The sequence below is a fragment of the Filicampus tigris genome, chromosome 14, assembly GCF_054856515.1.
Source record: "Filicampus tigris isolate MCC_2025a chromosome 14, RoL_Ftig_1.0, whole genome shotgun sequence".
In the NCBI taxonomy this organism is placed as follows: Eukaryota; Metazoa; Chordata; class Actinopteri; order Syngnathiformes; family Syngnathidae; genus Filicampus; species Filicampus tigris.
This window is the reverse complement of record NC_141230.1, coordinates 4,338,628-4,467,951: the sequence shown is the minus strand read 5'-3', so window position 1 is coordinate 4,467,951 and position 129,324 is coordinate 4,338,628. Positions and strand designations below refer to the sequence as shown.

The window sequence follows — 129,324 nt, the reverse complement described above, 5'->3', positions numbered from 1 at the left end:
ATGCGCACATACCACCCTTGGACTCGTATGGTAGCTCGTAGGTGACAAAATGCGTATGAACAATACTAAGCGCCTAGTTTCTATACGCATAGCAACTAAAACACCAAAATTTAAACAAAACTGGTCTAACAAAATATTGCTAAGGCACCTTAGTAATGAAACAAATTCCTGCCTGTACTAATGACATCGTACTATATAAACAAAAAAATCTAAAAATATTTGTAGTGTAATAATTTCTAACAGCTTCAAATGAACAAACATACCTTCACAAAAATAAGTGTGATTCAGTCTTTTTTTTTTTAAACGGGACAACAGAACAGCCCGACGTGCACCTGATAACAGAACGTCTGTGAGGCAGTCTTACGACCATGCAGCAACTACTGCTGGTACTTACGGTTGGGCCTGCAGACGCGTCCAGCCCGCATGACATACATACCCCCAGATTGCTGCAGGGAGGGTAGCGCAATTCCAGGTGTGGCCTCACCATCATCAACATCTGCCCAGCCCACAGTTGGAGACACAGGAACCTCATCTTGTGGCAGGTCACTCGTTGGTGGGGCGACAACTGCCTGGTCACCGTCACACGTCTCAGGTGTCGGCTGTGGTGGTGCCTCCGGGACAGGAAGCCAGGCGATCATGACCACGCCGAGTCTGCTTGCGCACCACTTCACCCTCAGTGAGCGTGCGAAGGGGTTTGCTTGTTTTGTCGTACCACGACTTCTGATACTGCCACTTCCTGAGGAGTTGAGCCTTAACAGTGTTATTATCTTTGACAGAGGGAGTCAGCAGTAACTTGCTGATCGGGAGAGTTGTGCATGTCTGTCTGGACATCAGCCTCTCAGCTGGCGAGCCAAGCGTCGCATCTCGTGCGATATTCCGTATGTTGAGAATGTTCAAGAAAACATCTGTTCGATTACGCCTGGACCTCTGCAACAGCCTCTTTGCGCTGCCGACAGCCTTTTCAGCAAGTCCATTAGACTGGAAATTCCGGGCTCCCGGTAACGTGAATGAAGTCCCATGCAGATGCGAAGTCTTTGAACCGCTGGCTAGTGAATTGGGCCCCATTGTCCGAAAGCCACAGGTGTGGGCTGCCGTGGACTGAGAAATGTCGTTTCAACTTCCTTATCACAGTGGTGGACGACATCTCAAACCATCCTGAGTATGAATAAACGAGCCCTGAGTATGAATAGACGAGCACTAGGTTGTGTTGGCCATTCCACTCAAAAATGTCAGTAGCCACAGTTGACCATGGCAGGTCCGGGACAGGGTACGGTTTGAGCGGTTCCTTCTGTTGATGGGGCTTAGTGCTATTACATACAGAGCTCGATGAAGTCTCCTCCTCCATGTCCTTGGACATGGGGGGCCAGAACACAACAGTTCTAGCCCTGTGCTTCGTGGCTTCAGTGCCAGGATGACCTCTATGGCGGATGGCGATATATTCACGTCTTAACGACTGTGGGACGACCACCTTGGGTCCCTTCATGACGACGCCATCTTCAATCACCAGTTCATCTCAAAATGTGAAGTACTGGCGTACCCTTGCTGGCAAATTAACTTCACGTCTGGGCCATCCACTTTGTATGATTTTGTAGATCGCCTGCAGGTCTGTGTCTCTCGCAGTATGGTCTCTGAGTTCGTCAAGACGTGTGGAGGAAATGTTTTGGACAGACATGACCTCAAAACTCGCCTCCTCGTTTTTATGCCGTTCTGTCATTCCCAGCGGAGCGCGGGATAAAGTGTCTGCCAGGTGCATTTGCTTGCCTTTCTTGTAGACCAGCTGGAAGGAGTACCTTTGCAGACGCAGCATCATGCGCTGCAATCTGGCAGGGGCAGAGTGAAGGGACTTTGACAGAATGGTAACCAGATATTGGTGGTCGGTCTCAATCTGTATGTGCTTGCTGTATATGTAGTCGTTGAATTTGGAGCAGGCAAACACAACGGCCAGTAATTCCTTTTCAATTTGCGCAAAGCGACGGTTTGAGTCCGTCGCTCGCGAACAGGTGGCCAACATAGCTGATTTCACTCTGTCTGAATTTGCATTTTAGTGGGTTGAGCCATAGGTTGACTTGGCGTGCTCGATCCAGAATTTTCTTCAGGTTGTCGTGTTCCTTTTCACCATTACCCCGACGATAATGTCGTCGACTATTATCGCATACGGGTAGCCAGCAAAGATCTGCTCCATTATGTGTTGGAAGACCTCACTGTCAGAGCTGATTCCAAATGGCATCCTCAGGAACTTGAATCTCCCAAATGACGTGCCAAATGTTGTCAGCTTGGCAGACCCTTTGTCCAGGGGAATCTGCCAGAAGGAGCTCTTCGCGTCCAGCATGGAGAAAATTGTGTGGCATTTGGGCAGCTATGTCTTCCACTGTGCGTATAGGATGATGTGGGCGTTTAAGTACTTTCTTTAGGTCTTGTGGGTCGATGCAAAGTCGTATTTCATCACAGTGTTTCTTATGGGTCGCCACCATGGCCGAGACCCATTCACTCGGTTCCGAAACTGGGGCTATGACACGTCATTCAAGACTCGTCATTCGGTCCAATTCATCTTTGACCTTGTCACGCATCGCAACTGGTATGCGGCGCGCTGGCCTGACAATAGGCTGTGCTCCAGGACCGAGTGTCATCTTATAGGTGACTGGAAGGGTGCCAATATCGTCTCTGAAGAGGTCAGCATATTCTTTGAAGACATGACATGCAAATTCAGACTCCTCCTCAAAATGCAGTAGGTGCACATCCTTACTTAAGGCGACATGGCCCATCCGGAGGCTGTCCCGCAGACCAAGTAGTGGCTGTACATCACGTTGTACTACCTGGAATTGTAGGTTGTACAGCTGCTGTGCCAAGTGGCAAGGTAAACGCACTGAGCCGGGTGAGGGAATTTCATTACCTCCATATGCAACAGGCCTTGCTCTCTTTGAGGTGTCTAACTCTTCTTTGCATTTAACTTGTGTCATTTTCTTCTGTCCATGTCATGATTTACCCCACAGTTACTACAAGAATTATTTGACTGTGTTATTCCACCTGCAGTAGAAGTCTTTTGTCTGAATTGGCGAGGTTGCGACTGCTTTGCCCTAAAACGTATGGTGTCCACATTTGTGGCACTCTGTCTTGGTGTAGCAAGAGTCTTGATGTGTTGCTCTGCAAGTTCGTGGATTTGGCAAGTTTCAATTGCTTTTGCCAGGGTTAGCTCACTGTTGCGCAGCAGGATTTTTCTTACACTGTCATTAAGTAGTGGTCGACTGGTTAGCACGTCCGCCTCACAGTTCAGAGGTCGTGGGTTCGATCCCGGCCCCGGCCTCCCTGTATGGAGTTTGCATGTTCTCCCCGTGCCTGGGTTTTCTCCGGGTACTCCGGTTTCCTCCCACATTCCAAAAACATGCATGGTAAGTTGATTGGACTCTCTAAATTACCCCTAGGTGTGATTGTGAGTGCGGATGTTTGTCTTTGTGTGCCCTGCGATTGGCTGGCAACCAATTCAGGGTGTCCCCCGCCGACAGCTGGGATAGGCTCCAGCACGCCCTTGTGAGGATAAGTGGTATAGATAATGGATGGATGGGTGGATGTCATTAAGTATGTCTGTGACCAGTTTGTCCTTTTTAAACTCATCCTGGAGATTTCCAAATTTGCATGTTTTCAATTTGCTTCTCAGATTACTTACATAGGTTTCCACAGTCTCACCTTGTTTTTGGTCCCTGGTGAAAAACATGTATCTTTCCATGGTGATGTTGGTTTGTGGGTTACAAAGCTTACTGAATTTTCTTTTCAGGCACTCTGAGTCCTCCCTCGACTCGGCGGGAACCACCTCGGCGTTGCCTTCTAGAACAGCGGGTGCATACACGAACGAGCGTTCGCGTTCAATGGCTTCCGAGCCAGCCAGATTCAGCAGGATAAAGGCTTGTGTATGTGGAGGCTTGTCAGAACATGCCGCTACGACAATATTGTTGTACTCTTGCTCGAATCTCCTCCAGTTTTCCGCGATATTGCCATCAAACACCAGTGGGTCTGTTTTGCGGAATCCCTCTGCCATCCCCTAAGCGCCTAGTTCTACAGAAACTTTAAACACGCGATCAAAAAAATTGACGGCGTCAAAAGGGGGTTGGATTAGCGCAGAGAATAACGCGCTAAATTGATAGCCCTAATATGTGTATATATATATATATATATATATATATATATATATATATATATATATATATATATATATATATATATATATATATATATATATATATATATATATATATATATATATATATATATATATATATATATATGGGCGGCACGGTGGTCGACTGGTTAGCACGTCCGCCTCACAGTTCAGAGGTCGTGGGTTCGATCCCGGCTCCGGCCTCCCTGTGTGGAGTTTGCATGTTCTCCCCGTGCCTGCGTGGGTTTTCTCCGGGCACTCCGGTTTCCTCCCACATTCCAAAAACATGCATGGTAAGTTGATTGGATACTCTAAATTGCCCCTAGGTGTGATTGTGAGTGCGGATGTTTGTCTCTGTGTGCCCTGCGATTGGCTGGCAACCAGTTCAGGGTGTCCCCCGCCTACTGCCCAAAGACAGCTGGGATAGGCTCCAGCACGCCCCGCGACCCTTGTGAGGAGAAGCGGTACAGATAATGGATGGATGGATGGATATATATATATATATTTAATTTCTGAGATTTAAAAATGCCCTCTTCTTTCGAAATACGTCTTTATAGTCCCGTGGGCGACACATGTCCGCTCTGCTGCTCACTGTGCACTTCTGACTGGGATTATGCATCGGCGGTCATTCTGCGCATGTGTTAAATGCGTCAAATATTTTGACACGATCAATTACAAAATTTTATAATTATCGCCCGTTAACGCGGTAAATTTGACAGCACTAATATATACATATACATACATACGCGCACGTCCGCCCCCTTCAGTATAACCCCCCCATGCCACTCCCCTCTGCTGAAGAAGAAAAAGGAGAAGGGAAAACATACAGTAGATTCAACATTAATTAAACATTGACCTTTCAAACGTTTTAATTCAACCAAAATACAATGTAGATTTAACCCTTTCATGCAAAGTGGTCACTACAGTGGACAGCTATTTAAAAGTTGCTTTCGCTTATATTAATTAAACTAAAAAAGATGTTTATATTTTAGATAATAACATTAAATCATAATTAATGCATGAGAGGGTTAAAAATATTTTTTAAAATTCAGATTAATTAATATAGGCGAAAGCGACTTTTAAATAGCTGTCCACTGTAGTGACCACTATGCATGAAAGGGTTAACTGTATCTTTTAATCACAAACTTCAATGTTGACAAAATGTTGTTGAAACAACGTTGATTGAGCTTCAATCTTCAACGGGAACCAAAAATCAACCTTCTTAACCCAAATTCAACATTGATTTAACATCTTTTGCTATCTGGGTTGTGTCGCCATCTGTGCCAAAACTCAATGAAATATTAACTGGGATGTCCGGTAGCATCCAAACCGCTTGACCATGAATCACATTCACACGCTACCAAATATCATGGCCTTTGAGCATTACGAATGTCTAAATCCTGTGTAACTTTCCCAATTTAAGGTCCAGCTGTTGTGTGAGTGTCAAATCATTGAGATTCCTGGGATGCTTCAGCGGTCCTTCGGGTGTGATTGCTTTCACATGCACTTGTTGTACTTTGACAAGGGTAAGTCTATGATTTCCTGACTCCGGGCTTTATTGTTCTTACTTAAACTTCAATCAACAACAAATTCATACTGTAAATACTGTTATTTAAATGTGTTAATTGGTGCTCTATGCAATATGAGGTTATCTCTCACCTGTGATAAAAGTGCCTGTAGGACGGGATACAATTCAAACACTATAAAGTCAAACACCACTCAAATATACTTTTTACAAACATTTTCAGAAAAGCCTATATGCCATTAACTGTACCTCACATAGACATAGGCTCAGCAGGCATCATAAAATCATGTAATTTGTAAATTTGTAATGTTTCACAGTGGTAAACATCTACTTAAACTTGTAAGACAATAAAAAAAAAAAAAAATATATATATATATATATATATATATATATATATATATATATATATATATATATATATATATATATATACACCAAAGTTGGTGACCACTCGTCTAAAGGATACGCCTGCTTGTATACTATTTTATCAAATTTTTTCAAACGTTAGGGTAAAAGAGGGTCTGAAAATGCCTGGCAGTGAATGAGTTAAATGCGCCAGGTTGTGTGGGTTTGTGAAACTACCAACACTTGGTAGCACCAACATTTGGCCTTTCTCTGTGCTGATTTAGACTGCAGATTTGCAATGGTCACAAAAATAGAGCTCATTATTTCCACAATTGAGTACTACATATAACAGTTCACTGTCTTTGCATGTTTCAGCTATTATCTTCAAACATGTATAATGTTAGTAGAAACAAATCTCTGAATTCATTTTACAGGGTCTTTAATCAGGATCTGACAGGAAATTGGTTGGCATGACATTTAAAAATGTTAAAATGTTCTATGAGATTTTTATATTCATTTTGTCACAGGTGCGGCGTAGAGGACCCAAATGCAGGAGGCAAAAATGATGTGCAATATAAAGTATTCAATTTAACAAAACAATAAGGCAAATAAGGTGCTGGGATAGCCCTGCGATTGGCTGGCAACCAGTTCAGGGTGTCCCCCGCCTACTGCCCAAAGACAGCTGGGATAGGTTCCAGCACGCCCCGCGACCCTTGTGAGGAGAAGCGGTACAGATAATGGATGGATGGAGGTGCTGGGATAGTACCAAAACAACAAGGACCAAAACAAACTAAACAAACACAAGGACTAGGACAAGGACTAGGACTGGACTGGACTGGACTGGACTGGAATGGACTTTGACGAATGACAAACCACAACGAACCAACAAGGACTGAAAGAAAGTGGGGAACTAAATACAGACAAGCAATCTTCGAAACTTCCAGCGGTCACCACTAGCCCCTTTTCCGGCGGTGCACGACCCATGGTGCCACCATTCCCTGTTCCCCCATTCCCTGCAGGCACATGTCCTGCTGCTGCCATCCAACCCTGCTTCACCGGCGCAAGCCCTGCGGCCACTACACAATCCTTCTCCAGTGGCGCAAGCCCTGCGCCCGCCCTGCCCTTAAGTGTGGCCCCCCGAATGGCTATTTAAAGACCTATGTGCTAGAGGCTGCCATTTTTTCAGGAATCCCGTGGGTCATGGGAATCCCATGGGATGAGATGGGATTCAATTTTACCTTTAATCACAGGATTGGGATGGTACAGGATAAAAACTTCACAAGAATGGGATTATCCAGTAAGAAACAAAAAAACTTGCAGAGTCCATGAGGAAAAAGGGGGCCACAAACTGTTCAATAAATTAGTAATATGCTACTTTATGTATATTTTTTCAATGTCGCTAAACTCCAAAATGGGAGCGGTATGAGAGTGGGAGTCATTCTGAACGGGAGCAGGTGGGACAGGACAGGACAGTATATAGTCTGGGACTAGGATGGAACATGATTTTTTTCTGTGGGAGTGGCATGGGATGAGAGTGAGAATCTGCTCTCACCATCTGCTGTGTGCTCACCCTTTGGGCCAACCACCAAACTCGCCATCCCTTTTCATGTCTCCCTCCTGCAGCCAGTCTCCTCAAGCACCCTCAGCCCTCCTTCCGAATGGCCCTGAGGAACATTCCTGGGTCTATGGTCCCTCATCCTCGACCCTTCTCTCCTCTGGGACTCCTACCGGGAGATGCCTCACAAGGGCACCATGTGGTGCCTCTTGAGTTGGTGAGTGGGAGCGTTGGTACTGTTGTGACTGATTGAGACCACTTTGGGTTATGTCGTTGATGTTGTCAGTTGCTATGGTTATTTACTTTACCTTTATTTTGTTACATATAGCAGTTGTTATGTCCTGAAGTCTCTCAGTATTTAAGATCCGATGGCTCAGTGACTTTTTTTTTACTTCCGTGCCCTGTCTACTTCTGGGCCCAAATTCTGTTCCTCACATTACACCATGCTTAAGATTGAGATCTTTTAAAGCATTTTTTTAAAAAAGTTTAAAAAAATGTTTTTCTTGCACAGTATGTTCTTTTTGGAATTTTTGGTAAATTCTTTTATTCCTGTACTTTGTTTTTAAATGTCTGAAGTTCTTTTATTAAATGTTTTTAAATTTTGTACTTGTAATGCACTATACAAATAAAGCTGCCTTGCCCTTACTTTACCTATTATTATTCATTATGTCTTTGAGACATAATAGTTGGCTTCAGCTGTGATGTGGAAGCCAAAGTAAACAACAACCATATGCCGTTTAGTAGATTTTATTGCAGCTAAGGACGCACGCAAGCGTGAAAGAACAAGAAATGAGAAGGCTGAACCAAAGCAACAAACCAGTTAATATACTAAAACTGCTGAGGTGGATGGAGCCACAGAACAAGAAAGGTGCCTAACTAAAAATGAAATCAGAAAACGAAACCTAGACCCTGATATCAAAAAGCACCCAACTCAATTCTACACAAGGTCCAGAGAACCAATGAGAGAAAACACATAGTGCTTACTGAGATTTGCCAACTAAGGCAATGAAAATAATCCAGCACTTACTACACCACGTACTTACTCTGTGACCGAGTTCAAGTAACGTGGCAAATGACTGCCAACCAGGGGCGTTACCAGGACGAGGGGCGGGGCAGTGCCCACCCAGGGACACGCTCTGCCCACCCAAAGAAAACTGGATGTAGTTCTGATGGCAGAACCCAAAACAAAAAAAACATTGTCACCTACATGTCCATACTGTTCAGTTATGGATGTCTTCTAAGTCAAATAAAATCAAATCAACTTTTATTTGTTTAGCCCAAATCACAACAACAGTTATTTCAATTAAGGAGAAAACAAAACACGTTTTAAGGTGCAGTAGCCCTACGCTGGATTTCGACCTACTTGAGCATTGTAGCACTTTTATGCCCCCCCAGGTAAGTCTAATGCACACCCACACCTGGCATCCTGGTAACACCACTGTTGCCAACAGGTGCAATGTGGAAACTCCACCCACCAACACTTCCAAAGCTGCCTGATGAGAAAACAACATTAAACATGGAAAAACAGAGGCACTCACTTCTGCTTGATGTCGCTTGATGAGGAAAACGCTTATACCCATAAACTCCCAAATATTGAGGCGATCGTTTTTAAATTTTCAGAGGTTAATATGCGCATGAGTAGAGATGTTCATGTGAATTTTGGTTTAGAGTGACAGTCCTATACACACCTCTTCTGTAAGTACCACAAGCCCGCAATCTGAAAATGTCAACATACTAACATACTTAAAATATACTTTGTTCCAATTTACAGATATGGTTTACATAAAGGTCATAAATGGTCGACGGTGGTTAGCACGTCCGCCTCACACTGCAGAGCTTGTGGGTTCAATTCCGCCCACGGCCTTCCTGTGTGGAGTTTGCATGTTCTGCCCGTGTCTGCGTGGGTTTTCTCCGGGTACTCCGGTTTCCTCCCACATTCCAAAAACATGAATGGTAGGTTGATTGGACACTCTAAATTACCCCTAGGTGTGATTGTGAGTGCGAATGTTTGTTTGTCTCTGTGTGCCCTGCAATTGGATGGCAACTAGTTCAGGGTGTACCTTGCCTACTGCCCGAAGACAGCTGGGATAGGCTCCAGTATCCCCGCGACCCTTGTGAGGAGAAGCGGTATAGATAATGGATGGATGGGTTTATATAAAGAAAAAGTTTCGGGTTGAATTGAAAGGATTCTTTATTTATTAATCCATCCATTCATCCGTTATCCGAACCGCTTATCGCCACGAAGTTCGCAGGCGTGCTGAGGCCTAAATCCAATTGAATTATTTTCAATTATGGCAACCAAAAATAATAGGTTTGCGTTTCCTTAATACTTAACATTACTTGAATTATTGAACCTGAAAGTTTTAGGTTACACCAAGTGAATATTCTTTTAATCAATCAACGCCAAATGTTGACTGTGATGGATTACTTCACTTTTTTTTTTTTAACTTTCATTCACTATTTATTTTTTCAGTCTGGATTAAGGCTCCACCAAAATGTTATATATAGACTCACAAAATCCTTACTTAACATGAAGAATGAATACAATATATAACATTAAAAGTCTTAACAACAGTGTGGAGTTTGAAGGGACCGGTCGTGTGTTACCATGGAGACCGCGGAGCGCCTCTCTTGCAGCTGCTGCTGATGAGATTGCAGGCTGCGCGCGCGCACATCCCCCACGCGAGCCCCACGTACACGCATACGCACAGACGCACCGGATGAAAACAGCTGATGTCACGGACACGATGCGACGCGGTCGATGAGGGGGAAAACCCGCTGCCGTAAGTGGTTTTATTATGTGTCCAAATATGAATTATTCTTTTAACATTCAGCTGGTACCGCCATTGTGTTTGTATTTGGAGCGCGAGAAATTCTCATTTGCTAGCTTGTTGTGCACCGGAAGTGGAGATGTAGCATCCTTCGTAGTAGGCCTTGACTTATTATTTATTTTTTTGGGGCAGGGCTTGTAATTGCTAAAATACAATGTAACACGATTGTCAGATGTTATGGACGGTTTTGTTAATTACGCTCATCGACCCTGTATTTGGTATTCGTCTTGTTCTTGGCTTGGCTTGATTTCAAGACAGTGAAGCGCTTGAGCGCTAACGCGTTTCCATAGTAACCTTGGCTGTCTTGGTGTCATTCGTCTCTGTATGGACGCGCATTTCCTGATTGCAATCCATGATTGTGTGCAGCTTTTTGTCAATAACACAGTAGGACAGCTTTGTAAATGTTGTGACAGTGCACTCCGACTATCTATCCTAAACGTATTAATTTGTGTTTCGTAGTTATGGTAGGACCCTTGATAGGTCATTGCTCCATTACCTTTTATTTCTTTTGTGTGTTTGCGCGTGTGCTTGCGTCCTTGTGGACACATGGTGTGGGTTTGGGGTTGATTTTAATTCACTTTAAGTTGCATTTTCAAATATGCGTAGCGCTGTATAAATAGAGTTGAATTGATTGACTGGAGGGGCAGCACGGTGGTCGACTGGTTAGCACGTCCGCCTCACAGTTCAGAGGTCGTGGGTTCAATCCTGGCTCTGGCCTCCCTGTGTGCAGTTTGCATGTTCTCTCCGTGCCTGCGTGGGTTTCCTCCGGGTACTCCGGTTTCCTTCCACATTCCAAAAACATGCATGGTTGATTGGTCTGTCTAAATTGCCCCTAGGTGTGATTGTGAGTGCGGATGTTTGTCTCTGTGTGCCCTGCGATTGGCTGCCAAGCAATTCAGGGTGTCCCCCGCCTACTGCCCGAAGACAGCTGAGATAGGCTCCAGCATGCCCGCGACCCTTGTGAGGATAAGCGATATGGATAATGAATGAATGAATGAATGATTGACTGGACATGCGGCGGTGATCTGATTTGAAGTCATAACTCAATTTTACAATTGAGGTTTTGGGTTTGATAATATCTGACAAAATTACACTATTCTGCTACTGTATTTTGTTATTTGACTAGAGACAGCTAAAGTTGTACTACTGTAAGTATATTATATACAGTATATATGTATACACACTATATTTTTATTCTGTACGTTGCCCCCTTTTAAACTCTACTGAAATAAAAACATTTATAAAGAATTAACCAATTCCAGGATCAATTCGCCCTCCGGCACACCCTTAAAAAACATAGAACAAAAAAGGAAAAGCTTTATATGAGAGCGCCGTTGCGGTGACTGGAGTCCCATCCAATAAGTGTGGGGGTGGGGGTGAGGGCTGGAGTTGTTGAAGGAATGGTAACAGCCATTGACCTCCCAGCAGAAAACCCTCTCTGTTACTTCCTGGTTAACCAAGTGCACTGTGAAAAGGCTTTAAAGGGGAACTCAAGACAACAATTTTACTGCTCACCTGTTTAGTAGGTCTCGACACATGACATTCACAATGCAAGACCAAGGGCATTTTGATGTCAATTTCAGGCCACAGCAGAGGGCATTACGGCACAAAATGACACTGATGAAAATGGATGGACTAATCTGCTTAATTCTTATTCCACAATCACAATATAATCAGAACACAGTGTTTATACTGGTGGGGGCAAAAAATATATATATCGCAAAGAACATTTTTCCTTGAGTTTTTCCTTTAAAAGTAAGGGAGCAGCTGCATAATCTAACTTCATACAGTGCTGTGAAAAAGTATTCTTACTCATCCTAATTTCTGACTTTGTTGCTTTCTTTATTTTTTTACATACAGTAATGAGCATTAGTAACTGTTTCAGATTGAGTTGTCCTGCTCCGTTCAAGTTTTCAAGTCTATATGATTGATTTCAAGTTAATTTGACTTTTTTTCAAAGTGACAAAATAATCCTGAAGGACAAAGGTATTGCCAAATGGAACAGTGATAGCTTAGTTTTATGACAAAATGTCACATTTTGAGTTAGGTTGGTGGAGTAAAAAAAAAAGAGAGGCATACAGCCTCACGAGTGCAGGTATTCCACCAAAAGGCTTGCAAATTAAAACAAATAAAAACAAAAAGATCACTCACCCTGAACTCCACTTCAACAAGTCTGGTCGAATTTCGACAGTAACAACGCAGTTCCTTGAAGTGTCTTGTTGTTGGTGCGTGTTGCCCCAAAACATATATGAATAAAGTTCACGTGAAAACACGCTTGTTGTCCACTTATTATTGAACATAATCTGGTGACAAAGCGTCACTTTGCATCGCTGCCCTTGTTGTTTTCCATGGCCCTGCTGCCACTGGTATGAATTTATTAAGTGTAGCGGTGATCAGGCGAGCCAAAGTTAGCGACATTAAGCTAATTCATTCATTCCTCCATTATACAGTCATGTCCCGGTCACTTTTTTTTTTCTTGTGTCACCACAAAATTCTCTTTCTCTTTCAGTCCAAAACAAAAAATGCACTTTTGGGCCATTTTCGGCAGCCATGACCAAGAAATTTGTAGTGCAGAGTCTAACCGTCTACCATTAGCCAAGATATGGTGGTCCTGCCAGAAGCACCACTGGTACTGAACAAAATTCATTCCATGTATCATATCACATTTTATTTATATAGCACTTTTCATACATAAAAATGCAACTCAAAGTGCTTTAAAACATTCAAAGCAAAACATAGAATTATCTTCAATCAAAAGAAAAGATAAATTATTTAAAAGTTGTTGAAAGCCAAACTAAAAAGGTGTGTCTTGAGCTTCCTCTTAAAAATATCAACAGTCTCTGCAGACCTGACATCCTCTGGCAGGCTATTCCAAAGGTGAGGACCAAAATGGCTGAATGCAGCCTCGCCATGCATTTTGGTCCTCACCCTTGGAATAAATAAAAGGCCGGGAAAAACAACAGGAAATAAAGGCATGCATCAGCACTTCCGTGTTAGCCTGAGAGAGAAACGGGCGGACTCTGGCGATATTCTTAAGGTGATAAAAACCAATCTTGGTTACATTTTTAATATGAGGAATAAAACTGAGCTCAGAGTCAAAAATGACGCCAAGGTTCTTCACACAGTGTGAGGGATTAAAAATGTGTAGTTTTGGTAAAAGCTTCTCTCTCTGACCTTCGGGACCGATAACTAAAACCTCAGTCTTGTCCTCATTGAGCTGTAGGAAATTATCTGCCATCCATGACTTGATATCTAAAATGCAATTTAAAAGGGTATCAATGGGTCCTGTGTCATCAGGAGACACGGCAATATACAGCTGCGTGTCATCAGCATAGCTGTGAAAGCTGATGCCGTGTCCCCTGATGACATCCCCGAGGGGAAGCATATAAAGATTAAAAAGTAAGGGGCCTAAAATCGAACCTTGAGGAACCCCACATTTGATTTCATGAGTTTTAGAGGAACAAGTATCCATACTTACAAAGAAATATCGGTCTGTGAGATAGGAATAAAACCAGTCAAAAACAGTACCAGAGATGCCCACTAGATTTTTAAGTCTATTTAATAAAATTTGGTGATCTACTGTATCAAAAGCAGCGCTTAGATCCAGTAGCACCAAGACTGTGAGTTTTCTCACGTCTGCAGTGCACCTAATATCATTTAAGATCCTTAAAAGAGCAGTCTCCGTACTGTGGTTCATCCTAAAACCAGATTGATATTTCTCAAAAATATTATTTGTATTTAAAAAATGATTCAACTGGATGAAAACCAGTTTTTCTAAAATCTTACTTAAAAACGGTAAGTTGGATACGGGTCTGTAGTTATTAAAAACGCTCGGGTCAGAACCGCTCTTCTTCAGAAGGGGCTTCACCACCGCCGTTTTAAAGGAAGACGCCTGTCTGAAGAGAGCAATTGACTATATTTAAAATTTGTTCTTCAAAAAATCCATAAAATGTCTTAAAAAGAAATGTGGGAATTGGATCCAAAAGGCAGGTTGTTGGGTTTACCTGGGAGAAAACTCGAACAAGTGTCCTTGCATCAACCAGGGCAAAACTTTCCAGTGTAGGACTACGTGTGGATGAAATAGCAAAGCATGTAATCTCAGTGGCCTAAATGCATGCAAGTACATGCGATCAAAAAATATCCACACTCTCCACTCACCAGTACAAAGATAATATGATTTAAAACACTTAATGAGAGTTATAATTGTTGGCCTACCAGTTGATGAAGTAGAGAAGTGTGTAGTCTTAGTGGCCAAAATACATGCAAGCACAGTACTTAGCATCAGTGGGTGATCCAGGTAGCCACTTAGAAAAATATCTACTCCCTCCACTCGCCAGTATATAGAAATTGTGATTTAAAACAATACTTGATGAAATTTGTAATGCTATAGTATACAGTATATACAGTATAGGCCTATCTGTGGATGAAGTAATGCACAGGTGTCAAAGTCAAGGCCTGGGGGCCAGATCCGGCCCGCAACCTCATATCATGTGGCCAATCAAAGGCAAATCATGTGCGTCAACTTCCTGTTTTTTGCAAATTGTTTTCACTTTTAACAACACTGAGATACTGCAATGTGTTATTTGTCACCACTTCTCCCCTATAAAATAAACAGAAAAATAATTGAACAAACAATTACTTCCCGGCTTCAAATTTGAAAACTAGCTATCCATCAATTTGTTGCGTATATGTGATCATATAATGTTTATATGGGTTCACAGTCATAACGGCCCTCCGAGGGAGACCACAACTATTATGTGACCCCCATCTAAAATGAGTTTGACACCGCTGAAGTAATGGATCAGTGTGTAGAATCAGTGATCAGTACCTACTAGGCTACCTACAATGCACATTGAAAGGGGATGATCGAATGTGCACAGCGAGGATAAAAAGAGTAAAGATGATTGATCAATTCAAATGGATAACACACAAAATACTGAATATTAGATATTAAAAAGCAAGAATATGTTGATTTCATCACATTTATTAATGAAATTTGTACCCGGTCGGGCCAGCATCAGTGATCTGTGTGTGGCCTGACACAGTCAGTCACCATTTGTGTCAAACCCTGAAATGTAATTTGTTCACGTAGTTGTCACTGATATGGTTGAAAAGATTTTATTTGTTTACTTGGTTTGAGTCACTTCTGCACTTGACTTGTAGCCATATATAAAGGTATCCAAGAATTGTTTATTTGGATGTATTTTTTTTCTCTGCATTGCCAGATCTGGACTCAGTATCGGCAGATAATCAAAATCAAGTGACTCAAACCAATTACAATATCTCACAAAAAATGGTGATTCTGAAAATGATTTTATTTAGATAAAATGTCAAAATGAGCCGAACCTATCTCAGCCTTGTGTGAAAATGAATTTGCTCCTGAACCTAAAACTGATTGTGAAATCAAGCGTTTCTTGATAACTGGAGGTAGGGCTGGATGATAATGGAAAAATAAAAAATAAAAAAAATAAAAATAATGATTTGATTGGGATTGAAGTCATGATTATTTAAACGGTTGTTCACTGATTTCAAAATGTAGTACTTATTAGCTAGATACTACTAAAACTCAACTACTCAAAACTATCATTATAGTCTCGTGCCTTTTTATCCCTGCACGTTCAACACTTTATTCTTGAACACTCTCTTCATTTGTTAAGTACAAAATGACATGTGAAATTGAAGCCTCTTGCATTTTTATTCCGCTGCATCCACACCTTTTTTGCCTTGCACCTTTACACACATTGAAGCATTGAACAAGCATTACCCTTATCTCTTTAGCATATTTAATTTATCTTATGTTATTTTCACAAGTCTTGGGACTTAATGGGCTAACATGGAATCCCGCAATCTTTCAGAGGGAACACAAACCTTTGCGAGGGAACGCAATCTTTGTGAGGGAACGCAAAGTTTTTTGAGAGAGAACGCAAAGGGCTTTTTTTTACTTCCATGTCACCTTAGGGGCTCCGTACTGTAGTATGGTGCCGTGCATGGATGGAGTACATGAGTACATGAGAACAGAAGAAAGTTAAGATTGAACTCATATAACTAGTTTTTCACTGATTGGGAAGAATATTTGCAATTGAGTACTGCTATTTTACTTGTGGGTATGTTTTTCAGCAGTTGTGTGTGAATATTCGTTTTTTGAAGCAATATCACTCCGAAGTCAATGCTAATTTGCCATTAGCATTTGTATTGACTTTTGCTAACAGTGTTTTAAAAACAAAGCATATTTTGTTTTTAAATATGCAATTTGTGTAATTCTTTTTGGGTGTAGTTTCTAATCTCCAATTAGGTGTTATTAAACAGAGACGTTAGAATCACAATCATACACTACACGCTTGCTATGCAAGCAACATGGTGCATTCAGGGTACTTTCACAATTTCGGGAACTTGGAAATGCACCACGGTGTTAGGCACCTTAGTTGTTTTTTTCGAGTACCGGTATATTTTTAAAGATCGAGAGAAGCCAAAATCAAAATCATGATTCAATTTCCAGCCCTAACTGGACATGACTTTCACATCTCTTTGAAGGAATTTTGGTACACTCTTCTTCACAGAATTGTTTTGACTCAGTCATATTTGAGGCTTTTCTAATATGAGCTTCCTGTTTACCCAAGAGTTCTTACACTTGAGGGTTCAAATTGCTCAAACTGATGGCCGGGTGCTCACAGACAGGATTTTCTGGTCGACAGTGGCGGTCACTATTCCATTAATCACAGCAAGTGGTCCAGGCCCTGAATAGCAATGCCGTTCCAGAACATCACATTGCCACCGCTGTGTTGGACTCTTGGCGTTATGTTATTTTCACAAATGCTGTGTTTTTCGTATGCAGGATGTAACGGGTCGCCCAATTCCAAAAACATATATCTTGTCAGTGGACAAGTCCCAGTTTTCTCCATTTGTGGAAAATGACTCTTGACTGTGGTTTACTGCTGTCTGAATGTCTAGGAAATGGCCAGACTGATATATTTCAATCATTTCAATCAATCTTATTTGTTCTTGATTTGTACTGTGGATCAATGCATTTCATTTTGAGATCCTGCAGTGTATGCTTTCTTGATTCAAAAAAGCTGGCGGCAATCAGGCCTGGTTGTAGCCAGTGAAATGAAACTCAGCTTTTCAAAAACCATGATTAATAGCAGTTAACTGAATTAACAAAGGGGGACAATTACTTAATCAGAAAGATATATATTTTCCCCTTATTAAATTAAGTCATTGTTTTATCCATTTGACATTGAGCAGGCAGGGCAGAGCATACTACTTTCGTCTTTTTTCATCAAATTTGTGGAAGGTACTCAATAAATGAAGCCGCTTTTATGTAAGCTTTGGTGGACATTTAAGATATGTGTACTTATACTCTTGACAAGTACTTTCTTGTGTTTGTTTTTTATGAAGAGTTCCAAAGGCGGGAAATGAATCCTCCACACACATCCAGACTTACAATTAATGTGATTGCATCCTGCCTGCGAGGAACATGTCCTCTCTCCCCCAAATGGAAAATTAATTGCAGTTCTCACCACCATTCCTCCCACATAATAGCAGCCAGGCCTTGTGATTTTCTTGTCACTCTTTCTCACATCTCTATATGTTAAGTGCAATAATCACATGCTCTAATTGTTTCTAAATGTGAGTGCAATTTAAATGGGAAGACAAACAAGGGTCAGCTTTTACTCTCCTATCATCATGCTGAGATTTGTTTTTGCCTTTTTTTGTGACACTTGGCTGATAAAGTTGATAAATTGTCATTGTGCACTGAGCAGCCAAAACAGATATGCTAAGGCTGTGTCACAATAAGTTGCATTTCTTATTCTATGGTTGTTGTCACTCTATCTCCTCTTTGCAATCCCTGGGGCCCTTCTGTAGTTGAAAACATGACATGACAACAAAACAAGTAGTTAATCCCAAAGATGCTTTTTGAATTCAAGCAATATTTGCTTTTGTCCCTCCACTGACATTCTCTAAGATTTGTGCAACTTTTGAGTAATTATTATCCTCAAATTGTGGTCATTTTGTTATGGTCCGTGTTTTGAGTTTTGTTTTTGCGTTTAGTTTCATGCTTTTCCTTGTGTTCCTTCGTCTCTCGTTAAGTTATTGAGTCCACCTGTGCGTGTCGTCCCAGTCCCTTGTGTTAACCAACCAGCTTCCGCCTACCCTCTCTGTCTTGTCCACGTGTTCCTCGTTGTATCGTTAACTTGTCTGTATTTAGTTGCCAGCTTTCTTTCAGCCCTTGTTGGTTCTGTTCTGTCCTGTCTTGCCTAAGCCCTCTCTTGTCACTGTTCAAAGTCAAGGTCAGTCCAGTCTAGTCCTAGTGTTTGTTGAGTTGTTTTATTCCTTGTTGTTTGTTTGGGTCTTCAACATTTTTGTTAGTTTAGTATTATCCCAGCACCATGTTTGCCTTTTGTTTTAGGTTACCGGTAAATACTTTATATTGCACACAATTTTTGCCTCCTGCGTTTGGGTCCTCCTCCACGATAACCTAACACATTTTCCAATTTGTTTGACTTTTGATTTAAATAATTCGAATTTAGAGGTTGTACTTGGAAAGCAACCTTAATTACTTCGTTGTCTCCCCGGCTGCAGCGTCTGACATTCATATAGAGCTGGGCAATTAATTGAAATTCAATCATGATTTCCATTTTGGCTTCTCGACAATAATCCTTTTTCTTCTGTTAAAATGTGCCGAATGGCGAAATGTGTTTGCAAGTTCCCAACATGAAAGTACCCTAAATACACCATGTAATTAGGACCAAAAGCGTGTGACCTTATGTGATACTTCTCTCACTGAGGATGCTTCAAACTGTTGAATAACACCCCGGTTGGAGGTAAAATGGATGTAAGTGTTTTTCACATGACTGCGACGATTTAAAGGTTTAAAGACAAAATTTCACTGCGTATAATGGTCGAAATAAAGTTCACTTTTACCAAGACAAATAAAAGGATCTTGAATTGAACTGAAACATGTATAGTGAGCCAGTCAGCACGTATCTTCAAATGTGTTTAATGTATTTCGAAAACAAATCATAAAAATTCACCTTACATGGTCTTTAACAGAGACGAGGGAGGCCTGCACTCATGTCAAGAACTTTACTTCTTATCCATTCTTGAAATTCTTTGGATTGTTGCATTTTGTTGCGGCTTGAGATCTTTTGGCTGACTTTGTTTTGTCAGGTTCAATTTAATGGATTTCCTGAGTGAGCAGTTTTGCAGGTATTCAGGCTTGGGTGTGGTCAATGAAAATTAACTCAGCTTTCCCAAAAAATGTGATTTGACAGTTATGATTTAATGTGGGGGAAAAAGTACTTTTTCACACAGGGCCAGGTAACTTTGAATAGTTTCCACCAAATAAAGTAACTATTTAAAAACTATTTTTTGTTTAACTTGCTTTACCTTTTTCTGATATTTACATCTGTTTGATGATGTTGAAAAAAGTGACGAAACTATTCTAAAAAATAAGAATACTTTTTCATGACACTGTATGTATTGCTGGAATTACCGGTAGTTAATCGTATTATCAACTTTGTTCAAATAAATGTTTATGAAATTTATATTTAGTAGCCTGTATTGCTCATTTTGTACTGAGCATCCAGGCCATTCCCCATTTCGATGTACATTCATTATAGTTTTTTGGTCATAGTCACACGTTTTCTCCTTGCCACCTTTGGCACAGCCCTTTTTTTTTGTTGTTGTTTTTTTTGTAGAATGTGCTTACTTTGAGTAGAATTCCGAAAGTACACAAGTTTTGGGGCATCACACAGCGATGGAATTTCATTACACTGTATTTTTAATGTCAGTTGATCCCACTGTTTTATGTATTGTTCTCCCACCCACTCCTCTTTTCTACCATTGTGTCCACCGCTGACTGCTGCCGCAGCAAATCGAAGCCCTGAGGACACTCTTGCTTTTTGCATCTTCGCTCTTTCTGGTTGGTCCCTCCACCTCTCTGTGCCCTGGGGATGAACGCACCAATGAGGAGCCTCACAGTGAGTCCCAAACCCCCCCCCCACCTCCACTTTGCCTTTTCGTCCGCCCCGTCTTCCTCCTCCACACTCGGTCACCCATTCACAGAACGTGTCGCATATATGCCTTGATGTCAGATGTGGTGGGCATTCCTGTCTCTCTGAGCGTAATGTAGATGTGGGTATAGTGTAAATGTACGCCATTTAAGCCATGATGTTGACTAACTGTTGTGTGTTATTTGCAGGGTATGCCTGATCGCATGTTATGTGCAGTGCTGGAGCAATTTCAGCTTTACTTTTCCCTTTGGTATGTGCGCTTTGTGTCCATTCAGAGTGTCATTTCTTCTTCTGTTCATATGCTCACACAGCCTGTACACACCTTTTTCACTTTGTGCAGCGGATTCAAAAAGTCAACACAACTTTTTCTATCCACTGTACACATGCACATACTCTCAATTAAGAAGACTCACACTTGCATAAACTTCTTGATGATGATCATGCGTGATCTTGACACAATGGTAAGTTGCTGGACGTGATCCAGTGTGGCTACACTTGTCCTGTGTCCCATGTGTCCTTTGTCGTGTAACATGATAGCATCATGTGTTGAACACGTTTAGAAAGACAACTCTGTTCTGGCAGTTCAAGTCCGGGTATTTTTTCTATACATAAAACATCAAAATGACCTGGTTTCCCCAAAGAGTGGTGTCCTCTCTAATAGATGCCAGGCCCCTGACAGACTGAAATGTCTCAGTCCACCTAAATAAATGCCTCACTCTAAATAGACATCTGATTTTTCATTTTTTAAAAAGTGGTACCTCAAGGTGGCTGAATTACCTTTTCATTACTACACTGGGTCCACCTAAATAAATGTCTCATCCCTAATCGACTCCTTTTATTTTATCTGCCTTGTGCGAAATGTCACTTGACCAAATCTGGAAAACAAGTCAGTGGACTTCCAGTGTGCACAGCGATAACTTGGGGCTGATGACATGATTAAATGAGTGTGAGTGGTTTGGTTTGTCAAGATTTACTGGCGGTGAGTGTGTACCCCACTCTCACCCAATGTCAGCAGTGACAAGCCCCAGCTCACCCAACGCTCAATTTAGCATAAGTGGTATAGAAAATGGATGGATAGATCATTTAAATGATCGTTATTTGTGTGTGGGAAAAATAAATATATATCATTTTAATGTTACCATTGAAATGCATTTGCACAAAAACAGCCGCCACCAAACGATAATTGACAAATGCTTTGGGTCTAATAGACACCTAAGTACACTCTGCAGTGAATAAACACCCCATGGTCCTATATGAGGAAATACTTTATAATAAATGTCCAAAACAAGGACAATTATGTTCTACAATAGTAATTAAATGTCCTGTACTTGTATGCATTTATGCACTAATAAAATTAAACCTAACCTAAATGTAACAATAAGCTAACTCTTGAATCAATGTTGAGTTCATGAGAACTTAAACAAATGTTATCAATGTACCCATACATCTTTAGTCGCAACTGTTCTGCCTCTGAGCTACACTAAATAACTTAAGGTTGACCTGAGCTCCACATATTACTGTCCGGACTTGAATGCAGAAACAGAATGTTGTGGCTTCCCTGGTGTAGCTTTGGTCACTAGGTGGTCTACCTGCTCTCTCTGTCAGATCCACTCTCTGTATAGCACGGCAAGCCCCAGCATGCTGAAGAGGAAACAAAGCTCCAGGGTCGAGACCCAGCCCATGACCGACTTTGGGCCTGATGAGACCCTAGCAGACAGCGCGGACATCTTCTGGATCAACAAACCAGTGAGTGCAGTTTTATCAACTTGTCTGTCGCGAAAACACACTTCTTTTCGTGACCCTGGCTGACTTCCATGTTGTTGTAAAAAAAATAAAATAAAATATATGTATGTGTGTATATATATATATATATGTGTGTGTGTATATATGTGTATATAAAATTAAAGACCTAACATGCTTAACTGTCATTTGAGTATAATGAGGTGTTATTCACTCTCACTAAACTATAATAAAATAAGTAAAATAAAAATTGCAATATTTAAAGTACTTTGTGTTTTTGTTTCTTTGCTTATTTAGTTTTCCCTTTTAAATACACAACTCACCAAAGCTAAGAAAGTCTGCAAACTGTCTTTGAACTTCCTGTAGTGGGTTCACACCCTGCTGAGAGCCTGTGCCATCATCAGCGTCATCTCGGTGTGCATGAACACGCCCAAGACATTTGAGCACTACCCGCCCCTGCAGTATGTGACATTCACGCTGGACACACTGCTCATGTTCCTCTACACGGCTGAGATGATCGCCAAGATGCACATCAGGGGAATTATCAAGGTAGCGACCAGCATTGCATTTATTTAACGGTGACGAACAAATTAATTTTCTTCAAAATTAACCTTAATATACCTTCATCAAAAGTAAAGTTGGCAAATTACGTATTTATTTTTATGTAGTAATAATAATCTTATTATTATTACATACCTTCATTTTTACTTGGTTTTGATTAAGAATTAAGTAAGAGTTGGGATAAGCATCAGCTAAGTGCTGCCACGCAGTGTGTGATGCTTTCGAAGCACCACAAAAAATGACATTTGGCCACCCTCCCCACTCATTGAACTATTTAATGTGGGGACTCCCTGTGATTTGAACTGTAGGAGCCTGTATCACCTTCAGAGGCTCCCCATTCAATATGTTACGCTGTACCATTTTTTTTTTTTAAATCCATAAAAAGATAGTGTCAGTCAAGGGAGGCGCAGGTTCCTACAGAAAGAGGATGTAGGCGGTAAAGTGGAAAGTCTGGATATACTGTATGGAAAGATGGGGCTCGCTCATATTCACTTCAGTGGACCCGGCGAGGTGCACACCGCTCGCATACATTTTTACCACAAGCTTCGCTATTTCATCAACATGTACATACGGTATTAAATTGTAAATATCAAGGATAGAAAATAACTTTTTTTCTTTGATTAGCAATTTTGCTAATCATTGACTACATGTAAGAAGTAATTTACTAATTTTGAGGAGCATTTTTTTCAGATTAATTCCAGGGACCTGAAGTAAGGTTTTTAACAATAAAAATACAACAAGATAATGGGGAAGGTGTATGTAGGGCTGCAGCTATTGAATATTTCAGGATTCGACTATCCTGCTAAAAATTCTACAGCATAATCCTGTATTTGGGTAAGCTATATTTTTACTTAATGCATATCACTTAATAATAAAAAAATTGCTTTCCTTTTCATATAATCAGCAGTTTTTATTTCTTAAATTCACATTGTGCAAAGCGGGAAACTGTATTGTTTAGATACATTTTCAGTGTGGCAATTTCAAACAAATACACATATCGTCGCTGTCCTGTGAAAAACACGTATCTCCAATTTTGGAAACTTTTTGAATTTTCACATTAATGCGATGTCTAATGCGGAAACACCACACATGTCAAAATAAGAAAAATGACAAAAAATGGAGATAAGTGTTTTTCACATGACAGCGACGAAATGCATTTAAACTTAAATTCGCATTTCTTGTATCAAAAATATAAGGCATTAAAAAAGGGTTTAACAGCCTTTGTGCAACTTCACTTGAGCAACTAGCATTTTAGCATGCAACATAATACAGGGTTGAAATAAGCATCACACTTGACAAATTTGGATTTTGCGCCTCATCAAAATACATTGAATAGAAATAGAGAATCAAAGATTTTTAAGATTTTTTTTGATCCACGTAGACGGTCACAAAAAGCTTCACTGGGCTGGACGCACACATGTTAACGTGAGTATGACGCGCTTACGTTACTTACGCGTGGAAAGTAGAAGGTGGAAGCAAGTGGTCAGTACATCGCTGTGTAAGGCCACCAAGATGTTACAGATGCTAGTCCGACCGGGCCAGTACAACGACGATGAGTCCACAATGACGTCCTAAGTCAGTAACAAGCAGAGGTGGCCATCTTACTATGTTTTGCCCGGTCCGTTATTTGTTAGTCCGTCATTTATTTCAAGCCGAACCGAACTGTAATCGCCAGTTGGTCTTTCCATCAGTCCGTCAGAAGTCCATCGGTCCCTCAGTGGGTCTGTCGGTTATTCACAGCATCCCATCCCCCCAAAAAAGAACACGTTAGCAAAACTGGCATTTGTCATTGACGGACTGAGAGGTCCATCAATACTTGACCCAGTTAGTGACGATTACTCTGACTGAATCCACTGTCACCAGTACCCCTCATTCGTCAATTGTCAGCAAAACGGGCATCAGTCAGTGACGTGCTGACGGACCGGTCTGACAGCCTGACGGAATGCCCACCTCCGGCAACAGGCTACACTTCTGATAAGTATCATTCTCACAAAGGGATTACAAGACGTAAAGTAAACAGAAGACGGAGAAGCCATCCTATTTGCTAAGATTAAACTGACATGAAAATGTGAAACAGTCAAATTAAGTGCTTGGGTAATCTAGTACACTTTTCACAGAAGTCTGGCTGGAACCGCATTAAATATCATATCCAAGCTGCTTGACGGTGTTTGCCTTGAGCCCCAAATGACTAGCTATGGACCTAGGCTGAGCCAGCAACTTCACAAGCTGGCTGACATACCAAAAGTGTAATTAGCGGCTGGTGCCTTGATGAAGAAGTCAGCTAGTAGCAGGGAAAACGAATGTAAATTGCGCAACACATTGATCGACACTTCATACGTCGCTGTAAAGTGCTTCAGTTCGGCGCAAAGACAGGTTCACACAAGAGCATCGCTCTCATCCCCTTTTGGTTTTAACGGACCCACCATAGCTGCTGCGCTCCCCGTCTCCCGAGTGTCACTGAGACTCGGCCACTTATGAAATCTTGTGGCCGAATCCCGTACTCCAGTGTCCAATGGATTTTCGGCGTATCGCTAAATGTTCGTTGGACCTAAGATGTGATCCTAGTGAGGACTAGTGGAAAATAAATGTAGGAATGGACGTATTCAGTAAAATGCGGTAAACTTTACTGTTCTAAGGGAGCCAGAAAAGGTTCAACAGAAGCATCCAGGAAGGGACAGCTGGTGGCTGTATAAAGTGTCAACAGCTAACTTGGCATGTTAAGTATAACAAACAAGGAGGCAGATGAGGACACGGTTTGATTTACCAATGGTTGAAAACAGCATTGGAGCCTTAATACATCCTCCTTTCATTCTAAAAAAAATAATACAATTGTCTTCAAAACTCTTTAAAATTTCATGTGACACCAATGATTCACTTTAAATTGAAAAACCTATACTGGATTATGTGACTGTATGAACAAACAATTTCATGATTTTGTTTGGTATGGTGTTTATCTGACATCCTGCTATTTTGCAGTTTTTCTTCCTCATGCTCTCCTTCTGCATCCAATGTCCCCTTGACATTTCACTTTGTTTGTACCTCAGGGCTTTTGTCATTTTCCTCGGCTTATCGTGTCGAAAACAGGTTGCTTCTTATTTCCTCACATGGGCGGAATGCTCAAAATCAGACAATTACTCATATATACCTGTTGACACATCCTTATGTTTTTTGCTCTGTGGGTGGGAGTCAAAAAAGGATTTGGATTATGATTTGGTAAAGAGAAACCTATTGAGTATACTAACTGAAGACTGTTTAGGTAATTAGATTTATCTTTTTCTAATCTACATACTGTAGGTCGGGGGTCACCAATCCTGGTCCTTGAGGGCGCCTTATCCTGCACGTTTTCCATGTCTCCCTACTGCAACACACCTGATTCAAATGATCCGGATTGTTATCAGGCTTCTGAGGAGCTTGCTGATGAGCTGATCATTTGAATCAGGTATGTTGCAGTGAGGAGAGATGGAAAATGTGCTGGATAGGCGCCCCGAGGACCAGGATTGGTGACCCCTGCTGGAGGTATTATTGTATGGCCAGCTGATTAAATTTCCTAAGTTACTATAAATTGCCATTTTAAAAAAATCCATCTTGTTAAAATAAAAAATAGTATACTATAAAATGTTTCATATTTTGCTTTTCTAAAAAGTTAAGAAACATGAACTCAGTTAATAAAGCAAATGTAAACACAGTTGAAGTAATGCGGTACGGATGGTATTTATTTTCCATGAGTCCCATAAGTCTGTAGGGTTCCTGTAATGGACCTTTTTTGTGGATGTTGTTCAACATTCCATGGTTGTAGCGTTAATTTTGTTAATGGAAACTAGATGAAAATATGTTCGTCAACTAGACTACACGGGACTAAAAACTCCATTAATAAACATTGATGAAAATGTAGTTCATTAAATAAAAATAGTTTACGAGCAAAGATGAGACGAAAATTAATATATGGTTTCTTGGTGTCGCTCTCTCGACCCAGTTGTCGTGCAATTTTTGGCAAAATAATGCTAGTTGGCGAGTTCTTGCGCGATTCATGGCAAAGTAACGTGAGGTCGGAAGTTGGCGAGTTGCTGGTCACGGCAAAATAACAAATGCGTAAAAGTGAAGTAATAATGGTCATGTTTTGCACGGGGCCCTGGAGAAAGAGAGGATGTGATATATGGACACATTTTCACTACATTGAAGTGGAGGGAAAAAAACAACCTTGTGCTTGATTTTAGTCAAAAGGGAAGGAATATGGACACAAGGTACATGGTAAAAAAAACAACAAACCTGAAGAGACACGTCACAGTTCACCACAAAGACATCGTGGTATGTTAACAAAAAGTTTGGTGGTAGTTGTTTGTAACATTAAACCATATAATGCTCCAACAATAACGTTAAACCGATGCTGGCTATCTTACTAGCTCCTAGCATGTAGAAAGCAGATAATTGTTGATATAATCAGAGAAGGTCATTTTACATTTTATTATTTTTATTTTTTTCCAGTCCCTCATTCGTTATGTCAACGGCCTGGGGACCGTCCGTCGTTCGTATGTTCGTCATTTTTTTCAAGGCGAACCAAATTGTAATGGTTAGTCTGTCAGAAGTCCGTCGGTCCATCGGCGGTCCGTTTGTTTGCTCCCCCACCCTCACCTCCGCAAAAACAGACGTCAGCAAAACGGGCGTCTGTCAGTGACGGACTGAGAGGTCTGTCAGTACTTGACCCAGTTAGTGATGATTACGCTGACAGATGAAAATAAACTTCTGTCAGTGCTTAGTACATCATTTTTTTAAAGTGTCCCATCATTTGTCCATAAACCGGGCATCCATCAATAACGGACTAACTGAAGTTGAAATTGTGCTAACTGAGATACCTTATACTGGTCGGGCAACTATGGTTTCAGTTGGATTGCGAGTTTAGTTATAGCAGGCAGAAGTGTGAGCTAATGTCGGAGCAGCAAGTGAAGCGAACATCACAGATGCTCATTTTCAGTCGACAGAAGTAACACAATGGCTGCTCCCTGAGATGGCTTAAAAGGGGTGGATTCCGCTGTTCAACTCATATTCCACAAACGCAATATTAATCCGAATGCCTTGCTAGTGGGTCTGCATAGAACATATTCTTGAAAAACATGTTTAGGTTGACTTCCCTTTTAAAGTAAATAACAGTTGATCCATCCATCCTTTGTCTTCCGCTTATCTGAGGTCGGGTCGCGGGGGCAGCAGCTTAAGCAGTGAAGCCCAGGCTTCCCTCTCCCAAGCCACATCGTCCAGCTCATCATGGTGGATGTTTAGGAGTTCCCAAGCCAACTGGCAAACATAATCTCTCGTGTCCTGGATCATCCTTGGGGCCTCCATCCCCCAGTGGGACATGTCCGTAACACCTCACCAGGAAGGTGTACAGTTAGCATCCTGATAGATGCCCGAGCCACCTCATCTGGCTCCTCTCAATGTGGAGGAGCAGTGGCTCATCTCTGAGCCCCTCCCGGATGACCGAGCTTCTCACCTTATCTCTAAGGGAGAGCCCGGACACCTTTGCGGAGGAAACTCATTTCAGTAGCTTGTATCAGGGATCTTATTCTTTGGGTAACAAGCCACAGCTCGTGACCAAAGGTGAGGGAATGACGTAAATCGACGGGGATACTGAGCGCTTGGCCTTCCGGCTCAGCTCCCTCTTCACCACGATGGACCGATACAGGGTTCGCATACTAGATACGGTGTATAATTACCACACCACCCACTGTTATCCTATGGTAATATACTGTAATTCAAAATACATTACTATACTGTTAGAATAAATTACAGTAGGTGCATTGTCAAATAATTTATTTTACAGAGAAATTCTTTACAGTGTCGAAAAATTGAATGGATGGCATCATTACCATTACTTTTGTTTGTTTTTCATTGCGGAATGTGATCTCCATTTTGACTACAGTTAACAAACAGCCCTGGTTCAACAGTACTGTTTTTTAATGTTTGTTGATGTTGCGTTGATGCTGTATGGGCTTGCTGTTAATTCCTGACAAGCTCCTGGCTGCTCTTTATAATAGAGGTTGTACCGCGTATGTTTGTGTGTGTTTATGTACGTGCGTGTGAGGTACAAAGGAAAGCCGTGGGCTGTTTCTCATCATTAAAAGTGTTTCATTCTTGTTTCTGGAGTGTTAACTGTTGATTTGTTCCATTGCCATTTCCTCCTCTCTGCACAGGGGGATAACTCCTATGTGAAGGATCGCTGGTGCATGTTTGATGGATTCATGGTGTTTTTCATCTGGGTGTCCCTGGTGTTGCAGGTATATTGCGACATTTACTATTTTACTGCACTTGTATTTTTTTTACAGCCTGGAATTTGCTTAGACAGGTTTACTTAAGGCACGTTAATGTTTCAACCATCCGCCTCTCTTTGTTTTGAGGTGTTTGAGATAGCGGAGCTCGTGGATCAGATGTCTCCATGGGGGATGCTGAGAATCCCCAGAGCACTCATTATGATTCGGGCCTTCAGGATCTACTTCCGCTTTGAGCTTCCTCGTTCCCGCATCACTAACATTCTTAAGTACAACTGAGCATTTTGTTCTTATCAAAATTTGTTGTGCATCAAGAACTAGGCCACTAAAATATGTTTGTCTACATTCTTCTTGTTATTGGCAGGCGCTCTGGGGAGCAGATCTGGAGTGTATCTATCTTCCTGCTGTTTTTTCTCTTGCTTTATGGAATTCTGGGCGTGCAGATGTTTGGAACATTCAACCATCACTGTGTTACAAATGACACACAGAAAGGGTAATTAACACATAACCTCCATCAGTAGATTTCTTTTTAAATTTACTTAGACAGTTGTGCTAATATATCCAAATCAATCAGAGAGCCTATGATCCTAAGAATTCAAAATGGTGGTCGGTACAAACTTGATAATACTCTGTTTCGATTGACACTAATGAAGTTCCCAGTTTATGACAGCACTTACATACGACATTTTAAGGGTACATGAGCGCGCACAGTGAACAAATTAGTGCAGTGCCATAAGAATACAATACAATTTTATTTATATAGCGCATTTCCTATCAGCTAGAGCTGTAACAAAGCACTTTATAAACAACAAAATAGCCATGATACAACAAAATGGAATCAATAAATTAACATAAAACACTATATACACAATAGACACCGTAAAAGAGCCGAAAATTTCAGGTCGGTTCAAAAGACAGAATACAAACGTGTCTTCAACCGGGTTTTAAAAGTGGACAGAGAGGGGGCTTGCCTAACACCCAATGGGAGGTCATACCAAAGGGAAGGACCAGCAGCCGAAAAAGCCCAATCCCCTCTGAGGCTCCGCTTGGTCCTCGGCACCTTGAGCAGCGTCTGGTCCACAGACCTGAGGCTGCGGGAAGATGCGTAGGAGCTCGGAGAGGCCAGGCCATTTAATGACTTATAGACAAATAGGAGAATCTTAAATGAAGTTAAAAGAATATGTCATCATAATCAGCATAAGAATACAATATCAGATTCCACATTACTTTCTGTTTATTCATTGGATTGTGTTATATTTCTGACCTATTTTAGAGCTGTTTATCGTAAAAACATTTACTGTAGCTATGGCTCTACTACTGCGTACATGATAGACTATGGGGCGTTCCAACTTAAACACAGATTCAGCTTACTTTACCATGCAAGAACATAATTACAGTACATCCAAAACACCATATATTGGAAATATGTTAACAGTCCAGTATGGGTTCATAATTATGGTTAAATTATTTTTTTACTACAGAAAATAATTGAAATAAAAATAACCCATTCCAGAGTGAAACCGCCATCATAAAAGCCTTACAATATTAAATTTACAATCAGTAAAATGTCAACGGTCAGAAAATTGTCAAAAGACATTTACCATGCAGCTAGCCAGTCAACCAGCATTTAGCGTTAATAGATTACAGTCAACTTTGTCTCTAAGTTTCACTATAGTTTGCAGTTGTGTAGAACTGTACTTATTCTACTTTTTCTAATATTTTTCTGCAGTATCTATGAATATCTGCAGTATGTGAGCAAAAAACAAATATCAATATTTTTACTCAGTAAAGAAGATATTTAAGATATTCATCCGTAAAAATGATGCTTAATTAAGTGATTGAAATAAAGCTCGCAAATGTCACATGACCAAACCCAAACAACAAGTGAGCTGTGATTGGTTGTTACCTGAGCCCTTAGACACTGTGATGTTATTTTCAGTCGAGTGCAAGTGGCAAAATGGCCGCACCCTGAGCTGGACAAAAACAGGTTTTTGCTGCCTAATTCATATTCCACAAGTGGAATATTAATCAGAATGCCATATTTAGAATAGTGGGGAGTGCAAAGAACATTATTGTAAAGAAAAAATATTGACTTACCTCCACTTTAAATAAAAAGACCTAAATATACCATAGACACCATAAGGAGAGGACTAAAGAGATGCCAAATGTTGCGGTTTGGCTGTACTTTATTTTGTTATGGGCAGATGCCATGTATTTGACTGTTCTGCGTCGAAAATATTCTGGAAATGGAGTTTGCAAGTGAGTCTGTAAGTACCATGTCTTCTGACGCACAGTAAGATTTTGACTCTGCCAGCCAACCAGTCACGATAACATTTGTTGTCGTCATTGCATTTTCCTCATGTACAAAAGTATCTTTGCAACTCCACAAGTCTGCGGCTGGTTGCCGGGCTAACTATTTATCTTGGGTGGCAGTCGAATCCCACAATTATTAAGGCTGATATTGTCTGCAAAACCCTTTCTCATTTATAAAAGTATGTCTGGAAAACCTTACAAAACTGGTTAGTGTGGCAAAAAGCCACAAATCATCACTTCCATAGTGGCGTACAGGCAGCACTTCTGACAAGTATTGTAAGTGGATGAAAGGAGGAAGAGTAGTATCTAGTATGAGAAGAAATTCTAAGGCTAAACCGGCGCTAACCTATCTTAAAATGTAGCCACGAAACACCAGAATTGATTGTTACAATCCATTTTTCACAGAAGTCTTGCTGGAACTGCGTTTGTTACAATGGAGAGTTATCAACCATTAACAGCAAATTAATAAGTGTCTAGAGAGAAAATAGATTACACAGCCACACATATCAGTCACAATAGAGTGGTAAATTTTGATTTGGACTTTTGAGATCTGCACACGAAATGTTCCAAAATTAAATGATCTTTTTATTTTTACTATTCAACTATTTTAAATTTAAAACTTAAAAAAAAAAAAAATCAGCTGTCACTATTTTTGATAGTATTTCAGTTGTTTAAAATCTTTCTGTTGGTGCTTGCTTGTTTTTTGGGTTGAGACACAAATGTTCTTGACAAAATCGAAATGTCCCTGATAAAATATCCAGAATGTTCTTGAGTGGTGATGATAGGGGTTGGCATTTCTGTGACCAGTTGTAGATATGCACCATTTGAGTATATCAAGAAAAAAAAATGGAGGTATAATGAAATACACTTTTATTTGCCCCGCAGGGGAGAAATTTCAGACTGTAGCTATTGTTAAATTATTTCAGAAATAAAAGGTGTCGGATATTTATACTGTAAATGTCGAATAATTGTTTTCACCTACACCTAAAAACACATTCTCTTTGGTGACTGTGTTTATCAGCATCTTTTCATAGGCATGGAACAACAGCCCAATACTCATTGCGCCTCATTATGCTGCACTACTGTTTAATTCAAATGAAAGCACAATTAATTACAGCATGATTAAAATGACATTGGTCATAATGAGGATGTATGTACAACTCCACAGAGATGTGGAATCAGGTAGGCGTAACGCTCTATTTATCATTAGCAACACGTGTTAAAATTAATTGTACAGCCTACATCCTTTGAATGAAGCTCATTCATCGTCACCATCTCCTCATCTATCTCGCTGTTTGTGCTGACGTACCCTCGGGATACCTTGACCATTACGTGCAAGAGAGAAAATTCAGGACATTTAAACCTTGGATACCAATACGCCGATCCAAAAGCAGCGTGTCTGATGTGACCCGCCTGCTCCCCTTGCCTAAATCCAATGTGTGCTTTAAAATATGTCAGAGAGAACAGATGTGTCTTATCGGTTAACTGCTGCATGTCCTTGACCCAAAGTCAAAAGCTCCGCAGCTTTGCACACGCATGGGATGTGATGGAAATTGGGAATAATATACCAGGAGAGACGGATAGGAGATGAAAAGGGTGTCGGATTTGTTAACAAAAGGAGATTCTTGTGGATGTCAGGATTTGAACTGCTATTTGACTTCATGTCATGAATTGCACACAAAGGTATTATTATAGGCTTATTTAAAAAATAAAAAACTGAAATGTCTGGCACAGCCCTTTCTGGTGAACGTCCATCTAAACTTTTTTTTTTTCCATATAGGAAATAAAAATAAATTGAGTTAACCTGTTCCAGAGTCACTGTCGCTATCATAAAACCTTTATTAACTTTACTGTTGTCCAGAAGAAGTTCTACATTAACAATTAGTGTAAAAATAAACTTTTATTATTGACAAAAGAAATGAGTAAAACGCACTTTCATCACTCTGATTTTGATGGATGTCACTTGTGTCTCATTCAATTTCATTATGTGCTTAACTTTCACACAAGTATAAAAAGAAATTAACACTGAATTAACAGCCACACTTAACATTGTGAAATCACATCTCTGTAAATAAAAAGTTGCACTGCAAATTAGCTGTCATACAAGTGTAAAAGTAAGTTAATACCGTAATTCAACTCGTATGAATAAAAAAAATAAAAAAAAGTTAAAGTAAAATACAAAATACACAAAACAAAATATACATAGTGGCTAGCTGTTACCAGCCAGCCAGTTGCAGTTGCCTATAGCCACTGGCAATCTTCTTCCACAACAATTCAAATAATAAGGTACCACTGGAAATGTACACGCGTTCTTTGTACATGAAACATCCATCCATTATCTCCCGCTTATCCGAAGTCGGGTCGCGGAGTCAGCAGCTTCAGCAGGGAAGCCCAGACTTCCCTCTCCCCAGCAACATCTTCTAGCTCTTCCGGAGGGATCCCAAGGCGTTCCCAGGCAAACCGGGAGACATAGTTTCTCCAGCGTGTTCTGGGTCGTCCTCGGGGTCTCCTGCCGGTGGGACATGCCCGGAACACCTCACCAGGGAGGTGTCCAGGAGGCATCCTAATCAGATGCCCGAGCCACCTCAACTGACTCCTCTCAACGCGGAGGAGCAGCGGCTCAACTCTGAGTCCCTCCCGGATGGCCGAACTTCTCACCCTATCTCTAAGGGAGAGACCCCGACACCCTGCAAAGGAAACCCATTTCGGCCGCTTGTATCCGAGACCTTGTTCTTTCAGTCATGACCCCCAGCTCATGACCATAGGTGAGAGTAGGCATGTAGATCAACCGGTAAATTGAGAGCTTCAGCTTTCGGCTGAGCTCCTTCTTCACCATGACAGACCGATACAGGGTCCGCATCACAGCAGACGCTGCAACGATCCGCCTGTCGATCTCCCGTTCCATCTCACCCTCACTCGTGCACAATACCCCAAGATACTTGAACTCCTCCACTTGCGGCAGAATCCCATCCAAGACCTGGAGAGGACACGCCACCCTGAGGACCATGGTCTCAGATTTGGAGGTGCTGATTTTCATTCCGACCGCTTCACACTCTGCTGCAAACCGCTTCAGCGAGAGTTGGAGATCGCGGCTTGAAGAAGCCAACAGTACCACATCATCTGCAAAAAGCAGAGATGCAATACTGAGGCCACCAAACCGGACCCCCTCGACACCTCGGCTGCGGCTAGAAATTCTGTCCATTAATTATGAACAATCTGTGACAAAGGGCAGCCTTGGCGGAGTCCAACCCTCACTAAAAACAAATCCGACTTACTGCCGGCAATGCGGACCAAACACTGACATCGGTGGTACAGGGACCGGACAGCCCTTATCAGGGGGCTCTGTACCCCGTACTCCCGAAGCACCCCCCACAGAACTCCCAGAGGGACATGGTCGAACGCCTTCTCCAAGTCCACAAAACACATGTAGACTGGTTGGGCGAACTCCCATGCACCCTCGAGGACCCTGCTGAGGGTGTAGAGCTGGTCCACTGTTCCACGGCTGGGACGAAAACCACATTGCTCCTCCTGAATCCGAGATTCAACCTTCCGACGGACCCTCCTCTGCAGCACTCCTGAATAGACCTTACCAGGGAGGCTGAGGAGTGTGGTCCCTCTGTAATTGGAGCACACCCTCCGGTCCCCCTTCTTAAAAAGTTTTGCTGTAGGTGGTAGTCGAAACTCCTTCTGACAGGGGATTCTGCCAGACGTTCCCAGCAAACCCTCACAATACGTTTGGGTCTGCCAGGTCGGACCGGCATCGTCCCCCACGATCGGAGCAAACGCACCACCAGATGGTGATCAGTTGACAGCTCCGCCCCTCTCTTCACCCGAGTGTCCAAAACATGCGGCCGCAAATCCGATGATACGACTACAATTTCGATCATCGAACTGCGGCCTAGGGTATCCTGGTGCCAAGTGCACATATGGACACCCTTATGTTTGAGCATGGTGCTCGTTATGGACAATCCGTGATGATCACAGAAGTCCAGTAACGAACACCGCTCGGGTTGAGATCGGGGGTGCCGTTCCTCCCAATCACACTTCTCCAGGTCTCACTGTCATTGCCCACGTGAGCATTGAAGTCCCCCAGCAGAACGATGGAGTCCCCAGGTGGAGCGCCCATGTCCCAAGAGCTAGTTTTTACATGAAACAATCAATGAAACAATAAAACAAACAATGTTTTTCTGTTTTGTTCTTGAGTATGTCAGGTCCTTACACATCAGATTATGCAAATCTTTAACAACTCTTTTCTGGTTTCATCAAATACAATGAATAATTCCTCTTCACAGAGCTGTGCTCTTTTTTCCCCATCTGACTCACTGAATCATTATTGACAATCATATTTTATTTCTCCTTTTGGGATTCCTCTACACCCTGTTTTGCCATTTGAAAAGACACAATACTATTATTTCACCATGTTTAATTAGCTTTTGTATTTGGTTGCCCTTTGTGAATGTGAATGTGAATCCCTTTTTAGATCCTCTAGCCTTCTAGATGAATGTCTGGGCAGACAATTTGAAGTAATTATTTTCATTAATGCCTCTCTTATAATCACACCTGGGGCCCTATTTTCATGCCCAGCACAAGTCTAGCACAAAGTGCAATCTTGCTGTGGGTGCAGGAGTTCTTTCTTTCAGTATTTTCCTAGTCGCGTGTACACTGAAAAAAAAAATGATGGCTGAGTTTACTCAATTTTATTTTGTTTGCACGAAATAAAATCAGCTGTATCCAGACACATTTTTAAAGTAGCTGTATAAACTGTTTGAAAATGATATATCTGGATTCAGATGATTTCATTTTGTGCAACAACTTGACAAAATGTGGGAATGAACACAGCCAACTTGCTTCCCAGCCAATGGAGCTGTTCCTCTCGTTCATTCTCTTAAAATTCAGCACAGGTGAGGTGCACGCATGGTCTACATGGCGGAAGCAGAACTAACTCGCTGGAGTCCATGCAGGAGATTGGTGTGCAAAGTCAGTTTATCAGGAACCACAAGAAGATGTCACGTTGGCCGCTATGAAGTGGGCACTTGGAGACCCTGGAAACTGCCGTGTGTGATCACATACCACACAATAACACCGCCCCCAACACACACAAGCACACACATTGATTACTTGATTTTACTAATGTGGAACGCTCAGCCTGGCACAGCGCAATCTACGAAATTCCGAAACACAGTAAACTAGACTTTTCCCATCACGAAAATCAGTTTATACGCCGAATGCACATGCACTGTCTACGAAAATAGAGACCCTGTATTTTGAAAAATATAGTTTTTTTTTTTAAAATGGTGGTCTTCATTTTGTTTAGATTCAAATGGATGTTTCTCTTGAGAAATTCAATTTTGGGGGCAGTGGTGAGCTGGAGCCAGTGCCCGCAAGGTACACCCTGGACTGATCGATAGTCAATAATCGCAGAGCACATATATTTCGTAGACACTCATTCTCACTCATATTCACCCCAAGACTTTAGCGCTGCCAATGAACCTGACGTGCTTTCGAGTACCTTGACAAAACCCATACAAGCACGGGGAGAGCATGATAACTCCCCGCAGGAGAAGCTGAGATTGAAACCCTAAGCCTCGGAACTGTGAGACAGACTTGCTAACCATTCGTCCATGGTGTTTCAGTCCTATATTCCATTATTGTAAAACATGAAGCAGACATTCACTAGTAAGACAAAACAAATTCTCTTGCATCAACTATTGAACATTGACAGTAAATCTGAGGGTGTATTTCAGTCAAACTACATTCACCTTAAACCAGGGGTCGGCTCCGTAGCCGCATGGAGCTCTCTCATCCTTATGTTGCGGCTTTGCGTAGCTTGCGAAAATAAATTATAAGTGTCCGATTGAAGTGTATTGTAACGTCTTCCATAGACACGACGTCAGATGTAGCTTAGTTATCTCCCTTTTTATTATTCCAACACGGCCGCCTTTTTATTATTCCAACTACGGTGCAACAGTTCCATCGTAAATACACTGATCTCTTCGTCCTTCTCGCCGTCTGCTCATTCCTCTCTCACTCGCAAATCCAGGGAGTCGCGTGATGCATTCAGGAACCTTGGAAACAACACAACTTAGCAAAACACAAACGTCACCACAAGACAGATAACCCAATTCGTTACATTGTTATTTGTCTTGAAAACGTGCATCATGTCTTCTTCCTAAATCCTAAAAGTTTTTTTACTTCTTTCTTCAGACCTTGTGCAATTTTGGTGATCAGCATTTGCCTTCTTCAGAGACGTTTGCCAGCCCCAGCCGGTGTCCTTGGAAAGCCCAGCGACACCAAAACTGCACAATATCGGAACAAAGTATTTTATTCGTGTTTTTTCGTTTGTTTAATTGTAGTTGTAAATTGTAACATTATTGGGCCCCCGAAATATTAAAATAAAACAACAACAATAAAACAACAGTCACTGTTGGACGAAAATCTCAGAAGTCCAAATGTGGTCAAATTCATTTTTTTTAATCATAAATTGATTCTAATGGTCCGTCCTTACTTTGTCTGTAATTTGTATGCAATTCTAGCAAATTTAAAGTGGTGAAAATAGCAAATAATCAATTAAAGCGCGTTTTCACGGCTGGTGGTATGTGCAACACAATGACATGTTCTCCGCCTGCTGAATGCAGCCTTTTTTGTGATAACGAGTGAAAATAGTAAGGTTCGCTGGAATACATTGGCTTGCTTAATATGGGTCAATGAGATGCTTCGTTGCACCGTAATTCCCCCTCACGTGTCTCGTGAGCTAAGTCTCGTGAGCCAAAATAAAGATGTACTGTATTTTATTGCATTGTATTGGGCAAGTGTGTTTGCTTGTGTGACGTTTCAAAGGCTGGGGGCACGATGGGCGCGGATTTTGAAGTACTCGGATGTTGCCGGCTTGGTTTTTATACTCTTTTAATCAATTCAAGTGTCAAATCATCGATTGAATGTATTTTGTAGGTAGTAATATGTGGACGTGAGTGTGTAATAAGGTATTACAACTTGAACGAAGCGGTGCCTGGGACCTCAAACAAGCTGACATTTTTTGGAGGTTAATGTCAATAAGTGTTTGCGGCTCCCAGTGCTTTCTTTTCCGTGGAAACGAAGTCGAAATGGCTTCTGAGTGTGAAAGGTTGCCGACCCCTGCACTAAAACATATTAAATTTGAGTGCAATATGCTTCTTGTCAAATGTATACAATACAGTATGCTGTGCATTGTTGTGTGTTTGCAAAGATCATCATTTGTAGGTTTTCATGGTCCACTAAAAGTGGCATGTCATGGGGGGATCTGACCTGCAGAGCCTTGAGTTTGACATGTGCATTAAAACAATAAAACACGTTAAATGAGGAGACCATAATAACAGCCACGTAGCAATGTGCTTCATTCTTTTTCCACTTAAACTGGAAAAGCACAGTAAAAAGTTAATACTAAAGTTACCACTGTAAAGTGTACAATCAATCCAACATACAGTAATAGCAGTTTAGCTCATTTATAGACACCTCTTTTGTCTCATTCCGAATTGTACGATCTTTGCGAGGCTCCCAATTTTGAGATGTAACTTTACTCAACTTGTCAACAAAACCCGGTATTTTAGTGACAATTTACCTTCATTTATCGTCAAAAGGAAGAGTTGTTGGTGTGGACCGCAAATTCTAACATCCCCACTAGGTAGAGCAACTCCTGTATCTAGTCACTGTGCTCGACCCCGCCCCCAAACTTACTGTATGCAGGATACCACTTCAGACGTTGGGTCATTGATCTCCTCCAACCATATGCAGTTGTTATTTGTGTTTTTCATTTCTTTAGCAATGTAACGTGGAATAGCTTGGCCATCCCAGACACCCACTGCTCTCCGGATGGTGAGGGCTACCAGTGTCCTCTGGGCTTCAAGTGTGTGGACCTGGAAGAACTGGGCCTCAGCAGACAGGAACTTGGCTACAGTGGCTTCAATGAGCTAGGTAAAGTCATAAGTCATTTCCTGGGGGGAGTAATTGTCCTCGTAACCACCATTTTTGTTTTCTTTTGTTTTTTAGGAACAAGCATCTTTACTGTATACGAGGCTGCTTCTCAAGAGGGATGGGTGTTCCTCATGTACCGAGCAATTGACAGTTTCCCTCGCTGGCGTTCCTACTTCTATTTTATCACTCTAATTTTCTTTCTGGCATGGCTTGTGAAGGTTAGAGCTTTTTATACCTTTCTTTTCTCTAGCTTGGAAATTAACCTTTGTTTTCTTTCAATTCTCCTTAATTAAACAGAACGTGTTTATTGCCGTCATCATCGAGACCTTTGCCGAAATCAGAGTTCAATTTCAGCAGATGTGGGGGTCCAGGAGTAGCACCACATCCACGGCGACGACGCAGGTATATATGAAAAAGAAAAAAGAAAAAAAAAAATATATATATATATATGTATATACACATATATATATATATATATATATATATATATATATATATACATATATATACACGCACACATATATACACACACACACACACACGTATATATACATATATATATGTATATATATATATATATATATATATATATATATGTATGTATATGTATATATATATATATGTATGTATATGTATATATGTATATACACATATATATATATATATATATATATATATGTATATATATGTATATGTGTGTATATATGTATATGTGTGTATATATATATATATATATGTATATATACATATATATATATATATATATATGTATATGTGTATATATATATATATGTATATATACGTGTGTGTGTATATATATATATATGTATATATACATATATATATATATATATATATATATATATATATATATATATATATGTATGTATATATATGTGTGTGTATGTATATATGTGTGTGTGTATATATATGTACATATATAATTTATATATATATATATATATATACACACATATATATATATATGTGTGTATATATATATATATATATATATATATATATATATATATATATATATATATATATATATATATATATATATACACACATATATATACACATATATATATATATATATATATATATATATATATATATATATATATATATATACACATATATATATATATATATATATGTGTATATATATGTGTATATGTATATATATATGTATATATATATGTGTGTGTGTATATATATGTAGATATATTAGGGCTGTCAAGAGATTAATAAAAATGAGATTAATTCATTATGATCTGTCATTAATTGATCTAAATAATCAATTTTTTAATCTCACTTAAAAATAGCTGAGAAAAACCCCCCATTGTCTGTATGCATGTATCTGTATTTATGGTGTATTTGTTGTTTTCAATTACCTAGTCATTTGCCACCTTTGGCACATTTATTAGCCAAGTCCCTGGTTTCTGTTTTCACGACAATCAGTGCAAAATGAGTTGAAGTTCTACTCACCATCAATAAAGTGTACAGTCACCCCCAAATAACCGTGGTTGTGAGTTGAGGTCCAAATTGAGGTAGCAAATTTGTCCGAATCTCCCACCAAAACATCAAGTTTGCTTTTCTTTTCACCGTCATACATCTTGCTGATTTTAGTTATCACTGCAGTCCTGCATGGTGGTTTGTGGAAATGGGTTATTGGACGCTGTTTGCAACGCCTCAATTCATCCCCTTGTCTTCAACTATGTTGATCGGCCTGCAGTTTATTGCTTTTCACTTGGCAATAACATTAGTCAGCCTGTCGATCGTAGACATGCTCACAGTTGGGCAGTTCTCGAGTTTGGTTTGGTGAAGACCTTTGCAATGGCTCGCTACATTAGCGTCTTCGTGGCTATCATTCGCTGTGGCCTTAGTCGCGGCAAGTTCATTAGCATTTATGGATCATGGCTCAGCCTCAGAAAACAGGTGAGTCGTGATTGGTTGTTACCTGAGCCATGAGCAACTGTGATGTCATTTTCAGTTGACAGAAAGCGGCAAAATGGCCACCCCATGAGATGGCGAAAAACTTGAATTTTGCAGCTTAACTTGAATTCCACAAACACAATTTTTATCAGAATTCCATGTTTAGACTAGTGGAGGCGCATATAACATATTTTTGTAAAGAACATTTTGGGGTTGACTTCTACTTTAATGTTGGTTTGCTGTTCAAAAGTTTTGTGCCATCTTTGAATGGTAATATTTATGAATGTGTTATGAAAAATTAAATATATTTAGAGCACATATTTAGTCTATATTTCAAAAGGTATTTTTGTCATACATCTGGTTAGGAAGTGCATGTTCTAGTAGAACTGATGATAAATTGTGGCCCCCTCCATTATTTAAGTTTCCCATCCCTGCTCTAAATTGGCTGTTGCTGTGAATGATTGTTTGTCTATATGTGCGCTGCAATTGGTCACGCAACCAGTTCATCTGGTTCCAAGCATCATCATCATCACAGATCACATCATACCTTCTGAAACTGAGCCATACCATGTCAAATCGAATCGTAATCCCACCAAATCGAACCAAATCAAATAATTTATTCCACTTTAAAATCAAACCGTCCTTGACTCGTATCTCACCCTTATTCTAGATTGTTTGAATTTTGTTCTTTGCTTTCGATGATGTGTATTTTATTTTATTTTATTTTATTTATTGTTTTTTTCTTTGGATGGGGGTGTCCTTGTGCTGCAGATGTTCCACGAAGATGCTGCTGGGGGATGGCAGCTTGTAGCCGTGGATGTCAATAAACCACATGGCCGAGCGCCTGCCTGCCTCCAGGTGAACCTGCTAACACAATTTATTAGCTACTGATTCTGCCGCTAGTGCAATAATATTTATCCATTAAACGCACACTTGTATCTTTAAGATGGAGTTCATGTTGTTGATAGAATGACATTGGAAGTGTTAAAAAAATGTTACACATGGGATTACTATACCATATTGTGACTGTTATTGACGTTTTTTTTTTTTTTAATGTGATATGAAGTCTGTATTCTCCTCCATGTTCTGTCAGCATGGCCCATTTAAAACCACCACTGAAAACATGTTTTATTGCATTCTATTTTAATGTTCTGTTGCTCTGCTACTCAGCGCTTTGCTCATTTTTTTTTACGCCAAAGAGTGGCTTGTCACATCAAAATCAGGTGGATGAATTTGCCTATGAAATATGTAAAAATCTAAAGACAACACATCGACAAGCTCATAATCTTTCAGTGTACTTCCCAGCTGTCAGTTAGGACTGCTTGCTACGTTTGTGTAAGAAATGGGATTGCCTGCCATATTTTATTTGTTTTATTGCTTTTCCTTTTTGTGCAACAATGATAATATAATACTTATTCTCAAAGCTGGGCAGTCCGTCCCTGGGCCGGACCGGTCGGACCCTCCGGCCTGGCCGGATGTCCATTTTTGGGGCGGAGGGGTGGGGGGTGACAAATTTAAAAATATGGCTGGACTAAGCATGGCCGGAAGTGGATTTTAGTCCGGCCCACTAATCGGCCCTCATGCATGTGACGTGCTCGCGAGGCGGCCAAATTTCATCTCAGCCTACTCGGTGAAAGGCTTCTTTTTAGGCTTCTTTCAAAAAAAAAAAGTCCGGGAGTATATTCAAGCAGCGCGCAGCACTCAAGTATGACACTGGCACATCATGCACTTTCCTACTTCCGGAAATACGCCATAGCAAAACTGCTGTGTAGTGGTTTGCTGGTATGCTTTTATTTTGAAGGCCGGGCAGTGTGAAGGAGGGGAAGTGTGGAAAATACGTAACTTGTTGAATGCTTGCAGACTTGTCGTCTGTTGGACCCAAATAATCATACAATATGCAATATCGCAATGGAAGTAAGTACACGCAGCTGGATAAGTACGTTAGTAGGTGGCGCGTTTGAAGCATGTCCACAGCGGGTTTGAAAAGTAAGTTAGCCAGCTAATTGTCTTTAAATAAACCTCTTCCGTTAGCATCTCTCCCACGGGGGCATCATGCACGTTTTTGGGGGGTGGCGACAATTTTTATGAATATGGCTCGCAGCCGGAAGGGTCCCCAAATCAAGGGTGGAGGGTCGCGGCCGGACAGACAATAAAAAGGGTCAAGTGCCCAGCTCTGCTTATTCTATACGGAATGCCCACCTCTGGTTATATACAGTATTCATGTGAGTTAATATTAATGTGGAACTCTCACCCTTAAAATACAATCTGTTCTTATTCCCAAAGAACTGCATGCTAGCCATGACTTAAGCATCAATGTGCTTTTTACTAACAAAATGTGCATGTTTACATGACTCATTTTAGGTTTTTATATTGATGGAATTGAGAAGCAGTCAATAGGGAAGTCAAGTGAGAATTGAGAAGTCAGTGAAGTTTAAATGACATGTAGCTTGGCACTAATGACGTTGCTAGAGCAAGGAATGACTTTTAAATGACGTCTGCACAAGGCAACACGCTGCTGTTAGACTTGTGGTCAGCGTGATTCAAACGGCGGTGCTTTTGAGATAAGCTGAACGCAGCTTGCAGCTGGACCTCTGTTGATAGCGGTGTCGAGCAAAAGGTTGGCTTCACGCTGCAAGAGACTGCCGATAGATTGTGCGGCTATGAGAGAGATGGTGAGCGTCAACACACAAATGGGTGAGGAAAGAATTTAAAAATAGAGGAATGTGGAGAGGAAATATAGCATGTGGAATATGCAGTGTGTCCCCTCCAGAGCACCATCATCACTTGGAGGGAGGATTTAGATAGGGATAACCAGAGGGATAAACACGGCTGACTTCCCTCTGAGCCTTCTGCTCCATTAAATGGATCACCCGGAGCAACGGGCTCTCAAGAGAATTTAATGGGAAATCCTTCAAAAACTGAAACTCTACATTCAATCGGTCCTGTTTTCAGCATCACTGCGCCTGTATGGGCTCCTTGTAGATTTCCCTTCCAGCAATGCACTTCAGAGCAATGTCGAGTCATACCGCAAAACACTCGGCAAATAGGGTAGACGTTCTGTTCGAACACCTGAGGTTGAATGCTTTTCGCTCCTTGACAATGATTTTGTTCAAATTTCTCACTAACAAAATCATGGAAATTGAACTTTCACTATCGTTAAACACCTATTTCGTGTACTGGGCATGCTTGACACGAACTTTCACAATTGTAGAAATAGGTACTTAGTTTTAATCGTAAAAACACCCTCCCCCCAAACCTATATGTTGACAAATGAGCATTATTTTAAAATGTGACACTAAATTATGGTTACTGTTGCCTTAGCCATATTACTGAGCAGCCAGGCCAAAGATGTACAAAGGACGTTTGAATGTCACACAAGTTCTACATCCTTTTCTATGTTCATCTTTAGATTTTTCCACAACAACTGCAAAATATTACTTCATTCTTAAAATAGGCAGACAGATAGTTACCAGCTCCCACTGAAAGGGATTGTTGTGGTTGATAACTGGTTCTGATGTAAAATCAAGGGCTTTAATAAAAGCACCATGTGAGAATACATATTCGAGGTAAGTGCATTTATTTTTTGGATAGATGAGGATAAATCTATTAGGGCGGGGCAATATGGCCCAAAAGTCATATCAGGGTATCAATCTTATCCCTTCACGGTAAAGGTATATGTCACCGTGTAAAATTAAGGGAAAAATATTTTTAATTTAAGAAATTAATCGTTTAGCTTTGTCACCCATAACTGAGATCAGTGAAGCATGCTGAGCAAACAGGTTGGCTTGGTGATCCAGACTGCAGTGCCATCTGCATGGATGTGCAGGAAAAGCGAGTTGTGAGCTTGTGTTCTGCACTCCCTGTCTCCAGTGTAATCGGCCATCAAATGATGAAAATGTTTCCATGCTCTGGCAGATGGGTCTAACCCACACCAACACCCAAACCCACCAGACTCGCTATTAAACAGCCTCAATGTACACATGACTGTCTCTGATCTGCTTGTAGACATTTCTTATTGCATTTGCTAATGTGTATGTGCGCTTGTGTGAGCGCGCATGCTAGTCAAGTTGGGAGGGCAGCAGCAGTTGGGCGATAACATGCAATTGATTGGCCACCTGCTCTCTTTGGAGGCAGCGGGAACTTCTCTCTTGAGGGGTGACAAAGCCAAATAGCCGATAGCTAACACAGAGTCTCAATGTGTGCATCTTCCAATCTCGGTTATTTGTCAAATACTTGAATATTTATAAATTGTAAATGTGTGCTCAAATAAGTCTCACTTTTAAGACCTAACAAAGTCTCGAATAGAATGGAGCCTTAACGTTCGGTATAATACAGTGTGTTTTCCAGGGTCTAGTAAAGCTCTGGTTTGTTTGAATTTTAAAATAGTTTAGGGAAACAATATTATATAATTTAAATCTATTTACACTACGTACACTTTTCCCATTACAAGACCTTTCAAGAATTTTCTTTTGGGATCAAATGTCTAGTACTGAATGTAACCTTTATTAACTTAACTGGTAAGTGACATTTTAACACAGGTGGGCACTTTACGCTTTTATGCCGGTCCGTCCTCCTTCCGTGACCTGGGTACCCTTCCGTCCTCGTCCCTTCGTCCTTAGTCATAAAATTTTTTTTTTAAAAAGTCCTCCGACCCTGTCCGACCTCGCCCTTTTAAGGCGCTTCCGTCCTTACATTCTGGCAGGGCTTGTTTTCTGTGAGTGAAAGTCCTGTGTTGTAACCCATGGTATTACATGTATTGAACCAGTAGAGGGCAGACTATGCATGTGCAATGTTACTGCAGGGAACCCACATGAAAAGTGTTGTGCAGGCACTTAATTAAGGCGACTCCGTGGTATCGTAGAAGAGAACAGTGGTCTTGCTTTTTAAAAGAACCCAACACAACATGTAAGTCGGTACTTGTCCCGGTTACGTATGAATAATGGGATGGATGAAAACCCACTTCTGTCCATGCTTAGTCCGTCCTTTTTAAAAGACTTCTTATTCCCTGTCCGTTCATACGTCCACAAAATGGGGGTCCGTCTGGCACTGTTCCGTACATGGGACAGAATACCCATCTCTGCGATTTATCTCTTGGATAACATTCACACCTGTTATCCAAGAGTAGAATGAAAGCCAATAATGCATTAAATAAAACTAACGCTTCAGATTTGCTAATGTCTCAATCAATGTGGTAATGTTTCGCATGACACCACATATTATTATTGTTCGATTTCAGTTTTTTTGCAGAACGATGGATGAACTTTTGATTTTTCCGGGTCTAACTATTTTAGACTCTTGTCGAGTTGCATACCAAAGGTTTCATTAGTATCTTGTTTATGATGACTTATTTTCATTTCACACTCATTTATTTATTGCATATTACTATTTTCCTTACTTAGGTAAGCATTTATTTCCTGATGACCTTGGTTTAACTCACAATGGTGGCCTCACTGATAAGATGAGGTTAATGAAGTGTCCTGGTCTACTAATTAGCCTCCAGTGCTCCATCATGTCATAATTACAATGGTACATTGGTGGGTTTACATGAACAGAAATAAATGCATACATGTGTGTAAATGACAAATACTTTTGTTTTTGTTGTTTAAAAAGCATTGGCTCACTTTAACAAGGATGTGCTGAATAACAACAAGCTGTAAAGACTCACCTTGAAATGAATGCTCATGGTATTAGCCTATCAATAATTATTGTCATGGTGATGGATCATAATTTGGTTTTGTTCTTCACTCGCAACACCAGAGGTGATTACTTTTGTCATGCATGAACCCCGCAAGAATCATTGCTGGTTAGTTAGCACTTGCCACTAATTTTAATTTTGCAGATTGCCATGTATGCCATGTGCTAGGGAAGTATCCTTTGAAAGTAGCCTCGGATCACATAATCAAGAAAATAGATAGAGTAAATAAAGATTATGAAAGAGGAAATTAATCCCTGTGTTATCAACAGTGACAATGTGGGGAAAAAAACAGAACATACTGTAGCTTGGTGAATTTTTTCTTTAAGTCGGGACACAAAACACGCCGGAAATGAACAAGCAGTGATACAGTCAGAGTGTTTGTGAATATGAATGAAACTGTTTATTCGAATCAGCCACAGCATACTGCGTACATGCACAAGTCTGAAGAGCCAGACAGGAAAAGGAGGCAGAAGTGGCAAAGCAAAGCGGATATTATTAAGACCCCGAGGTCGGGCTTTTGTTGTTTACTGCTGCTTTTATACAGTGGGTACAGAAAGTATTCAGACCTCTTGAAATTTTTCACTTTGTGTCATTGCAGCCATTTGCCAAAATCAAAAAAAGTTCATTTTATTTCTTATTAATGTACACTCAGCACCCCATCTTGACAGAAAAAAACAGAAATGTAGATTTTTTTTTGAAAATTTATGAAAAAATTAAAAACTGAAATATCATGTGATCATAAGTATTCAGACCCTTTCCAGCGACCTTCCTATTTAACTCACAAGGTGGCGATTTCTTGTGATCCTCCTTGAGATGGTTCTACTCCTTTATTGGAGTCCATCTGTGTTTAATTAAACTGATTGGACTTTATTAGGAAAGGCACACACCTGTCTGTATAAGACCTTACAGCTCACAGTGCATGTCAGAGCAAATGAGAATTATGAGGTCAAAGGAACTCACCAAGGTGATCAGAGACACAATTGTGGCAAGGCACAGGTATAGTCACGGTTACAAAAGAATTTCTGCAGCACTCAAGGTTCCTAAGAGCACAGTGGCCTCCATAATCCTCAAATGGAAGAAGTTTGGGAAGACACAACTTTTCCTTGACCTGGCCGTCCAGCCAAACTGAGCAATTGTGGGAGAAGAGCCTTGGTGAATGAGGTAAAGAAGAACCCAAAGATCACTGTGGCTGAGCTTCAGAGATGCTGTAGGGAGATGGGAGGAAGTTACATAGTACCCTGTGACTGCAGCCCTCCACCACTCGGGGCTTTATGGCAGAGCAGCCCAACGGAAGATTTGTCCGCATAGAGTTTACTGAAAAACACATGAAGGACTCCCGGACTATGAGAAATAAGATTCTATGGTCTAATGAGACCTCTTCCAGAGTGCTCAGGACCTCAGACTGGGCCCAAGGTTCACCTTTCAACCTTTCAACAGCACAATGATGTGTTAAAATAACAAAGGATTGGCTTCAGAACAACTCTCTGACCGTTCTTGACTGGCCCAGCCAGAGCCCTGATCTAAACCCGATTGAGCATCTCTGATGAGACCTAAAAATGGCTGTCCACCAACATTTACCATCCAACCTGACAGAACTGGAGAGGATCTGCAAGGAAGAATGGCAGAGCATCCCCAAATCCAGGTATGAAAAACATGTTTCATCATTCACAAGAATGTCATCATTCACAAGAATGTGACAAAAAGGGTGCTTCTACTCAATACTGACCACAGGGTCTGCATACTTGCGACCATATGATATTTCAGTTTTCTTTTTTAGTAAATTTGCAAACATTTCTACATTTCTGTTTTTTTCTTTCAAGTTGGGGTGCCGAGTGTATATTAATGAGAACTTTTTTTAGATTTTTCAAATGGCTGCAATGAAAGTGAAAAAATTCAAGGGGTCTGAATACTTTCCATAACCACTGTATATTAGATCCTAGTGTCTGAGTGTAGGTGATTGAAAAGATACATCAGGTGAAGCTGAGTCACTTCAAAGAAAATTGTCGCCTTTTGGCTTCATTCTACACGTGTCACACTTGCCTCGAGTCGAGGCAGAAAAGAGCATTTGTTCTCTGGCAGTGTGCGCGAACAGACGGAGCAGGAGGAAGAAGCCATCAGTCTGTACAAGCCTCATCTGTGGTCGAAGCCGCGGGAAATGTTCCAGGTATTACATATAAATCCTCTAGATGATTTTATTCATTATTAACAGTAAATTACATCAGGACACGTTTTATGAACACAACTCCGTTTTGTTGGATCGCAGTTTATGTCACACTGAGAAGACGACCGTTGGAGCAGTGAATTAACGAAGCATAAGTTCAGTTGTGGACAATCAACTAGCACCCAGCTCATGCTAATGTTAATACAAATAGATAACTAACCAGTTGAACACAATCTGTTGTGTGCGGCTGGTTGACTTGCTTGTTGTTTCAATGTATTATCAAACCTTCATTAACTTTACAAGCAAAGTTTACAGTAGACTTAATATGCATTTCTTTTACAATTTAAAACAGTTTCCAGGTGTCCTAATAACATGTCTGTGACATACTTTTGTAAGAATACCCTAGGGAAAAAAAATAAAGCAGACGTTTGACCCTATTTTTCTCGTCTCTTAAAGAATGAGTCCAGTTTTATGTCATTTAGCCTCTGCTCACACCAAAATACCGTATGTTCCAGTTTAACTTGAAAAAAATGTTAATATACCCGCAACATTGTTTAATATTATTCCAAAAATGTGGTATGGTTATATTTAGATTGTTAATTTGACCTATTGTTGATTAAGGAAATTTAGTCAAATGGCCATCTCTAATAAATATACACCTAATAGTGCCAATTGGAGCAAGTATCACTATATTTAAAATTTTAAAACCACTCTTTTTTTCATTTCAAATTTAATTTCTAGTGACCGCTCAAGCTGCCACCATAAAAGCTTGATTTACTCTACAGGCTGTGTTTTATTTTTATTTTATTATTATTTTAGATATAGATATATTTAGACTAATACATCCCAACTGTCATGCAAGTATAAACTAAACTAAAAAATAAACTACACAAAATCAAAATAAAATAAAACTTCTCAACTTGAAGGTAGTAGCATGAGAACACATCTTGAGCTTTGTGGTGCTTCGTCCGTATGTACTGTTCAAGAAAGTGTATGTTCAACTAATTAATTACTTTGGTCCTCCTCTGTCACAATATGATTTGTGGTGATCAGCACACTTTTCCTCACTTTTGCCTACATAAACAAACATTATTTGTAGCTTTCTCCACTGGTTGAACAACTCGACACCGCATGATCTACCACTTTTTTTTCCAAGACAACGAACCTGTGGTATTTTCCATCACAGCAAATAAAAGTGCATGTCACGTTGCTCACAATGTTCAGTGTTAGAAATCTTGGCTATCTGTCTCAGTTTCGTTAGTGTGTATGTGTTTGTCTTGTACTGAACTGAAGAAAGCGATGAGACAAGTGGAATTTAATGCAAATCACATGCCCAACATTGTCTGGTGAGGTGCATCACATTTAGCCAGTTTATGGAAAAAAAATAAAGGGCCGATGCAAGGACAACATAAAAAGGTTATGCTTTGAGCTGGGTGTGCAGACTACACCCCGCCCTCTAAAGGTTGCGATTGCACATTGCTCTTTAGTGAGGACTCCCAGGTCGCCTTAGCGAGGTGATTGTCCAAAGCTGACAGAATATGAACAGAGTCAGTGCTTTGAGAAAATCAAGTGTTTCATGAGCTCAAGCAGGCCCCTTCTGTTCTCTGTCAGTCCTCCTCTATCTCCTCTTTGCCCGCCTGCACAAACAAATGCACGTACACACTTTAATTTCAGCCAAAAAGACCCATGGGGGAGATTGTCTGGCTCCTGGAAATGTCAAACTCTTTTGTCCTGTCCAATCTCAGTCACCCTAACCTCTGTGTGAGTCTATTTTCTAACCCCCCAAAAAATCAACAGAGTAGTACATTTATGACATAAATACTCTAAATGGTGCATGAAACATTCCTGCTTATTACTTTTGGGGTTGAAAAAAAATCAATGCAGTATAATGAGTGTCAGTTATATGTGATTTTTTTGCTGTTCACAGGGCAGCTGGTCTCTATCCCCCACAAATAGTGGGTCCACTCTAGTGGCTTGCATGTCTGCTTCCAAAGTAGACTTTTATTGTCACTCACCTGCTCAAAACGGGTTTAAAAAACTTGGTTAATTAAAACAAAGTAAAAATGAATGGCTTTTGCATTCTGTGAACGAGTGCTTTGAAGCACAATTATGTGCTTTGAGGACTGTTCTGGCAGGCCACTGGTGATACTTTTATTTCCCCAAAAAGATGCTATAAAACTATATAAAAATGTACTTTGGGTGGTTTACACTCTTTAAATGTTCATGCAGGATATTATTGTTAAAATAAAATCAAAACCATCATAACCATGGAAATATGAGGTTGTCATTAGATCAATGTTTCTGCTGTGTAGGTGGATTGGTGGCATTCGTTCCATTCCCTTGGGCCTATTTGGTCTCCCTAAACATCTCATCTTCCTCTTGTTTCAAGCGTTCCATATTTTCGTTAGGGTGAGCCATTGCGCCCACTCTCAAGCTGTTCCCTCTTTTGCCACACATATGGAGTCCACCCAAGGTCGTGATCACATCTGTTAAATTGTTTCCAAACCAACACGCAGACAGTTTCGCCCTTTTGTCTAAACAAGTGTTGTGTGTGTGTGGGGGGGGGGGGGGTGCGTGTGCGTGCGTGTGTATGTGTGTTTCCTCCATCACTTTTTATTTGTGTCCCGATTGTTTCCATCTTGTGATGTTGTTGTAGGCGTTCAATTCCACGGCGCGTCCCACGAGAAATAACACACAGTGATTGCCCCTTTCTCCTCTTGTTTCCGCCCGTGTGAATACACACTGATTTTGTTGTCTGGTTGAATGTTGTGTTCAAAAAAGCCTCCTGATTGCTTTGAGTTTTTCCTGCAGTCTTCTCCATTTTCCTATATACACCAGAGCATGTGGATGACATATGGATCCTGTGTGTATTATATCATATCTTATTGCCATTGTTTGGCTGGTTTGCATGGGAGCCAAAACTTGAACTTCAATGGAAAGAAAAAATGAAAGTTCTCGCAATTCACACGTTTTTGTTTTCCACAGCAACTGATGCGCTCGTCTGTGTTCCACATGTTCATATTGAGTATGGTGGCCGTTGACGTGATCGTTGCTGCGAGCAATTATTACAAAGGGGAGAACCACCGCAGGCACTATGATGAGTTTTACCTGGCAGAGGTAAGATATTTTTTTTTCTATTTCCACATTTTATTGATTAATTCAGGACAGATATTGTTTATATACAACACAAATAACAGGTACTGCAATTTTGTTTTAACGTTACGTTTTTCCCCAACCTACATATTTTGGGTTGATGGGGCGTTAATTAGGCGGTACGGTGGTCCGCCTCACAGTTCAGAGGTCGTGGGTTCGATCCCGGCTCCGGCCTCACTGTGTGGAGTTTGCATGTTCTCCCCGTGCCTGCGTGGGTTTTCTCTGGGTCCTCCGGTTTCCTCCCACATTCCAAAAACATGCATGGTAAGTTGATTGGACACTCTAAATTGCCCCGAAGTGTGATTGTGAGTGTGTATCTTTGTTTGTCTCTGTGTGCCCTGCGATTGGCTGGCAACCAATTCAGGGTGTCCCCCGCCTACTGCCCGAAGACAGCTGGGATAGGCTCCAGCACGCCCGCGACCCTTGTGAGGATAAGCGGTATCGATAATGGCTGAATGGATGGGGCGTTAATTATGCATTGCCCAGCCATGCCACTTACTTTCCCTGATTATGGAATATGTAAATTACCCAGGGCTGTAAACAATCCATACAGCTAGACTTGATTTAATGTGTGGTAACTAATAACCATTTTGATGGGGTATGATATTTTTAATTTATTTAAATGTGTACTCACTGTACACTGGAACCTCTAAGGTCGAGCACAATGGTCAACCTCTGATTTGTTCATATTTCATATATATTTCTTCTTTATGAAATGATGTGAAAAGTAATAATCTTTTCCAGGGCCAAGCTGTCACATTCATGAAACTTTTAGAATACCGTAAATTAACATTCTTAACTCTTTCAATGCCAGCCATTTGAATAAAACACAACCGTTGAGTGCCGGTGCTTTTAAAGCACTCTGACTGATGATTGAGAAGACCACAGAATATTGTGCTCTACAATGACTTATGCATCAAATCTACCAATTGGCAAAATGCCAAAGCCTTACGTACGTCATGTGACCAATCCCAGAAAACAGGTGAGCTGTGACGTTTGCAAGTTTAGCCCGTGGGTACTGTAATGTCAATTGCCGTCGACAGCTGGTGGCAGTAGATGGCAAAATGGCACACCCCTGAGATAGATAAAAACGAGTGGATTTTTCTGCTTAATTCTCATTTCACAAATACAATATTAATTTGAATACTGTGTTTAGACAAGTGGGGGCACATAGATCATATTGCAAACAACATTTTTAACTTGACTTCTGCTTTAAGCAACAGATTTCTGAATACAAGTGGTGCTGCAACACATGTGGACAGACTATACAACAGTACTCACAGGCATAGATTCTTTATCCTCTCCAAAGAATGATTAATATTACTGCCGTACTGAAAAGCAGAGAGAATATGCTGAGCTTCCAGTACACTGTATCTGTATGCCTGTTTTGTACTGCTCCCCACTGGCTAACATGTGCAAACAAGAATAAGCTGCACAATTGAAGGAGAAAGTGTGACAAACACTGGAAACATTTTTTTTAATTATGTTTTATTTTGTCATTCTGTTCGTTTTTATAAGGTATAATAGTATTGGTTGCTCTTTTTACCTCATTAAAAAATAGAAAAAAATCATTAATTTAAAATGAAGCATTTTAAGAAATTAAAATTAAAGTATAATAAAGGAGCCAATAAATCCAAGTTGACATTGTTACAGAGGAAATTAAAAAAAAAAAATCTAATTTCTGTGTTTTTTTTTCATTTTAGGTGGCCTTTACTGTTCTGTTTGATCTGGAAGCTCTTCTGAAGATATGGTGTCTGGGCTTTACTGGCTACTTTAGCTCCTCTCTGCACAAGTTTGAATTGCTGCTGGTGGTGGGCACCACCCTGCATATCTACCCAGATCTCTACCACTCCCAGTTCACCTATTTTCAGGTTAGACTTCATGCACACATACTTAGATACAATCTATCGGGCTATGTTGTTTGAAAATATCTTCAGGATATTTAACAAACATACAAACCATTGGGCGGCACGGTGGTCGACTGGTTAGCACGTCCGCCTCACAGTTCAGAGGTCGTGGGTTCGATCCCGGCTCCGGCCTCCCTGTGTGGAGTTTGCATGTTCTCCCCGTGCCTGCGTGGGTTTCCTCCGGGTACTCCGGTTTCCTCCCACATTCCAAAAACATGCATGGTAAGTTGATTGGACTGTCTAAATTGCCCCTAGGTGTGATTGTGAGTGCGAATGTCTGTCTCTGTGTGCCCTGCGATTGGCTGGCAACCAATTCAGGGTGTCCCCCGCCTACTGCCCAAAGACAGCTGGGATAGGCTCCAGCACGCCCCGCGACCCTTGTGAGGAGAAGCGGTATGGATAATGAATGAATGAATGAATGAATACAAACCATTGTTGTGACCTCACTTTAGCCACTTAAAGACCAGTCAACTTTAGTGTTGCTCCAAGTACTGATGCCAATTCCAAACCAGGATTTTTAGCTGGTAAAATTGACCATGTACCATCATTTTTAAGTTTAAAGGGTTGCATCAGTAACAGATTTTCTGTCACATCGCAGATCCGCCAATTTTGCCAGATGTCAGAGTGAGAGGTGTCTGCCTTTAATCCATTAAGGACGGGAGCGCATAACCGCGTTTCTACCACTAAAGACGGGAGCGCTGTTGCGTGTTTCTCCCTTTAAAGCCGGAGAGCATATACTTCATTTTCTTTTTTTAATCCAATTCTCGGTATCTTAGCCAATGAAATGCATCAGAATATGCATGTGACGGTGTCGTGAGTTTTCGCCGTCGATCGCCGCGGGAGCTCTGCTATAAGTCACGGCATATAGATGACACGCTCTCGTACTTTAAAGCAGTGAAACCATCCAAACGTGATGTATGGTTAAGAAATATGTTTTTTAGACAATGACGATTTCAACATCTTTGTAATAAAGTACAGCATGGGAATTACCACTCGATGTTTTAAATTAAAAATAGTGTTTCACACCTGCATCTTCGACTGAAACAGTAAAGATGAATAAACTCGTGCCTGCGTGAAAGTCAAGTCTAAGCTCTCAAATTCTTTTGGAATTATGTTTCTATCTGCTACAGGGACTGAGATATTAATTATTGTGTAGGTGGCAAAAATGTCAGGTTTTCAACGGTGACTCCAAAGACGACCGTAGGTTTTAGACAGATGTTTCACAAGGGGCTTCAGGCTTTAATGGGTTAAAAGACAGCATTTTACTCCCTTTTTCCATGTTACTATTATGTGTGAATTGTACCGACGTGGAGTGGGCTTGACAATCAATCCGTCAATGTTCCTCCTTCTAATGTAGAATTAGAGCTACAACACGGGCTGCACAATGAATATGTATGCACCTTTTGTTTCTTGGACCTGTTGTGTCTGTATCATGAACCACTGTGAGCAGGTGGATTCACAGGGAAAGGATTATTGCGTTGGGCTTAAACCTTTGACCTTGCTGTAGGTGTGCCGACGGTGACAAACTCGTGGACGATTGGAAGTCGGGGAGGAAGGAAGGTCTTATTGATGGGTCTTTAATGAACCCTGAACATACAAGCTGCCCTTGTGCCTCTCTGGTTCACTTTCAACAGCTGCCCTCTGTACCTGTCATGCATATTCTCATCCAAATGTTATTAGAGCTTTTGCGCTATTAAAAGTAGCTGAATGAACTTGCGTTTTTTTGGCTTCTACTCAGTGTTTGGATAAACCTGCAGCTCCTCTTTCTTAACAAACTACAAAATGTAGGTTTAAATCTTGATGTACTGTATTTCTCTTTTAAACCACCAATGTGCAGCACAAAGGAAAGTCCAAGGTCGAACAGAGACACTAAAACATTATTATAACTCTTTTAAACTGGAGGGGTAATGTTTTAGTAACAATTTTACACTCTTAATAACAATACAAATTATGTGTTAGCCACTGTTATTATTAAGATTTAAGCATAATAAAAAACAAAGGGCCCACTAACCAGAGGTGGGCATTCCGTCGGAATGATTGACTTCACTGACGCCTGTTTTGCTGACGGATGACGGGACACCTTTTAAAAATGACGGACTGACTATTGACGGAAGTGGGTTTTCATGAATGTATTCATTTCACGAATATAAAGACCAAAGTTTTAACTTCCATGATGACAACTAAAGTGACGTGTAAAAATAAGTTAGCCTGTGTGACAATATGTGTAGCGACGCTGAAGTCTAAAATTTAAAAAATAAGAACTAAAATCTATCAAATCTAAGTTTTTTGTGACTTCTGAGGCAGAATGTTAAACAAAAAAAGCCAAATTCAAAATTGTACAACTTTTGTCCATTTTACTTCAGTACAATTTAATTTTGAAATACCACATTCATTAAGATGAACAGTAGTGTTATTGTCAAAACAACACCTAGTTTAATTGGGCCAATTTATTGTTCTATAATAGTGGTGGACCAGCTTGGAGCCCTCTTATGCTTTGTAGCACTGATACTTGCATTTCCTCATGCCCAGTGCTTGTGAAAATTGAATTGCTTATAACCATAATGACTTAAAGTACGTCCACACTTCACACCTGCATGGACAACACTGGATAAATCAGAAGAAAAAACATTATTCCTTTCTGGTTCTTGAAGGAGTATTCAGACACCAAGATAATATGGTAATTTTTCCCCACTAATGACTATCAATCAATGTCTCATTCACACTTTGGTGGTTGCAAGCTGTCCACCGTTTAATTCCATCTGGTCTCAAAGTGACATGATGACAGTTTAGACACAAATGATTATAACCTTAAGTGTCTGGCAGCAATCAAATGTACGTATGCGCTGGCAATAGCACAAGGCTAAATGCTAAGCTACTCTGTATGGTATTTTTACCTCCATTTTCTTTATATCAAATTGAGTGGTGTGTCATTCGCCATACCAAATGTCAGTCCGAATAAAATGTCACATGCTTTTCCAGTCTCACATATCAGCTTTGAAACGGCATAGAATGATTTTTAATCAGCAAATGGAAACCTTCATCCTGTGTGTGCCCAGAATTGCAATGACTTCACTACTGGCATGAGTCAACAGCTCAGTCAATCTGATTCATTCAGAAAGGCAAAGTGCTGGATGACACTCGGACCTTTCAAGTGGTGTGGGCCGAGGGGGTGTGCTGATTTCCAGCCAATATCGGTTTAAAATGAATCGGATGTCTGTGACAGTGACAATCTGTTACAATACATCATGCAAATACATTTCATGCAAATCATTTCAATGCCTTGCGAAGGGCGAAGGAACATTCTGGCAGTAATACAGGGACACCATTGTCTGTGTTTAACTTGTGATAAATAGCTGGAAAACAGTTTATCTGATATGTTACAGTAATCCCATTCAAGAGGCATACGTTTTGAAAAAAAGATGCATATTTAAAGCGAAATGCAGTCAGTGAAGGCACTTCCTAGTTTGTTGTCCAAACATTATGACGATGTACTGTATTAATAATGTTTCCTCAAACAGTGGCTCGACTGGTGTCATTCACTTAAGACAAATAAATGGCTACCTCATTGGGACCCATCAGGAAAATAAAACAATACTGACTGTAATGATTTTAGTTTATAACAATGCACACATAAATTCCGTATTTCTGGGCTATAAGCCGCACTCTATTTTTCCCCCGAACATTTTTGAAAAAACCTTATATAAGCCGCACCTATCTATGTTGAAAACTTTTATATTTAGTGCATTTACAGAACGATTGTGAACTGTAAATGTACAACCTGAGCAGATTCTTTTCTAACAGTACCTTTTAACACTGCAGCAACGTTGCTGATTAAAACAGAACAGAACCAAGAGAAAATAAACAGTACTTATCGTCATTTCACTGCCGGCTGCCGCTCCAGTTGGTCAGCTAATGTCCACCAGACTCCACCATCTATTGTTCTACTACATTCTACATATGCACCTGTCTTGTTTTATGTTAATAAAGTCAGCCAATCTAACACACAACGTGCTGCCAACTGTACTAAATCAACAATAGCATTTCACATCGAAACAACAGAACATGAGCCAATCGCATTCATGTGCACTTCAGGGACCTCTCGAAAACATAAAATCAAAGAATTACAGCACCTAATGCAATAACCTAGTGCATAGTGCCCTTGCCTGTTGAACTTCTCCACCTGCGGTCACGTCCAGCAAATGTATTGTATTGAATTGTACTGAAATTCCGGTTAGAGTGCCCCGAGCGGTGGAAGAAAAATCCACAGAATAGCCGCACCAGACTATAAGCCGCATGGCTCAAAACCTAGGAAAAAATACGGTAGTTAACTGCTGAGCCCACCAAAACATCTGTACCGAAACATGTATACACTCTTGTGCATGAATGAATAAAGGCATTTAGACTTGGTTTTCACGGGTCCAACAGTGGGATAGGTCGCAGAACGGCACAGGCATGATGACGGCACACTGCAAGTGTGACCATATTTGGCACGGGTTGCTAAGCTACTGAACAGGAATTACCCTGATGCCTTTTCCACCTGGTTTGGCCATGAACAGAAAGCCCTGGCTTAGTTTATAATGACTATGTTTACATGCAATCAATATTCGGGTTAAGGTCAAAATTCCGATTTCTGAGTCATTCGGAAAACCCGTTTAGATAGCTTGAACAGAGAGAGCTACCACCCACATTTAAATAACCCGAGTGAAACGGCGACGCATTCATGCCATTCGCCGCACGAATGAAGTAGACAGTTTCCTCCTCGCTTTAAAAGTGTGGTGTCGTACTTACTCTAGCTTTCGCCATGTTTTGTTTCTCACTAAAAATGTATTTACAGTTGGTTGCGCACCAAAAAGCGCGCATGCAAGCACTTCCTGTACTACAAAGACCAAGATTCCTTGCGGTTGAGCATGTGCAGTCTGTCCCGTACATTCGGCATATTCCAATTGCCGTATACATGAACGCATATTCCGGTTGGAAAGGGTGTAACCCAGGCATGATATTCGGAATTATAAAAACCAGAATAAGGGCTTATTCAGGTTATTGTGTGGCATTTACTTAGCTTTTAAAAAACTGAATACTGCCAATATTCGGGTCTTAACAGGTTAATTGGCTGCATGTAAACACAGTCATTGAGGAGGAGGAAACATGATTCAAGTGAAGTTTATGTGACGATACTTGGGCTGTAACTAAGGTTTATTTTAATAGTTAGATAAATCTGTCAATTATTTTGTCAATTGATCTATGAATCTGATTTTTAAAAAGTTTACATTTATCAAAATGTTACATTATTTCACATTCACAGTGCAGAAAATGCACAAATAACATTATGATTATTAACATTATGATTCATTTACCGATTTGGTCTATAACATGTCAGAAAATAAGCAAAAATGTCAATCATTGTTTTCCAATGTAAAGCCATATGTTCTTTTTTTATTCAACACAATAATAAGTCTGCTTTCATGGAGGACAATCTAAACGAAAATAATGACCCATTCACGTGATAATAGGTTAGTTGTCGATAAATCGTATCTCTAGATTATGCTATCATCGATTTTAAGATAACATTTTTATTTTAAAATGACTGAAATCACATTTTCTGGCTCCCTCTTTACTATGTTATGATTTGCCATTTGTCCTGTCTCCCAGAGTTTGGGACACTAGGGTTCTGCATTAGTGATTATTTCCTCAATTTTCATCATGTCGTTTAGGCTGCAACCCTGCCAACATCTCTTGCTATTGTCACTCTGAAATCACTCCGCCAATGAGAGGTGGCAGCACATAAACGATTAGCATTCCAGCAGACTAGATCATTCGACAATGTTGTGTATGTCGATATGTATACACAATTCTTGCAGTTTCTCTATATTTTGCCTGAATAGTTTTCATTTTGTTTTAAACTGCAGTTTCTCTCCAAATTAACTAATAGAAGTTGCAATGACATTATGATTATTCCAAAATGTGTTTGTAAACTATTTATGGAAAGACAATATTATATTCTATAAATACTTGTGTTTTTTTTATTTGTTTTTACATTAAAGACGTATTATCCTTTTCCTCCAAAGGTCCTTCGAGTGGTACGTTTGATAAAGATCTCCCCAGCATTGGAAGACTTTGTCTACAAGATATTTGGACCAGGAAAAAAATTAGGCAGCCTGGTGGTGTTCACAGCCAGCCTCCTCATCGTCATGTCAGCCATCAGTCTGCAGATGTTCTGCTTTGTGGAAGACCTGGACCGGTTCACGACCTTTCCCAGGGTAAGGAACCACCTCGCTCTAACGCAGAGAGGGGAAGGCGAGCCTCTCAAATCTCCAGAAAGACAGAATTGTGATTATCATGTAAAATTAAAAGATAATTCTGCCCTCACTTTTTCAAATTTCACGTTACTTTTTAAAATGATATTACAGGCTAACAGTTTTATTTTTGTAATATTATTATTACTGACAATATACAATATAATGTATTAATTGATAACTTTTTCAATATTTTGACTTCATTTGTGTAATTATGACTTTATTCCTGTAATATTACAACTTTATTCTCACAACCTATTTTTTAATAAAAGGATAAGTTATTCTTGTAAAATGTTTGGTCCTGGGGTCAGCTGTTTTCTGAAACTGAGCCATGATTGGTCGTTATCTGAGCACTGGCACACTGTGATGTCATTTCAGTCGACAGAAGTGACAAAATGGCCGCCCCCAGAGATGGCTAAAAGCGGGTGGATTTTGCTGCTTAACTCCTATTCGACAAACACAATATTAATCAGAATGCCTTGTCTCAACCTGTGGGCCTGCACAGAACGTATTCTGGAAAAAAATATGTTTGTGGATGACTTCCACTTTTCCAGTTTTGTCTTTAGTCCTCACCACCATTATTTCGCTTTGGTTTGCTTATAACCAGAAGCCACTCAAATATTCTCTCTTCTGTATGGCTTGTGCTTCACACCCACACATTTGTCATGTTAGTATCTCTCTTGTGCTGGCAGACCTGTAGGTTGTATAATTATTTGCAATGATTGGACGGTGGGAGTAAGAATGCGAGTAGCGGGGAGTTGAGGATGCTGTTTGTCGGTGAAGAAGAAATTGCAGGCTTGCCTCGGTGTCCTAGCTTTCTCTGACCTCTACTTGTAGCAGATGATTATGTTTCTAAATCTCACAGTGGCAGGGTGGAAAGGGTGGTTAGCATGAAGCATTATGTGCATTACATCTTCACCTTGTGTTGCCCTTGAGCCTCTTCACACTCTCACCTTGTACTTTATTTCCCTTCCCTGTAGGCATTCATGTCCATGTTCCAGATCTTGACACAGGAGGGCTGGGTAGATGTCATGGACCAGACTCTGGTCGCAGTAGGTCACATGTGGGCTCCAGTCGTGGCCATTTACTTCATCCTCTACCATCTGTTTGCTACCCTGGTAAGACTCTTAATGTGCCGCTGTAGTTTAATGGATAGACGAGATGTGTCAAAATGAATCGATCAATCGATCATTGAATTAATCAACAACTGTTTTGATAATCGATTAATCATTTCGAGCCATTGTTTACCTTAAAATTATCCAAATCCTCCGATTTCAGCCTCACAAAACTGAATATTCTTTATATTCTTGTGTAGTCCTCCATGAAAGCACATTATTTTGTGTTTCATCAAAATAAGACATTTGAATTTTGCATGTTTTTAATTTGGAAAACAATTATCAGTATTTTTCCCTATTTTCTGACCTGTTACTGTCCAAACCAGTATCTTAATCATAACCACTATATCTGAAGTTATAGTTCGTGTAATTTCTTAACGAAATAACACTCGTTAACAATTTTTTTTTTTACATTTTTTTAAATCAGAGATGCAAGTAAACTATTTTAGATCATTTTTTTTGCACTGATGCTGAATCTGCCCTCTAGCACATTAGGATTTCATAACCATATTACTAATAGTAATACAATAACAACAATATAATACAGTAATATATTTAGTAAAATGTATGAACTATGTGTTAGGTTCAGCAACAGGTGGATTTTCTTCTGACACGGCATAGCTATAAATTAAAAGGCAGTGCAAAATCTGTATTGCGCAAACTTTTATAGGTCAAACTTGAAGACAAAAAATGAAAATATCACAAAAACCTATATTGCTAGGAAAAGGTACACATTTTTTAAATCGTCAAAAATACGTTTAGGGACACAAAGCCATCTCTAACTAAACTTTGCTTATTGAACAATCTTCCCTCTAATTTTCCACGTGTCTGAGCATTCACACACATTCCATGAACATTCCTTGGACCACGGTGAGCAACAGCAGACATGAGCACGGCGGCCACCAAACCAGTATCACACCTGCCTAAAACCTGAGATAATAAGTTACATGATGTAGGTATATTACTAACAAAAAACCTCAAACCACCATTATATCAAACTAGAACACATCTTAGTGACATGAATTAAATCAGCCATAGTTTTTTACATAGCGCACAAGTCGTTTTAGCCACAATTAAGTAAAAAAGAAAAAGAAAAGAAAATACAGTGTTCCCTCGCTACTTTGTGGTTCAGTTGTTGCGGATTCACTCTATCGCGGATTTTCATTTGTGACCATAACTTCATGTATTGTGGTTTTACCTCGCTATGTTGGCACGTTTACTTCCTATGTTTCTTCCTTCTAAGTCAGACCAGTCGAAAAATATTTTTTCTTTTCTTTTCTTTTTTTTTTTTTTTTTTTTTTACAAAAACAGAGACCATGAAAATTACACAGCTTGTCGCCTTTAATCAGTAGCTTGGTATTTATTCTATTTTGCATTTAACAGTTACATTCATCAAGTGTAACAAGTGTTTAGAAGGGTGAAAACCGTGTCTGGGGGGTTTCGTAATGGCTTAATAGAGACGGAAATATATATAATAATATACAGAAGCGTATATCAAAATTAAAACCCTTTGCTTTAATCTGTACCCAAATATGTTGGTCAGTACATTATCACCCCTTATCGATATGAGAATTCAACATTTTTAAGTGTTAAAAAAAGTTCTTGACCAGAGCTGAGCATTCCTATCTGGTCCGTCTATCCACCTATGACGGAGACCCATTTTGTAGGTGATAAACGATAAAACGGGAAAAGTAAAGGTAGTAGTCGCAAACGGTAACGGAAGCCTGTTTGAAATCATAGGTGGATCGGCATATCGGTGATTACTGTTTTTTCCGGCCGGACAAAAAGTCAGATAGACGGACCCCAGCTGTAGGCGATAGGTGATCACGGACCGCAATGTTTTTGTAAATTGACCAGCTCTGTTCTTAACTATAAAAATAGTCCACTAAATAAGACTTCACTAAAATAAAATTAACATAGGAAAACAAGGGTGACATTTAATTTGAATGAACATTATTTGTAAGCAGTAAAAGCAAGCAAGTGGCGAGCAAGCTTCATGAATTGTTTTCTTATCTTAAGGCATTTAATTAGTTACCGCCTCATCACCTTGCTATGCTTCCTTGAGCTTTACAGCCAATCAGCTGCGGACGTGAGAAGTGCTGACATTTTAGTGTTTGTCCTCCTAATACTGAGCAGTGTCCTGATGACTCACACCTCCTCATCCCAGACAGACAGGATGTCTTTGAGGATTGAGCGAAGAGCAAATTTTATTAATTATCTTGAAGGACCCCAGGAAATGGCAAAAATGGCCCTAAATGGTCACTTCAAACTAAAATGACAGACTTTTTGAAAATGCCAAAATGACATGACTTCCTGAGCGTTTTTTTGCAGGTTGACTTGATAGATTGTAGGCTCGGGCCTGAATTGCGGAGGCTGATTGTGCTTTTGAAGAAAAAAAAAAAATCAAGTTCTACATATGTAATAATGTCATGTGTTCACTCCCTCCCCCTCTTTGGCTTTCTAGATTCTGCTCAGTCTTTTTGTGGCAGTTATATTGGACAATCTTGAGCTGGATGAAGACTTGAAAAAGCTCAAACAGGTAAGAAGTTTGATCACATTTTTCCTTAATGTGCACAAACATAACATCCAGTGTTCTCCTTCCACTGTTCACTCTGCCATTTCTGAATTCACTGCAATGTTTTATTTAAGTGCTTCACTGGTGCCAGCTTGGGAAGAGTGACAGGACTGAATAATGTATTCAAATGTGGGCAGGGCCCCTCGCCCTTTACTCATCTCCAGAGGATTGAGCAAGTGGGCAGAGCTAATTAGCAGTCATACATGCACACACATGCGCAGACACAACAGGTCAACTTCAATAGACGCTTCTGGGTTCATGTGCATACCATTGCCATCTTGTGGATTAAAAAAATTAAAAAGTCTGTTAATTGTGTCAAAATGGAGGAAGACCTTTACTTGTACATTTTTGGGAATAATATCAGTACATTAAAAGTTGTAAGTTAAAGTGCAATTTAAAACCAAACATGTACATCAGTACAGAGTATTACAGAGAAATGCACTGAAATGTCAATAACTGAGACTGACTTGGCGGAAAAAAGAAGTTGTATAGCTCCTTGAAATATAAAGATAGATGCACTTAGTGTTGTGGAGCGATTACATCAGAATCTACTGGAATGATAATCGTCTCCACATAACGTTGGATAATCTTTCTTCACAAGAAAATCACTTAATGCAGTAAAAAGCAACACATTAATTTATCTTAGAAACAGTTTTAATGCTTTCGTAGGTGCTACTGTTTTGATTAACAGTTCAAATGACCTTAGCAGTTAATAATTTAATGTCTGTGCGTGAACAATAGAGTTAGCTTCCCCAGGGTGTTTGCAAGTTTTGAAAAATATTAAATGGTGCTTATCAAAAATAGCAAAAATTAAGTCCATTAAAACATTGAATAGAATTCACAAGAGATTACATTTTGTATTGTTCTAACTTTATTTCAGTTTGCGTTAAAGTGAGTGTTGAAGTTTGTGTGAGTTTATTTAAATGTATGAGTCACTGCGGTGATTTTCTGTTGTAGTTTGGTGATTGAGGTTGTCATCATATTCAATGGTTGCTCTTATTTTTCTTCGATCGATCGTATTGGCTATTAGTGTGAACCATTTTTTGGGGGACCATAAGGTGCATTTAAAATCCTTTAATTTTCTTCAAAAAGGACCATGCACCTTGTAATTCGGTGCGCCTTATGTATGGATGTCAGCTTTTCAGTTCGTCGTCTTCAAGAATTCAAATTCCTTCCTATTACGTTCGCATTCTCAATCTTATCATTCTTATCATTTTCATCATACCGTAACCATAACAACTTTCTACTGCCGTGTCAAAAAATTATGGGAAATGTAGTGTATGTAATCCTATGAGCCTAATGCTGTGGTAAGGCCGAACGTAAACTGAGCATTTCTGGTGCTGCGTTACCAGTGTTAAAATGTGGGCCCATGGGGTAAAGGACACGGCCACCTTCGCCACCTTGCCGGAACCAAGTAAAAATGGTTGGATAATGGTGAGCAAGGAAGGTGGCATATCTGGTGAGTGCATTGATTTGTTTACAGCTGTTGATCTGTCAACCAAAATAGCATTTAGCATTATCCTAAGTAATAACACAACCACCAGTCACCAGAGTGACTAGGGATGTTCAAACTTTTTTCCGTCTGTCGGCGGATGCCCTCCTCTTGTCTGATCAAAGAAACACTCGAGTAGTCGTACGGCGAACAAAAGCAAGCGAGACACACAGCGCTACCCGATATTTCATATCCGGTCTGACCCTATCATAATAGCGCTAAATCTATCAAATAAACATACAGTACAATTACAATAAGCTATTTAACTAGAGATGGGAAATCTATGTTCAGAAAGTAAAAACCCTGCCACAGTTTGGCTTTAGCCACAGGTGCTTCTACTCAACCGGCAGGTAAACGAGCTCAGTTGTTTGGAAGCAACTGTGGCTCAAGAAACGGTGACAAGGTTTTTACTTTCTGGACCTGAATTTCCCATCTCTGTATATAACATATGATACTTCAAAAAGACAATGCACCTTATAACCCGGTACAGCTTATGTGTGAAAATATTTTAAAATTGACCCGTTCAATGATGTTGCACCAAGTAAGACCTAATGGTCCCAAAAATACAGTAATATGTTTAAGTCTCAAAATGAGTGTAAGAAGGTTGACAATTGAAACTGTTGAAATTCAATCTTGGGCTGTTCTTAAAAAATACTTAGATGGTATTAAAAGTGGCATGAAAAGATTCCTAATATAACATGAGGATTTCTTGAAATACTCTGTACCATTTTTTTGCCCTAAATAGAAAAAAAAAGGGGGTACTTATTCGTTGAAACTGGATCACTCTTCGGGCAACTAATTGGGCGCAGCATTTTTTAGAGACACTGTTTGAGATAATGCAGTATGTATTGAAAATATAATACACAGACAAAGTAAAAAACAAGATAATAACTCTTAAAAATGTGTATGCACTTTACTTTTTAATGTGAAATGGTTATTGACAGTCAAATGCCTCAAACCATTACAATATACAGTATAAGGTTACTGCACAGTAATGCATTGTTAGATTACTATTGCATATTGCTTGTCTATGATAAGAGCATTTAAAATTTCCATTTTTAGAACCAGTGGTGACAGAGAAATCAAAAAATAAACTACCGGTAATAGATTACTTCCTTCATGCAAATCATTGGATTTTGTCTGTATTTGATTTAAATAACAGTGAGGATTGCATGTAGTAAACTATAATTTAAAAATGGTAGCCACTGTGGCTGATATGTGGTGGTTACAGTAAATCTGGCCCTATATTTCATGTCCTCCATCATGCCTGGTATACTTTGGGAATATTATTTGAAAAGCCAGTCAAACATGTCAGATCCACTCGGATGCCAATGTATTACACTCCAAACCGTGAAAGACCTGAAGTATACTGTGCATGTGTGTGTGTGTAAGTTTGGCACATTGAAATGGAAATTCAAATGTGCAGTCGAGCTTGACACGATCAAGCTTACCTGCACAATTGTGCATGTTGCCAGTGAGCCATTTTTGCTCATTTTTCTATATCGTTTGCAAAGGCAAAAGCAACGTTTTATTATAATTTTTTGTAATTTCATTACACCACAGCAAAACGTTATCTCCAATGACTGTTATTCAGGATCATTATATACAGTCAGAGGTGGGCAGTCCGTCCCTGGGCCGGACTGGTCGGACCCTCAGGCCCGGCCGGATGCCCATTTTTGGGGCGGAGGGGTGGGGGGTGACACATTTTTAAAAATGGCTGGACTAAGCATGGCCGGAAGTGGATTTTAGTCCGGCCCACTAATTGGCCCTCATGCGTGTGGCATGGTCACGATGCGGCCAAATTTCATCTCAGCCTACTCGGTGAAAGGCTTCTTTTTAGGCTTCTTTCAAAACAACTTGTGTCCGGGGGTATATTCAAGCAGCGCGCAGCACTCAAGTATAGCACATCATGCACTTTCCTACTTCCGGAAATACGCCGTAGCAAAACTGCTGTGTCGTGGTTTGCTGGCATGCTTTTATTTTGAAGGCCGAGAAGTGTGAAGGAGGGGGAGTGTGGAAAATAAGTAACTTGTTGAATGCTTGCAGACTTGTCGTCTGTTTGACCCAAATAATTATACAATACGACAAAACCAACCCCAGGGCTCGCAATGGACGTTGCAGCCTGGTAAGTACGTGAGTAAGTGGCGCGTTTGAAGCGTGTCCACAGCGGCTTTGAATAGTAAGTTAGCCAGCTAATTGTCTGTAAATAAACCTCTTCCGTTAGCATCTCTCCCGCGGGGGCATCATGCAGGTTTTTTTTTTTTTTTGGCGGGGGGGGGGTGGGTGTGGGTCGGAACGGGGCGGGGGCTGACAATGTTTATGAATATGGCCGGGGGGTCGCGGCCGGAAGGGTACCCAGGTCAAGGGTGGAGAGTCGCGGCCGGACGGGCAAAAAAGAGTCAAGTGCCCAGCTCTGTGTACAAGTACAACAGTCCACCACTGCAGTGTGCACAAGATTCCTCTCAGACTCGACAGATGAATTGACTAGATTTTTGTCTGATGCAGCCTGTGATTTTCTTTTCTTTTTTTATTTCTAAGTGTAATAGCGCAGCAGCATGCTGTGCGTACATTCTTGCAGCATCAGGAGAAGGGTTATCTCTGTGAGTCATGCCCTATTAAAAATGCACACCTCAAAGGGCCAAAAAGCCTGTCTGGCTGCAGGTATTTGCAGAATCACCTCATGACTCAAGAGCTGACTATAGAGCGAAGGTTGACTTCATAAAAGCACCTTCATAACAGACTGCAAGAAGTTACATGCATGTTGTAAAGGGCACTTAAGTGGCCTTTGCTTTCTTACTAATCAAGTCAGTCCTTGCTTTGTAAAGTGGCAAGATGATGCACTCCAGCTATGGCAACGCACTCCATGTTGGATCATACCTGTGCTCTCTATTTATGCTCACAATCACGCTAGGCTTAAGACTGCATAACTTCTTGATGAGTGTAGGGCTGCAGGGAAGGCTCTTCAGGCACCTGGGTGGTCCCGCATTGATCAGCTTTCTGTGCCACTTTTAATATGACATGTTGGAGGTGCAATGGCGTGAAGCCATGCCTGAGTGCTGGCTTCATCACTCTCATGTGTACGCACATCCATTATCATTTGGAAGGTGGGAGGAAGCTGTCTAGAACAAACATCATATTAAACCACATTGTTGTGTGAGGCTGAAAACACATGCACGCACACACCCCTCCACACACACACACACACTCATCAGTGTTGATTAGGATAATGCGTTTAGCGCGTGAAATTAGGTTTGCTCCAAAGGTTTAATAAAAGGAAGGCAGCAGAGTGGTAGACAGACAGCAGAGGAAACCAGAAGCGACACAACGTCACTGCACACCCACACACTCATCAACGTCCTTAGTGCTCACGGAAGATGTGCGACTTGTATAAAATGCTGCCCAATTCCATGTGGTTATGTGTGGTGTACTATAAAGATGCTTTTACACGCTGCAATGACACATCTTTTTTTCCCTGTCACATTGAAGCCCATAGTAATTGGCTGTGTCTGGTATTAGAAAAGATGACGTTGGGCGCTGTTGCTGTGCCTTCATCTGTGTCACAGTTTGGTGGGCTTCAGTGATGTGAGAGACTGATGGTCTACCATCCTCGCCACCCACATGCCCATGGGGCCAAGGGGCGGTGCAAGATATAGGCGGAAATGTTTACTCTGTGCCAATAAATATACGAATTGAGGGGAAAATAGGTGCTGACCCCTCAGGGTCCAGTGACGATGGTAATCATATGTGGGTGTGTTGGTAAGAAAATGCGTAAGCAATCACCCACATCCTCAGGCCAGGTAGACGTGTCATAAGATGTATTGGACAAATTGTTTTGTTTTTTTAAATACAACAAAAAAAAGGCTGTGAAAAAAAAACACCTGAATCCTGAGTAATGGTGACAAATGAGTGTGACTAACCATAACAAAAGTCTTTTTGGTATATTGATGAGAGTGTATTCATTTAATTAATCTACTGTTTGTTGAGCGGTATCATTTAATTAATCTACTGTTTGTTGAGCGATATTTGAAACGAAAGACTCACCCTGGTATGGAAGCCTCATGGCGGCCGGACTAAATGCGTCTCCTTTAAATGCTGCGAGGCTTCTGAGTTCCTGGAAGGTACATAAAACAAAAAAGGTTAGAGAAGGCAAGGTACTTGAAGGTACATAAAACAAAAAAGTTCCTAGAAGGTGGTAAAAGGAGATGCATTCCATCCGGCCACGGTGAGGCTGTGAGTATTTTGTTTCAAATACGTGTGGGTCGGGTCGTACGGCGGGGCTGGCAGAGATTATTACGCGCAAGAGATGTCCCAGTCCCAGACAAGGACATACTTCACATGCAAAGGGATAAGGTCTGTACTCAATGTTAACAGTTAGTTAACACAACAAAATTGCTATCCACCTTTTTCCTACGGCCCGTACATACTTTATCCCGGATTACACATGTAAAACAGGCAAGGCGTGTTTCTGTCAATCGTCTGTGAGTGAATTGGTCCTGTGGCCTAATCAGAAGTATTACATGTGTCAAACCACTAGAGGGCAGACTATGCCTGTGCAATGTTACTGAAGGGAACGCACATGAAAAGTGTTGTGCGGGCAGTTCATGAAGGCGGCAGAACAGTGGTCTTGCTTTTTGAAAGAACGCAACACAACATGTCAGTCGGTACTTGACAATTAGATTAGGGACGATTAGAGGGTCTGTCTTTTTTAAAAGACTTCCCGTCCTCCATCTGTCCGTCCGGGACGGACAAACAGACAGTTATGTCGAATGCCCATCTCTGAAAATAAGTTGACCACTACTTTAACTGTACAGTAACAGCACAGTGTGAAGTGACACAATTTGAATGTGACCCGTGCCGTAGATGCAACACTCTACTTTTACTTGCGTGTCATACTAAGTCAGTAACTTAGTCTTCTTCTCTTTTGGAGACTGCTCCTCAATTTCAAATGGGTTGCAAAAAAACAAACAACCAAACGAACAAAAACGAAAGAGAAAGCAAAACGGCACAGTTAATCCTTTGGTGCGCGATGGACTGACACTTCTTGTCCCATCATGTATCAAGCATCTATAAAGTCAAAAGTTTAGGTGTGTTTGACTTTTGGGATTGTATTAGACCACCACCCAGTCTAAGGCTTATATAAGGCTGCTGCCCTCGATTAACGGTATTGTGGATGTTTATTTTTTCATGTTTCTATACTAATTAACACACCGGCATCTACAAATTCCCCCTTATTTTACATATTTCCTCTTTTACATTCCAATCGTAATTACATAATTATTTCTTGACTTATATCAAATTATACTTGCGTTCCTTATCAGAAGAAAAGGTTTTAAAGGTTGAATATGTGGTTGATTTCTCAGAAAAGCTTTTGTGAGCTGGCTGAAATTTCGGGACAAAAATTCTATCTGAAATTCATCAACCCTGTTAAGAAAATATTGAGAGCTCACTGATATCGAAAGACCTCTATGACGCTGAATAGTCTTTCCTGATTTTCACGTCGTGGGTTATATAATAATTTTTGTGAGCGCTGAATATACTGTACACACACAAATGTTTTGATTACTAATATCTGAGTAAGAACCCATGACAAACTCCTGCTTCTGGTTTCTTGTGCGTCAGAACCACAATTGACTCACCATCATGTCATATCATATTCTGTATGGTTGTTTCTTTCATGAGGACTGCATATGTGATAAGATCAGATCTGTACTACATCCGACTACACTGCCATCTGGTGAGAGGCTTACTCATTGTAGTACATAACAGGTGCTTGCGGATAAATGGCTGGATTAGCTCAATGAATGTGCCTCCATATAGGCATAAATTGTGGTATGATGAATGGTCACCACATAGATATATTTATATTGCTGTGTCATATAAATCCTTAGTGTTATTTAAAAATAAGTCTGCAGGCAGTTCCTCAGATTCTCAAGAGCCAATGCGATCTCGTGCTGTGGTAATCTGTTTATTGCCCAAATACACCTTTCCCCGCCCCCGATGAGTCCGACAGGCTTGTTGCATAGAAAACCCTGCTGGCAAAAAACGGCATGCGACCGTCAGGCTACATTCCCTATTTATCCGACGGGCTGTGAGACATCAAGTGTGGAGGTGGAGTTAGAGATGAATTCATCAGGCAGGGGAAACTGGAAATATAAATTGAGTTTAGAATGACTACTTGCAGCTGTTTGTGCAGCTGTGACAGAAACATACAGTAGCAGTGTAAAATAATACAGGCTTATCTAAAACAGTTCATCTTTGATTCTAATATCTATTTCTGCATATAAAACAAACACTTTGTTAAGGTGAATTCAACCTGATCAAATTCACTATGTTGGTGATTATGTTGCCACCTGATTGTTTATTAATTAAACTAAAAGCCTGCCCTCCATTTGTGGGACTTAATGGAGCAAAGGCTTATTTAGGGATTTAGAGACAGAGAAGAAAGTCTAAGTAGACAGAGAGTGGAGCGCAGAAGAAAAGAGTTTTCCCCCTCAGAGAATTCCCGATACAATGTGCTCTTATCTCTTGAATGTCACCTTCAATTATCAATTGGGAAGCCACTGCAGACATCTGAGATTCTCTACTACTATAGCAGTCATTGCCACCAGTTTACAGAGATATTTTTTAAGATTTAAGAAAAAAAAAAAAATTGCTTCTTAACTCATATTCCACAAACGCAATATCAGAATGCCGTGTCTAGACTTGTCGGGGTGCATACAACCTATTATTTTAACGAAAGAACATTCTTGTTTTGACTTCTCCTTAATGTTGTTGTGCTAACGCCTTTTGTTTTAACGGCCTGAAGCTAGTTGTTGCTATTAGCCGTCCCGTTATCCTACCTTTAGCCGGGGAGGGAAGGGGGTGGGGGTATAAAGATCCAATTCGCCTGCCCTGCTGCTCTCTGCAAGCCGCCGTCTCCTTCCTGGGAGTTGACACGGGTTTAGCGTAGCTAAATGTCCAGCATATAACCAGTCGGGGTTCGTGTGCGCATTCATGCTCTTATCCGCTTCAGCTTGTGAAAGTGGAGGAAATCGCCACGGTATTTTACTCTATTATATAAGTGCCAATGTTAAACTCACCCACGTGTGCCTTTAAACTCAACCAAGTGTCCCTTTAACAACACAAGCTTTCAAGTATATAACGTCTCAACATTTCCCTAATCCTACAATAGCCGTAACTGTTCGTTTAGGACATAACAACTGGCCCATGGTCTGAGAGAGTTTAAGTTTCAATATAGTAATCCTCACCCTGTGAACATCCTGTTTGGAAATGTAGAAAAAGTTTATTCTCGAGTGGCATTTATGAACGCGTGAAATATGAGTGTAATCTCTAACCCTTGAATTTTTCACACACCATATACCCACCAACCCCAATTCTTGTAGTATATTACCGTAATCAATGTCTTAAATTTAAATGTCTGAGTCTTGAGTTCAAATGGAAATCTCTCCATGTAATTATTCATCACACAGTTGTCCTCTCCCAGTATTATAATTCCTCTCGAGTTCCCCGCTAAGATTTGGGCTATCTCTTTCAAAAACATGGATCATCCACATTAGGGGCATAAACATTTATAATTGTCCAAAGAATTCCTCCAATAGAACCTATCGCAAATATCCAACATCCATTTTTATCCCTTTTGAGGACTACCAGGATTTTGAGACTATTAGAACTACGAGAGCAGTCATTTTGACGCATTGTGCTTTGTTTCACTCTGGCAATCTACTAAAATGATTATCCCTCGCTGCTCGAATGTCTATTAAAGGTATTTTGATGTTAAAATTCTGTTGTGAGTATTTTTTAATGTAAATGATGTGATATAAATAAATGAGAAACAGTTTGTTGAGCGTCTATATTGTCCCGTGGGGCTCTTGCGCTGCGTACGTGTCATCCATCCATCCATTATCTGTACCGCTTATCCTCACAAGGGTCGCAGGGCATGCTGGAGCCTATCCCAGCTGTCTTTGGGCAGTAGGCGGGGGACACCCTGAACTGGTTGCCAGCCAATCGCAGGGCACACAGAGACAAACATCCGCACTCACAATCACACCTAGGGGCAATTTAGAGAGTCCAATCAACTTACCATGCATGTTTTTGGAATGTGGGAGGAAACCGGAGTACCCGGAGGAAACCCACGCAGGCACGGGGAGAACATGCAAACTCCACACAGGGATGCCGGAGCCGGGATCGAACCCACGACCTCTGAACTGTGAGGCGGACGTGCTAACCAGTCGACCACCGTGCCTCCCGCGTACGTGTCAGCTGTTATAAAATAGAGCTGGTTTGGAGACGAAGGAAAGGAGACGCATATCGCAAAAAACTTTAATGCACTCCACTTCGAAGAAAAGGAAGTAAATCGGATGTACGGCACACAAAACAACTCACTCCCGATCACACCCCGGAACTCTTTTTTTTCCATGAGGGAATTATGTCAACAAGCACCACACAAGGTCATTATTTTCTTTATTTCAACTGTCTGGCGTGCACTATCCACAATGTCATAACTATCACATCTAACAGCCAATTATACCACACGCAACACGGCTCCTTCTCCTCCTCCTGGCCAGAGGAACTTTTTTTACTCTGACTCGCTGTGTGTCGGACAAGCAATTCATCCTCAGACTTGTCAATATTTTGAAGCAGATGTAACGCCTCTACTGTATCAGATTTTTTTCATGGATCATGGTGACCAGCAGCGTTTCTCAATGTAGCCGCTGGTTGCTATAGAAACCCCGCGGCATTGTCCCAGCGCAACGTGTGTAAGATTAAGTAGAGCCGTCAAATTGACTGGGACACCATAGTTAAAGAAATAATGACTCGTAACTATTCTTATATTTTTTAATACTATAGAATTGCGGGTCACTGATAGTGTAGTGGTACACACGCCTGAGTTGTGTGCGGGCAGCGTGGGATCGATTCCCGCTCAGTGATGGTGTCTGTGTGTGCCCTGCGACTGGCTGGCGACCAGTTCGGGGTGTAGTCTGCCTTCGCCCGTTGACGGCTGGGATAGGCTCCAGCACCTCCCCGCGACCCTGTATAGGATAAGCGGTTGAAAATGACATGACCATAGAATTGCACCACAGTAATGAAATATATACAGAATTAGGAAAAGTCAAGCAGCCAGGAACATCTTATAGCTATATACACAGAGTAATACGGATCAAAGTTTGAAAATAGTCAAAATGACTGCTGTCGTACTCCTAGTGTCAAGCACTTTTTCCCGATACAAAGCTCAAAGATTTGTGACGAAGTATGACTTCTCCTCTCTTATAATTTTCATATGATGCACTACATATCTGCTCCACCCATTCTCTTTTCAGTTTGGCATGTGTTTCTGTAGCAGTCCAATTGAACAAGTCGTTTAAGCTGAGTCAGGATCTTCTCCCTCTTTATAACATGCAAAGCTCAAAGATTTGTGACGAAGTATGACTTCTCCTCTCTTATAATTTTCACATGATGCACTAAATATCTGCTCCACCCATTCTCTTTTCAGTTTGGCATGTGTTTCTGTAGCAGTCCAATTGAACAAGTCGTTTAAGCTGAGTCAGGATCTTCTCCCTCTTTATAACATGGTTCAGACCATTAATATTGTAACCAACCATTTTCAAAAAAGTCATAGCCGAAATAAAAGTGTAATTTATAACTACATCCCTTCTCAAATGCCTTGACATACCTATAGAAAACCAGAATAACACTCAAGGTCAACTTGCCAAAAAACAAAACATTAAAACGACACCAGAAAAAAAAAAAACTTAGAACATAATCGAACTTCCAAAAACACTGTGTCGCCGCCCCTTTCATACAGACCAAGATTATGCATAAAGTAGGTGACACCCATACACCACAACATTCACCCCCAGAGCTCTCAATGTAGATTGAGCCTCCACAAGAGACGGGAAGACCTTGATCCCTGTGTCCAGGAACACTTGAACTTGAACTGGGTATGGTGATTGGGCTCTGATGTTATGCTCCTTAAACTTCTTAATAACATGGCGTACCTACTTCCTTCCTTTTTCTTTGCACCTCCAGAGAATAATCTTGGTCAAAGTAAACTTTCTTCCCTCGAAACGCCACATCCCGCTGCTTCCATGCTTGCTCTGAAGCACCACTTGTTTCACACTGAAATCCCCAAAACGAACTATTATTGATTGGTTTTACATGCCAAAGCTCTGTGAGCTCTTTCAATCCAAATATCCAAGTCTTCAGGCAGCACAAGAGCCATTTGGAAAAGGCAGTAATGAATGATATAATCTCTCCTCCTTCTGAGCCCTCTTCAATTCCATACAGTCTGATGTTCTTTCTGCACATTCTATTTTCTAGCTTGTCTTGTTTCACAGTTACAATAGCCTCCTTTCTCAGCAAGTAAGCTAGTGCTCTTTCATGCCGCATTCCCCGGTCTTCTGCGCTACTCACTCGGTTTAATTTCTCAGATTGAAGCCTCGATTGGCACCTGAGTCTATAATGTATCTTTGTGAACTTCTAGATTATTCTCAAAACGTACACAGCTCCGCTAGTATTAGCATTCCGCTCCCATCGTCCGACTGAGCCAAGCTAGCCTTCAGCGTTAGCTGCTTTTGGGTTGTCTTTGTATCGTTATTTTTCCCCGTTTTAGGGTCTATTCTGGTTGACTTTTGCGTTGAAGTCACTCTCGTGATCTATTCCCACCGCATCGCACCACGAGTGAGTGGAGTTTGCTAATAGGTCTATTAGCAGGCACTTAAAAGTTTAATTTGTTTAGAGCGTTCAATCAAGCAGTCTTTACTCGGTTATACCGGAAGCGGAAGTGTCCAGATACCCTTTAATGTAGTTGAGAACATGTTGAATGCATGGGCCTCCTACACGACTTGCATGACGTGCAATATGACTATTAATGCACAGACGTACAGTACATAGCGATGGAGATCTCAGACTATGTATCGCACAGCTCTAAAACACAAATATATTCCAACCACAAAATACTATATGGGACAAATCACAGAACATAAACTGTAGGCCTACTTGAGGACAGAATTAACAGGTATTGGGCCAAAAAACACAAGTGAATATAAAATGTGTTTTGTCTTGCCAGTTGAATTACACTTCTACTGTGTTCAAATCATTAACGAGCTGTTCCTAACATATGTTTAATTAACTTTTCATGCTTGTCAAACTGGATTATGACTACACAACAGCACCAAGACAGACTAAGAGACTGCCTCACTTCAAAACAGAATAATGTAGGATTCTATAGTGACTGACTCAGTTGTTGGGCTCTGGTCTTCTGTACTTTATGGCTGCGCTTCGCCCGCTCAACTCATGTAAGCTGTGTGACGTAGTGGGCGACCGACTTAATAATCACGGTATACAATGAATTGATAATGATATTCATTGTCAACATTTTTAACTATCAATTTGGATTTATATTATCGATTTGTTGTTGCAGCCCTAATTCAAAGTCAATTTAGTCAAATGCAGAGGCAGGCTGGCCTACGGGGAATTTATTGTTGACCGCAGCTCTACACAATACAAATGAACTGGCAGAGATCTCAGGATGCGTTGTATTCACTTTGGTAACATTATCCAGCATACATGCAAAAAGCAAGGCCAAGAACAATGAGCCAAGACCGCTCAGACTTAAACACCACAGGCTAGGTGTGTTATTATTGATAATAATAGTACAGTGTTGTTTTGAAAGTTGAAGGTAGCTATTATAGTTTTATGGGCTACGTGGCTCTCCAGCAGCTCCACTGCATGCCTCATTAGCCAACTAATGAGAGAAGGAGAGGATGACCCTATTCACTCACTCTCAGCTCGCCTTCCCCCTGGGTACTGCAGCTGGATGGGCCCAGAGGCATGGGGAACCCAACCCAAATGTCTCCAGGGCAAATAGGTTATTATATATGATATGATATACATGATCATAGAAATAACTGTCAGGGTAAATGCAGATTTATGTGCAGAACTTCTGAAATCCAATGTTATTCAGTACAGACTGTATGCCAAAAATTGTCTAGGAAATGATACTAAATTCCATCGTGGTTAGAGTTAAAGACCTCGCTTCCACAAAGTAGTTTGGTTGCTTCAGTTCAGTGCATGTTTTATTGGTTTTTCTTTTTGATTGTGAAGGTAACCAAAATAGCTGGCAAATACACTCTTTGACCACCACATCGTTGGGTTTACTAATAGCAGTGCAGTCATACAGTAGCCATTTGAAAAAATATTGTTCACATCCGAAAAGAGTTTACTTGTACTTCAGTTGTGATTGTTTTCAGATTACAGTATGTTAGCACCAAGGTTATTATCGTAAACGAAAACAAACGAAATAACGAAACTAAAATTAATTAATTAATGGATTTTCGTTTATGAAATAAAATAAAAACGATAATGTTTTTTCAAAAACAATAACTAACGAAAACGACATTGTCTGCTCACAAGACTAACTAAAACGAACGATGATCGTAGCGAAAATACCATTCGTTTTCATCTTTTGTGATCATTTAAAATGTAAAATGCGGCGCTGATGGTTTTACGACAGTTGTACAGCCGTATGGCACCTTGACGTGTAAGTGACGTAACGCGTTTACAATTAGGTCTGATGGTTATAAAACAAAACTAAAACAACATTATAATGGCGAAAGTTGCGAGAAAACGACAGAGCCCCCTTGCGTCTCGGACAAAAGCAAATGCATTGTCACGGAGACGGGTCTCGTGTGGCATATTGCATGAGGGGAAAACCTCTCTCTCTCTCTTGCTCTCTCTCACTCTTCTTCGCTCTCTCGCTCACGCACACGCACGCACACACACACATTTTCAATATGGAAGGACTTAAATGTGTTGACATATATTCTGATGTTACAAGTCTGCACTCTCCTGTTCAATTGCCAGGTTTTTATGTTATGTTTTTTGTTGCTTGTTTCATCTGCATTTTCACTTTAGAAGCAGCACTGCACTTTTCTTGGCCGTATTGCACTTAAGCACTTAAGAAATAAAAACTAAACTACTTTGATGAAATGAATCTGAATGTTGCTATCCACCACAAGTTTTAGCAGGAACTGTTCCAGAGGTACATGCCAATGCCCTGTTTCCGTAGGCAAAGGCAACACCACCAACCCTACACACCTATCAAGGTTTACTGTTTTGAAACATACTATGGTAAACATCTTAGTGGAAACATGGCCTTAGTTTCACAACACTGAGTCATGAAGAAAGCAAAGCCTTTTGAAGTTACCATCATAAATAAGATGTCATACTCTTATTTTTAAAATTCAAATTCAAATGTATTTATATAGCACTTTTCATACAAAAAAATGCAAGTCAAAGTGCTGTCCAATGAAAATGTCCAAAACACAACATAAAAGGAAGACCCGCTAACGGCCTCCCTCCCAACAGACCCAAAGATATATATCCTCTAGTATATCAGCCCTCCCAACAAACCCAAACATATATCCGCCAGTATATCAGCACTCGCACATACACACACACGCACACGCACACACACACACACACACACCCCCCCCCACACACACACACACACACACACACACACATACATACAAAGCACACAACCTGATAAAGTGTGTTAAAAAAGACATGACAAGGCACAGAGAAACCATATGAGGAAAGGGTACCCAAGGGGGGCTCATTCATGCTGGGGGGAATGACAGCCCACGGGCCACAGGGAGTGCCACCATCACAGAGATCCCCGGCCCGGATTAGAGAGTGTGGGAGGCCCCACACCTAGTGTTGAGATCCCCAGTCACCTGGACCTAAGGAGCCCCTGCGATGACGCCCCCCCGCGGGAAGGGCAACCACCACCCCCAAACGCGGAGTCCCCCCCTGAGGAAACACTGGAGCTAAAAGTTAACAACAACAGAAGACAACAAAACTAAAAGACATAACAGTAATATAATCTAAGAACTAAAATCAGTATGATAAAATATGATAAAGTAAAAATAATCCCCAATAAAAAGAAAAAGATAAATTACTTAAATTATTTAAAAGCCAAACTAAAAAGGTAGGTCTTGAGCTTCCTCTTAAAAATATCAACAGTCTCTGCGTACCTGACGTCCTCTGGCAAACTATTCCAAAGTTGAGGACCAAAATGGCTGAATGCAGCCTCGCCGTGGGTTTTGGTCTTCACCCTAGGAATAATTAAAAGGCCAGCGCCAGAGGACCTCAGGATCCGCGGGGGTTGGTATGGTAAGAGCAAATCAGACAAATAAGATGGCCCAAGATCATTAAGACATTTATAAACTAATAAAAGTACCTTAAAATCGATCCTGAAACACACGGGTAGCCAATGCAGCGATTTAAAAACTCTTGTAATGTGCTCCCGTCCTCTGGTTCTCGTCAGCACCCGAGCGGCTGAATTCTGGAGTAGTTGTAAAGAAGAAATACTCTTTTTGGGGAGGCCAGAGAGCAGGGCATTACAATAATCTAAACGACAGGAAATAAATGCATGCATCAGCACTTCCGTGTTAGCCTGAGAGAGAAACTATTTCTGTAGTTCACACTTGTATGGCCATCACGTGTGGTCACATGTGGTCAATAACAAAAGAATGGCTTCAGAACAACTCTGTGACTAATCTTGACTGGCCAGCCAGAGCCCTGACCTAAACCCAATTGAGCATCTCTGGAGAGACCTCAAAATGACTGTCCACCACCGAAGAATGGCAGGGGGATCGCCATATCCAGGTGTGAAAAACTTGTTGCATCATTCCCAAGAAGACTCATGGCTATACTAGCTCAAAAGGGTGCTTCTACCCAATACTGGTCTGGATACTTATGACCATATGATATTTTTGTTGTTTTGTTTTTAATAAATATGCAAAAAATTCTACATTTCAGTTTTTTTCTGTCAAGATATGGTATTTAATGTACATTAATGAGAATTAAAATGAACTTTTTTTGATTTTGGCAAATGGCCATAATGACACAAAGTGATTAATTTCAAAGAGCTCTAAGTACTTTTTACCACTACTTTATCACTGTGTGTGTGTGTGTGTGTGTGTGTGTGTGTGTGTATATATATAATTAGTGCTATCAAGCAATTGAAATATTTAATCATAGTTAATCGCATTTTTGTCATAGTTAACTCGTAGATAATCGCACATTTTATTTATTGTAAAAAAATCCCTTGTTTTCTGTCCCATTATTTTCTTGAATTTTAATACCCTTAACATGAATAAGGGGATTGATTTTCTTATGCAAATACTTTAATAAAGTGAAGTCAACCCAAACACATTTTTCAAGAATATGCTCTATGCAAGCCCACTAGTTGAAACAAGGCATTCTGATAAATATTGCATTTGTTAGTTAATCCACCTGCTTTTAGCCATCACTGGGGGCAGCCATTTTGTCACGTCTGTCCACTGAAAAAAAAAAAAAAAAAAAATATATATATATATATATATATATATATATATATATATATATATATATATATATATATATATATTAATATATTAATTATTTCTTTTTCTGGGGGGGGGGTCCGGTTGGTTCGAAATCCTACCAGTTTAGTGAAATTACAGAATTGTAGTATAGTGTCAGTTTATCTGCTTTGCATTTGTCGAACTTTTTGGTCCCAAGGGTTGGTTGTACCAATATAGTTGGCCATTTAAGCAACAAAACCAAACCTCTGGCTGTGTTGGTCTCGTGCTAATGGTCCGCGTTAGTCTTCCTTTTACCCTTGGTCAGGAAAAGGAGTGACATACCTAAGAGGCTGAGCTTCCTTAACTTAGCTGAGCCTGAAATTGGCTAGAATGGAGAAGGAAGCCATTGCAGGTTCACCTGAGCGACTCCTCAAGGCAAAACACATTAGTCTTGGCTTCATTGTTACACTATACCTCATCCATTCACTGTTGCATGCTAGTAAATTTTACATGTATCACAACCAAACAACAACTTGAGGAGGCTATAGTGATATCCTGCAAAAAAAAAAAAAAATGAAGCAGAGAACTTTGCAAATATTCACAAGTTTAATCAATCGATACAAGACTTGTGAAGCTGCTGTCAAATAAGAGATCCTGTTAAAATGTAGCTTGAGCTGTTAAGATGATTTTGATGGAAATAGCTTTTAATTTCAGCAAATACAACCTCCTTATGCTGTAAATTCAACAAATAAATATTTTCAATTCTTTACAACTTAAAATAAACTAAAATGTCCTGAAACACTGCTGTGCATGATAATTTGTAGGTTTGTTTAATAAACATTCAAATTATTCTCTCACAGTTGATGACTTGTAAATGATGCTGAGTTCTTTTGCATATGGGTTATTTATAAAAAGCTGAGAAAAATCATTTGCATAATAATTTGGAACATGGTGTATATCGCGACAACACGAATAAGTATACTCTGTTTATACCAACAGCAAGTATTCTAAATGCTTCAGCATGACCTGTGCTGAAAGTAGTACATTTTCTCATTTGCCCTTTATTTACAGTATTTGTGCTCTATTGATCATATATTGACCACATCGAGGGTCCAGCGTGTTAGCACATACTGTTAATAGTGATCCATGGCGGCTTAATGGTGGTAGCAGCACACCAGGTGAACAACCTTGGATTACATCAATAAAGAAACAGCTAACAAAGGAAACTATTCTGCAAAAGCTGACAAACACTTTTCTTTTTTACAATGAACTCAGGACGTTAATTGCTGTAAGGTGAAATAGTACTTCTTATAGAATCTAAATGGTCTCCAGTATAGTACACTGCACTGTGTTCCTATGGTGAAATTGAATTAATTCCAGCATGCCCTTTGCTTATTTTATCTCCCTTCAGTCAGATACCTACAATGGAATTAAACACAAGTACACAAATAATTGGCTCACATCACACTTTTCTATTTGAATGTCTGTTTCAAACTTTGGGGAGTTTTGCAAAGTAAGGAAGCGATGAGCAGAAAATGGATGAAAAGAAGTACCAAGTTAGCACATGGGCAAGAAAAACAGTGATTGCATAGAAAGGTTGGCTTTAATGAGTTGCTTCTTTGTGTCAAACCAATTGATTAGGACTTAGAGAACAATAGGGTCCATATTAATTCTTCATTGTTGTCCTCTATATGTGTGCATCGCTCTCGTGTACGGTGCTGCCAATTGTGCAGGCATCTTTTAGGATCAGTCAGCACTTTATGTTTCTACCCGAGAATTGCAGCACCACAGAGAATTTAAGCACACCTTTATTTTCAACCCCATAAAGTTGGAATTAATGTTTGTGCTTTAAAAGAAACGAGGAGGGTCGTAATCATCATTCGATTAATTATCCATTAAGAATTGTGTCAAGTTTGTGCAATTCACTGTGGACTTAGCACAAGCAGAGACACTGTTGATTCAGTCTTAACTAGAAGGCAAACTTTTGTTCTGTTACACAGATGTTATGGCGAGAGGTGGGGTGCACAGTGGAATGATCAGCAACTACCAACTATTGTCATACAATTAATAACCATATTTACTATAGTGGCGGCACGGTGATCGACTGGTTAGCACGTCCGCCTCACAGTTCAGATGTTGTGGGTTCGATCCCGGCTCCGGCCTCCCTTTATGGAGTTTGCATGTTCTCCCCATGCCTGTGTGGGTTTTCTCCGGGTACTCCGGTTTCCTCCCACATTCCAAAAACATGCATGGTAAGTTGATTGGACTCTCTAAATTGCCCCTAGGTGTGATTGTGAGTGCGGATGTTTGTCTTTGTGTGCCCTGCGATTGGCTGGCACCCAATAGGGTGTCCCGCGCCTACTGCTCGAAACAGCTGGGATAGGCTCCAGCACTCCCCGCGACCCTTGCAAGGATAAGCAGTATCGATAATGGATGGTTGGATTTAATATAGTTTTATTTGTTTGTTTGGTTAAAGGGGAAGTCAATCCCAAAAACCGCCCATTTTTGCTGTCGACTGAAAAGGACATCACAGTTGCTTAGGGCTCAGGTAACGACCAATCATGGCTCAGCTTCAGAAAACAGGTGAGCCTGACCCCTGAGCAACTGTGATGCCATCTTCAGTCGACAGAAGTGACAAAATGGCTGAACCCTGAGATGGCTAAAAATGGGTTCATTTTGCTCATATTACACAAATGCAATATTAATCAGAATGCTATGTTTAGACTAGTGAAGGCGTAAAGAACATATTATTGCAAATCATTTTGGGGGGGTGACTTCCACTATAAGGATTCCATTTATCTCTACCATTCCAGAGACACCAAAATAGACAAGAGATGGAAAAAATGGCCTTCGGCTATGCTTAGTGCAACTATTTTTTAAAGTTTCCCATCTTTCGCCTACAAAATGAGCATCCGTCATAGGCGAACTGGTCCGTCACATACATAGGCGGTATGCCCAGCTCTATGTGTGTGTTTGCATGCATGCGTGTGTATGTGTATTAGGGGTGTAACGGTACGCTAAATCACATTTCGGTTCGGTTCGTTTTTTGGGAAACTTCGGTTCGGTATATTTTCGGTACAAAAAAAATGATTTCTTAAAAAAAAAATGTTTATTTTGAAAAGATGACAAGTAAATGGTACATTTTTTAGAAAAAATAAATAAAAGCAAACCATTCGGGTGATATTCTAAGAATAAAAAATACACTAACAATAAAGATCTCTTAATTTTGTAATTTATTAAGACAGTGAAATCTTTAAACACTCAGCAGCAACAGCCTATGACACATCTAAGTATTCAAGTTAAAGCCAAGTTGTCATTACAGTACATATATACACTTTTTGTGACGTAAAACATGCACGTAAAAAAAATATAATAACAGTTACAATTATTGCTAACTATATTAAATCTCTTTTTATAAGGAAAAAATACAGCAACTTTAAAAAGTCTATATGAAATTGTATACACTTTTTAGGCATTCAAATCTTTGAATGTTCAACAGCATATTGTAACGAATTAGGTTATCTGTGTTGTGGTCGGATTTGTGCGTTGCTGAGTTGTGATGTTTCCGAGGTTCATGAATGCATCGTACGGCAAGCGAGTGGAGCAGTGGAGAAAGAAGAGGACGAACAGTTGTACCTGGATTAATAAAAACGTGATAACGTGAAACTACGTCTGACGGCGTGTTGCTGCAAGACGCTACAATATGATAAATCTCGCTGTTTAAGTTGAACGTTTTTGCCCCCTCGTCTAAGAAACATTCACAGTCGGATGATGCCGCATATGTTAGACGTGCTACCTGCAGCGTAGCCACCGATCTCATATAGCAATGTCGGCGCACAACTTTCCGACTTATCCACACACCTTTCCCCATCGGCAATGGGGAACACGAAAGCCAAAATGTTCCCAAACAGGAGACCGCAGTGTATGTGGGGGCCTTAGAGTTCTGGCTCTTTTCTGGCTCTCTCTTTTGTGCCGCCACCCTCCTCTTTCGGGAGCAACAGTCAATAGCGTCCGTGCGTAAACTTGCGCCAATAAAAACTGATCAGAAATGGTACACAAGGTGGACCGAACCGAACATGCCATACCGAAACGTATTAATACACCCACGTGTACCGTTTTAGTATGGGCCTATACGTATGTATATACAGACTATATATAAAGACACAATTTCCATCTGCTAGCTTCTGTATTTTTTCCTTTTGTATATTTGCCTATGTCTATCCGTGGAACATAGAGAGAAAAGATTTGGTGAGCAAATACTGGCACATACGGTAATTCTTCAGTTTCCCCTCACCCACTCAGCAGTCAGAAGATGCTGCCATGTATGTAAATAAGGCAGTAAATGAAAAAAAGAAATGCCAAGAATGTAATGGCACTGTTGTCACGCTGCACAGTGGAGGTCCAGTATGAAGGGACGTTTGCTTTCACGCACAGGCGAACGGACTGCAAAACATTAACCAAGCACAGCTAATTTGCCACACAGTGAGTGGACTGCTCTGAATGATAAGCTACCGTTCGGCATTGCTTTAAATGCAGTTCGCTGGCGGTCTTAATCGGCAATGCATCAAAGGTTATCTGCAGGCACCCACACAGAGACTACCTGCCAGGGATTTTCAATCAGCCTCCCCCATATGTAATTAAATAGAAATAATTGCTTTCATTTCCCTTTTGTCATTTTATTTTGTCAAGCCTTTGCCACAATGCATATTGTTCTGTTGCTGCCTGTTTCCCCCCTCTTCTTTTTCTCCACCAACCACTCCAAAGTAATCTTTGTTTTCTTTCTTTTGTTGGCTTCTTCTATTATGTTCTCAAAGTAAGTCAGATCTCAAGCTAAAAGTGTGCCTTTATGTGCGTGTGCTGTGTTGAAAGTAAGCGTGTTGCTGCCATCATCAGGAAGAAAATTCAAGCTGCACACTCCTTTCTACTGTTGGTTTTCCCTCGTTAGTAGGACAGACAAGATGCAATCCTCAAAATGCTTAAGTCTCCCAAAACCCATGTGCTGTTATTGTTCCTTTTTGCCAGTTTGAATCCTCGTATGTTTAGCTGTTAATCCTCACCACACAGTGGACATAAAAAATGACACCACAATGATATTTAACTTTTCCCTCACAAAATAATGCGAATTATAACCCCAAAAATTCAGTTTCATAGAAATGCATCTGTCAGTGGGGAAAAAACTGCAATGTCAGATACATAAAGTATGTTGGTAGCTGCTTTCATAATTGCACACCCTGAATCCAAAAGATTGCACAAAACCATCTTTGCACGCTAACAGAATGCTTCAGGGTTATCTTTCCTTGAACAAATGCTTTTTTCTTTGTGAAAAGTTCTAAAAGACAGTCAAATTTGGCCCAAAACCTATCCCAAACATGATTTTGAGTCATTATTGTTTCAGTAGCAAAAAAAAACAAATACATTTTTAAAAAATACACATTTTCAAACTACTCTGTCAGAGACAAAATAAATCCTTGGGTTGGCCCGAATGGGGATATTTCCTTGCAATTTTAACAGAAATTGAGTGCTCTTGCAATGAACAGTGGTCATGATACGCCAAAGATCAAATGCCGTTATGAAAGGAAAAGGCTAGCATTTCCCCGATAACAAATTTCTTTCAAAGTTTATTTTTAACAAGTTTTTATTTCACAATAAATAATTTGGTAAAAATTTTGGGGGCGCGCACCCTTTAAAACTATCAATTGTGGTGTCATATTTTTACATCAGAAAAAGCAGATATTTTAACATTGTTTACTTTTTGTATCTAGCGTTATGTTCCATGCATTAACTCCTTTCTCTCCGCGCTCTTGCGATTCGTTTAGCTCAAGCAAAGTGAGGCAAATGCCGACACCAAAGAGAAGCTCCCTCTCCGACTCAGGATCTTTGAAAAGTTCCCCAACAGACCTCAAATGGTGAAGATCTCCAAGCTGCCATCAGACTTCACTGTACCCAGAATCAGGTACGCCGTCCAAGTGGCTGTGTTTAAACTGCAGGCATATTTAATTTCTTAACTGTTCGCTCAAAGCATGCAATACCACCTCAGACACATCCAACCTTCTAAGCAATTTAATCAGTCATAGCTCTGATCAGTGCACAACTGGATCATCCATTCTCCAGAATCACTGAAGCCATCTGGTGCCAGCAGGAGATTTTAAAATTGTGAAGAGTGAAAAGAGTACTTCGAGTACCTCGACTCAAAAAAATGCTAAAGGAAAGTTTTCTGCCTTGGGTAGTGATCGGCCAAATGAAGTGGGACTTAGGAGCATGTCTCGAGCAAAGGTGGGTGTGCCAAATTAAGCCCCAATTTGGAGCATGTATCGGGTCTGAAAAAAATCACGTGACTGATAACGAACAAGGCCCCGATTTGTGTAAAGGATTTCATTGGTTCATTCAACAAAGTGTTTCCAAATAACACAAACGAGGCCTCGGTTTATGCAGATGACGCCATTTTTTCATTCAACATATTGTTTCCTCATAACACAAACGAGGCCTCAGTTTGTGCAGATGGCGCCTTTGGTTCATTCAACATATCGTTGCCTCATAACACAAACGAAGCCTTGCTTGTGCGGATGACGCTATTGGTTCATTCAACGTATCGTTGCCTCAAAACACTGGAGACCTTGTGCCGATTTGCAGGTGTCAGCGTTTGTAGTGACCTTAAAGATAGTTCACGAGGTAGGGAGTCACACTGTGCATTAGAAAAGAATACTTGGAGTGCTTGGTAGTAGTACTTAGCAGTTTTCAGTCATTTTTTCTCTTATATACTTTTTGCAGTCATTAAACTCAGGTAATTGTTCGGCACAGTTGATAGAGCAACGTGTTTCCAAACATGAGTTCATGGATTCGATTCTCCTTTGATCTTGAATTTTAAAGTGACACTTGAACGGGCTGAACATTGGCACTTATATTTTAGGTATGCATGTAAAAATGACATCAGCACTAAAATTTACCCCCCTAAAAGAACCTGTAATTATTTAAAGAGGAAATCAACTATTAACATATTTTTTCCAGAATATGTTCTGTGTAGGCCCACTACCAGAAACAAAGCATTCTGATAAATATCACTTTTGTGGAATATGAGTTAAGCAGCAAAATCTAGCCATCGCTTCTGTTGACTGAAAATTACATCACAAATGCTCAGAGCTCAAGTAACGACCAATCATGGCTCAGCCTCAGAAAACAGGTCAGCCGTGATTGGTCATTACCTGATCCCTGAGCAACTGTGATGACATTGTCAGTCGACAGAAGTGACAAACTGGCCACCATCAGATATGGCTAAAAACGGGTGGATTAACAATATTCTGCGGTGGCACCACAGAATGGAGCGTTGCTGGGCAGCGCTGCACGCACTCCGACGGCTGCCACGACGGATAATCCCCTCAGATTGAAACATATTGTACTTGACGGCAGCGCCATCATGACATCAGAAAGCCAATAGCCAATAATAGGGATGGCAAGCCATTTACTACTATTTTGGCAGCATGAGGACAATGCAGGAAGCCTTGATAAATAAAGTGAATTTACTGTATTAACACTGAAAGATACATCTTGTCTCTTCTTGATTTTCCTTTTTAAAATGAGCAAAGACCGGGCTTTCTTTTTTAACAATGAATATACATTTTGTAAACCAGTGGGAAAAGCCTCATTTTTTACTTCCTGGTCGGCTGCTACGCCAGCAATTCCAAATATGGGCACACTGTTGCGCGTCTGATAAAGGGCTTGTTCGAACGACGCGATTAAACAGATTACATTCGGCAAGCCAGGTAACAGCTACGTGCAACTTTGAAGCAAATGAGATGGAGGGTTGTCTACGATGTTCACTTTCAAAATGGGAGGGGAAAAAAATCTGATTCAAAATGTGAAGTTCAACATAGGACATTTTAAACCCCACTAAAAAAAACAACAACAACAAAAAGGTTTATGTGCGCCCATCTGTATAATGCGGCTTTTTGCAGTTACACTTTGAAAATTGTGCCTCTAGTTTTAATAAATGAATGACTGAATGTGTTTCTCAATTTGAACCACCAAAAACCCTGGCCTCGGGTACCCATTTATTTGGTGTACACCGTTGGGAACACAAGTCAAGCCAACCACAGCAACAATTTTTCATTTGATGCATGACGGTAGCACATCAGCAACATGGTGAAAAGGCCAACTTCAAAATAAAATCTTACCATATACATTAATACACGGACATCGGTGAGTTGGTACCAGAGCTTGGCATTCGGATTATTCCTCCAATATGAATTACCGGTATTCATAACTGTGCTTTAATCAAGCAAATATACAGATTTTTTTTCATCCAAATAACAGATATTACTTAATATACCAAAATATTGGTTAGCTGCAGCCCTACAAATTGTAGTGTAATTTCCGAAGTATTAACCTACTACACTAGTTTTTTCACACGCTTTGAACCCTGCAAACTCTTTTTCATTTCTCAGCTCTCAGCTGTGCACGTAGATGCGTGCAAAGGGGTGTCCCAATTCTCAAAGGACTTGGTCTCATATCAGCGGTGACAGCTCGGAGATATAGCCTGACATGAGACCAAGCCCTCTCAATTCTTCTTCTTCATAAAAGTGAAATGTATGTTTATTGTGTCATTTTTACTGTGTCCCTCGTCCTCAAGGGAGAGCTTCATGAAGCAGTTCATCGACAGGCAGCAGCAGGACCCCAGCTGTTTGTTCCGAAGGCTGCCCTCGGCCTCTTCGTCCTCCTGTGACCACTCCAAACGCTCGGCTATTGAAGACAACAAGTATATCGACCAAAAGGTGCATTCATGCTCAAGTAATCTCCCTCCATCACATAGACACGTGGGTATGAAGTTATAACTTCTTCCCTTCCATGCTAGAAACCATTAAAACTACACCTCGGTGATAAAAATAGCAATAATAAAGAAACATGATGTTGTATTTATCCGAAGACTACGTTTATCAATTGCTCCGACTTAATTGACTTGCTGTGTTTTGAAACCTGTGTTTGCTCTCTCAGCTGCGCAGGTCAATATTTAGCATCCAGGCTCGGAACCTGCTGGAAAAAGAAACAACAATCAATAAAATATTACGGTAAGACGCGTGTATATATTGGACACGTGCCTGAGCTACGTAGAGTATAAGATTAAATGTTACAATGCAGTCGACTGAAATTTGATCAACAGTCAATTTGTTGTTTTATCCTAATACAGATCAACCTTTAAAGGAGCCATACAGTATTGAGTTTTTCTTTAAAACCCTATCTATTCAAGAATCAAGAAATCTAGCATATTTTACACACGCTATTTCTTGTCTTGCGGAAAACAGACGTTTTTTTTAGGGGGCCTCATTTCATGCAAATGTGCCAGCCCTCATCTAACTTTAAAAACCGCTGGGCCAATGATGAGTTTGGTTTCACGACCAAGACGGGATTGGGCGGAGCCTCAGCGTTACAGCTAAATAGGCATTGCAAAACGCCTCTCGCCATCCCTCTGGCAAGTACCAGTACCAGAGCTGGCACTCGTCAGCTCACAGGCGAGTGTGTGCTGCGGCCGGTTGCTTATTTGTACTTGCTCAACTAGAGGCACATCCCGGACAATAAGACAATAAAAGTATTTTTAACTTGTGGTGTCAGCATTTCATACACCACACTGCATGTATGTGCCAAATGGACATACTGTATAACTGAACTCAAATATTGGCCTCAATAATTAAACTCATAATACATTTGAATCATAGTACACTAGAAAAGGCCTCAAACACCTGTATTTGTAAATATGATGTATTATCAACATTTAAGATAAAGTAGGTGTAAAATGATGAAATAAAATTCATCAAAACACTGTTTAGTTGGTGACTGCGTGTGTTTCATGCTTTTACTCCCATACACGTGCACCATACACAGGCCCACTTCAGACTCGGCTACTGTTGAGAAACAAAGAGCATAATTTTCTGTTCAGCATGGCAGAGCTGGCACCGGGTGTACATTAGCCCACTGGCACCATGTTCAATCTGTCTGGCCCTCCCTCGGAATCCTGCTCCTGAAATATAGGCACTATATTAGCAGTCATAAGACATCTTGCCGGCTTTGCTGCCATCCTCACAAACACAAAATCAAGTTCACATCAGCATCAATAGTTTAGCACATGTACAGACTCATGATGTGAATCATTTGTCAATTGATTGAAGAGCTAACACTGTGGATGCCCTCTGGATGCTTTGGTGGATCACTCTGATGATCACTTTGAACAGAATTGCTTTATTAAGCCGTCATGTCCTCACACAGTGGTGCTCTTATTTGAAATAAAATGGCGGGACACCAAACCGCATTACCTAACTGATGTACCATTTTGTGGTCAGGTACTAAACCTTACAGACAACAAACAGTTTGATAAATCATAGATCTATCCAATTCTGGTCATGTTAGATTTTTGTATTGCCACTTGTTAAAAGGCATGTTTTCTCCAGCACAAGACTTTTTTTCCAGCCAAGTCCAATTTTAAAAGAAAAAAAAAAGAAGTGCTCATTGCCATGCACAGCAGCGAAAAGAAAGGGACAAATGACGCATGACTTATTAAAACAGGCAGGAAGAGAACAATGCATATTACGAGAAGTTGATTTTTAAACATTAATGTGCCCTTTGCTTATCTCTTATGCAGGGCATGCACAAGACAGCGGATGCTAAGCGGGTCATTGGAAGGGCAGCCGGCCAAGGAACGTTCCATCCTTAGCGTGCAACATCACATACGGCAAGAGCGCAGGTCTTTGCGACACGGCTCCACCAGTCAAAGGATCAGCCGAGGGAAGTCGCTGGAGACCCTCACCCAGGACGTGAGTTTTAGCTGTTCTTAGAAAGAGCGATTAGCCCACGTCCCGTTACTGGTGCATTTTACTCATTGCTCTTTTTTACATAAACTGTCATACAGGTATAAAATGAAAAAAGAAAAACAGTCATTTAATATTAAATGGTAAAACATAACACAGATAAGAGTCACTTTATGATATCAGGTGACATGCGTATGAGAGCTATCCAGTCTACATCTTTACTTAGGGCTCCTTCTTGTCAAACACAGAACATCCAAATCAAAGTCATTTGTTCACAAAAAGTTTGTCAAACACCACCTTTTACAAGCTTTAAGGTGTTAAATCTTCAAAATATCCCGGTTGATGTAAGTATTTCATAAAACATGTCAACAACTAAGGCTAGGTTCACATCGCAGGTCTTAATGCTTAATTCGGATTTTTGGGAAAAATCAGATTTTTTTTTTTAAAAATCAGATTTTTTTGTGTAAGAGTTCATATTACATTATAAATGCGACCTCGGTCTCGTCTGCTGTATGAACACATGCGTCGTCAAAGTGGCCCGCATGCGGCAGAAGGAGAGACGACGTCACACCCGACGTTGTGCTTGTGGAAGTAAATGTGGTCCAGCATTTATACAGTCAAGCGATTAGGTAGCAGGTAGACATAAATACAGTATTTGGGAGAAATTATGAGGCGAGGCTTTAATATCTCATTTCATGGAGACATCACTAACGATGACGTCACGTCTTAACCGTGCGTAAAAAATGAATCTGAGCCGTGGCTGAATTACTACGATCGCCATAAATGTCCACTTTATGCTTCATTTTTCAAGTGGTATTAAATTAAAGTAAAATATAAAGTCTATAGTGTTACTCAAAACAACTTTGCAGATTCGATCCCCTGCTGCCAGCAGTTTCCCTCTGCCTGCGCTGAGCACATTTTGGGCTGACGGATGACGTCAATGTCGGATATATGCGACCTGTCCGTTCAGACCGCGAACGCATTGGAAAAGATCGAATACGTATCCGATCTAGGACCACATATGAAAGTGACCCAGGTCGCCTAAGTCTTTTTAACTTTTGAAGCATTCCAGCACTGTCCGCTACCGCAACGCCCAGAGAGAGGACAGCGAGATCAAGATGATCCAAGAAAAGAAGGAACAAGCAGAGATGAAGCGGTATAAACACATAAAATGCAGTATCCTTGTAAATCATAGGCAATAGCTTCTGTTGGTTGTTGCTGTATCGCTGATATACTGCTTGTTTGTCTTCTCCCTCTCTCTGGTTGGCTTGACAGAAAAGTTCAGGAGGAGGAGCTTAGGGAGAACCATCCATACTTTGATAAGCCTCTCTTCATTGTAGGCCGGGAACACCGCTTCAGGAACTTCTGCCGGATGATCGTTCGAGCTCGCTTCAATGCGTAACATAACTTTGCTACTTTTCATAAAGTTGAAAGCAATAAACCCTGTGTTCATTTAGGTTTTTGGTCTAACTGCAGTAGTCAACAAACTGAAATATAAAGTAGTAACAGCTTGACTTTACAAACATAAACACCCACATTCAACCTCAGCAGGCACACCAGTTCCAATCAAATCTAAGGCTTATGTCTGTAAAGGCAAACTTCTTTATGTATCGGATCAGGTGAAATTATGCAGGTCTACTGAATAAAGTGTCTGCTGAGTGTATGGAATATATAGAGTACAAATGGAATAGCTAGCCGGTATTTTTTTCTTTGCTGGTTTGAATGCACCACATCACATGAATGCAAAACAGTAAGAATTTCTGTTACTGTATTGTCGCAATTCTGACATGATCTATGAATCCATCTCTAGATCCAAAACGGACCCCATCACAGGAGTGGTGAAGAACACAAAGTACCACCAACTGTAGTAAGTACTTATCGGGACTGCCCGTCCCCCCCCCAAAAAAATACTGTTAGGATGGGTCCAAAGAAAATCCAATGTGTAATATGGCTATATGGCTCATATTTATATTAAGACATGTAAGACAAAGCTCCATGTCAAAATTGTACAGTGCAACCTCTAAAGTCAATCATCCCAAAAGTGGTCGTTCAACTAAAATGTGATGATAACCAGAGAACTGGACATGGAACTTAGGCCGACAACGACATAGGGAAGGGTTTGGCTGGCTGTGCAATAAATACAATAGCAGCAATACTAATTTGTAAATATAAGCCCTACCCAACACTAACTATGAAACCCGATTTGGTAGCAGTATCGCTCCGCAAACACCTTGCACTTCTATGTTACATGTGTATCAGGCGTCCTCAACTTTAAGAAGTGTTTTTCTTTTCTGTGTTTCATTTCCATTTTACAATCGTTGGAATCAGATTCACGGAATGGGTTGTGTTCAACTTTAGGGCTTCCGCTGTGTGATATTTTCGAGCTTCACTGGGGCAACCACTCCATGATGATTGGAGCGGATAGTGGTTCCGAATATAACATCAATCGAGCTGAATGATTGAAAGAATGTGATCCTTTGTTTGCTAATGAGAGCTGTCAGGTGAGCGCAGGCCTCGAAATTAATGAAATCTCCAGGCACTGTGGCCAAAATGAATTTAATTATTTAAGTTCTGCTTGAAGGCACACACTCCTTTGAGAAATGTTTTGGAAATTCAATCCCAAATCAACATAAGACACTCATCAGCCATAGTATTAGGTACACCTGCGCTGTCTATTAGTTCATCACACTTGTGAGGTGTATCTAATGTTATTCCCATGTCATCTAGCCAAATCTATTGTCTAGTCCTGATGCATTGGTGTTGTACACCACAACAAACTACAACCACAATAATAAACAATGTTAAATACAGTACCTCTCTGACAATGTTCCTAAAATTTGAGCATTATTTGCTTTTCTTGGAAAAGCAAAACTGAAATATTTATTGACTAGATTCTCATTGTGTGAATGTGACTGTGAATAGTTGTTTATCCTTATATGCACCCTCTGATTGATTGGTGACCAGTCCAGGTTGTAGTTTAGCCTAGCTGGAATAGACTTCAGCTCCCCACAAACAAGATCAAAACAATGGGTATATTCTCATTAAACTGTGCAAGTGTACCTAATGATACTATGATGTACAAAAGCTATTGCAAATTATTTTAAAATCTTTATTCTACCTTACAGAGATGCATTTATTTATAAATGTACATTTTTGTTCTTTTTTAATGTATTTAGTCATTTGGTATTATCAGAGCGGGGCCAGACCGGTCGGAACCTCCGGCCCGGCCGGATGCCCATTTTTGGGGCGGGGGGTGGGGGCTGACAAATTTTAAAAAAGGGCTGGAATAAGCATGGCCATAAGTGGATTTTAGTCCGGCCCACTAATTGGTCCTCATGCGTGTGACGTGGTCGCAAGGCGGCCAAATTTCAACTCAGCCTACTCGGTGAAAGGCTTCTTTTTAGGCTTCTTTCTACTCCCGCGTCGGCGTGAGTGACAACTGCCGCATTGATTCACATGTCCGGCATTGAACTGTTGGCGACAGGTCTGCAACACATGCCACGCACACATCAGGAATTGTTGCTGCTCTGATCGGTCCATTATGTCACATGTTGTGATGACATACAGTATCCCACCAAGCAGCTCGTTGCTGCTGCAAAGCAAACCAATTTGGCTGCAGCGTGGGTGTTATGTCACCCATGTCCCCCCTTACCTACCACCTTCCTGATCATTTTTGCAATAAAATTAAATGCATCGTCTAGTTATCTTGGGCCTTTTGTGGTTGTAGCAGGCACGATATCCATTGTTGTCGCTGTTTTTTTTAAGCGTCACCCCCCGACTTGGAACGCTACTTTTTCAAAACAACTTGTGCCCACGAGTATAGTCAAGCTGCGCGCAGCACTCATGGATGATGCTGGCACATCAAGGTGGAGTTCATGCGCTTCTCCTGGCATCTTCCCTACTTCTGGAAATACGGCGTAGCAAACCTGCTGTGCAGTGGTTTGCTGGTATGCTTTTAATTTGAAGGCTGGGAAGTGTGAAGGAGGGGAAGTGTGGAAAATAAATAAGTAACTTGTTGAATGCTTGCAGACTTGTCGTCTGTTGGACCCAAATAATTATACAATACGACAAAACCAACCCCAGGGCTCGCAATGGAAGTAAGCACGTGTAGTTTGGTAAGTACTAGTGGCGCGTTTGAAGCATGTCCACAGCGGATTTGAATAGTAAATTAGCGAGCTAATCATCTTTAAATAAACCCCTGCCTTTAGCATCTCTCAAGCGGCGGCGTCATGCACGTTTTTTTTGGTTGTTTTTTTTGGGCGGGGGGCGTGGTGATAATTTTTATGAATAAGGGCGGGAGGTCAAGGCCGGAAGGGTACCCAGGTCAAGGGTGGATGGTCACGGCCGGACCGGCAAAAAGGGTCGAGTGCCCAGCTCTGGGTATTATGTTTATTTTATTGAATGTACAACAGATTAATATATTCATAGTTTCTAATTTTATTAAAGTACTTGTACTCATCATGGCCCCATAATCTAATGTCAATCTTTTTCCACCCAAAAGTACAGTAGTATGGTTGTTCACATCTGTGTCAGTGCTCAGCAACCCTACATGTATACGTCCCACAGTCATTTTGTGAATTCGAAAAGACAATCCTGTGTGTTTAAATGAAGATTGTGCATGCACTTTGTAACTGCAGAGGATGAAAAATGTCAACAATATTTGTCAGGTTCATGGAACTATTTTCCTCAGAATAACAGTATTTTGGGTAGTTGACTTAATCAATTCATGAACTTTAAATGTCTTCATTGTAGGGGAAAAAAGGAATAAAATGATACGAAACACTTTGCTGACATTTGGAAATAATTGTATAGTTCCTTGAGGATTTATATTTTGATATTGTGTCATTCTTAAAGCAAAAGCCAACCCAAATGTGTTTTTCAAGAAAATATTCTATGCAGGCCCACTAGTTTAAACATTTTGATTAATATTACGTTGATGTGTTAAGCAGCAAAACCCACCCATTTTTAGCCATCTCAGGAGGCAGCCATTTTGTCTCTTGTATCAACTGAAAATGACATTACAGTTGCTCAGGGCTCAGATAACAACCTATCACAGCTCAACTTCAGAAAACAGGAGAGCTGTGATTGGTCATTACCTGAGCAACTGTGATGTCATTTTCAGTCGACACCAAGTGGCAAAATGGCCAAGATGGACGAAAACGTGTGGCTTTTGCTGCTTAAAGTGGAAGTCGACCCAAACATATTTTTTTTCAAGAATATGCTCTATGCAAGCCCACTAGTTGAAACAAGGCATTCTGATAAATATTGCGTTTGGGGAATGAGAGTTAATCCACCTGTTTTTATCCATCTCTGGGGGTGGCCATTTTGTCACTTCTAACGACCAATCTGACCTGAACGGCTGACCTGTTTTCTTGAGCTGAGCCGTGATTGGTTGTTACCTGAGCCCTGAGCTGTTGTGATGTCATTTTCAGTCGACAGAAGTGACAATATGGACACCCCCTGAGATGGCTAGTGAGGGGTGGATTTTGCTGCTTAACTCATGTTCCACAAACGCAATACTAATCAGCAGAGCTCGGCACGTGACCATTTTTTGCCGGTCCGGCCGCGAACGACCCTCCACCCTTGACCTGGGTACTCTTCCGGCCGCGACCCCCCCGCCCTTATCCATAAAAATTAAAAATCCCGCCCCGATCCGCCCCCCGGCCCAAAAAAAAAAAAAAGTGTCCATGATTGCCGCCGCCGCGGGAGAGACTCTAACGGCAAAGGCTTTTTAAGGATCATCCATCCATCCATTATCTATACCGCTTATCCTCACAAGGGTCGCGGGGCGTGCTGGAGCCTATCCCAGCTGTCTTTGGGTAGTAGGCGGGGGACACCCTTTATTGGGTGCCAGCCAATCGCAGGGCACACAAAGACAAACATCCGCACTCACAATCACACCTAGGGGCAATTTAGAGAGTCCAATCAACTTACCATGCATGATTTTGGAATGTGGGAGGAAACCGGAGTACCCGGAGAAAACCCACGCAGGCACGGAGAGAACATGCAAACTCCACACAGGGATGCCAGGGCCGGGATCGAACCCACGACCTCTGAACTGTGAGGCGAACGTGCTAACTTTTTAAGGATCATTAGCTGGCTAATTTACTATTCGAACCTGCTGTGGACACGCTTCAAATGCACCAGTAGTACTTATTCAACTGCGTGCTTACTTGCATTGGAGCCCCGGGGTTGGATTTGTCGTATTGTATGTATAATTATTTGGGTCCAACAGATGGCCAGAAGTCGTCCTCATTAGGGTCAAGTTACTTATTTTGCACACTTCCCCTCCTTCCCGGCCTTCAAAATAAAAGTGTACCAGCAAACCACTATACAATGTAGGTTTGCTCTGGCATATTAAGGAATCCTTGTGTACCTTAAAGCGGAAGTCAACACAAACATATTTTTTTCTATGCAAGCCCACTAGTTGAAACAAGGCATTCTGATAAATATTGTGTTTGTGGAATAAGTGTTAATCCACTCGGTTTTAGACAAAATGGCCGCCCACAGATATGGCTAAAAACGAGTGCATTTTGCTGCTTAACTTATATTCTTCAAACCCAAAATTAATCAGAATGGCGTGTTTCAACCAGTGGGTCTGCTGGGAACATATTCTTGATAAAAATATGTTTGGGTTGACTTCTGCTTTAAAGAGGTGCAGTATATGGAGCCAGTTGACTTTATGGCACACTAAAATGGGGCATCATAGCAAAACGGATACCATGTTGCACAGCATATTTAAAATGTTTTAAGTACTTTCTTGGAATTTCTTAATGATTATGTCACTAAATATATGCGTGTTTGCATGTGTGTGCTTTCAGTGACCTGTTGGGCCTTGTCACCTATTTGGACTGGGTAATGATCATCGTGACCATCTGTTCATGCATCTCAATGATGTTTGAGTCACCCTTCACCAGGGTCATGCAAGTGCCCACCTTGCAGGTAAGCAAAGCACAAGTGTCCTTCATCCGGCGCGTCTAAACAACAGAAAGAAAATGTCACATCCTGTCCTCTGTTATAGATTGGGGAGTACGTCTTTGTCATTTTCATGAGCATTGAGCTGAACCTGAAAATCATGGCAGACGGTCTGTTCTTCACACCCACGGCGGTCATCAGGGACTTTGGAGGTGTGATGGACATCTTCATCTACCTTGTAAGGAAACCTCTCACCACAGTGGTACCTGTGTATGCTTGAATAGCTAAATATTGAGTGCTTTTCTCTGCTCTCTTTCTACATCTGCAGGTGAGTCTCATTTTTCTGTGCTGGCTGCCACATGACGTGCCTCCCGAGTCTGGCGCTCAGCTGCTGATGATGCTGCGCTGCCTACGACCACTCAGGATCTTCAAGCTGGTGCCTCAAATGAGAAAGGTGGTGCGGGAGGTCCTCAAAGGCTTCAAGGAGATTTTCCTGGTGAGCCAATGGAAGGAAATATCCACCTGTGTCTTTCTATTTCAAAAGTTATTAGATAAGTAGGTAGGTAGTTTATTCGATAACAAATAAAACCTCAAAGAAATTGTTATAACGGGGTGTGAACAGATCCTAAGATGGCCTTTATCATGCTTTCTAATTAAATCTACTCTTCAAATGTGTTATAAAATGCCACATTCTTGACCAGTTGTATCAAGCTGCGCAACAGCAAAAATAATAACTTAAAGGGGAAGTCAACCCAACTTTTTTTTTCAAGAATATGTTATATGCAAGCCCACTAGTTGAAACAAGGCATTCTAGTAAAAATTGCGTTTGTGGAATAAGAGTTAATCCACCCGTTTTTATCCATCTCTACAGACGGCCATTTTGTCACTTCTCTAGGGGCGGCCATTTTGTCACTTCTGTCGCATGAAAATGACTTACTTCTCAGGGCTCAGGAAACAACCAAACACGGCTGACCAGTTTTCTGAAGCTGAGCCGTGATTGGTCGTTACTGAGCCCTGAGCAGTTGTGATGTCATTTTTAGTGGACTGAAGTGAGAAATGGCAAGTATACATGTGATTAGGCCATGGGTAAGCCCACGACCCCCTGGAATCACGAAATGTGCATAATATTGGCCTGCTATTTATTTTTGTATATTTCTTCTACACATTTTCCCGCAATAATTCACATCACTTACACTCACTCTGGGTCTCTGCATTGCGATGTGTTAAGTCAAGTCAAGTCAAATTTATTTATATAGCCCTTAATCACAGGAATGTCTCAAAGGGCTTCACATGCCGACATCCCCTGATCTTAACCCCCAGGAGGGCAAAGAAAAACTCCCAAAAAACATCTGGGGAAAAATGAGAAACGTTGAGAAGGGACCACAGATGGTGGAATGCCCCTTCCAGGATGATCAGACTGCAATAGATGCCGAGTGGGCAACATTTAACATGCATTATGGTACTATACAGTGTTTGTTACAATAATGTGAAAGTTAATCAAATGAAGTGCTGCAGGAAGATGACATCAGTGAAATGAGCAGGGGTCCAACGATCAATGTAGAGATCTCCATAGCAGCGCCTCCAAAGATGTGATCAGCCTCTGATCTTGTAGCGGTCAGTTGCTATGGGTTCAAAACAGCAACCTCCAAAGGCCACTAACCTTTTAGAAACTGGTGGCTACTTCTTGGATACTGATTATTGCAAAGGGCTGCCAGTTTTTTTTAGACATTTCTTTAATCACAAATTTGCTGAAATTACCCTTATTGTTATTAATGAATGATTATTAAAGTATCTATGTATCTGTCGGTTGGTTGGTTGATCGATCGTTCTAGCTGTCTGTCTGTCCATCTATTTATAGACGCTGATCCTGTTACTGATTTCTCACAATAATTGTCACCATTTTGACGACCCCTGTGGTACAGTATGTGCCCAGCAATTGGCTGATGACATGTCCAGCCTGTGCCCCACTCTTGCTCACTTGCAACCCTAATGAGGACAAGCACTATGGGAAATGGACTGATGGATTTTTTTTTTTATATATAAATTATGTATGGTCCTGATTTATTTTGTCTGAAAACATAATGTTGAGGTGTATCTAATGTTGTGTCGAGGTCACTCGAAGCATAACCAAAATGTTTTTGTTGTCAGTCCAGTATTCTGACATGTACAGTATGTATTAACTTTGATTGATTGATGGATTGTTTTCTGTTCGACAGGTTTCTATTCTACTCCTCACGCTTATGCTGGTGTTTGCCAGCTTCGGTGTTCAACTGTTTGCCGGAAAACTGGCCAAGTGCAATGACCCCCATGTTCTCAAACAGGTATGGCAAGAGGCATGGTGATCCCCTCCCCACCTTTATCTTCTGCAAGGAGATGGAAACTAAACTAGAATAACATGATTTTCACACATATTGTAGCATAATTGTGGGTTTTTTTGCCGGTCACAGGACGAGTGTCACGGTATATTCAGGATTAATGTCAGCGTTTCCAAAAACCTCAACCTGAAATTGAAACCTGGCGAGAAGAAGCCAGGATTCTGGGTTCCGAGAGTCTGGTAACATCACCCTTTATTTTTGCAACACCTCATGTTTTATTTGAGTACAATTCCTAATTAATATATTTGTATAATTCTGCCGCGTTCCAGGGCCAACCCTCGCAACTTTAATTTTGACAACGTGGGAAATGCAATGTTGGCACTGTTTGAGGTGCTGTCGCTGAAAGGATGGGTGGAAGTCCGAGATGTCATTATTCACCGTGTTGGACCGGTATATAGAATGTTGTGTATATATGTATACAGTATTTGTACTTCTTTTTCCATAGTGGAGACAGCTGATTAAGTGCTATCTTCTATGTGGGCAGATCCACGGCATCTACATCCACGTCTTTGTGTTCCTGGGCTGCATGATTGGACTCACTCTGTTTGTTGGTGTAGTCATTGCCAACTTCAACGAGAACAAGGTATGAGCTCTAAATCACTTTGATCAGTGGGGTTTTATTTGTTCAAGCAGTATTAGAGCCACACTGAAATGGGAAAATATACAATATAATAGAACAATAAAACAAAATAATGATGAAAACTCACCTTGAAAAAGTCAGCATTTTAAGAGTAAAAGCCATTTAGAGAAAATAATTAGTTGGATTGTGGATTATTTTTGCAACCAAAATAAAACTTTTCTCATAACAGCACACTGTTTGCTATAGAAAAAGTACAACATGAACCTTTTCTCAGAACATTGACTTTGACATTGACTGAAAATTCTAACTTAATTCTGTATTATTACAGCTTTCTAATCTCAAACGTTTAAGGCAAATCTTGATTTTTTTTTTTTTTTTTTTTTCTGACACAATTCTTAACTTCTCGTAATGTTAAAAACATTTTCTGTAAAATTCCAACTTTTTTTCTGGAATAAACTATGACTGAATTGTAATTCATTTTCAATCATTTTTTAACAACTTACTTATTGTGACTGTTATTCTATTATTTCAAGGCTTTTCACACCCAAATTACAATTTTGTTCTTGTAACATTCTTTTTTCTTGAGTATTCTTTTATTCAATAATTCTGATCATTAATAAATGAGTGATTTTGCTTAGACTGATGTGACATGACAACTCTGTATCACCTCCGTTTAGGTTTTGCACTTGTTTTTCTTCTCCTTCCAGGGCACTGCTTTGCTAACTGTGGATCAGAGGCGATGGGAGGATTTGAAAAGTCGCCTCAAAATAGCTCAACCTCTGCACCTACCTCCCCGCCCAGGTACCCATATGCATATTTATAAACCATTTTCATCTACAACACTATAGATGACTTTGGAGCAAGTTCCATCTTATTAAACTCACAATGTACCACTCATTTTCTGGGTGTATAGAGTATCTCTACTGCAATATAACACTATGGGGAAATCCAAGCAGTGCATATCATAAATAATTTTTTGGGGGGGGATGTAAACTTACTCAAGGCGGGGTTAGATGGAGGTGAATGCTGAAGTTGTGTCAAGGCAGGCTAATGTACTCTGAGGGCATTTTGGTCAGACTCATGCTTCCCTCATAATGATGAATAGCAGACTTTGGTTTAGTGTTTAAGCAGACACAAGATGTGAATGGCTCAAATACTGTCTCATGATCACCTCTGCTGCCTTATGCTATACCTTTAACACCTCTTAATCTACATACCCGGTAATATAACAATGACTAAATTAAAGTGCATTTAAATCTGCTCTTATTGAATGGAAACTTGAAAGCTTCTGAAATTCACACTATACTGATAGAAGCTGAATCAAGCTGCTTTTCATCCTCATCCAAAGGCACATTAGAACCACTCATTCACTCACACTACTATGCACACTCCTGCTGGCATACCATCACTGCACCAGTTTGCCCCATGCTCAGATGGTCGTAATTGAAGTGGTTGTAAATTAGCTTAGATTCACAGAGCACATTTTAAGTCGAGAGCTGTTGTGACAGTACAGTTTTTAAATCAATCATAAAAATGTAAAAGACCCCTGAAAATGTTTTAGAGATTACAACTTCCTGACCTGTGTAGCAAGCTGCTAGTCTGTGTGCTTATTAATTAATACTTTATGAATGTACTTCATAACTGGTAAATGGTAAACGTACTTCATAGAGCACATAATAAGTGACTTTGTATTTAATGCTGCATAATGTGTGTTTTTCAAACACAGTGACTTTTACCATATGGTTATAATATCATATGTACCATTGTGAAACTAAATGTAGGTTATTCAGCAATGTTTTGGAATCAGGTTGGAAAAACAGGACAAGTAAAATTCGAATAATGATTTTTTTTAAATCTGGATGCTTTAACACATGCAGCAGTCCTTCACTGCCATCTAGAGGACACTATAGATACTGTACACTCATGTTGCTGTATTGATACCACTGCCTCTTCTAACCCTAACCCAATCATTCCACCTTTATTGAATGTTTTATCACCATAAAAATTTCAAATAAATGTGATATTCCTAACAGAGAATGGGGGTTTCCGGGCCAAGATGTATGACATCACACAACATCCTTTCTTCAAACGTGGTATTGCTGTGCTGGTGTTAGCTCAGTCAGTGCTGCTCTCAGTCAAGGTACATACAATATTGCATTGACCACATTAATATACTACTGAAAATCTAACATGATTCTTCTATTTTTTTAGTGGGATGTAGACGACCAAGTAACATTTCCTCTCGCCACCATGTCAGTAGTCTTCACTTTTATATTTGTACTGGAGGTGAGCCTGCTCAGCTGCATCTATTTCAAATTGGTGTTAACTGTCTCGATAATAGTCACTCGTGGTCACGTCCTTTGGTGTTGCCTAGGTAACCATGAAGCTGATAGCCATGTCTCCAGCCGGTTACTGGCAGAGTCGACGGAATCGTTACGACCTGCTGGTGACGTCGCTTGGCGTCATTTGGATTGTGCTTCACTTTGCTCTTCTGGTTAGAACCACATTTTTTGTGCTAGTTATATATGCATTTCATGAACCTAATGTGTTGCTATTTTCCATTTAGAATGCATATACCTACATGATGGGCACATGTGTGATTGTCTTCAGATTCTTCACAATATGTGGGAAGCACGTAAGTGTTGTTGTTAAACACTTTTATTTTAATTGTTAAGATATTCTTCCAGGAACACTCCTGTTCAGTTTAAATGAGAATCCTCACATTAAAGAGATCATCCGGCCAGTTGGCGATGGTCTATTTTTCACAAACCTGCTCATTTTATGTATTTTTTATGAGTAAAATGATATTAGCTTGTATTTTCAATTATATCAAATTGTTTTGGAGAAATCAATACAAAACTTGCAACTTTAAAACCGCCTCCTGCAAATGAGAAACATGGCCACGCCACCATCCCTCTATGTGTTGGCCGGAGTCACGCGAGGGACCCGAGACTATTTGTCCATTCAAAATCATTGTAAATAAATACATAGCTAATATTGTCAAAATAACGGGGATCAATCAGCCTCTCGACTTAGGCCCAACATAAAAACATGACAAAAACCATTAGCCTTTCCACAGCACACTTAAAAGAACAAGAAATTAGCAGCCTTTTTGCAGCTTAGGTGCAATTTCTGTCACGTATGTCTGTTTTCTTTCACAAGCCACCAAGACACTCTTACACAATGCGTTCCGAGAGGCTTTTCGTAAGATGAATTGTTTATAGGTCATTATATGTTACATTTAAATCCCAAAGTATTAGCTTGACTTACTTTTTCCCTGAAGTCCACCTCTGTCTATGGGGTACTCCCTTCACCGCGTGTGAGAAAATTAGGTGCTGATAAACGGCCACACTCGGCTGAAGGATCGGCCTCGCTGGAAGTCCGGTGCTCTGAATCGTTCCAAGTCCAGCTTTGAAATTTCGACCAGCTGACCTCCGGAGGTCTTGTCTCGCAGCTAGTTATCCGAAATTGACACACACGGACCGGCCCACTCGCACCATGGTGCCGCTGTATCTCAGGCTGGACAGAATTAAAGCATTCGGTCCGGAAAACGTGACCAGGACGCGACCTTCTCAGGAACATTGGCCAACGCGGTGCTCCTGGCTGACTGGACTGGGGTCTCCTCAACATGCAGCCCCATGTCTTTTCAAAGTCCATCCATCAAGTCATCCATTTTCTCGAAGCAGCAAAGTGTATTTTTTACAACACAAAGGTATTCTAGGTACTGGTAAACGTCTATAAAAATGTGCCAATTTTTTGTTTCTTAACCGCTCTAAACCACCCCCATTGAATTTGGGATCGTTTTTTTTTATTTTTTTAATTAGTATTGTTCATGGGATTTTATAATGAATATTACATATATTAATATATTAAAATAATATAAAATGTCAGAATTTCATTTTACGGATTGTTGTGTAGGATTTTATAGCTGGTTGCGTATCTTTTATTTTTATTTTGTACACATATTTTTTATATATATTTTTTCTCAAGCTGATGCAACTCCCTCGTGCAACCAGGAGAGGAACTGCATGACAAAAACAAAGAAAGCAAACATCTCAAGGGGATATATATACACATATATATATTTTTATTTTTATTTTGTGGTCCAGAATGCAAAACTCAAGTTGATTAATCAGCAGCCAAGTGAAAGAATTCTGAACAGTCTATTACAGTAATCGATTGTTGTGACTTAATGTCTCCAGGTGACACTGAAGATGCTGTTGTTGACCGTGGTCGTCAGCATGTACAAAAGCTTCTTCATCATTGTGGGGATGTTCCTCCTTCTCCTCTGCTATGCCTTTGCTGGCGTCGTTCTCTTCGGCACTGTTAAGTACGGAGAGAACATCAACCGGTAAGGTCTGATTGGAATAACACAGCAGATTAAGTCAAGTTGTTCTGAGTCTTGGTCTGTCTCGCCACCACCTTGCAGACACGCCAACTTCTCCACAGCAGGCCAAGCTATCACTGTTCTCTTTCGTATTGTCACTGGGGAGGACTGGAATAAAATCATGCACGACTGCATGGTAAGTAAGCAAAGAGAGAGGAGCCTCGTTTGGCAACGATATCTGCATTGGCTACAATTCTACACTTTAACCTGTGTTTGTATACATAAATAAATACAGGCCATGACATTAGGCACAGCTGCGCACTGTAAAAATAGCTTTTACAAAATGATTTTCTTATATGATAATAATAATATCTTATATAATACTGTAGTGTTACAGGTAAATTATAAATGGAAATGGAGGTTAAAACAAAAAGGAAAAAAAGAGATCATTTTGTTAGTGGCGTAACCTCCCAAAAGCGGGCACACAATCGACTGGAATGCTAACTGTTCCCATAGCATACGATCAACTCATACTGCACAAGGAGCTTGTATACATTCATACTGCAGGGCAATTCTGGCTTTTATTTTGCCCATATGTGACATGTATCAGAATTTTTGGGTATCCAGTATATATAGTACAATGCAGATTTTTTTCAAATCCAACCCAGGCCTGTTTCGTATGGGCATATACCCTCAATCAGATACAGATACTTATCCGAGATGACTACAGCAATGGACTTGAGGATGACACAGGAGTGTATTTTCACTCCCATCCCACTCCCACAGAAAAAATCCTGTACCATCCCATCCCGGAGCATAGTTAAAAAGAAAAACTAATAAAAAAATCCTGTCCCATTCCGTCCCGATGAAAACGACTCCCATCCTGTCCTGCTCCCTTTCAGAATGACTCCCACTCGTGTACCGCTCGCGTTTTGGAGGACATTAAAAAAAAAGTTTTTCGCCCCCACTTCCGCTCCTGTGAATTTTTTATCCTGTACCGTCCCAATCCTGTGATTAAAGCTAAAGGTGACTCCCATCCCGAAAAAATGTCAATCTCTAGCTATGGACGCTCAGGTTGCGTTACTCCGACCCACAAAGTATTACAAGCCAAATATGCGCTGCGCAGGCGGGAGAAACAGGCTCGGGATTTACTGCTCATTTACTGCATCTGCAACATTGTTTCGAAGAATATTTTATTTGGATTTAAATCTAGTTTTGTGTTATCCTCATCCTTTAGAATTTTATGCGTCCATGTTTTTTCCTCAGGTGCAGGCTCCTTTCTGCACCCCAGATAAGCATCGCTATTGGGAGACAGACTGTGGCAACTATGCCGGTGCCCTCATCTACTTTTGCTCCTTCTACGTCATCATAGCCTACATCATGCTCAACCTTCTTGTTGGTCAGTGCATATCTGTTTTGTACTTGCATGCCCCAACTCTCATTTCCCTGGTGCTTGTTGACCTCCAAGTGTATTATTTCAAAACACATTTTCCCAATGGAAGTAATAAATTATTTCCATTTAGATTAAATTCAATTAATTCATTGCAGGCTCAAACTGTCACAATAATAAAAAGCTGTACTAACTGTGCAGGCATTACTTCTAAACTCTAATAAAAGTGTAAAAATAAATTTGCCGTTTTATCGGAAAACTAAAATGAAGTAATGCTTACTTGCCAGGCAAAATGGAGCTGGAACAAGAAGGCATTTGCAGAGTGACAACCCCACCAAGTGGCATGTATTACTGCAGTTAATAGATCAGATTTGTTTTGTTTTTGTCGGTTCTGTGGTTAATGTCAATCTCTGCAAACATTGGTACAATGCTTAGGCGGTGTCAATAACTGGAGAAAAAGAACAGGGGGAAAAAAACTCTCCACTGTTAAACCTTTTAGATACTCACTAAGTTGAAGTCTCACAAGGTTTGCTGACATCAGACATGGTCATGGTTAGGGTTATTGCTGTTTTCCTGTGTTCAGTTCACAATTCTATGGTTATCATCACGCTCAAAATCGTCTTTCATCGTTTGTTGATATTTTAGGCCATTCGACTGGGGATTTCATTGTAAGGACAAACTTAAGCTTGCAGTATTTGTGTTGTATCTATTTGTTTACTTATTACTAATTTTATCTTGTGGATGTAAAAGTGGCACGATAGTTTTATTTTGTTCATTAATTTGATTGTGTGACAGATTGTAACTTCTATTTTCAAACTGTGCAATATGAATACGTTTATTATTATTATTCAGAATGTATAATTGTGTTTATTTTATTTTCATTAAGGATATTAGGGTCATGTTGAGTTGTATTCTTAATTCCTTTAAAGCAGACAGGAGGAGGAGGGAACAATGTAGAAATGATGACATGGCAAGATCAAGGAATAGAGAGATGAAGCACACAGCATGTATTCCTGATGCTTGATGGACTGTGTTTATCATTCTGCCCCCTCTGGCTCATAAAGACGACACAGATGGCACTGACAGTTATTGCACCACAAGAGCTGTTGATCTGCTCTGCTACTTTAGCAAAGGAGAAATCATATCATGACGGATTAGAAAAAAAAAAAAAATGGAAGCAATGTCAAGGGTTAATAAACAGCCAGTGCAAGAATTGAATCTCACAAAGATTCTAAAGTGGAATATTACTATCCTTGTGATGCAGCCATCATCGTGGAGAACTTCTCCCTGTTCTACTCCACCGAGGAGGACCAGCTGCTGAGCTACAATGACCTGAGACACTTTCAAATCATCTGGAACATGGTAGACGACAAGCGGGAGGTGAGCAATTACATGGCACAGGGATTGAAAATTGAAGAATACATGTATCGTTAGTCAGGCCCTGCTTTGCTGCTATAACAGCTCCCACTATTCTCCTGAAACTTGTTAGTATTTTATAGTGTGTCTGGAGGAATATTTTTGTTCATTCTCCTGCAGGGCGTGATCCCAACATCCAGGGTGAAGTTCCTGCTGCGTCTGCTTCGGGGCAGGCTGGAGGTGGACCTGGACAAAGACAAGTTGCTCTTCAAGCACATGTGCTACGAGATGGAGCGACTACACAGTGGAGGAGACGTCACCTTCCACGATGTGCTCAGGTAACCATGACATTTCTGTAATAAACACATTTTCAACAAGCATTAGGTTGAAAAAAAAAATGGAAATAATATCACCTTTTTTAATGGTTTGGCAATCACTTGTCAAATGAAATAATTTTTATTTTTAACCCAGCAAATTGTTATAGTACTTCAGCTAATAATTTTTTCTACTTCATTAATAATATTTGTTCTAATAGTATGACATACAGTATATTTTTTTAAACTAAACCATACATTTTTTATTATCATCATCTTTCTTTACTAATTGGCCAGCCCAACTACCTCCGGTTACCGTCTGTTGAGCATTCTGTTTGATTTTTCAAAACAAAAAAACAAACGTTTAAGGGCATAGGAGGCACTACTGTGTGAATAAACAAAAACAACAATAACAAAAAAGACATTCAGTAGGGCTGTGCAATTAATCGAAATTCGGTTACAATTACAATTATTACACTCCACAATTACAAAATTGGCATAATTGTAAAAAACGATTATTAATATGTATTATTGTCCAACGCATGTTTGTTGCACAAGGCACTCATTCATTTGCACCTTTTTTTTTGTTTTTATAATTTTTATATAATTTTAAATTTATAAAATATAATTTTATAAATTTTGTTTGGTCCAAAAGGAACTTACTTACATGTATTTGTCTTTATATTTTTATACAAATAATTATAATGGTGATTAATATTTTTTTCATAATCGAGCAGCCCTAACATAAAGTATCTTGAAAACAAATCACCCCAAACTAGAAATGATTCATAATTAACAGCAACAAAAATAACAGTATAGTCTTTTTTTTCTTTGCACTGATGGTTTACAATAGCATGAATTTCCAATAAGCCTGTCATAATAGTGTATTTTACGTGTTTACCGTTGTGTGTGTTGGCAGCATGCTGTCCTACCGATCCGTGGACATTCGCAAGTCCCTCCAGTTGGAGGAGCTGTTGGCCAGGGAACAGCTGGAGTACACCATTGAGGAGGAGGTCGCCAAGCAGACCATACGCATGTGGCTCAAGAAGTGCCTCAAACGCATACGTGCGGTGAGTTCTCCCCACGTGGCAGCCGGCGTCGCCACCTCGGCATGTGCGCACGTACGACGCTTTGTCGTGGCTCTGTTTGTAGAAGCAACAGCAGTCGTGTAGCATCATCCACAGCCTACGAGAGAGCCAGCAGCAGGAGCTGAGTCGCTTCCTCAACCCGCCCAGCATTGAGACCACGGTGCCGAGCGAAGACCACAACGCCAACAACCCAGACAACCCCTCGCTGCCTGAGGTGAAAGCCTTCTCGCGGACTTGTCACACTGTCAACTGCAGGCTAGCTGTTATGAAATGCGCAATATAAATAAAATTGTATTGTATTGTATTGTATTGTATTGTACACTGAACAAAGGCTCTGTCCTCTTTGTTTAGATGAGTGGCCTCCAGCAGCTGCTCAGTCCCACATTGTCCGACAGAGGAGGCTACAGGCAGGACTCCTCCGACCTGGGCAAGCCGCAGCGGAAGTTGGGCCAGTGGCGGCTGCCTGCAGGTGTGTGTGCGGGTGCCCCATTTGTCTCCACTGAACACCTGCTCTTAGTGAGACATTGGAAATACAATTTATCCTGGCATGTCAGCGCTAAACGCACTGTACAATAACAGAGTAGCCGCAGAAAAAATGTTTTGGCTGACTCTGTCAGAGAGGGATTTTTTTTTTCTCATTTTGATCGGTGTGTGGTGGGAAATAAATACAGTACAACATAAAATAAAATCACTATGAAGAAATGACACTACAGCACTACATTGTGCTTTAAGTAAGGAGGGGAGAAGGACAACAGCTCCTCCATCCTTCCAAAATAACACAACTGTCTTTTCATGTTAACTTTTGCTTTTGTCTGTTTTGTTTTTGACACAAAGAAAACAATCCAAACCTGTCTTTTTTGCCACGTAAAGCAGCTGCTGTTAGAATTGTGATTGGAAGAAGTGTGTGTGTGTGTAGGTGGAACATGTGGCTGCGCACACAACAGCTTGCTGCCCCGCGGAGAAGACATTGAATTTGTGTCGTTTTTTTTGTTTTGTTTTTTTTTATTCGAGAGACGCTCCAATACAATAAATACTGTACTTATCATATAAAGAGTCAAACGTTTTGGCTCATTAATCGGAAGTGGGTGGCCGTTATGAGAATTGTGATTCGAAGCGAAAATTCCGGCTGCACAAACTCCATCTTTCTATTTGCTACAGCGGAGAAGGCATCGAGATTTGTGTGGGTTTTTTGGGGCGTTTACAGCCAACCGTAACCTTTAAATCAATCTGAGGTTCAATTAACAGTAAAAAAAAAAAAAGAAGGCATATTTTGTACAAAACTGTTGTACGTAATTGTAAAAGTTCGTAAAAAAACTCGTTCGGAACTTAAGGTTCTGCATTATTGTCATTACAACTCTCAAAATGTAACAACTTTATCACAGATTACAAATAAATTAAGCAACTACTCTATGATTGTCCTTCGTGTATTAGAACGCGTACATTTGTGCACAGCTCTGATCGCGCGCACACATAAAATCTTGTTGTAGGACAGTGAATAACAAATAGCCTAGTTCTGCCCTGTGTGGTCACTTTTCCGTTGTATTTCTTCGGGGCCGTGCGGTTACAATGGAACTGTCCCTCAACCCCTTCCAACCTGGTTCGAGAACGCAGGCCGATGAGGGCCGCGACGTCACTGTCATCTGATCGTCAATGCCCATTACCTGGTTTTAAGCAAACGAGACAAAGCTGCCCGCCACCAAGTCATAAAACTACAGTATGTACAGTACACATAATGTGTTTTACAACAATACTTAACCATATTTACAATTTTGAATGTACCTGTGGATTAAATAAGTGAAGCTTTTGGCATAGCTGGTAAGAGTATATACCGTACTTGTTTACAGCTTTTGAATCAAGACAGCAATACTATTCAGCATTGGCCAAAGTTTGAGCATATCCCACGGCCACCTGATTGACGAGGAGCCCCCCCTCTGTGGCGTGGCGTAAATGAAGCAGCTATGTTTGTATCCCGCCATCAGGGTCACGTGGAAATGCGGGGCTAAGCGACATTTCATCTTCGTTCTCATCGTAGCATAAACAGTTCGGATGGTTCCTAAAGCGAAACTGCTAAAGACTGAATCATCAATATTGTTGTTGTTTTGCTCTATTTAGACTAGCAAAAATGAGAGAGCGTGCTCACTGGTGACAGTGTGACAGAGACAATCAAAAACATTAGAAGTGATTCAAAGAAATGTGCAGTCAATTGTCTAGCAGACCAATTCACCTTTTAAACGACAACATACAAAAGAAAAAAACACCTGAATGAAAATTTCTTTGTGTTATTATGGGAACCAATTGCGTTAATAATCTGAATTTCCAGAGCATGTAGAGTAAATAAACAACTTGTTAAAATATATATACAATATTGGTCCATCTTCTGATTGGATTGGTTTTTGTTTTTATAACTTAGTGATTGGCCTCAAAATCATGATCGCGTGTCCATCTGTCACAATTATTAATCGGAATTCTTATACTTACAGTACATGTTATATTAATTACCAGTACTCTATCTTGCAACATGCTCTAGATTTTTTTCCCAAAAAATGAAAACTGAAAATGTGCACATGAACTCAAAAACTGTTTAATCATCATCAGTCAAAAACATAAAAATCAATGACTTTTTATGTTGCACATACATACAGTATATTGTTAACAATACCAGGATACCTGATGTGATACAGTGTTATTGTGGTCAGTTTTTATTATTTGAACAGCACTGCGTTAAAGCCAGAGGCGTTTCTAATGTTTTCCCCCTCTTGCATACTCCATCTTTAATGATAATACAATACCTATTATATGATTACCTCTCTGTCAGTGTCAAACGTTGAAAAGTGTCAAAAGTGAACGTTATTGGAAGGATTTTTAAATTGAATTTGATTAGATGGTGTGCCTAAAGTGTGTATTTTCCCATCTGTATGTGCACGTGTCAGGTCGCACCAGTGTCAAGTCCATCGTGTGTAAGATGAACCCTGTCAACGACGAGGCCTCCTTGGGGTCAGAGGTGAAGAAGTGGTGGACACGTCAGCTGACAGTGGAGAGTGATGAGAGCGGCGACGACCTCATTGACATTTAGGTGCACCTCGACACTCTGCGTACTTTTTTTCCCCCTATTTTTAATGAGCTGGGATGCTTATCTGTTGACCCCTTATTGGATCAATGAAGATAATATTTTGAATCTTGACAGAGTATTTTGGCCAAACAGTGGCATCAAGCTGACACCTCTGGGAATCGTATTTTTCGTCATCTGCAAGTGTTGCTCTGTGGGCACATCTGGCAAGTGTGAGCGGCGAGGACACGCTGGATCGATGAAGGAGAAGCTGCTCTTGTTTGTGTATTCAGCCGCAAGGCTCTTTTCATGTCCCTTTGACTTTATTTATCACATGCATATGGATTTTCTGATGGTCACTTTATACACTTCTGATAGGGGGAGCATATAGTCATGATCGGAATGACAGCAAAGTGTTTAAGTATGTGCGTAAAGCTGAACATCCTTGTAATGTCTCAGTGTATTCCAGTGGTCCTGGGCTGTAATAGCTATTCTGTGTTCACAGAAGTTGACTCCACGCGACGCGTGCAGCAGTTTCCGGCAACAGTAGGTATACCTCCTGACTTATTATGATTACTTTTGTGATTCACATTCACAACAAAGCCCAGTATTACATTTTCTTCAGCGATTTGATTTGGGGTAGAATATGTCGTGTTCCCACTGCATTTGCTTTTGTATGCAAATAAAAAGCTATTATCAGGATTTGGAGCTTTACTCACTTTTTTAAACACACTGCTGCTGCTCTGAGGTGTTTACTGAAGAAAGTAATAGATTTATGACTGTGAATGTAATTAAATCTCTCTAAATCTATCTTCTTATTAAAGGCGTACTCTGCATAGGCATTAATGAGAAGAAATGTTCTTTCTTTTTGTATATTATCACATGAATTCATTACCTCCCTCAAGCTCGGTCGCGTCACATCTTTTACATATAATTTACCGCCACCTGCAGGACACAAGCAGTGCCACTTGGTGGAAGGCAGCATTGCACTCGGCGCTGATCACATTTTCGAGTGATCACAACTTTGGTAAGTTTGGTAATCGTCTTTTTTGAGTCCGTTATCGTAATCATTTAGTTGGATTTCATATGGGGGAACAAAATTCACTTTAAATACCATTTTCCCATCATGGAGAAAAAAAATAACAAACAGGCGGTAAATGTAATTTTGGCAAATCAAAGACGCTATTGTTAATTCAAAGACACCGAAAAGTTGAGTAAGGAGGCCATCTGAACTCAGTTGCTAAGCAAGACGAGCACCTTCAGAAGCACTCACCCAGATGAAATCTTGTTATACGTTGCATAGAGACGACGAACTGGGCATTGCCAACTGCCACCTAGTATTGGTTCGTTCAAAAGGAACGAGTGAATGGATCACTTCCTCAAGTGTTTCGTTCTTATTTTATATACCTTTATTCAAGCAAAGAACAGGTACAGAACATAGTGATTCGTTCTTTTCTCCGTTCATTTGAGCTCAGCCACACGCATGTCGTCAATCTTCGCAAACAACCAATCAGCAGCCGGCGTCAGATGGAGGAGGGATTTTATTAACATACTGCCACACTATTGGCGTTCACGAAGGAATCAGTAAGGTTACTTCCCGTTCACGAAGAAATCAGTCACGTAACTTCCCGTTCACGAACGAGTCAGTGAGTGAACGTACTGCCATTTCCCGTTTGCCATCGATTCAGTGAGTGAACGTGCTGTTTCCCGTTCACGTACGATTCAGTGAGTGAACGTGTTGCATTTCCCATTCACGAACGAGTCAGTGAGTGAACTTGCTGCCATTTCCCGTTGACCAACAATTCACCATTCTTGTTCATACATTATAGCTGCAACATTTTTGATAGTAATATTTATAATAGTACAAACACACAAATTATAATTATTGCAACGTCAGTTGTGAGTACAATATTTATATATATATATATATATATATATATATATATATATATATATATATATATATATATATATATATATATATATATATATATATATATATATATATTAAAAACTCACTCCGTCCGTGACAAAGTAGAAGTGGCGTGTTCGTGTGTGGATGTGTGTTTCTTTAAGGGGGCGAACGATTCGGTGAACGAATTTTGTTTTTAAATTCTGATTCTAATGATTCAGTTCACTGAAAAGATCTGTCATGCCCATCACTGCTGCCACCACGTTCCTTCCTGCATATTTAATTGACCCAGGTAGTCCCGGTCCATCCCTCGTCGGCCAATCGGCGTTGAGAACGTAATCATCACACATCCATTACACGCATTACACGCAGGCGCCACCAAACATAAACAATCACAAACAAAAAAATATTAAACACAAACAACTGATAGACACATAGACATTTTTTTTCCCTTAAGATCCCACGTTTGAGGAGTGCGCCACCTGCGTGTGACGTGGCACAGGTTAAGTCCGTTCTCTACGTCGTTTGGCTGACTCGGATCGACTGGGACCATGTATTTGATGAAGGCGGGAACTCTGTGAGGGTTAAGCGATGCCCAGCTCTGAAGACGACCTCTCTAATTGGCATTTCAGGAAACTGACATGCAGTCATGGAATGATTTGTTCCCGTTTATGTCGTGTCTTCCCATACAGAACTAAATTTCAGTTACAAAACAAGTGCAAGTACTTGACTTCTGACTTCCTCTGTATTCACTTTACTCGCATTATTCCTTGGTAATGAAGGAATATTCATCCAACTACAGTACTGTAGATATGTGACCGTGATTCTATACAAGGAATGAAGTTTATTAATTGACAGGGCCCGGATGAAGATGTTCTCAAAAATGATGATGGAGTTCAGATGAGCAAGCAAGACACATCATTTTTAATAAATCTGCTCAAATATGAACCTGCTGGTAAAGAATTGCTCGCTCCTTATCCACAGTAGCGGAAGTCAGCACTACTTTCATGAAAGTTGAGGCAACATTGACTATAGTTGCTGATGATATCATTTGATTTAAAGGGACGGTGGGGCCATGTTTTCACTCACAAGTTCATTTTATATATATTTTGTTCAGTGAAATTTACTTTATCAATAGATTAAGAAATAGGTGACTCCGTGAATAACGCCTCTTGTTAATGAGGAGAATGGCCATGCCCCCTACCGTTCTATCCTTGTTCAGTCGAAGTCACTGGAGGAAGCGATTACAAACTCTCCATTGGAAATCATTGTACTTTCATTGCTTAGAACGTCCAAAACTGTGATCAATTGGCACCTAAATTTATGTGGACATCCTTACTAATGACCACTTCGACATATCAAAAGGATGAACCTCTCCGTGGCTGATTTATGAGCACAAGGAAATGTGGAAGTGAGCATGAGCTACATAGATTTATTTTTGGGGGGAATTTGTGTCATACATTGAGACAGCACTCCCTATGTACACCTGGGCCAATTTTGGCTTTATTACAAAGACGCTTCAACTTTGAGGAAGCAGAGCCTGGGGGAAAAAAGTATTAAATTCTTGGAAGCAGAAGTTCATACAGATACGCTACGCTGTGTGTATGTGATGTGTGGACATGTGACATACGACATAATTCTTCCTCCCCGAAAGAGGCTTTAGCTCTGAAACTTCAGCCAGCCTATCTGCCAAGTCATTGGCGAAGAAAGTCTGTGTGGTAGTAGTCATTTAAATTACTGTTACATAAGAGTGGGCAGAACGACTCGCTCAATGACACTTTTTCACAAATAGGAAGATAAGAAATGCTTTGATTGTTTAATTTCAGGCAGGCACTCCACCGGCCCTACTATTTATATACATACAAAAACGCAATAGACAGCAATCATTACAAAACTGTAGGTCAGCACAGTGCGCGGAATCTAAAACGACACAAACAATTTTTCCTTTTTTTGCCCCTCAATTTTTTTCCTTTGAGTTAATTTGTCCGACACACATTCAGGGTTAGTTTCAGAACCAATTGACTAATGTTCTCCCATTCGTAGAGGCGAGCGTTTCCCCCTTAACAAGGGCCTTTGGTAGACCCATAATTAGCCCATTAAAGAAGACAGGCTGTTGGATTGTCCATTCAAAAGCCTCGTAATTTTGCATGGAGTGTGTACGGGCCCTTGCTTGATAATGAACACGAGGGAGCGGAACAGAGAATCAGCTGCCGGTGGGACGCCCAGTCCCTCTATAGAAATCCTGACTTTCCGTGGCACATTCCAGGCCCTCGACGAGTGAGTTCTCCCAGCGACATATGGTCCTGTAGGGAAACAGTGTGACATCAGGCCTCGCGCGAATCAACTGTCTTTAATTTGCCCCTTTTTGCTCGCCCTTTTCTTCTCCGCCACCGTCGCCTCTTAAGCTCTACTAAGCTCACAACCGACTCATCAAAGCGCCTCTCTCCTTTTCTTCTCATTTGAGCCCTGCGTGGTGTAACATTTGTGTCTTTTAATTGCCTCCGCGTAAGACGGTGCTTCATACGGGGCCTGTTGTTTTCCGCCCACCCTTCTCCGCCCGTCACTTTCCATCATGCATGTCCGCAGCTTACTTAAGGCACTTTGGTAATTGGCCAGGAAGTTCTTAAGTGCGGTATCTGTCTGAGAATGGAGATTACCTATAATTAAAGTCCACCATTGGCTGAGCAGGCTTGTTCCCCTCCTGGTGAGATGTTACCTTAAGAGCCGCACCATCACTTTAAAGGCTAGGTTCACACCGCAGGCAAATGTGACCCAGATCGGATTTTTTTTTTGCCCATATGCGACCTGTATCTGATTTTTTTTATGACAGTCTGAACGGCTCAATTCCGATTTTTTCAAATATGACCTGGGTCGCTTTCATATGTGATCCAATGCGACTGCGGTCTGAATGGCCAGGTCGCATTTATGGTGAAAGTAGTAATTCAGACACGGCTCAGATTGATTCATTTTTTTACGCACGGTTGTGACGTGACGTCATCGTTAGTGATGTCTCCATGAAATGAGATATTAAAGCGTCGCCTCGTAATTTCCCCTTAACACTATTTATTTCTACCTGCTACCTAATCGCTTGACTGTATAAACGCCCCAACACGCTGGACCACATATATTTCCGCAAACACAACATCGGGTGTGACATTGTCTCTTCTCCGCTTGTGGGTCATTTTGGCGACGCATGTGTTCATACAGCAGGCAAGACCGAGGTCGCATTTATTATGTAATATGAACGCTTACACAAAAAGTCAGATTTTTTTTTTTTTAATCCAAATTGAGCATTAAGACCCGCGGTGTGAACCTAGCCTGACTGAACACACCTTTTCTCATTGTACTGACTTACAAAGCTACTACTCAAGACGCAAATCCTTGAAGAGTTCAAATCAGTCATTAATACCGTAGTTCTTCAAATATTGGCCTCTCCAATACACACCTTGCCCCTAATAATCACCAAGTGCATCATCCACTTTTCACAAATTAAGCATTTGGACTCCTCTCCATTACACAAAAGCCATAACCAATGAAGCATTAATGCAGTAATTATTCAAATACCCTGTCCCAATTTATGGCCTGCTACGTCATCCATCATTCACTATTTATTTTCTCAAGTAGTAGGCCTCTGCACCAATAGACCTTGTCCACACTTTGTCAATAATGCATTAATGCTCTGCTCCTATACAGAATATGCAGAGTGCATAGTCTATCCATGTATTTTCTTACCCTCATTAGGGTTGAGGATGACCTGGAGCCAATCAATCTCAGATGACTTCAGGTGGGAGTCTGTTACTCCTTCGACTGGTTGCTGTAGCCAATCGCAGGGTACATGGAGACAAACAACCATTCACACTCACATTCGCACCTATGGAAAGTTTAGTCCTTACTTAACTTTACATGCACGTTTTTGGATTGTGGGAGGAAAGCCACTTTGCCGCAGAATTAATACTATATCTCCTCAAATGCACTACTCTATAATTGATTCCATACCTTAATTATTCACCAGATGGATATGGCATTGCTAAAACCTGACCTTTACAAGTTTTTACAATATATATTAGTATCATATTGTATCCCCTATCTGATTAGATATTATATGTATTATAATAGATTATTACGCATTTCGTTTGTATTATTTATATATCAAATATATATATATATATATATATTGTATATGTCGTTCTGATCTTTATAGATAATGTAGGAATGGGCTAGTTATCGCATGTCATCGTCCCAGCCAGGTCCGGGCCCGATCTCGTCCATGCGTTTCCAAACAGATGGCTATTACTACAATAATTTGGAAAAGTAGCTAATTATTTTAGCAGCAGGTGGGAAAAGCAATTAACAACTGGCATAATGTGTTGATTAAAATCCATTCTATTCTAAAATGAAAGTAGAGAAGCTTGCTTGTTTTCCATTCAGTCACTTGGCATTCATCCACTGGCCGCAGCTGTCACTCCCCAAAGACAAAAGTGTCACTTTTTGACCTTGTGCTTTTGGCATTTTGGGGTGAGATCGCTGCACAAACATCACCTTCATTTTGACACTTTTTTCCTGTAATTAAAACCGTGAGTGTATATTAATTTACTAACCCTGCAACTGACTGAAATACTCTCCAACACACCAGTGAAATCGTTTTATATACTGTAATGTAATGAATATATATATATATATATATATATATATATATATATATATATATATATATATATAGAGAGAGAGAGAGAGAGAGAGAGAGAGAGAGAGAGAGAGAGAGAGAGATATGTATTAGGGATGTAACGGTACTCTAAATCACATTTCAGTTCGTTTTTTTGGAAACTTCGGTTCGGTATATTTTCGGTACAAAAAAAAACGATTTTTAGAAAAAATAGGTAATAGCGAACCATTCGGGTGATATTCTAAGAAATTACACCAGAATAAAAACAAAAACTAACAATAAAGGTCTCTTCCATCCATCCATTATCTATACCGCTTATCCTCACAAGGGTCGCGGGGCGTGCTGGAGCCTATCCCAGCTGTCTTCAGGCAGTAGGCGGGGGACACCCGGAATTGGTTGCCAGCCAATCGCAGGGCATATTAAGACAAACATCCACACTCACAATCACACCTAGGGGCAATCAATTTACCATACATGTCCAATCAACTTACCATACATGTTTTTGGAATGTGGTAGGAAACCGGAGTACCCGGAGAAAACCCACACAGGCACGGGGAGAACATGCAAACTCCACACAGGGAGGCCGGGGCAGGGATCGAACCCACGACCTCTGAACTGTGAGGCGGACGTGCTAACCAGTCGTCCACCGTGCCGCCATAAAGATCTCTTAATTTTGTAAATTATTAAGACAATGACATCTTTAAACACTCAGCAGCAATAGCCTATGACACACCTAAGTATTCAAGTTAAAGACAAGTTGTCATTACAGTACATATATACACTTTTTGTGATAAAAAAAAAAACAAATACATACAATAACAGTTATAATTATTGCTAACTATATTAAAACTCTTTTTACAATGAAAAAAATACTGTAACGTTAAAAAGTTTTTATGAAATTGTATACACTTTTTAGGCATTTAAATCTTTGAATGTTCAACAGCATATTGTAACGAATTGGGTTATCTGTGTTGTGGTCAGATTTGCGTGTTGCTGAGTTGTGATGTTTCCGAGGTTCATGAATGCATCGTACGACAAGCGAGTGGGGCAGCGGAGAAAGAAGAGCGCGAGCAGTTGTACTTGGATAAAAACGTGATTATTAAACTACATCTGACGGCGTGTTCCTGGAAGACGCTACAATATGATAAATCTCGCTGTTTAAGTTGAACGTTTTTGCTCCCTCGTCTAAGAAACATTCACAGATGATGCCGCGCATGTTAGACGTGCTACAGTATCTGCAACAGAGATCATGTAGCAATGTCGGCACACAACTTTGGGACTCCTCCACGTACTTTTCCCCATCGGCGATTTTAACAGGAAAGCCAGAATGTTCCCAAACAGGAGACCGCAGTGTACGCGGGGACCTTCGAGCTGTGGCTCTTTTGTGCCGCCACTCTCGTCTCCGGCACGCAACACTGAGCGCCCGTGCGTAAGGTCGCGCTAATAAGTGGACCAAACTAAATGCAAGTGGATCGAACCGAACATGCCACACCGAAACGTATTAATACATACATTTTGGTAGCAAACATTTGAACACAAAAATCCCAATTATTAATTTGACTAAACGTTTCACAAATGTTCAAATATGCAAGACCTTGGTTACATGGCATATATTACAACGGTATTCCATTTCTTGAACAAGCGATTCGGAATGGATGGTTGTCAAGAATTCAGTTATGAGTCTTCAGATCATCCATTCTTATCAACCTCTTAGACACAAAACTCCTTCTCCTTACCAGCCTACAGCATTATCAGTAAATAGAAATGAAATCAGCGAAAACCATATTTTACGCAAAAGGTAAAGTAAGATAGAACATTGATTGTGACATTACAATGGCCTGATAAAACTACCGTAAATAAATGGGTGGTTCTCAGGGATGCCAAAGGGATGGTCAAATGCTGACACACTTCAGGAGTCATTATTTTCTTCCCTTTACAATCAATCACCAGATTTCACTGCATTCAATATTGCAGCCGTAAATTGACCGAGATTGGTGCTGTTGTTTGTGGGTGAATGTATTTTGAGTGGTGAAAAATAGCCCTCTAGGCCACTTCCTCTTTGTGACATGCCAATACGCCCCTGTAATTAAGAGCCCCTTAAATTACATCAGCTTCAAAAGGAGTTGTTACCAATAAACTGAAAGAATGGAAATGCAACACAAAACCGTTTAATCAAGTCCCACGCTGTTCATAATGTGATAATACCTCGCCACAAAAAAAGTTTATGTTCGTTATCTTGTTACCACTTTTCGAGCGTGTGACAGTCTGCACCCCTTGCCATATTTTTAATTTCTGTTTATTTTCTTCCTTGTTTGACCATTAGGTAAATGTACAATTTTATTTCAATTTTTATTTTAATATTATTTGTTTTACATGTTCGAAATAAAGACACTCAATCAATCAATTGTTTCTAAAAGGTGGCTCTCACAATCTACTACCGTAAAATACAATGTTAACGTTTTTTAACAACGTAAAAAAAACATTTTAAATTTTTTTTTTTTTTAATTCCACGACGACCGAGTAAGCTATGTGTCAAGCGTGGGGTCCTTTTTATTGGTCATGCATGTTTCCTAAAATAGATTTACTGTTTTTAGGTCATGTGTACCAGTTTTTGAACTCTTTGTATGAAGGTCGCGTAGCTGTTCAAGTGTAAAAATTTGCTCAAATTTTGCTTGCATGCTAAGTGCTAGGTGCTCAGGTACCAAGCGCTCCAATGCAAAACAATGGAGTACTAGGACATTTAACAATCTCTTGCAAGTTTATTTTGGGGCTCCCATCACACCCCTGCACTATAATTTCTGAAAACCACCCACATATACATGCGTATATCAGAAACTGAGGACTCCTTGTAATGGTGGACCAGCCAGGTCACCTCTACAGTCTCACAACTCTGAAATAATCTGTTTTTCTTGTTTACTCAATTTTGTATGTCTTGAATTTTGTCCAGTTCAATACAACAATGCAAAGCATGAATGTAAAAGCCAATAAATTGAGTTCCTGCTTCAATAAAGTACATTACAGCATTTTACTGTCTGAGACCCAATAACTTAGTCGTGTCCCATTTTGGACTCAGACCCACAGTTTTGGAAACCCTGCTTCCCCTTTAGTGGTAGGAATACTTTTAAATTATTTAGTTTTTTAAATACAGAAAATGGCTTTCTGTACTCATTGTTAGAACCCCCTCCCAAAATATCCAAATCGTCTCCCAAATTGAATTTAAAATCCTCTTTCATGCTTGACATGTAACCCCAGGTTTAGACCACTGTGTCCTGTGTAAATGTCATCCGTCCAAAAAGTCATTTTCGATTCGTGCACTAGTCGATTGCCACCCCACTGAACAGGAACACCGAATGCGACGGTGCGCTTTGTCTCCCGAGCAGCAAAATCTCATTTCACTAAATACCTAATCAGTCCCATTCAAGTGACTGGTTGCCTGCTTCCCTACTTGTACACCTGGCTTCTTTAATTATAGGGCCACCGGAGCTTTGTCTGATCTTGCAGACAAGACTGAAATATGGGCCGAAATTTCACAGAGAAATCATACGTGCTTAAACCGATTCAATTACCCACCGATCAAAGCAGAAAGGCCTGTAATTGCAGTGAAAGGTGGCCTAAGTCTTGATGTGCGCACCGAGGGTATTATTGAAACAGAATAATGCATACCTGCAGGGGGTGCTGTGCTCAAACAATTACATTTCCCCGCAGAGAGCAATCTTACAGATCACTGAGAAAGCGTTTTTAATGTGACTATGTATAGCCCTTGGTGAGACATTACCTTATAATTTTGTGTTTTTAATTGTGCTATTATGCTAAATTGTGCATGCATACGGTCGTTTGGGAGTGAGGGAGCAGAAAATGGATGTGACATTACGGGGGAAAGCGCAACATAAAAGGTAATGACAGAAGGAGGGGCTTTGTGAACACGAGGGAATATGTCCAAATGAGAAAGTAATGTTTAAAAGTTCTGAAGTTATCACCCCCCTCCCAAAAAAAGCAAGTAGGTGAGAGAAGATGGCAAGCTAAGATTTGACAAAGCGTTTTAATGTAAGAAAAGTTTTTAAAAATAGCCTTTTGGCCACTTGCTTTTTGTAGTTGTATTCTGATCGGGATGATGATCGTGCTACAGTTCTTGTCACCTTTTTTTTTTAAGTTGTGTCCTTCCCACACACTTAAAACACATTTAACTTATTTAAACATTTAAAAACAATAAAATGCAAATGTTTTGAACACCCCAAAATAATTGCTGCTTCTTTTTTACTCTATAATGGAAAAAATACTGTGTGTTTGTTTGTGTTAGATATGTGCTTTTAAGAGGTGGGGTCTGGTGGGGTGTCTTGTGAAGTTGAAGTCTACGTGTGTGTCTCTCGGTGTGAGCTGCAACTGCAATGACAGCAGCTCCTGCGTTAGAGTGTACATTACGTTTTATGTATTTTACGTATCCCTCGACCCCGGAATAGTGCTGCGGCGACTGTAGCTACTCTTTTCCATATGTAAGGCCATTACAGTCGTGGTGGGTGATATGGCAAAATTATCATAATTACAATTTTTAAAAAAAATAAAATCACGATTTTATCATGATTCATTTTTACATCGTTTTTTTAGACTAATTTGAAATTTTCTTTACCATTTTCCTCATGTTAAAGGGATGGTGGGTCCGGGATGGCCATGTTTTCACTAACAAGTTCAATATTTTTTGATCAGGAAAATGGAAAGGGTTGTCATTTTCTATTTAATCAATACATTTGGGAGAAATTAGGAAATAAGTGACTCCATGAATAATGCCCCTTGTTAATGAGGAGAATGGCCGCGCCCCCTAGCGTTCTATCCCTGTTCGGCCGGAGTCACGGGAGTAACCGATTCCAAACTCTCCATTGGAAATCATCTTTCATTGCTTATAACGTCCAAAAACGGTGATCAGTTGGCACCAAAATTGATATGGACATCCTTACTAATGAACACTTCAACATATCAAAAGGAATAACCTCTCCGTGGCTGATTTATGAGCACAAGGAAATGTGGAAGTGATACATAGATTTATGATGGGACGAGCGCACACTGCTTCTATGCTATAAAAAAAAAAAAAACACTGCTTCTTGGCTGATCACAGTTAGGACGGGCAAGCCATTTAACACCAGTCTGGATATTTACAGAGACTCAAGTGGGAATGAGTGGACGTGCACATTTATTTGGATGAGGAATGCCCCCAGTTTTTCGACCGACAACACGCCGTCCAATGGTACGTAACAGCCAAAATGGTGAGTTCCAATGCGGCCACACTCGGCTGTAGAGTCGGATGCGCACGTTCAAGACACCCCCGGTGTTCGATGTTCATTTCACTCTCGCGGAGAACAAAAAAAGAAAAAAACACTGCTTCTTTGCTGATCACGGTTAGGACGAGCGAGGCATTTAACACCAGTCAGGATATTTACAGAGACTGAATAAGAATAAGAATAAGAATGCCTTTATTGATCCCACAGTGGGGAAATTTTCATTGTTACAGTAGCAAAGATATAGGTCACACAGGGGCGGCGGCATAATGTGGCCATTAATGTATAACATTGACGGCAAACATTTAGGATCAAACCTATGTAGATATACGCAGTAACATGTGTATATACACATGTGTATACACACCAACCTACATCTACATAAAAAATATGAGGAACACTCATTTCGGCCTGTACATAGTACAGAGGAAAAAATACTCTAAGTGACAGTGCTGCAGTGCTGTAGTGAAATGTAAGGAACAGCATTGGATAAAAATAAAACTAGACTAACAGTAGTGGGGAATGTTGAGTATTGCACGGTATTACAGTAGTGGGGAATATTGGGTATTGCACGATACGAGCTCAGGTGCAGGACTGCACAATTGCACTAATGACCGCCAGTTTGTAGAGACTACACAATGTTCTTGTTAAAGAGTCTGACAGCAGCAGGCAAGAAGGAACGGCGGAATCTCTCCTTTGCACAGCGAGGGTGTAACAGTCTGTCACTGAAGGTGCTGTGGAGTGCTGTTAGGGTGCCCTGGAGGGGGTGGTCCGGGTTGCCCAGCATTGATGACAGCTTGGCCAACATCCTCCTGTCCCCCACCGAGTCCACAGAGTCCAGGGAGCAGCCCAGGACAGAGCCGGCCCTCTTGACCAGTTTGTCCAGCCGCTTCTTGTCCCGGGCCGAGACGCCGCCTGCCCAGGTGACCACTCCCTGGAAGATGACCGATGCAACCACCGAGTCATAAAAGTTCCTGAGGAGTGTCCCCTGAACCCCAAAAGACCTCAGTCTCCTGAGTAGGAAGAGTCTGCTCTGACTCTTCCTATAGAGGGCGTCTGTGTTGTCGCACCAGTCCAGTTTATTGTTCAGATGAACACCCAGGTACTTGTAAGTTGAGACTCTCTCAACATCTGTTCCCCGGATGTTCACTGGTGCAGGTGAAGAGTGCTGGCGCCTACCGAAATCCACCACCATTTCTTTGGATTTCCCCGCATTGATCAGGAGGCGGTTCTGCTGGCACCAGTCCACAAAACCCTGAGTAAGTTCTCTGTACTCCCGATCATCTCCGCCTGTGATGAGGCCGACAATCGCAGAGTCGTCAGAGAACTTCTGCAGGTGACAGGTAGGGGTGTTGTAGTTGAAGTCCGAGGTGTAGAGGGTGAACAGGAAGGGAGCCAAGACAGTTCCCTGTGGGGCCCCCGTGCTGCAGAGGAGCACGTCAGACACACAGTCCTGTGTCCTCACATACTGTGGCCGGTTTGTGAGGTAGTCCTGGATCCATGTGGTGAGGTGGTGCGCCACCCCCGCCCGCTCCAGCTTGTCTCCCAGTAGGGTGGGCTGGATGGTGTTGAAAGCACTGGAGAAATCAAAGAACATGATCCTCACAGTGCTCCCCGCCTTCTCCAGGTGGGAGAGTGAAGTGTGGAGGAGGTAGATGATGGCATCATCCACACTGATGCCAGGCTGGTATGCGAACTGGAGTGGGTCCATTGAGGAGCTCACCAGGGGGCGCAGGTGGACAAGGACCAGTCTCTCCAGGGTCTTCATCAGGTGAGACGTCAGCGCCACCGGTCTGAAGCTGTTGAGCTCCTTCGGGTGGGGGGTCTTTGGCACCGGGACCAGGCAGGATGTTTTCCATAGCTGGGGGACCCTGCCCAGCTTCAGGCTCAGGTTGAACATGTGCTGGACAATTCCACACAGCTGGTCTGCGCAGGATTTGAGGAGCTGGGGGCTGATGCCATCTGGACCCGCTGCCTTCCTCGCCTTCATCTTCTTCAGCTGGTTCCTCACCTGAGATGTTGTGAAGGCCAAGGCTGGACAGGAAGGAGTGGTGGCTATCTGGTGTAGCTGGGAGCTGGAGACTGTGGAGAAAAGAGGGGAGGGGGTGACACGCCCAGCAGGAGGAGTAGGTGGAGACTGCAGCAGGAGAGACGGAGTGGAGGCAGGCATCTGATCGAACCTATTGAAAAAGAGATTTAGCTCATTTGCCCACTGCAGGTCCCCCCCAGTCCGGGTCTTGGGTTGTCCGTGGCCTGAGATGGTCTTCAGGCCCCTCCAGACTCCCTTGGCGTTATTCTGCAGCAGCTGCTCCTCCATCCTCTTCCTGTAGGACCTTTTCCCCTCTCTGATCCTCCTCCTCAGCTGGCGCTGCACAGTCCTCCGCTCCTCTATGTTGCCTGACGCAAAAGCCCTCCTCTTCTCCTTCAGGAGAGCTTTTATGTCTGGTGTGATCCAGGGTTTGTTGTTGGAGAAACACCTTACTGTCCTGGTGGGTATGGTGTTCTCCATGCAGAAATTTATATAGTCTGTAACAGTGTCCGTTAGACTACTAATGTCTTCCCCGTGAGCATCGCTGAAAACTTCCCACACAGTTGTGCTGAAGCAGTCCTTTAAGGCCTCCTCGGCCTCTCCAGACCATCTCTGAACCGTGCGGGTCACAGCTGGCTGCCTGCGGACCAGAGGTTTGTACACAGACTGGAGAGCCACCAGGTTGTGATCAGCTTGGGAGGGGCAGTGATGTGTATGCCTCCTTGGTGTTGGTCCAGTGTTTTATTGTCTCTGGTGTGGCAGGTGACATACTGTGTGAATGAAGGCAGAGAGGAGGAAGGGGAGGCATGATTGAAGTCACCAGAGATGAGTACCAGGGCATTTGGGTGCTGTGTTTGTAGCCTGCTCACTGCTGCAGTCAAGACATCACAGGCTGTGTCGCTGCTGGCAGCTGGTGGGACGTAGACAGTCACCGCGATCACGTGACTAAACTCTCGCGGGATGTAGAATGGCCTCATGCCAACAGCTAGCAGCTCAATATCCCTGCTGCAAAGCTGCTCCTTAATCGTGATGTGCCCAGGATTACACCATCTATCGTTCACAAACACAGCCAGCCCTCCTCCTTTCCTCTTTCCACTCTCCAGCGTCCTGTCCGCGCGTATGATTTGGAAGCCGTCCAATTCTACGACCGCGTTCGGCGTTAGCGTTGTTAGCCACGACTCCGTGAATAGCATCAGGCTAGCCTCCCGGAAGTCCCTCTCGTGCCGGGTAAGCGCCGCTAGCTCGTCCATCTTGTTGGGGAGCGATCTAACATTCCCCATGATAACAGACGGGAGGACGGGATGGTATCGTCTCCTCCTTTCCCTGCGTTTAACCCCCGCACGAGATCCCCGTCTCTTCCTCCTCAGCTCACGGGGGATATCGGGTCTCGCCCCGGGAGCCGGCGCATGGTTAGCACGGAGTGCTAACAGCTGATTCCGGCTGTAAACAATGGGGGCTCGGCTCCGAGCCAAGTCGCCGGACACGATCGCGCAAAAAATAGCCATCAGCAGCAGCAAGAATACCGCAGTTTGGGTGTCCATTGCTACGCAAGTTACGACTATCAATTATACCAAAAAAGTATGAGGTAGAGTAATATTAAAGAACAAAAACACACGAAAAGGCTCACCGATGAGCCGGAGCTACTGTAGCGGGCTGCCACTCGCGCGGCGCCGGAGGCTGAGTGGGAATGAGTGGATGGATGAGTGGATGGATGTGCACATTTATTTGGATGAGGAATGGCCACAGTTTTTCAACCAATAACACACCATGGAACGTAACAGCCGAAACGGTAGGTTCCAATGTTGCCACACTCGGCTGTGCAGTCAGCCTCCTCGCTGGAACTTTTTGTTTGCTGAATATTGTTGCTTGCTGGCAGCTGCAAGCGGTGTCGCGCAACGCACGCGACTGCTTGGGAGGCAACCCCGCGACATGAAGACACAGGCTCATGATCACCTCCAAAAAAAAAAAAAATTTAAAATGATCCTTTAGCTATCGTGATACCAGATCAGTTCTAGAGGACACTAGACCATCCCACCTGTCCACCAAAACAAGTCCCATCCAAATCTGATGTGGCATTTCAAAATAAAAGTCCCCTGAAATATGCATTTTTCAATTTCATCACCCCTGATTTAAAAAAAGAATTAAAAATTATCCTTCATCTATCGTGATACCAGACAAGTTCTGGAGTACACTAGACCACCCGAGTTGTCCGACAAATCAAATGCCATGCAAATCTGATGTGGCATTTCAAAATAAAAGCTCCCTGAAAAATGCATATTTCACTGTCGTCACGCCTGTTTTTACAAAATAATTAAAAAAGATCCCTCAGCTGTTGTGATACCAGACCAGTTCTAGA

General features: G+C 40.8%; 1 protein-coding gene across 6 annotated transcripts; it reads left to right on the top strand.

Annotated features, from left to right (window-relative positions):
- The first annotated feature begins 10,221 nt into the window (after positions 1-10,221).
- On the top strand, positions 10,222-113,939 carry nalcn (sodium leak channel, non-selective). 6 transcript variants are annotated; one of them, XM_086051832.1, is made up of 46 exons: positions 18,527-18,694; positions 20,278-20,386; positions 20,608-20,669; positions 22,025-22,165; positions 22,526-22,708; positions 28,903-28,986; positions 29,107-29,246; positions 29,342-29,470; positions 39,086-39,237; positions 39,313-39,455; positions 39,535-39,639; positions 41,947-42,033; positions 52,017-52,148; positions 53,888-54,055; positions 60,157-60,348; positions 61,365-61,502; positions 63,964-64,038; positions 86,733-86,869; positions 89,540-89,681; positions 89,902-89,975; positions 91,541-91,712; positions 92,771-92,862; positions 92,982-93,104; positions 93,517-93,573; positions 98,528-98,648; positions 98,728-98,859; positions 98,950-99,117; positions 100,838-100,942; positions 101,069-101,175; positions 101,266-101,386; positions 101,481-101,579; positions 102,284-102,377; positions 103,610-103,716; positions 103,788-103,862; positions 103,951-104,070; positions 104,143-104,211; positions 105,779-105,927; positions 106,006-106,099; positions 107,170-107,302; positions 108,558-108,673; positions 108,830-108,987; positions 109,883-110,033; positions 110,116-110,265; positions 110,403-110,520; positions 112,982-113,124; positions 113,236-113,939. In XM_086051832.1, exons 3-45 carry the CDS (start codon positions 20,628-20,630, stop codon positions 113,122-113,124), a joined length of 5,238 nt encoding a protein of 1,745 aa, XP_085907958.1. In that variant the 5' UTR covers positions 18,527-18,694; positions 20,278-20,386; positions 20,608-20,627; the 3' UTR covers positions 113,236-113,939. The 6 variants fall into 6 exon arrangements, with proteins under 6 accessions (XP_085907959.1, XP_085907957.1, XP_085907958.1 ...); XM_086051831.1 differs by lacking the exon at positions 18,527-18,694 and adding an exon at positions 10,300-10,358 and having other exon boundaries at positions 112,982-113,939; XM_086051835.1 differs by lacking the exon at positions 20,608-20,669 and adding an exon at positions 19,458-19,613 and having other exon boundaries at positions 18,528-18,694; positions 112,982-113,939.
- The last annotated feature ends 15,385 nt before the right edge of the window (positions 113,940-129,324 follow it).

What these genes read in the sequence shown, in the direction of transcription:
- nalcn (XM_086051831.1), top strand. Translation starts at nt 20,628, where the DNA reads ATGTGCAGTGCTGGAGCAATTTCAGCTTTACTTTTCCCTTTG. An exon ending in GAACAAGCAGAGATGAAGCG is followed by an intron (nt 92,863 to 92,981) that starts GTATAAACACAT and finishes TTGGCTTGACAG; the next exon opens with AAAAGTTCAGGAGGAGGAGC. An exon ending in CCAACTTCAACGAGAACAAG is followed by an intron (nt 101,580 to 102,283) that starts GTATGAGCTCTA and finishes TTCTCCTTCCAG; the next exon opens with GGCACTGCTTTGCTAACTGT.